This window comes from Sus scrofa, chromosome 10 (genome assembly GCF_000003025.6).
Source record: "Sus scrofa isolate TJ Tabasco breed Duroc chromosome 10, Sscrofa11.1, whole genome shotgun sequence".
Classification (NCBI taxonomy): Eukaryota; Metazoa; Chordata; class Mammalia; order Artiodactyla; family Suidae; genus Sus; species Sus scrofa.
Genome location: NC_010452.4, coordinates 14,074,559 through 14,202,425, shown reverse-complemented (window position 1 = coordinate 14,202,425; position 127,867 = coordinate 14,074,559). Strand labels below are relative to the sequence as shown.

Sequence of the window (127,867 nt, the reverse complement as noted above, 5' to 3'; positions counted from 1 at the left end):
AGAAAACCCAGCATAGAGGGCATTCTTCTTTATCTTCAGTTTATCAGATACTCAGTGGCGATAGAACACATGTCAGCATGTTCTTCTCTTCTAAGGGATATTATTTTACAGCTACTGTATTGCCTCATCCTACTACATATGTGAATACGAGGCTTATTAAATATTTACTTTTCATCCCCCGAAAGCCAGGGTGGTATCTGACGACACTGTGGACCTTTTACAGAGGCTGGGGAGTGTAGGCCAGAAGGGAGAGTCACAGGCAAGAGAAGGCAGCAGAGCAAGCTGCCGTCTTCACCCCAAAAGTTGCCCCTTTTCTTTGGTTAGAGAAACAGAAGACAGACATATTTCAAGATGAGAAAGGAGGAGTTCCTCTTGTGGCTCAGCAGGTTAAGAACCTGACCGGTATCCATGAGGATGCGGGTTTGATCCCTGGTGTCGCTCGTGGGTTAAGGATCGGTGTTGCCATGAGCTGAGGTGTAGGCTGGCAGCTGTAGCTCTGATTCCACCCCTTGCCTGGGAACTTACATATGCCACAGATGCAGCCTTAAAAAGAAAAAAAAAAGGCAGGAAAGAATAGGAGCTCCCGTCGTGGCACAGCAGAAATGAATCTGACTAGGAACCTTGAGGTTGCAGGTTCAATCCCTGGCCTTGCTCAGTCGGTTGAGTATCCAGCATTGCTGTAAGCTGTGGTGTACGTCGCAGACGCTACTCAAATCTGGCATTGCTGTGGCTGTGGTGTAGGCTGGCAGCTACAGCTGCAATTGGACCCTTAGCCTGGGAACCTCCATAGGCCACGAGTGTGGCCCTACAAAGCTAAAAAATAAAAACTAAGTTTTTTAAAAAGACAAGAAAGAAGAAAAATACGTTTTCTCTGAGTTGAGCTTCATTTAAGTGATGTAATGACAGGTGCAGTTTATGAACTGTGGCTTTGTCCCATATTAGCCATGTTTTGTCTTTTATTTTTAGTTTTATTTTATTTTTTGTCTTCTTAAGGCCACACCTGTGGCATATGGAGGTTCCCAGGCTAGGTAGGGGTCAAACTGGAGCTGTAGCCACCGGCCTACGCCACAGCCACAGCAACACCAGACCCAAGCCGTATCTGCGAGCTACACCACAGCTCATGGCAACGCCAGATCCTTAACCCACTAAGCAAGACCAGAGGATTGAACCTGCAACCTTATGGATACTAGTCAGATTCATTTCCGCTGAGCCATGACTGGATTTCCATCATATTAGCCATGTTTGTGACTTAAGTTAGGGTGTCAGCGTTCAGGTAATGGAAGCTTGGGCAAATCAACAAAAGAATCTGTCTTATTTTCAGTGTCCTTAATTTTCTTTCTTTATAATTTATAATGTTCTGTCAATTTCTGCTGTACAGCAAAGTGACCCAGTTATGCATACATATATATCCTTTTTCTCATATCCTCTTCCATCATGTTCTATGCCAAGTGATTGTATATAGTTCCCTGTGCTGTACAGCAGGATGTCCTTAAGTTTTGATGAAAATTCTTAGCACCATTGACGTGAGGCCCTCCTGATTAGCCAGGCATTTAATGACACTCTAAGGCTCCCTAGATGCTGAATATTCTGTAGTCTTCATCCTTTTTGTCAGCACAGAGGAAGACAGTTCCTCCACGGTACCTGATTAAACAGTATTTCTAGATGGAAGTGATTGCTTAATGGGCTCTCTGTAATCAAAACTGATTTCTTGCTTAAAGAGAGTAACATTTTCTGATTCCACAGTTTTCTCTAAAAGAGGAACCCAACTGTATTATTATGTTTTAGTATTCATATTTTGGTTTTCTTTACAAAAACTCAGGGTAGCAGCTCAGATGTAGCTGGGTAATTTAAAATTGTTTTAAAAAACAAACAAACACACAAAAAAACCAGCCTGGAGTTCCTGTTGTGGCGCAGTGGAAAGGAATCTGACCCGCAACCATAAGGTTGCAGGTTCAATCCTTGGACTCACTCAGTGGGTTAAGGATACGACGTTGTCATGAGCTTGCGGTGTAAATTGAAGTCATGGCTTGGATCTGGGTGGCTGTGGCTGTGGCTGTGGCTGTGGTGTAAGCTGGCAGCTGTACACCAGAGCCACAGCCTGGGAACCTCCAAATGCTGCAGGTGCAGCCCTGAAGCAAAACAAAACAAAACCATAAAATACAACGACCTTACACAGAAGCACAGAGTGCTTGGTAAGTCCAGTTGCTGCCCGCCTCCTGCCCCTGCTGGGAAACGCCATCGGAGGCACATGCCACAGTGTCCGCCCCTGCGCCACTTGGCTCATGTGTCAGTCCGCGCTGTTCGGCACGCTGTGGTGCATGCGCATGGCTCTCACTGTCCTGAGCAAAAGCCCCGCACATTGTAGCGAAGTGTTCACCCATAGGTTTTGGTTTGGCAGAAAGTTATCTCTTGCTGCTCACTTTTGGAGGAGAAGAACAGCTCAACCAGACAGCCCAGAGCGCTCCTATGGAGCCGCTATAGTGATGAGACTGGAGCTTGGCGTCCGGGTGAGGCTGAAAGCGCTGTGCTCTGAGGCGGGCCCCGGAGTGCAGCCCAGTGGCAGCCTGGCCCTGGTGTGTGCAGGGTGCTGCTGTGTGATCAGTGTCACGCTGAAAGCCTGCGAGCTGCATTGACCTTGGACCTTCTCCAGGCATGTCAAGTCTTCATTCCACGGAGATCGGACTATCAGGAATGGGACATCTTCAACCTGTTGGGCTGGTTTTATTACACTCCTCATCACCCAGCTACTTCAAGGATTTCAGGATTCCCAAAGTGGCATTACCTCCTCCCCCTTCCAGCAGTATTTCAGCTTCCAAAAGGCAGATTTGCCTTTTTAAGGAATGGTGTTCCTACCACTTCAAACAGGGCCTTTTGTATTGTGACACATTGAGGGCTGCTGGCTGGTCTGGTACAGGGGACAGGGGACAGCAGCCTATATTTCCCCCACCCCACCCTCTGTGGGTTTGTTTTTCTGTGGGTTATTTTTGTGGAGTTTTTTCTTTTTTTTTTTTCCTTAGGGCCACACCTGTGGCATATGGAAGTTCCCAGGCTAGGGGTCAAATCAGAGCATCACAGCCACAGCAATACCAGATCTGAGCCATGTCTGCAACCTTCACCACAGCTCATAGCAACACCGGATCCTTAACCCACTGAGCAAGGATGGATGGATGCTAATCATCTCATGGATGCTAATCAGATTCGTTTCCTTTGAGCCATGGCAGGAACTCCTTTGTGGGTTTTTTTGGTTGTGCCCGAGACATGTTGAAGTTCCTGAGCCAGGAATCGAACCTACGCCACAGCAGCAACCTTAGTCACTCTAATGACAACACTGGATCCTTAATCCACTGCACCACAGAATAATTCCTATTTGCCCATTTTTCTGGGCCAGTTTTCTCATTGTTTTCTAGTCTCCAAAGTAGGTAATCTAGATTATAATTGGATATATTTTTAGAGACTCGTTTTGAAAAGTAAGAAGAAAATGTGGCCTGTAAACATTTTCCTCATGTAAGAGGTTGTTGACTGGTGCAGTGCTGGTGGTGGGACACCTGGATATTAGCCCAAATCCCCCACGATGCTGTCTGCAGCCTTGCTTGGGGTCAAGGGACTCATCTCCCTGCAGAGGTGGTGCAGCAGTGGGCTCGTGCTCTTGAATTGACTGGTTTGCTGAACACGCCTTCGCCCAGAAGTGGCTGGGTGGAAGGTGGAATAGTTCCTGATGGCACCAGCTGTGAGACAGTGCCTGAGAGGGATGGGGTTCAAGCTTATAGAACCTAGTACATGCTTGGAGTTCTCATTGTGCTTCAACTTTTAAGACCCAACATACTGTCCATGAGGATATGGGTTTGATCCCTAGCCTCGCTCAGTGGGTTAAGGATCCTACATTGCTGTGGCTGTGGTGTAGGCCTGCAGCTGCAGTTCCAATTCAACCCCTAGCTTGGGAACTTCCATGTGCCACAGTTGTGGCCTTAAAAAGAAAAAACAAAAAAGGAGGGGTTTCCGTTGTGGCTCAGCATGTTACAAACCCAACTAGTATCCATGAGGATTCAGGTTCAATCCCTGGCCCATTCAGTGGGTTAAGGATCCGGCGTTGCCATGAGCTGGGGTGTAGGTTGCAGATGTGGCTCAGATCTGGCATCACTGTGTCTGTGGCGTAGGCAGCTATGGCTCCAATTTGACCCCTAGCCTGGGAACCTCCATATGCCATGGGTGTGGCCCTAAAAAGAAAAAAACAAAAACAAAAACGTAGTACATCCTTTAAATCAGAGGCCAATCTGTGGTCTGGGAACAAAGGGGTGGAGTGAATGTAGCTCCTTGCTCTCATCACCTCTGACACCCACCCACTCCCAGAAGCTCTGCTCCCCGCCAGCTCTGCTGGTTTGAAGGGCTAAGGCCCAAGGGGAAGTGCTTTCCCTCGGGGCCACAACAGTGGCTCTGCTGAATTGGAAGACCAGGCTTTTGCTTGGCTGTTTCCAGCTCTTAAAAGGCCACGGTCCTCCAAGCAGAGAGGGTTACTCCACTGGCTGGAGTGACCGGTTACCACGTGGGAAACTGGGTCATGTCTGGATCATAGAGCCCAGAGGCAGTGTCTGTAGCCCAGGGGCTCCTCTTAGCTGCCATGTCCAGCAGCAAAGGTCACTGGCAGTCCGCAGCCCCTGGCTGTGGTGGGGCTGTTGAGACTCAGACCCTCAGCAACAAGGTTTGGGCACTTCACCAGGTCCAACACAGATCAGCTGAGGTCTGGCTGAGGGCAGAGGAAACAAGAAATGGATGGTGGAAGAAGGGCCAGGTCACAACTGGTTTCATGGCCAAGTATGGAAATGACTGAAGCAACCAGTTAGGGGGCTGTAGACAACTGGCCGAACTGGCCTGAGCCTGGGATTGAAGACGGTGGGTTAGAATGGCTATAAATATAAACTGGCTGCTGTTTATGGAGTGTCTGTAAATGTCACCACGTTGCACTTGCACCCCCACCCTGGGTCCTCACCCAGTACATACTTCTGTGGATTCTGAACTCTGAGGGAGACTTCAGCTCCTTCTGGAGAAGAGTGATGGACTCCGCTTTGGGAAAGCCAGGTTCAGGGCCCAAAGGAGAGAACCCCTGTGACTCCTTTGTTCTCAGGGTCATTGGAACCCTTGCAACCAAGGTTTCTCTCTCTCTTTTTTTGTGTGTGTGGGGGGGCTCGCCCTCAGCATATGAAGGTTCCCAGGTGAGGAGTCAAATCAGAGCTGTAGCTGCTGGCCTACACCACAGCCACAGTAATGTCAGATCCGAGCCACATCTGCAATCTACACCACAGCTCACGGCAACACCAGATCCTTAACCCACTGAGCGAGGTCAGGGATCGAACCTGCATCCTCATGGATGCTAGTCAGATTCGTTTCCAGTGAGCCACGACGGGAACTCCCCAGCCAAGGTTTCTCTTAACTGCAGAAAAATAAGTCAAGCCAATCTGAATCCCTGACATCTTTTTTTTTTTTTTGGTGCCACCAAACCTCATGAATACTAGTCAGGTTCTCAGCCCTCTGAGTTACAATGGGAATTCCCTAAATCCCTGACATCTTTTGGTACTTACCTCTGAGTTGCTTTGAGAATGTGTGCTAATCCCTGTCAAGTATTTAGCGTGGCTCCTGACCTTGATAAGCCCTCAGTAAATCTCAGCCATTTTTTTAGGGCCTCACTTTTGGCATGTGGAGGTTACCAGGCTAGGAGTTGAATTGGAGCTGCATTTGCCTGTCTATACTGAAGCCACAGCAATGCCAGATCTGAGCCACTTCTGTGACCTACACTGCAGCTCACGGCAACACCAGATCCTTCATCCACCGAGCAAGGCCAGGGTGCAAACCCTCATCTTCATGGATACTAATCAGGTTTCTTACTGCTAAGCCACAATGGGACCTTCTCAGCCCTTATTTTTGAAATCCCAGAGCTTTCTTTTGCTGGGGTGTGAGTCCAAACAGGAAGCTCCAGGGCGTTCCCGTCGTGGCTCAGCGGTTAATGAACCTGACTAATATCCATGAGGACTTGGGTCTGATCCCTGGCTTTGCACAGTGGGTTGAGGATCCAACATTGCCCTGAACTGTGGCGTAGGTTGCACCACAGATCCGAGGCTTGGGTCCCGCATTGCTGTGGCCATAGCCCAGGCCGGCAGCTGCAGCTCCAATCCAACCCCTAGCCTGAGAACTTCCATATGCTGCCAGTATGGCCCTAAAAAGAAAAAAAAAAAAAAAAAAAAAAATACCCGCAAGGAAGCTCCAGGTAGAAAAGGAGAAACCAAGGACCAGGACAAAGAAATCAGGCACTGGTTGGAGCTGCTGGACAGTCAGGAAGAAGAGACCAAGGCCATACAGGTGACCTTAGGCCCACATTTTCAGTCTTCTGTGAAACTTTGCTCTGACACTGGCCTCCCTCTCAGTGTGGCTTCATCCGCCTATTCCTCCCCATCACCCACCTGAACGGTCAAGGGACCAGACTCTCCAACCATGCTCCCCCCAGGCCCAGCCCCACTTCCAGCCAGGCCTGCCGGGGCTCAGAATAGCCCAGCTGCTGTCTCAGCAGATGGCTGGGCTAATTTTAGCCGTGTGGTACTCACCCAGAGACCAGGTTGGGCTTTTTAGATTTGAATAAGCCAGTGTGCAACTTTGGTTTGGAGCCAATAACAAAAGCTTTGAGTTGTTGTGATCTACGCGTCTGCTGAGCGCTTTACAAGCATTCCAGAAATATAATTTTTAAAGGATTTTGTTCTCTGAACCAACCAGAGCCCAGACTATAGACCCAGCAGGCAGTCAAAGCTCTTGAGTTGCTGGGGACGAGCCAGGAGGCTGAGTGCTAATGGAGGGCGGTGAGAAGCAGATGGTGACACCCGCTCCTGCCCTGCTCCCCACTGGTGACAGGCAGGTGGCCGGCCTCGTATCCTGGGCACACTTACCCTTTCTGCGCGCTCTGTCTTTCTTGCTCTTGCTTTCTCTCTCTCTCTCTTTTTCTTTCTTTTTTTTTTTTTTTTTTTTTCTGGCTGTGCCTGAGGCATGTGGAAGTTCCCAGGCCAGGGACTGAACCCAAGCCACAGCAGTGACAACGCCAAATCCATAACTGCCAGGCCACCAGGGAACTCCCCTCGTTGCTCTCTTTGTGAGAATGAAAGAAAGCTTAGCTTTCCAATTCATCCCCTGAACTGCTGCTGGTTGATGGGCTGCATCAGGAAGAAATTAACCACAGATGCTAACAAGAACCTACTTTGGCATTTTCACATACAGTCTCTTATGACAAGGGAGTATGAAATAGCAGATGCGGGAACGGAGTCTCAGAGAAACTGTCCAAGTTCCCATCACAGGTTGAAATGGAGCAGGTGGAGAACCTGTGTTTTCCAGCATAATATTTCTTACTCATCAGCCTGCATACATGAAGATTGCCTTTTATGCAAAGTCCCTCAGAAAGTTAAAAGACAGTTCAGCAGGGCTTGGAGACCGGAAGTCCAGCCTGCCTTTGCCTTTCTGAGGGCTGATGGTTAGTCAGTCACTGAAGGGAGCTGAGGGCCTGAGAAGACATTGCTAGAATGAGGAGACCAGGCTTCCTAAACTGGGTCTGTTAGCACTTAGAAGATGCTTTTTCTTTGTCTTTTTTTTAAGGGGCATAAGTGTGATATACGGAAGTTCCAGGCTAGGAGTTGAATAGGAGCTATAGTCACCAGCCTAAGCCACAGCCACAGCAACTCCAGATCCAAGCCACTTCTGCAACCTATGCCACAGTTTACAGCAACTCCAGATCCTTAACCCACTGAGTGAGGCCAGGGATGGAACCTGCAACCTCATGGATACTAGCCAGGTTCGTTTCCACTGAGCCATAAGGGGAACTCCTTTTTATTTTTTTTTGTGTGTGTTTGTGTGTGTGTGTTGGCTTTTTTAAGAAAAACATTTCTGGAGTTCTCTTATGGCGCAGCGGGTCAGGGATCTGCAGCAGCTTGGGTCGCAGCTATGGCACGGGTTTGATCCCTGACCTAAGAACTCCATATGCTGCGGGCATGGCTGAAAGAAATCTTACAATGCAGGATGGCATTACATAAAGGCACACATGTATGTTCACTCTCTGGTTAAAAAATATATATATATAGATCATATTGAAAATGTGTCTCCTAAGAAGCTATAAAATGTAACCTAGTGATAGAACGTTTTGATACCTTCTACTTTCTTTGGCCACACCTGCTAAGGAAGGCACAGTCAGGAGAGGGACAAATGGCCCCAGACTCCTGATAACCTCCCTAAACTGCACACCCACCAGCCTGAGGCTGCCCTCCTCCCAGATTCAGTGTTGCGTTACCGGAGACAGTTCCTTTTCTTTATTGTTTAAAGTCACTTGAGCAAGGGCTGTATATTTGTTACAAAGTTCATCAACATATGGAAGTTCCAGGTTAGGGGTTGAATTGGAGCTGCAGCAATGCCGGATCCGGACCACGTCTGCGACCTACACCACAGCTCATGGCAACGCTGGATCCGTAACCCACTGAGTAAAGCCATCCTCATGGATACTAGTTGGGTTCGTTACCACCGAGCCACAACAGGAACTCCATAGGTAGGAATTATCTATATATAAAGGACCCAATACATAAAGGACTTTAAAAGATTTTCCTCCTTGTAGTGAAAGAGTTCAGTGAGTGTGTGAGTGTGTGTGTTTTCCCCAAAGGCACAATGACATGTGAAGAACAAATGAAACAGAACATGAAGACAAAGACAGAGAAGAGGGGACTAAAAAGCCAAGAGCCAAAAATAGACAAAACCCCATATACAACATTTTGGAGGAAATTATGCTATAGAAGAGGAATTAGAATGATACAAGAAGAAATTAAGTTAGAGAAGGTGCTGAATAACATTGAGACCTTAAACATGATGATTAATGGAGAGGTACCATGGTTTGCTGAAACCAGAGGACCAGGTGAAGGACTAGAATTAAAGACGAAGGTAGTAGGAGAAAGAACCAGTTCCAGGACCAGGCCTGGAGGCAGTGAATGCAGAGATAGTTATTAAAGGAGTTCCCATTGTAGCTCAGCAGGTTAAAAACCCGACTAGTATCCACGAGGATGCAGGTTCAATCCCTGGCCTCGCTCAGTGGGTTAAGGATCCGGCATTACTGTGAGCTGTGGTGTAGGTCACAGAGGTGGATCAGACCCTGCAATGCTGTGGCTGTGGTGTAGGCCAGCAGCTGCAGCTCCGATGTGACCCCTAGCCTGGGAAACTCCATATGCCGCAGGTGCAGCCCTGGAAAAAAAAAAAAGCAGCAAATTACAGGGTCAGGGCCATTATGTCTTCGGGGTACAGAGTAGAGAAAATCAGCAGAGTAACTGGAATGATTCCGGAAGACACCGTAGAATGTAGGAGTTGGGTCTCGAAATTTACAGAGAACTTATTTAGGCACAAAAATGTGGACAGACTTAATGACATTGTGGTGGGTGAAGTCAGAGAGGCCTGGCAGTTGCTGCGGGCTGAATAATCTCTATCATCGTGATTCAGAGACAAGCACGTCATGAATGCAGTAGAATTTGAAGAGCAATTAATTGTTTAATTGTTTTTAATTTGACAAATAAAAAGTATTTCATTCAAACAGAAAAATGTATGAAGAAGCTTGAGAGTGACTAATACAATCTTAGTGCCACTCTTTTAAATGTTAGCAGTTTTTACATTTTTTAATTAATAAATAGGCACCATGCAGAAGCTTCACTGAAAAGAGAGACTTTTTGAGGATAGGTGCTCCTGTCGCTGAGAAATTGAAGCTGTCATTGGAAATTCCCTTGGGGTCCAGGGGGTAAAGGATCCGGTGTTGTCACCGCAATGGCCCAGGCTGCTGCTGTGGCGCCGGTTCTATCCCTGGCCAGGGAACTTCCACACACCACAGGCGCAGCCAAAAAGAAAAGAAAAGAGAAAGGAAATTGAAGCTGTCACAGTCACTCTGTACTGAGGAGCACAAGTTGCCTGACTGCCCTGTGATCCTAGCCCTGCTGGCCCTGTGATCCTAGCAAGTTCCTTAAACACTTGAAATATTAGTAAGATGAGGATAATAATGGTACCTCTTGCAACAGATTGTGACAGTTAACTGAGGAAAATGCAGGTAGTATTAACCAGTGACGGGTATGCAAAATAACAACTATCACAGCCACGCGAAAGAATCTAAGGCCTAAAATTATGTACACCAGAAAAAAGAAAAAGGGAATAACCAATAATTACCAAATACTAACCAAATAACCAAAGCTCCCCATTACTGACATTTTGGTATATTTCTTTCCAGTCTTTTTTCCATATCAGATGTTTCAGTGGTAACCCTGCTGTACATACAATTTGGCATTGACTTTTCTGGAAGGAATTTTTCTTTTTTTTCTTTTTTTTTTTTTTTTTTTTTTTTTTTTTGCCTTTTAGGACCACACCTGTGGCATATGGAAGTTCCCAGGCTAGGGGTGGAATCAGAGAAAGAAAAAGAAAGAAAGAGGGAGAGGGAGATGTAGATGGAGAAAGAAAGAAAGAGAGAGAGGGAAGGAGGAAGGAAGGGGAAGGAAGGAGGGAAGTTTCGGAGGCATCCGCTCACCCTTTTAACCTTCTCCACTACAGTAGCTCTTCTTACCCCACAGGCCAAGGATCCCATGAGGGGGACTCTCCTGCCAAGTTCTACCCCCAGGGCCTGAGGACATGACCACGTGTGGGGGTGCAGACCCACCCACCAGAAGCTAGTCAAGACTCTATTTGTTACTTCCTGCCTCTGCCCTGTACACCCCAACTTTAAAAGGAGTTCCCTTGGAGTTCCCGTCGTAGCGCAGTGGTTAACGAATCCGACTAGGAACCATGAGGTTGCGGGTTCGGTCCCTGCCCTTGCTCAGTGGGTTAACGATCTGGCGTTGCCGTGAGCTGTGGTGTAGGTTGCAGACGCGGCTCGATCCCGCGTTGCTGTGGCTCTGGCATAGGCCGGTGGCTACAGCTCCGATTCAAACCCTAGCCTGGGAACCTCCATATGCCGCGGGAGCGGCCCAAAGAAATAGCAAAAAGACAAAAAAATAAAATAAAATAAAATAAAATAAATAAAAGGAGTTCCCACTGTGGCTCAGCAGGTTATGAACCTGGCTAATATCCATGAAGATGCAGGTTCAATCCCTGGCCTCACTCAGTGGGTTAAGAATCCAGCGTTGCTGTAAGCTGGTGTAGGTTACAAATGAGGCTTGGATCCGGTGTTGCCATGAGCTGTGGTGTAGGATCTAGGATCCTAGCCACGCAACTAGGATCCCGCATTGCTGTGGCTGTGGTGTAGGCCGGCAGCTGCAGCTCTGATTCGATCCCTAGCTGGGGAACTTCCCTATGCAGCAGGCGTGGCCCTAAAAAGAATAAAAAAATAAAATTTCCCTTTGACTCTTGTATGACCCCTGTTTATTTCTCTAGTTTTTCCTCTTGCCAGATCTTAAACTCTCCAGCCATCCTGAACTACTTAAAACTTCTGGAATAAAAGTCATTTATTTTCTCACCTCTGGGTGATCCTTTGGATCACTGGGCTAGCACAGAGGGCATGTGACCCTCTGCCAATAATAACAATACTTTCTTCTTCCACTTCCTTTCCCCAACTTCTTCTCATTCTCTGGGTCTCAGTTCAGAGATCATTTCCCTGAGAAAACTCTCCTGCTCCCCCTCCTCTACACTCTGTGCTCCTCTATCCTGTCCTTCACCCGATGGTAACACTCATCACACTACCTTAATTGCCTTCAAAATGCGTCTGTGTCTTCCTTTAGACCATACAATCTGTAAGGGTAGGCACTAAGTTACATTGATGGTTGCCTAATGCATGCTACACAGTTGGTGCTTAAGAAATATTTGCCGATCAACTACTGGATGATACACCCTCTTGAATTGCTTAGAATCTGGGTATTAGGAGGAAAAAGCAAAATCAATGATTATTCAACTCTTACATTTTCTTACATCCCATGGACTCACATATGTCCTGAAGGATGATCTTTCCAGGTTAGAATCCGTAAATCCTCTTCATTAAGACATTTTTCTGTTTTGAGCAGCTCCAATGACAAAGCACCCCTTCTTGGAGAGTCTGGTCCCATGTGCTTTCTAGTTAATGTCCCCCATTCATTTAGAAAATTCTGGACAATGTGTTCATCTGTGTGGTGAATGTGTCTACTTTCCCTCCTGTGGGATAATCTATTGCAACTACTTCATAGTTTGTTTCAAAGATAGCTGGTGAAAGAGGTTGCTACTATTCCTTCAATTAAGTGATGTTTTTCCTTAGGCTTAGCTCCATTTTGCAGAGTGAAAACAAAGAGACCTCCCTAAATAACCTGGGATACGCCACTATATTTTGCTGAGCATAATGTCTTTAGAAGTATTTTCTGAGAAATACAACTAACAACAGTTAGTTCCTTCTTGATAAAATTTAGGAGACCAGGATGAAGAAAAGTGTGGCAGGGAGCTGGTGTTTATGTGCTGGGCTATGGGCTAAACATTTTTCCTAAATGATCTCATTTAATTCGTAGTAGGAAATAGGTTTAATGATCCCCTTCTCTGTTGTTGTTGTTGTGTGTGTGTGTGTGTTTTAAACCCAGTGATACTTTTACCTGTGTTTCAGGAGAAACAGGTATTTGATGACCCTCCAAAAGTTCATTCTAAAGAAATGGGATCTGTCAAGAATTCAATTTGCATCTTCCTGTGGCCACTTGGGTCCAACAGGAAAAGCAGCTTCTCTTTCCAGCACAGTTTGCAGAATAGTAAGTGGAATGTTTGGCAGAAAAGACAGTGTGGAAAGGAGAGCACTTTGATATTGGTCTTTTGTTTGCAGCTATTGTTTCAAATTGCCCAGAAGACTGCGGTTGACTTTGCATCTTAATTAAGTGCCTTAGAAAAGGAATGGACCAAAAGTGACTACCAAAGATTTTCGTTTGAGACAAAACCAAAAAGTCTGAAAATAAGATTTTTCATGTAAAAGCTTTATTGAGCTGTAATTCACATAGCATACATTTCATTTGTTTAACACATAGCGTTCAGTGGGTTTTAGTATATATACAGAGTTGTGCAGCCGTCACAGCAATTAGCCAGTGTTAGAACGTTTTTCCTTTAGCAGTTACTCCCAACTCTCCCCCTCAAACCCTCCCCTGTCTCCCCAACTTAAGCCCTAGGCAACCATTAATCTACTTTCTGTCTCTATGGATTTGCCTACTCTGAACATTTCATATAAGTGGGATCATATAATGTATGGACTTTAGTGACTGGCTTCTTTTATCTTTTTTTTTTTTCTTTTTGAAGGGCTGAACCCATGGCCTATGGAAGTTTCCTGGCCAAGGGTCAAATCAGAGCTATAGTTTCGGGTCTACACCACAGCCACAGCAATGCGGGATCTGAGCCACATCTGCAAACTATGCACAGCTCACGGCAACGCTGGATCCTTAACCCACTGAGAGAGACCAGGGATGGAACCCGAATCCGCATGGATACTGGTTGGGTTTGTTATTGCTGAGCCACAACGGGAACTCCCTGTGACTGGCTTCTTTCACTTGGCATAATGCTATCAAGGTCCTAAGTTGTAGCATGTGTTAAAACTTCATTTCTTTTTATGGCTGAATAATACTCCATTATTATTATCATATATCATTTTTTCAACAACCACATTTTTATTATGAAAGTAACATAAATCTTACTATAGAAAAATGATAAATTCAGATATAAAGAAAATAAAAAACCCATAATCCTACTACTCAGAGACAGCCACCATTTTATACTTTTTTTTTCTGTGTGTGTATATATATGTGTGTGTGTGTATTTTTTGGGGGGGCACACCCATGGCATATGGAAGTTCCCAGGCAGGGGTAGAATCAGAGCTGCAGCTGCCGGCCTATACCACAGCCACAGCAATGCCAGATCTGAGCCACATCTTGGACCTACACCTCAGCTCATGGCAATGCTGGATCCTTAACTCATTGTGAAGCCAGGGATCAAACCCATGTCCTCATGGATACTAGTTGTTTCTGTTACCAATGAGCCACCGTGGGAACTCCCTCATTCTGTATATTTTAATCTATGCACGTATATTTGTAAATAAAATCGCATTGTGTATATTGTTTGTGCAATATGTATTTTTTGAATAGTGATAAAATAGACATAATATAAAATTTCCATTTTAACTTTTTTCTTTTCTTTTTTGACAAGTCCATGACATATGGAGTTCCTGGGTCAGGGATTTAATCGGAGCCAGAATTGCAACACAACTTTGGCAAAGCAGGATCCTTAACCCACTGTGCTGAGCCAGGAGTAGAACCTGAGTCCCTGTCGCTGCAGAGACACCATTGATCCCATTGTGCTACAACAGGAACTCCCATTTTAACCATTTTTAAGTGTACCATTGAGAGGTGTTACATACATTCACACTGTTGCACAAACATCCCCACCGTCTATGTCAGAACTTTACCTTTCCAAGCTAAAACTCCGAATCCATTAAACCGTAACTCCCAATTTCCCCCCTGCCCGTCCCTGGCTCCCATCATTATGCTCGCTCTCTATGAGTTTGACTCCTCTGGGTACTTCATGTAAGTGGAATCATACAGTGTTTGTCTTTTCGTGACTGGCTTATTAGCATAATGTCTTCAAAGTTCATCCATAGTGTGTATCTGTTAGAATTTCCTTCCTTTTAAGGCTGGTGAATAATATTCCACTGTATGAATAGATGACATTCTGTTTATGCATTCATCATCAATGGACACCTGCGTTGCTTCCATCTCTTAACTATTGCGAATAATACTTCTATGAATATGGGTGTACATGTATTTTCTCAATTCTTTCAATTCCTTTGGCTATACACTTAGAAGTGAAATGACTAGATCATATGGTTATGCTATTTAATTTTTCGTTTTCTTTTTCTTTTTATGCTTTTTACGGCCACACCTGTGGCATATGGAAGTTCCCAGGCTAGGGTTTAAATCAGAGTTACAGCTGCCAGTCTACACCACAGCCACAGTAACGTGGCATCCAAGCCACATCTTCGACCTACACCACAGCTCACAGCAATGCTGGATCCTTAACTCATGGAGCGAGGCCAGGGACTGAACCCATATCTTCATGGATACTAGTCAGATTTGTTTCTGCTGTGCCACAATGGGAACTCCTATTTAATTTTTTTGAGGAACTGCCATACTGTTTTCCATAGTGACTGCACCATTTTACATTCCTACTAGCTGTACACCAAGGTTCCAATTTCTCCACAACTTCGTCAACACTTGTTATTATCTTCTTGTTAACTATAGCCTTGCCAATGGGTGGTATCTCATTGTGGTTTTGGTTTGTATTTCCCTAATGACTAATGCTGTTGAGATTTTTTTCATGTGCTTATTGGCTTATTATATCCTCTTTTGACACTTAGCCCATTTTGAATTGGGTTGTCTTTTTATTCAAGTTCTAAAGTTTCTTTACATTTTGTGGATACAAGTCCCTTATTAGATACATGATTTGCAATAACTTCTCTCATTCTGAGGGTTGTGTTTGTGCTTTCTTGATCGTGTCCTTTGAAGCACACCAGTTAACAAAGAAATAACTCAACATTTGATAAATGAGCCATAGGACTGGAAATGATCAAACAATATCCCTAAAACGTGGCTTTATTTTTCTCATAATTTATTTCATGACTTAGTGTACTTGTTGAAATGTTAAGCGGTTTTTTTTTGTTTGTCTTTTTAGGGCTGCACCCTCAGCATATGGAGGTTCTCAGGCTAGGGGTCGAACTGGAACTCAGATGCCAGCCTACACCACAGCCACAGCAATGCAGGATCCAAGCCACATCTTCGAACTACACCACAACTCACCAGAACGCCAGATCCTTAACCCACTGAGCGAGGCCAGGGACTGAACCTGCGTCCTCATGGATGCTAGTCAGATTCGTTTCCACTGAGCCATGACGGGAACTCCAGGTTTTTTTTCTTTAAGCAAACAATGACACACATACAATCATGCCATTGTAAACTTGAATACACAATTGAAGGAAGTTTAGCAACCTTCCTCATATCAGAGAAAGAAACTGAGGCTCTGAGATTCCTAATTCTATCACCTGGTCAATGCTGTCCTTGTTTACAAGATACCAGATTTGAGGGAGAATCAAGTAAGCCAATGATTATAAAATCTCTTTCATAAATATCCAATAAATAAGCTCACTGAAAAGAATATAGTTAAGGAGCCCCGAGTGGCACAGTGGGTTAAGGATCTGGTGTTGTCACTGCAGTGGCTGGGGTCACCGTTGCGGCACAGGTTTGGCCCAGGAACTTCTACATGCCATGGGCATGGCCAAAAATGTATATATAGTTAAGTGCCTTGTTTGCAGTCACACAGCTAATAAATGGTAGATCTGAGGCTAGGATACAGCTTCAGGTTTCAGACTGTGAGAAGATCCATTTAGGGTTCTTGTTTAAAATGCAGATTATCAGAGAAATAGCCTAAAAATATTTGTTTTAAACAGCAGACCCATTATTGTGTATGTGTGAAAACTGTCTGAAGATAAAACCTGGTTTGCCTTGGTCTAATGGTACCTTGACTGTGGGTTACATTTACAAAATTTTTACTTCTCCCACTCCTCTAGCTTATCTCAGTTCATTTATTTCTCTTCTTTCATTCTCAGAGGGTTGACTTTTTTGAAATGATCTCCAAATTGACAGGATGTGCCCCACAGGGATCAGTGGTTTTTAATCTTCTTGGAAGGAGATCAGAATATGATTAAAAGGCACAGGAAGGGTTAAGTTCGCTATGAAGGAAGGATTACTTTGTAAAATTGAATTTTTCACACACCCCCTTCACACCATGCTTCACCTCCTACCTCAGCAAGTGGCACCATCCAGTTACCCAAGGCACAAAGCTGGCATCCAGGGGTGCTCCCTATTCCAAAGGGTTGGTGATAACGGCTAACATTTGAGCCAAAATGTGTTCTAGGAACTATTATAAGGTCTTTATGTTTATCAAGTCATTTATCTTCAAAACAGCCCTGTTAATATCTGCATTTTACACTGAGGCACAGAGGATTAAGAAACAAACCTGCCTGATAATACAACTAGCAGCCAGAATTCCAACCAGGCCTTAGGGTTCAAGTCCACCCTCTGAACGTCTGGGACAGACAGCTCCCCTTTGCCTGCCTGCTCCAACAAGCTTCCTCCTGACTAGTTTCCAGGACTCTCATCCTATCACACTCCAATCCATTTCCCATACTTTGGTTCTACAACACAGATGGAAAAATGCCAGCTCTATACTTGAAAACCCGACCTCTCCACTGCTCCAGGGCTCTTAGCAAGTCTAGCTCCTTGGCCTGGGCTGGCCTGTCTTGCTGTCATCTCAGACGACCAGCTTTTAACTTTTTAGTTTCTGGAATTTACCCCTGCTGTATTCTCATTGCTTAACTATCCCATCCCTCCCACCCCAGCCCTGGAGAGAAAGGACTGGAGCTTAATAACATTTGTTAGATGCACTGTTGAAAAGCAAGAGAGGTTGATTATTGGACACTATTATAGACAGGAATTGTGAAATCTTTCCCTGGGCTTCTTTGAAAACTGATTGAATTCTTTCAGGGTTCTCAAAACATGTCGATCAGGGTACTTCATCATCTTCAAGTGTCACTGCTGGGTTCTGTCTGTATCTTCATCAAGTCTCCTGCTTCTGGTTCTGTAATCCTCTCCCAGCTCACTGCAGCGTCTACTGTGAACGGATGAAAGAGCTCAGCAAAACAGTTTTCTGGCCGCCGAGCTCAAAGACTAACTTTATGACCTTTCAAGGTCTCCCCTCCAAGCTCCATGCACAACTCGGGTGCCGACGTTCCGGAGGGGTATCCCGGCTCGCGAGGGGCACCCGGAGCAGAGTCCCGGGCGGGCAAGCTGTGGGGCAGCCGCGGCCTGAGCCCTCCTCCCCGGCCCTCCTCCCCAGCTCTCCGGAGAAGGGAGGGATGGAGATGCCGGAGAAACGTGGGCTCGGGGAGCCGTGAAAATTTTACTTCGAGTACAGCCGCCTCCGGTAATGCGGCCAAGAACCGGGGGCTTCTCCCCGCGCCGGGCCCACAGGTGCAGCCTCCCGCCCCCCCCGCCCCCCTCAGCCGGCCGAGGCCTGCCTCCCCTCTTCCCTCCCTTTCCCCACTCGGAACAAACAGCCTGCAGTTCCCGCAGCTGCAGCTCGAGACGCGAAACGCGCGCCGGGAGCGGGGCCGGGCGGGACTCGGCAGCTCGCACCGCTCCTCCCGCTCCCCCCGCGCTCCGGCGCCGGGCCCAGGCTGGGGCGGCGCGAGACGGGCCTGGCGGTGCGGCCTCCCTCCCTTTATTGCCGGCCCGGCCGGGGGCGGGGGCGGAGGGGCGAGGCGCGGCCCTCCTCCGTGGCACCCCTTCCCCGGGCGGGCCCGGGCAGAGCCCCGCCCGCCTCAGCCCGCCGCGGCGGGAGTAGCGCGGCGCCGCGCCGCGGGCGGCGAGCTCCGCATTCGAACCTCCCTCGCAAAGACAGTCTCCGCCCCACAATGCACCGCGGCGGGCAGCCTTTGAAAAAGCGGCGCGGCTCGTTCAAGATGGCGGAGCTCGACCAGTTGCCTGACGAGAGTGAGTAGCACCTCAAAGCACCCCCCCTCCTCCCGCCGGCCGCCTGCCCCTGGGCTGCATCGGCCCGGACAGGCGGCCCTACCCTCCGCGGGGCAGGTGGGCTGACTGCCAGCCCCGCCGTGGTCCCCGAGTCCTCCCACCCCGGTGTTGCCGCCGCGTCGCCGCCTTTGTTATGGTGTCTTGAGTGTTGGTTTCTGGGGTTGTGTGAGCGCCAGGGCCGGAAACCGAAAGCCCGGGGGCCCAGCCCTTGTCGGGCGGAGGCGGTGGCTGCTCCCCTGGCCCGACGCGGGGCCCCTGGCCGCGGTGGGGGAAGAGCGGCCACCGGCCGCGGGGGCTGTTCTCGCCGCCTGCAGCGCTCGCCCGGCGCGGAGGGACGCCTGGCGGGGTTATGTAACCCGCCCGTCCGGGGGCCGGGCCGGGCTCCGGCTGGGGAGGGGGTGGTCACGGCCCTTCGTCTTGCCCTGGCCTCGGATCTTGTCCTGTCACAGTTCCTGCCGCTGCAGGCACTTGTGATCATCACCGCCTTCGCCTTCCCTCCTCCGGTGTGTCCACCCCTGGAAGTGTTTCCGTGTCAAAGGGCTGGCCCCTTCCCCTGGGACCACAGGTGGCTGTGGATCTTTCCAGAGGTAATCCAGCCTGGGTACACACGTGTTCAGGTGGCCCCCATCCCAATGACTTTCTTCTGTGCGTTTGTGTCTTAAGAATCATGGGGGTACCTTGATGCATGGATGTGACCATCCCAGCAGGCATATACAGCCCTCTCCCTGACACCCCTTGTGCATTGCCTCACTTAACCATGTTTATTCATCCTGCCATCTCAGACATGGATGTTCCCGTGTGTTTAGGAAGTAAAAGCACTAATCCGGTAGTGTAAGTGCAATAGAACTTAATTTGTAATTTACAATATCGTATAAACTATATCAAAAGGCAAATCGTTTAATTAATGACAAAAGGGTTCCTGAGCCACACTTGCTATTCAGTTTATGTATACACATCTTTTGTGAGAGTTTTAGTATAATAAAAACAAAAAGGTCGATCCCTGTTAAATCTCTCTGTGCAAGACACTTTAAAAATGAGAACTGCGTACAGCCAATTCTGTTTATTCCTTGCTGAGGTCATTATATTCTTAATGTGTTATAAAGTTGCAAGTTCAAGTTGCCAAACTGGTGAAAAGTTGTATTAAGAGAGTTCGTGTTTTAAATTTGCTCTAGGCCAGTGCTGAATTCCAATAGAACTTTCTCAGTGATGGAAATGTTCTATTTTGCCACATCCGGTAGAATAGCCACTAGCCACATGCGGCTGTGGAACTCTTCACTCGTGGCTAGAGTGACTAAGGAACTGCATTTTATTTATTTATTTATTTATTTTTGCTATTTCTTGGGCTGCTCCCGCGGCATATGGAGATTCCCAGGCTAGGGGTCCAATCGGAGCTGTAGCCACCGGCCTACACCAGAGCCACAGCAACGCGGGATCCGAGCCGCGTCTGCAACCTACACCACAGCTCACGGCAACGCCGGATCGTTAACCCACTGAGCAAGGGCAGGGACTGAACCCGCACCCTCATGGTTCCTAGTCGGATTCGTTAACTACTGCGCCACGACGGGAACTCCAGGAACTGCATTTTAAATTTCATTTGATTTTTGTTCATTTAAGTTTAAATAGTCAGGTGTGGCTCGTGGCTACTGTATTGGACGAGACACAACTACAGACTGTCAATGAATTTTACTGTTTCTTGAAGAATGCAATTGATTGTGATTCAGGATGCTCCTAAATAAAGGTGGGCCTACTAAAGACAGTGTGGTTGTTAGCTGGAAATCCTTGCTCTCTTTGTCATAGAGATATTTTATCACCTCTTGGAAGTCCCAGTCCCCCTGGGACTTCCAAGAGGTGATAAAATATCTTTTATCATTTAGAATATTTGCTCATTATCAGTAAACTGATTTAGAATATTTGCTGTCATTTAGAATATTTGCTCATTATCAGTAAACATTGATCGAGGACTTGCTATGGTTCTTTGTAGTCACTTGGGACTCATATTAGGGTTCAAATTCCAGCTACATTCTGAAACTGTATGTCATAATCGTTTATATTTGTGACATCTCTGGTGCACTGGGGCGTGTGTGGGCGTGCACCTTAGCTTGGATATTTGTCTTGTTTAGCTTGGCCACGCCTTTTGAAAGCAGGGATTGCTTTACCTGGTTTGTCAGAGTGCCACAGGTCAGGTATATATAAATAATTTATATGGAATTGAATGTAGAGTTAGAAGCATAGTTAAGGAAACTGGAGCAGTCTTGAAAAGGGAAAGTGATTTCAGTTTGATGCTACCAGTAGCAGTATATTTCTTTGCCAATTTTAGTCAAGAGGGGTAGCTTATAAATTATCCAGTAACCATTATAACATTATCAATAATAAAGGCTAGCATTTATTTATCACTGTGAACCAGATGCTGTGTAAAGCATGTCTAATGCATTTATTTATTTAATCCTCATTCCAGTTGAGGTAAGTACTCTTACTAATGAGGTAACCAACACGGTCTTCAGCCCCTATCTTTCCTCTGGGCTTCTGGGCTTAATACCTCTTGCCTATTTCACATCTCCTCGTAGGTGCCTCAGAAGCCCTTCAGACTTTATGGGTTCAAGATCTAGCTCATAATCCTACCCCAGTACCGAGGTATTCCCAGTAGTTCCTGTTGAAATGAATGGCTCCACTATTCATTCATCTGAAACCTAAATAGAGATTATCTTTCACACTTCCCATATTTAAGCCTTTACTAAATCTTGTAACTTTTACCTTCTAAAAGTCTGTTTTACCTACTTCTCGCCTTCATCCTAGCCCAAGCTGTCACCATCTCTTCTGCACTAATCACTTTAGCCTCCGGTTAATGCACCCCCACCCCTCATGCAGCCTTTCAAAATGTATATATGTCATCCTATTGCTGAAAACATTTTACTAACTACAAGACCCTTTGTGATCTGGCCATTCCCCACCTCTCCATCTTCATTTTGTACCACTATTCCTCTCATTCTACCATTTGAGCTAATCTGGACCTTTTTCATCCCCTGTGCTCCCCAGCTTTCTTCTTTGCAGGGCCTTTGCACATGCTGTTCTCTCTACGTGGAATGCTCTTTCTTCCCCTCACTTCCAGTTAACTTCTGTTTATCCTTTGGATCTCATTTTAAGCTTCTGTCCTCCCTGACAAATATTACATCTTCTTATTAAACCTTTTCATACCACTGTACAATTTCTTGGTGGCAGCTGTCACAGTTGCAGCTTTACGTTTGTTACTGTGACTGTTTGCCTACTTTGGTTAGAAGCCCCACCAGAGCAGGTACCATTTCTATTTTATTTCATGCTTGTGTTCTAGTTCCATGCATAACAGCTGGCTTACTTTTCTGACCTTTTTTCATATCACCCTTCCCTTGTCAGCATCTCCTCCAGTACAATGCCCCCTACCCTTCCTTGAATATTCTAAATGCTCTACCTCAGGGCTCTTTTTACCAGCTGTTTTTTCTTCCCTGACTCGTTGCTTTGACTTCTCTTCTTTCCTGGCTGGCTCTTTTCAGATGTTACCTCCTCAGAGAAGCCTTCCCTAACTACCCTATGTTTAAGATACTCCCTGCACTGAGATCTCTTGTTTGTTTCCTGCTGCCAAACCTTGTTTGTTTACACTGCTGTCTGTGTAGTTGTCTTTTGATGTACTTATTTATTGTGTATCTGGTCCCACTACATTGTAAGCTCCTGAGAACAGAGGCTTTGTCTATCTCTTCCCTCAGTTAGCCCCAGTCCCCAGAATAGTGCTCTGGCAGGTATTCAGTGAATATATGTTAAATGAATGAACATATCCAGTTAAAGCAGGATTCTAACTTAATTGCATTCACCTGCCTGAAAATAATGTTCTTAGCCTAAGTTTTTATTGATTGATCAAAGTAATACTAACAACAAGCATGATATGAAAGTCATGTATTATATGCATTTTTTGTGCATATGCTAACTTTTAGATATGCGAACTCATTTAATCCCCATTTTACAAAAGAAGAATAAGTAGCATAGAGAGGTTAAGTAACTTGCTTAAGATAACACAGTAAGAATATGGCAGAACCAAGATTCAAACACAGCTAGTCTCCATCTGTGTTCTTAACCAGATGGTTAACTATACTACCTCTCAAGAAAGGAAGAAGGTTAAAGGTGCTGGGTCAGAAACTGCAAGATTTAGTCCCCCTTCATGGTGCAGGAATGAATATCCTTAATAACTCATATCTCTTCCTTCAGGTCTGTGTTCAGATAGCACCGTTCAGAGAAGCCAATCGTGAGCATCTTAGAGAAAAATACTCTTCCTTCCACCAGCCCCCATCCCACACTCCCTATCCTTATTATCCTGCCTTTTTTTTTTTTTTTTCCAGTAGTACTTATCATCCTTTGATAGGTGTTTGTGTCCCCTCACTAGCAGGTGAATTCCAGGGGAGCATCAGGAGCATCACTTTTGTTTTTGTGCTGTCAGTATCCCCGGTGCCTAGAGCAGGCGCAAGGATGCAGTCAACACTTTACATCTGCCCACTGAATGCAGGAATGGTTACTGCTTTAATTCAAATGAACCACAGTTTGCTTGGTAGCTATGTTGGTGTGTGCCCTGTCTACTGTTGCTGCTTCCCAGGTGTATTGCATTGTTTGAGGTTTTTTAGCAAGACTGTATGGCCTCTATCCCCCACTCTTCTCCCTACAACTTAACTGCCTATGGTCATTAAACTTCAGTTTGCCATATAGAAGCTGTTAAACATTCTTGACCTGTAGGCAAGAGAGTCGGGGGAAAGCAAGAGTGACTTTGATGTTGGTGGCTTATCTCTTCTACAGACTTTGGATCTGCCTTGCAGAGATGTCATTTGAGGTTTAGCAATCTGAGATGCGTAAAAATACTCCATAGCCAGAACTGCGATACTTTATCTGTTATTTCTCATTTAAAGTCTGTTGTCCATTTATATGAATTATAAATCATCACTGCTTTTATTAAACACCAAGGAGGATTAACCTGTCTTTTTGATTTTTGTATTTATTAGTTCATGTTCCTCTATCATACTTTATTCCCTGAGATCATTCTTTATTTATTTTTGTGTTTTGCAAAATGTCGTAATGAACTGGACCCTTATAGATGTTTATAGACATTTTTAACAAGCCATTTACAGATTTGTCTTTTCTCCATATAATTAATTGGCCAGTCTTTCACATAACATCACTACTGCTTGATCTTAGATTATATTTTTTTAAATATAAACAGATGGGTGTTCTCTTGTGGCACAGCAGGTTAAAGATCTGGCATTTTCACTGTAGCAATTCAGGTCACCGCCATGGTGCAGGTTCAGTCCCTGGCCCAGGAACTTCAACATGCAATGGGTGTAGCAAAATAAATAAATAAATAGGCGTTCCTGTCAGCGGACATGAATCTGACTGGTATCCATGAGGACGCAGGTTCGATCCCTGGCCTCACTCAGTGGGTTAAGGATCCGGCATTGCTGTGAGCTGTGGTGTAGGTCACAGACAAGGCTTGGATCTGACAATGCTATGGCTCTGGTGTAGGCCAGCAGCTACAGCTCCGATTAGAACCCTAGCCTGGGAACCTCCATATGTCATAGGTGCTGCCCTAAAAAGACTAAATAAATAAATACATTAATGTCACAGTATCTGAGATGAGAAATAACTGGTTCTAAAATTAAAACACATTTTGAAATGAGGAATGATAAATAATAATTTGACTATAGTAAAAGAAAAAATGTGGTGTTCTAAACGGTTTTTTAAATTTAAAAAGGGAGATTTTGGAGTTCCCGTAGTGGCTCAGTGGTTAACCAATCCGACTAGGAACCATGAGGTTGTGGGTTTGATCTCTGGCCTTGCTCAGTAGGTTAAGGATCCAGTGTTGCCATGAGCTGTGGTGTAGGTTGCAGACGCGGCTCGGATCCCGAGTTGCTGTGGCTCTGGCGTAGGCCGGTGGCTACAGCTCTGATTGGACCCCTAGCCTGGGAACCTCCATATGCTGCGGGAGCAGCCCAAGAAGTGGCAAAAAGACCAAAAAAAGGGGGGGGGGAGATTTTGCTTGTTGATAATTCTATGAATAATTTTTATTTTGGAGCATAAAAAGGATTTTTTCCTGTTACTTTATTTTCTTTTATTGAGATATAATTAACATGTAACTTTGTATTCATTTTTTTACTTTTTTTTTTTTTAGGGCTGCATCTGGGGCATTTGGGAATTCCTGGGCCAGGGATCAAATTGGAACTGCAGCTGGGGCCTACGCCACAGCCAAAGCAACACCAGACCCAAGCTGCATCTGCAACCTACACTGCAGCTTTGCAGCAATGCAGGATCCTTAACCCAGGTTAAGGATGGGATCCATATCCTCCTGAAGACAACATAGGTCCTTAACCTGATGAGCCACAATAGGAACTTCAACATTGTTTTAGTTTCAGGTGTACAACGTAATGATTTGATATTTGTATATATTGCAAAACAGTTGCCACAGTAAGTTTAATGAACACCTATCACCACATGGTTACATTTTTTTTTCTTGTGATGAGCATTTTTAAGATCTACTCTGTTGGCAACTTTCAAATATACAGTGCAGTATTGTTAATTCTAGTTTCCATGCCACATGTTACATCCCCAGGAATTTGTACCTTCTGACTTCCTTCACCTCCTTTGCCCATTCCCCACCCTGCCTCTGGCATCAACCAATTTGCTCTCTACCTAGGAATTTGGTGCAGTTTTTTGGTTTCTTTAGATGTCCCGTGTAAGTGAGAGAGATCATCCTTTATTATTTTTCAAATGGTTTGAACTTCTTTGCAGTGTACATATCCAACTCTGAGATTTTCAGTTTAGTGCTCTCCCTTTCTCATAAAAGTTTCTTTCCCTGTCAGTTCTCCTGCTTCCTTTCACCCATCGATTCAAACCTTTACACCAGATCAGTGTTTCTCAAAGTGGGCCTGAGTGTTCCCTGCAGCAGAATCCCCTGTGAACCTTTATTAATCATACAGATTGTGCATGTCTAAGGAGCTTCCTGGTTATTCTGCCGTACACTAATGTTTTAGTCAGTGAACCCCTCCAACTTTATGCTAGCTCCTCTTGGCTGCTCTGAACTCCCCAGTCCAATCCAGTTTGGATCTTTAAGTGTTGCACATATCTCCATTCCAGACTTCCAAGGGCCTTGTTGTCTGCTATGACAGTCCCTGTATCATTTCCATTTTCTTTATTCTCCACTCTATTACCAATTCTTTTTTTTTTTCTTTTTGGTCTTTTTGCTATTTCTTCGGCCGCTCCCGCAGCATATGGAGGTTCCCAGGCTAGGGGTTGAATCGGAGCTGTAGCCACTGGCCTACGCCAGAGCCACAGCAACGTGGGATCCAAGCCGCGTCTGCAACCTACACCACAGCTCACGGCAACGCCGGATCGTTTAACCCACTGAGCAAGGGCAGAGACCGAACCAGCAACCTCATGGTTCCTAGTCGGATTCGTTAACCACTGCGCCACGACGGGAACTCCTCTATTACCAATTCTGATCTTTGCCTCAATAAATGTCAGTTCACTTTCTCTCTTCTTTCTCCAGCACACTTCTGGATCAGGATCCCAAGTTGCTTCTGTCCCTACTCTTCTCTTTCCTTTCTTTCTACATTTTTCTCTTTTGGAAAGCTCTCCAGTTCTCATAACTTCAGACAAGACTCCCAAATGCCTCTGTTTCTTCCTTATGTTACCTGAGTTCTGGTCAATAGCATGAATTGTCTATTAGCTATTTCTTCCTTTTTTTTTTTTTTTTTGCCTTTTTTTTAGGGCTGCACCCACGGCATATGGAGGTTCCCAGGCTAGGAGCTAAATCAGAGCTCGAGCTGCCGGCCTACACCACAGCCACAGCAACATGGGATCCGAGCCGCATCTGTGACCTACACCACAGCTCATGGCAATGCTGCATCCTTAACCCACTGAGCAAGGCCAGGGATCGAACCCTCATCCTCATGGTTACTAGTTGGGTTCGTAAACTGAGCCACGATGAGAACTACCCCCCACTAGCTATTTCTAATTGCACATTCCACTGTCACTTCAAACTCAACATTGCTAAACTAAATGGATCACTTTTACCCCTCAACCAAGTTCTTTTTCTCTCATTTTGATTATGAAGTAACACTGGTTTGTTTTAATTACAGGCTCTTCAGCAAAAGCTCTTGTCAGTTTAAAAGGTAAGAATCACAGCATGATTCTTTAGGTATAGCATAAATTAGAACTTTAATTCATTAAATTAATTTGGATATAGTATTTTTCTTTTCTGTGTTATGATTGATTATAGCTTTTAAATATTGGGTTTCACTGATGATAACTTTAAATTCATATGGAGAATTGGCCCTTGGTTTTTTTCCCCCTAGAATTATTGATTAAAGAACTTTCTAACTAAACATTCCAGACATTTTTTACTAGATTTAAATCACTTATTAACAATTGGGCTAAGCTGGATTTTTAGATAATTGTTTATTTTTTAAGAATTCTTATCTTCTAAGTAATAATGTAAGTCTCTTAAAAGAATGAAGTCTCTTAAAATGAAAGTACTTTTTCTGAGAAAAATTGACATGTTCCTTAGTCTTGCTATTTCTTTCTGTAAGTATATTAGATCAACACTCTTAATGTAATTTATTATGAAATTTTACTTCTGGAGCAAGATTCTACTAGGTAAGTAAATTTAGAACCAATCCAGATATTCTTAGAGTTTCATTAGTACTTTTATTTATTTATTTATTTTCATTTTTATTTTTATTTTTGGCCATGCCCATGGCATGTGGCACTTCCCAGGCCAGGGCTGGAACCCGAGCCACACCGGTGACCCAAGCTACTGCAGTGATATCACCGGATCCCTAACCCACTGTGCCTCAAGAGAACTCCTCATTAGTCATTCTAGTTTTTAAAGCTACTGTATTGTACTTGGGGTGGGTACATCCAAATTAAGTCCTTCTGGCTTGAGAACACTGAACTTTCAGGATTACCCTAGTTTATTTTATTTGCCTAACAGGATCAACCCCATCACATCTCTTTTCTTTTCTCCTTCTTTAAATATATGTCTGAAAAAGTATTCCAGGCTATATCTAGTCACTTAGGATGGAGGATAATGTGAGAAAAATAATGTATATGTATGTGTGACTGGGTCACTTGGCTGTACGGTAGGAAATTGACAGAACACTGCAAACCAGTTATAATGGAAAAAATAAATTTTTTTTTTTTTTTTTCTTTTTAGGGCCACACCTGTGGCATATGGAAGTTCCCAGGCTAAGGGTCTAATTGGAGCTGTAGCCGCCGGCCTACACCACAGCAATGCCAGATCCAAGACGCATCTGTGACCTACACTACTGGCTCACGGCACCGCTGGATCCTTAACCCATTGAACGAGGCCAGGGATCAAACCCGAAATCTCATGGTTCCTAGCTGGATTCATTTCTGCTGCGCCATGATGGGAACTCCTAAACATCATTTAAAAAAAAAAGAATTCCATTAATTTTTTCACAATATTAAAGTCATGTCTCTTTTTAAAAAATATATATAGTGATATAAATTTTTTATAGGAAAAAATTAGAAAAATGCTGTTGAGTAATTGGAAAGAAATGAAAATAACTTATGTATATTCATTCCAGTTTCTATATGTAAACATATCTCTGTGTAAACGTATCCTTTTTATAAAAAATAAACTCACCTTGGAGTTCCCTGGTAGCCTAATAGTTAAGGATTCAGCATCATCACTGCCGTGGTTGAGGACACTGCTGTGGTATGGGTTTGATCCCAGCCCAAGAACTTCCACATGCTGTGGGTCAGGCCAAAAAAATAAATAAATAAACCTCACTTTTATTTTGATAATATGTTTAATTAATTGATTGGATTTTTTTAGGGTTGCAGACAACTCTGAAAATGTTCCTTTGATTAAGGAAAACAGAAACACCACACATTTCATTGTTAGATATCAAGGCCTTCACACTTTGAAGCAAAAAAACATTTCAAGGTTAAAGGAGGTTTTTCCATTTTTCCTTGCCTGTTTACAATCAGATTATACTGAGATACTTCTTGATAAATTAGAATAGAGAAATTATTAAAAACCAAAGTGAAACAAGCCACACATGTTTTAATATGAAAATTTAGTACTTTTGAATAGCATTGCCTTGTCAAATTATTTAGAGAGTTTGATGAAAAAATACAGAAGAGATTTTTCTTTGTAATAAACTAAAAATATTATGGTCAGTATATTTTTTCTATATTGGTAAATATTTCAGATATATTGCTGTTATTAAAAAGGCAGTGTTTATGGTATGAAATCCTTTGAACTAAACTTAAATCTCATTAATAATAATAATTTATTACAGAGGGAAGCTTATCTAACACATGGAATGAAAAGTACAATTCTTTACAAAAAACACCTGTTTGGAAAGGCAGGAATACAGCCTCTGCTGTGGAAATGGTAAGGAATTACATTTTTTTTTTGTTATACTTTAGGATATGGTAGCTAAATTGTCTGTATTATTGTTAGGTGCACATTCGGACAGCACTGTAAAATTTTTCCAAGGTTTTTTCCCTAACTTGAAGCATTTGTGTCTTTTTGTCATTGAGTAGTATTTGATCATATTTAGATAATCTGTAGCCTATGATACACTGGTCATTATTAAGCATTTGTAAAGTAACTGTAGTTTCTTTAAATAGGCAACATCAAAAAACTCCAACAACCTAAAATCTTTTGGAATTCCCGTCATGGCTCAGTGGAAATGAATCTGAGTAGTATCCTTGAGGTTGCAGGTTCGATCCCTGGCCTTGCTCAGTGGATTAAGGATCCAGCATTGCTATGAGCCTGTGGTGTAGGTCACAGATGTGTATTGGATCTGGCATTGCTGTGGCATAGGCCAGCGGCTACAGCTCTGATTAGACCCCTAGCCTGGGAACTCCATATGCCTCAGGTGCGGCCCTAAAAAGACAAAAAATTAAAATAAAAAAATTAAAAATAAAATCTTAACTTTTTAATAGATTTTTAATAATTTAGTAGATTTTTTTTCCTTTTTTTGTCTTTTCTAGGGTCACACCCGCGGCATGTGGAGGTTCCTAGGCTAGGGGTCTAATCAGAGCTGTTGCTGCCAGCCTACACCAGAGCCACGGCAACGCAGGAGCTGAGCTGCGTCTGCAACCTACACCACAGCTCACAGCAACGCTGGAACCTTAACCCACAGAGCGAGGCCAGGGATTGAACCTGAAACTTCATGGTCTCTAGTCAGATTCGTTAACTACTGAGCCACGACCAGAACGCCCATAGATTATTTAAAAATAAATCGTATGTGGCTCTGGTCCCTGCAAAAACATATATAAATAAGTGGAAAGATAATTGAAATCTTGTGTTGGCCAAGGCTAAGTGCATTTAGAGGTAAGATGTAAAGATGAGCATATAATTGGCATAACTTAACAGTTTTCGGGGCCTCTCTTCCTCCCCTGTCTAGCCAGGTAGCTAGGAAATTTTAGAGGTCAATTATGAAACAAGCCTGGAGCTGGGTTACATAGTAGCTGTCCCAGTAGCCTGGGCAGCCGGCCACAGTGAATGTGCAGGACTCTCCACACCCTTATCGAGTCTATCACTGTCATTCTTGTCCTCCTCTCTGCCCACAATCAGGGGAGGGGAACTTCCTCTCAGAACTATGCATTGTTGAGGCTCTCAGTGGGTTCATTTCAAGAGTCCATACCTTTAGCCTTGATCGATCCATTTAGATGCTTCCCACATGTTGTCAAGCCCTCGGCACCTGCTTCTGATTAGGCATGGAACTGTCTTAAACGTGGGAGAAGGATTTGAAAAAGGATATGGTGCTATTGGGATATTATTTCTGTCCTTCTCTATTAATAAATTCTCTGGGAGTTCCCGTCGTGGCGCAGTGGTTAACGAATCCGACTGGGAACCATGAGGTTGCGGATTCGGTCCCTGCCCTTGCTCAGTGGGTTAATGATCCGGCGTTGCCGTGAGCTGTGGTGTAGGTTACAGACGCGGCTCGGATCCTGCGTTGCTGTGGCTCTGGCGTAGGCCGGAGGCTACAGCTCCGATTAGACCCCTAGCCTGGGAACCTCCATATGCCGCGGGAGTGGCCCAAGAAATGACAAAAAAAAAAAAAAAAAAAATTCTCTGAACCTGAGGTGGACTGTGAAGATGCTTCATATTATACATCCTTGATTGTATGATATACTTTCAAGCACTTATCAAGGATCTGTTTTAGGTGTCTTACATTTTTACTTACAGGTGGAAATTCATCAATTTTTGACAGCAGATCTACTATAATATTATATACATTTAGATTTACTCTTTAAAGTGATCTAGTAACTTTGTCCTGGCCCAGCCCTATGCAACAGACATATCATGTAAAATACCCAACTGGTATTAATCCAAGCACCAACATAATGAGAACTGGAATTTCCAGAACTTAATTTTCCTATCTTCAGCATTCAAGATTACCAGTGTAATGTACAAAGAAGACTAGGTTCTAGTCTTAATTATCAGATAGGTTTCATTTGCAAAAAAATTGCATAATAAATACGTGTCTTTATACTTTCTAAAATCTAAAATTATTTATAGTGACTTCCTGTGCTTTGTATTATCCATTCTTCATCCTTCCATACTGCTGACAATTTACAGTTAGCTGTATTTTCCAAGTTAGGAGTTATGTTTTAGAACAAAAGTGGGAAGTGTTTGGTCTTTGCATTAAATAAAAAAATTTCTCTCATAGCCTTTCAGAAATTCAAAACGAAGTCGGCTCTTTTCTGATGAAGATGACAGACAAATAAATACAAGATCACCTAAAAGGAACCAGAGGGTTCCACAGGTATGTGTGTGCTAAAATTTTGTTACATTGGGGAGTTCCTGTTGTGGCTCAGTGGTAACGAACCTGACTAGCATCCATGAGGACTCAGGTTCAGTCCCTTGCCTTGCTCAGTGGGTTAAGGATCTGGCATTGTCATGAGCTGTGGTGTAGGTCGCAGACACAGCTTGGATCCTGTGTTGCTGTGGCTGTGGTGTAGGCCGACAGCTGTAGCTCTGTTTGACCTAGCCTGGGAACCTCCATGTGCTACGACTACAGCCCTAAAAAAACAAATAAATAAATATATCTTAAAATTTTTGGTTCATTGAAAGGAAGTGAGCAGTTGCTCAGCATAGTAAAGTTTATATTTATCTTTCTATCCCATTTTGAGTAACAGGTTCTTTTCTTGAAATCACTGCTTCAGCTCAGCTCCTATTTTAGTTACCGAAAAAAAGCCATTATTTTACTGATGGACTTTAAACCAGAGTAGAGAGCCAGTATTAACACTTTTCTTTTAAGCATGGAGATAGTGAATGTTAAGCAAGTGGCTTTGTCATATTGGAATCAGTTTGCAGTTGTGCATGGAAATCAGAGGGGAAGAAATTATTTTACTTCATCACTGAGGGAAGAATTTGAAGATACCCATTTATCCCAAAATATATGCATGAAATCATATTTCCTTTTTCATTTTTGACATTTTTTTAAAGAAAAGTCATAGGGGACATGTAAGAATCAAAGAAATGATTGAAAATTAGATAAGGAAATTTCATCTTTAAGGTAATTTTCTCCTGTGAAATTTATAATTTTTGATATAGTTGTTCCCTACTTCCCTTTCATGTTTTTTTTCAAAAGTGTTATAAGATTTTCCAGTAGGATGATCATAGTAAGATAGGTTTTTTTCTCTACCTAGGATTTGGCATCAAATAAAGCAAGGGTATAGGTGGGAATTATGTATTCCCATATATCCCCAATATGCCCTACCAAAAAAAAATCCAAATAACTTTTTTATACCGTTATGATCATTTCAAATAGTAAAATATATTCATTCTCTGTAAAATGAACAAAAATATATAAACTTTTTTAAATGTCAAGGACAAGTATACATAGTAGCATCTAAAATTCAACTTAAAAATTTGACCCACTTGCAACTAATACACAGCATGCATTACTTGGCTCAGTAGATGTTGGATATAAGGGTGAATGACAACTATTTCTTGTATTGACTTTATTTTAAAATTTTTTTTAGGTTTTTATTTTTTCTATTATGGTTGATATGCATTGTTCTGTCGATTTCTGCTTTATGTATTGACTTTAGAAGAGCTGTGTTATTAGGATAATTTGGATGACTTAACTCTGTTTAGGTTTTTTAAATTTCCAAAGTTTTTTAAAGTTTTTTTTCCCCTCCAACTGTTTGTAGGAAAATTTTCACACATACGGAAAACTCTGGTCTTTGTGACCATATATATGTATATATGTGTGTGTGAGTATATATATGTGTGTGAGTATATATATATGTGTGTGTATATATATATATGTATATATATATGTGTGTATATATATATATGTATATATATATGTGTGTGTATATATATATAAACTTTTTAATTGTTTAAAAAAAGAAACCTACTTTAAGTAGGGTTTTTTGTTTTTGTTTTCGTTTTGTCTTTTTTGCCATTTCTTGGGCCACTCCCGTGGCATATGGAGGTTCCCAGGCTAGGGGTCAAATCAGAGCTGTAGCTGCCGGCCTACACCAGAGCCACAGCAACGCGTAATCTGAACCATGTCTGCAACCTATACCACAGCTCACGGCAACGCCGGATCCTTAACCCACTGAGCAAGGCCAGGGATCGGACCTGCAACCTTGTGGTTCCTAGTCGGATTTGTTAACCACTGAGCCAGGACGGAAACTCCCAAGTAGGGTTTTTTTTTTAACAATTAAAAAGTTATTTTTTGGGAGTTCCCTTTGTGATTCAGCCGTTAATGGACCCGACTAGGATCCATGAGAATGCGGGTTCAATTGCTGTGAGCTCTGGTGTTGGCTGGCAGCGGTAGCTGCGATTTGACCCCTAGCCTAGGAACTTCCATATGCTGAGGGTGTGGCCCTAAAAAGCAAAAAAAAAAGTTAATTTTATATGTACAATGTGGTATCCTGATTTGGATTCTGGGACAGAAAAGGAACATTATTCGAAAAACTGGAGAAATCTAAATAAAGTCTTATAATTTAGTTAATCTGATTGTACCAATGTTAATTTCTTAGTTTTGACAAACCATGGTCATGTAAGATGTTAACATTAGGGAAAGCTGAGTGAAGGGGATGTGGGAGCTCTCTACTATCTTTGCAAGTTTTCTATAAATCTGTAATTTTCCACAGTTAAGTTTTATAGTAAAAAATAAAAAGTTCGAATTCTCTTGTGGTTCAGTGGATTAAGGATCCAGTGTTGCCGCTGGCCGCTGCTATGGCACAGGTTTGATCCCTGGCCCAGAAACTTCTGCAACGGTCAAAGAAGAAAATAAATGAATGAATGAATAAATAAATAAATAAATAGGCATTCCCACTGTGGCGCAGCAGGATCAGCGACATCTCTGGAGCACTGGGATGCAGGTTCAATCCCACAGCCCAGTGCAGTGGGTTAAGGATCTGGTATTGCCAGCGAGGGTCACAGCTGTGGCTTGGATCTGATCCCTGGCCCAGTAAGTAACTCATGTGCTGTGGGGCAGCCAATAAATAAATAAATACATAAACAGTTAATTTTTTTGGTCTTTTAGGGCTGGACCTATGGCATATGGAAATTCCCAGGCTAGGGGTCGAATTGGAGCTACAAATGTCAGCCTGCACCACAGCAACGCCAGATCTGGACCGTGTCTGCAAACTATACCACAGCTCATGGCAACGCCGGATCCTTAACCCACTGAGCAAAGCAGGGATCAGACCTGTGTCATCATGGATGCTAGTCAGGTTCTTTGCCACTGAGCCACAACAGGAACTTCTTAAAAAGTTAATTTTGACCTCCACCCACCCTCCAGGTCTACTTCCCTTTTCCATTGGTAACTGCTATAGTTTTATTGTCCTTTTAGACCTTTTAAATATTTCTAAAACTTTGTATATGTATTCATAGAAAATACGTGGTATTGTTCATGTATGTAGTTTTAAAATTATATTTTATGGTATTATTTTCATGATCCTGTATCAGGCGTCATTTTGTAATTTATTTTTTCACTCAAAAGTCTGTTCTTGAGATCTGGCCATGCTGACTGATTTAAATAGACAGACTTCAATATTTCATTTCTTTTTGCTGTTGCTCAGTACTCAATCTTCTACCATAATTTATTTATAAATTCTCCTATTTATGGGCATTTAAATGGTTTCTAAATTTTCAGTTACAAACAATACTATAGTGAATATTCCAAGCATGTTTGTATAAATTTACAAGTGTTTTTCTAGGACAGGTGCCTAAAATGTGGAATTAATTGCTGGATCACAGAATGTGCACATTTAAAGTTTTTAAGAATGCCGAGTTATTCTCTAAAGGGGTTGTCGGAGTTCCCGTCGTGGCACAGCAGAAACTAATCCGACTAGGAACTGTGAGTTGGAGGTTCGATCTCTGACCTTGCTCAGTGGGTTAAGGATCTGGTGTTGCAGTGAGCTGTGGTGTAGGTCACAGATTTGGCTCAGATCTGGCATTGCTGTGCCTGTGGCATAGGCTGGCAGCTGTAGCTCCGATTAGACCCCTAGCCTGGGAACCTCCATATGTTGTGGGTGTGGCCCTAAAAAGACAAAAAAAAAAGGAAAAAAAAAGTTGTACTGGTTTATACTTTTCAACTGATAATATATCACAGTACCTGTTTTCCCTAATGCTTGTCAACTCAGTATATAACCAAACATTTAGATTTTTGCTAATCTGATACTACCATCTCACTTGTTTTAGCTGTCATTTCATCTGTGAGTGATGTTGAGATACTTTTCATATATGTTTAAAAACTTTACCATAAACTGTCTTTCTCCCATTTTTCATTAGAATGTTGTTAATTTTCTTATTGGTTTGAAAGAATTTTGCATATATTAAGAGTATTAGCCCTTTGGTTACTTATACTGCTTATAATTTTTTTCAGAGTTTGTAGTTTGTCTTTTGCTTTTTTTTTTATGGCTGCTCCCATGGCATAAGGAAGTTCCCAGGCCAGGGATTGAATCCAAGCCGCAGCTGCAACCTACACTGCACTTGTGGCAATGCTGGATCCTTTAACCCACTGCACAGGGCAGGGGGTCAAACCCACACCTCCACAGTGACCTGAGCTGCTGCAGTCTGATTCTTCACCAACTGTGCCACAGTGGCACAGTGTCTTTTGTTCCGTTTCTATATTTTTCACCATGGAGGATTGAAAAAATTCTGAGGTTCGGATGTAACTTGTGTTTCCTTTTAAGGACTTTTTGATTTTATTCTCATATAAAGATCTTCCCTAGCCTAAAATTTATAGTTTTAGAATTCTCTTATATTTCTTCTTATTTCATTAAAAATCTTTAAATCTTTAGTCCATCTGGAATTTATTTTGGAGTGAGGAATGCAGTAAGACTGCAACCTGATTTTTTTTCCAGAGGACTACTTAAGTTGTCCTGAGTAACATTTACTGAGTAATCCATTTTTTATATATCTGTTTAAAATGCTGCCTGCATCACAAGCTAAATTCCTGTATATATTTGGGATTATTTCTAGGCTTTCTATCTCTTTATGTCTAGTATGTCTTTGTATGTACTAGTGTCAGATTGTATTAATGTAACTTAATTGTTTTGATCTCTGATATGACATTATTACTTACTCTTTTTAAAGACTTTTCTAAGTATTCTTCCACATTTATTTTTCCGCATGAACTTTAAAATCAACTTGACTAGGAAAAAAATTCTTTTGGGATTTTCATTGATATTGCACAAATATAAATTAATTTAGGGGATATGACATGTAACATTGAAACTACCCATCCAGGACTGGTTGTAGTTGCACTTATTTGAGCCTTACTTTCCCTCAGTAGACTGTTTTTTTCTGTGTCAATCTTGTACTTTTTTTTTTTTTTTTTTTTTGGTCTTTCTAGGGCTGTACATGTGGCATATGGAGGTTCCCAGGCAAAGGGTCTAATCGGAATTGTAGCTGCTGGCTTGCAGCACAGCCACAGCAATGCCAGATCTGAGCTGTGTCTGACTTACACCACAGCTCATGGCAACGCCAGATCCTTAACCCACTGACCAAGACCAGGGATCAAAACTATGTCCTCATGGATACTAGTCAGATTCGTTTCCGTTGCACCACAATGGGAACTCCAATCTTGCACACTTCTTAAGTGTATTCGTAGGTATTTAATATTTTTGTTCTTGTCATTTTTGCTGTCATAAACAGGATATTTCTTCTGTTTTATTGTCTAATTTATTCTCATGTATATATAGAAATGATAATGATTTTTTAAAGAGATTTTTGTATATCAACTTTGTATTCTCCCACTTTATTAAATTATCTTAAAAATTTTAATGGTTATAGTTGATTTTCTTGGGGAATAGTTAAAGTTATAGTTGAGGTTTTTGTTTTTTTGTTTTTTTTGTCTTTTTGTCTTTTCTAGGGCTGCACCTGTGGCATACGGAGGATCCCAGGCTAGGGGTCTAATTAGAGCTGTTGCTTCCTGCCTATGCCACAGCCACAGCAACGCAGGATCCGAGCCGAGTCTGCGACCTACACCACAGCTCACAGCAACACCGGATCCTTAACCCACTGAGCGAGGCTGGGGATGGAACCTGCAACCTCATGGTTCCTAGTCAGATTCGTTAACCACTGAGCCACGATGGGAACTCCTTTAGTTGAGTTTTTTTAGAGAAGTCATTATCACCTAAAAATTATGGTGTTTTTATCTTCTCTTTTCAGTTTTCATTCCTTTTATTTAATTGGCTAATTCCATCAAAACAATGTTAAAAAAATAGGAATGATAATCAATATCTTTGTCATATTCCTCACTTTAATGAGAATTTTTTAGAATTTTAACATTGAAAATGATGTTAACTTTTGGATTGGAATGGGAAGAAATGTGTTTTGCAGGTTAAGAAGGTATTCATCTTTTTATTTTCTTGATCAGTCTTGCTAAAATAAAGGTTTATCAATTTTGTCAGTTTTTTCAAAGAATTTTTGGTCTTACTGATTTTTCTCAATTGGTTTTCTTTTTTTTTTTTCTTTTCTTTTTAGGGCCATACCGACGGCATATGGAAGTTCCAGTCCTGGGGTCGAATTGGAGCTGTAGCTGCCAGCTCACACCACAACCAGCCTACACCACAGCCACAGCAATGCAGGATCCAAGCCATGTGTGCAACCTACACCACAGCTCACAGAAACACCTGATCCTTAACCCACTGAGCAAGGCCAGGAGTCAAACCAGCATCCTCATGGATACTAGTTTGATTTGTTTCTGCTGAGCCACAATGGGTACTCTAAGTTTTCTATTTTTTATTTCTATTCTGCTCTAATTTTTATTATTTTCTTCCTCTGCTTGCTTTGGGTTTTCTTTGTTCTTTTTCATATTTCCTAAGGTAGAAAGTTAAGTTATTTATTTGAGATCATTCTTTTGCTCTAATATAAGCATTTACCAAATAAATTAAATTTTCTGGAGTTCCCGTCGTGGCTCAGTGGTTAACAAATCCGACTAAGAACCATGAGGTTGCGGGTTCGATCCCTGGCCTTGCTCAGTGGGTTAAGGATCCGGTGTTGCCGTGAGCTGTGGTGTAGCTTGCAGATGTGGCTCGGATCCCACATTGCTGTGGCTCTGGCGTAGGCTGGCATCTACAGCTCTGATTAGACTCTAGCCAGGAACCTCCATATGCCGCAGGAGCGGCCAAAAATGGCAAAAAACAAAAAAAAAAAAAAAAAAAAAAAAAAAAAAAAAAAGGAGTCCGTCGTGGTGCAGTGGTTACGAATCAACTAGGAACATGAGGTGCGGGTCGGTCCTGCCTTGCTCAGTGGGTTACGATCCGGCGTGCGTGAGCTGTGGTGTAGGTCGCAGACGCGGCTCGGATCCCGCGTTGCTGTGGCTCTGGCGTAGGCCGGTGGCTACAGCTCCAATTCAACCCCTAGCCTGGGAACCTCCATGTGCCGAGGGAGCGGCCCAAGAAATAGCAACAACAGCAACAACAACGACAACAGACAAAAAGACAAAGGACAAAAAAAAAAAGAAATTTTCCTCCAGGTACTACTTTTGGTATATATGTGTTTGGTTTTTTTTTTTTTTTAGCAAAAAGTTAATTTTATTTTTATCATTATCCTCATCATTATCATCAAGTAACAAATTAAACGAGTTAAATACCTGTATTCTGTATGACCTTGGGACACTCTGGCCTTTGCTTTTTAGCAGATCCTTTTTTTTTTTTTTTGGCTTTTCTATTCGTTAACCACTGCGCCGCGATGGGAACTCCAGTAGAGCTTATTTAAACTTAAAAATGTTTAGGAGTTCCCGTTTTGGCGCAGTGGAAATGAATCTGACTAGTAACCATGAGGTTGTGGGTTTGATCCCTGGCTCACTCAGTGGGTTAAGGATCAGTCGTTGCTGTGAGCTGTGGTGTAGATAGCAGACTTAGCTCAGATCCCAAGTTGCTGTGGCTGTGGTGCAGGCCGGCAGCTGTAGCTCCAATTCAACCTCTAGCCTGGGCACCTCCATTTGCTGCTCCAAGGTCCTCTTGGAGATAGGAAAGTTTAGTGATAACGCTTGGAAATTTTGAAAATTTGTCATTCTCATTAACTATAATATTGACTAGATTCCTCATGCAAATCCTCTGCCAGATAGAGCTTAAATCAGGTACTCATCTCAAATAATTTAATAAAAAAGATTTTGGGGAGTTCCTGTCGTGGTGCAGCGGAAACAAATCCGACTAGGAATCATGAGGTTGTGGGTTTGATCCCTGGCCTTGCTCAGTGGGTTAAAGATCCGACATTGCCGTGAGCTGTGGTGTAAGTCAAAGACTCAGCTCAGATCTGGCGTTGGTGTGCCTGTGGCATAGGCTGGCAGCTGTAGCTCCGATTAGATCCCTAGCCTGGGAACCTCCATATGCCGCAGGTGCGGTCCTCAAAAAGACAAAAAACTTACCTTAGAAACTTCTTGGTTCTAAGGCTAAGTATATAGAGATTCTTCACCCCCCACAACAAAAAAGCTAATGAATTCTTCATTGAAAATCTGGCAGTAAAAATTAAAAGAATTAAAACCCAGTCAATCATCTCTTTTTTTTTTCCCAAGATATTAAGAGAAAACATATCAGACATTAAATTGCAGAGGATTCAGACAGGCTAGCACTGCAGCTCCTTTCCAGATGGTTTAAACAATATGGCCAATACAACAAGCCAATTAGGAAGACAGTCCTGGCCTTGGGATTCAGAGGGTATATCATCTGAAACAAGGCTGTGCTGTTTTTACAATATGATATATGCTTTCATAACAAGTTACATATTTCAGCTCTATTCTGAATAAAAAGCTGTTGTTATAATGTTAAAATCTGAGAAGATAAAAGCCATGGCAGGCTGAAGATAGGAAAGGACATAGAAGACAATCAAATTATTCAGGAAATAAAGAAAGGTGGTAATGGACCACCTCCATGAAATTAGAGAATTTCTTCCAGGAACTACATCTCAAGATTCTATTTTGATGATCTTTTTTTATAACTCAGAAAGACACAAGCTCACAGAAAACCAACTTCACCAATTCTGAGCACACATTCACAGTAGTTGGAAGATAATCATGTTTGTTTTTCTTCATTGGCTGAATATTTTACGAGTAGGATTCAACTTGAGCTTAAAGCAGTGAACATGGCCCCAGCAGGAATGTATACGTTGTTGACGAGGAGCATAACTCTGGATGACCACAACACTTGCTTTCCATTTCACTGTTTTTAAACTGCTTGTCCCTTCGAAGAGCTTCTAATGGAAAAGTGTACATCAGAGAGCTGAGGCGCAGTAGCTTCTAGGGTCCATAGGCAGGGAAGCTGGTGCCCACTGCGCTGGCGTACTCAGTGTTACACTTCTGGAGGGAGGCTGGCATGTTGGTTTTTTTTTTTTTTCAGTCATTTTTGTCTCTTTTTATTCCATTAAGAGTATTTTTTAAAGATGGATATTGAATTTTATCAAATGTCTTTAGCATCAGTGGAAGTGATTTTTATTATTTTGATTTCTTAATAATGGCGGATTATATTAATAGGTGTTTTTTTAAACTGGCCCATTCTTTTTTTTTTTTTTTTTTTTTTGGCTGCACCCACAGCATGTGTAAGTTCCTGGGCCAGGGATCGAAACTGAGCCACAGCAGTGGCACCACGGAATCCTTGACCACTAGACCACCAGAGAATTCCCATTCTGTATGCTTGGCATGAGTTCTGCTTGGCTATGTTGTGTTCTTTTGATGTTCTGATGGTGTTTTTTAAGCTTTTTTAAAAAGATATAATTGACATATTAGTTTCAGGTATTGTAACCTAATGATTTCACTATTTGTATATATTGTGAAACTATCATCACAGTAAGCCTCATCAACATCCGTCACCTTAGTTACATAATTTTTTTCTAGTGATGAGAACTTTAAAAATTTATTCTCTTAGCAACTTTCAGATATATGGTACAGTATAATCACTGTGCTGTACATGACATCCTCACACCTTATTTATTTTATAACTGGAGGTTTGTACATTTTGACCTTTTTTATTCATTTCACCCCCCCCCTCGGTCTCTGGCAACCACCAATCTATTCTCTGTGTCCACTGGGTTTTTATTTGGGGGGTGGGGTGGGTTTTTTTCTCCCCAGATTATACACATAAGTAAGATTATATGGTGTTTATCTTTTTCTGATGTATTACACTCAGCATAATGTCCTTAAGGCTTATCCATGTTGTCACAAATGGCAAAATTTCCTTTAAAAAATTTTTTTTTATTACTCAATGGATTTATTATATTTATAGTTGTATAATGATATAGCATTTCCATCCCAGGCCCCCAGCATCCCCCCACCCCCCAACCTCTCTCCTTTGGAAACCATAGTTTTTCAAAGTCTGTGAGTTAGTATCTGTTCTGCAAAGAAGTTCATTGTGTCCTTTTTTCAGATTCCACATGTAAGTGATAGCATTTGATGTTGGTGTCTCATTGTCTGACTGACCTCACTTAGCGTGGTAATTTCTAGGTCCAACCATGTTGCTAAAAATGCTGATATTTCATTCCTTTTAATGGTTGGGTAATACTCCATTGTGTATATGTACCACCTCTTCTTGATCCACTCCTCTGTCGATGGACATTTAGGTTGTTTCCATGTCTTGGCTATTGCAAATAGTGCTGCAATGAACATTGGAGCACATGTGTCTTTCTTTGCAAGTCATGGTTTTCTCTGGATAGATGCTCAGGATTGGGATTGCTGGATCAAAAGGTAGGTTCTATTTTCAGTTTTCTGAGTAATCTCCATACTGTTTTCCACAGTGGTTGCACCAATTTACAATCCCACCAACAGTGTAGCAGGATTTCTTTTTCTTCACATCCTCTCCAGCCCTTATTGTTTGTAGACTTTTGGATGATGACCATTCTGGCTGGTGTAAGGTGGTACCTCATCGTGGTTTTGATTTGCATTTCTCTAATAATGAGTGATGTTGAACATCTTTTCATGTGTTTTTTGGCCGTCTGTATGTCTTCTTTGGAGAATCATCTGTTTAGATCTTCTGCGCATTTTTTGGTGGAGTTGTTTGTTTTTTTGGTATGGAGCTGTAGGAGGTGTTTATAAATTTTGGAGATTAATCCCTTGTCAGTCGATTCATTTGCAAAGAATTTCTCCTGTTCTGTGGGTTGTCTTTTTGTTTTGTTTAGGGTTTCCTTTGCTGTGCAGAAACTTTTAAGTTTAATTAAGTCCCATTTGTTTATGTTTGTTTTTACCGTCATTACTCTTAAGAGATGGGTCTGAGAAAATGTTGCTGTCGTTTATGTCAGAGAGTGTTTGGCCTATGTTTTCCTCTAAGAGTTTTATAGTATCTGGTCTTATATCTAGGTCTTTAATCCATTTTGAGTTTATTTTTGTGTATGGTGTTAGGAAATGTTCTAATTTCATTCTTTTCCATGTGGCTGTCCAGTTTTCCCAGCACCACTTATTGAACAGGCTATCTTTTCTCCTTGTATATTCTTGCCTCCTTTGTCACAGATTAGTTGACTGTAGGTGTATGGGTTTAATTCTGGGCTTTCTCTCCTGTTCCACTGATCTATATTTCTGTCTTTGTGCCAGTACCATATAGTTTTGATGACTCTTGCTTTGTAGTATAGTCTAAAGTCAGGGAGCCTGATTCCTCCAACTCCATTTTTCTTTTTCAGGATGTCTTTGGTTATTCTGGGTCTTTTGTGCTTCCAAACAAACTTTAAAATATTGTTCAAGTTCTGTGAAAAATGTCCTTGGTAATTTTGATAGGGATTGCATTGAATCTGTAGATTGCCTTGGGTAATAAAAATTTCCTTTTTTAATGGCTGAATAATATTACATATGTATACACTATAGTTTCTTCATCCATTCATTCATTAGTGGACACTTAAGTTGTTTCTGTGCCTTGGCTATTGTAAATAATACTGCAATAAACATGAAGTGCATGTATCTTTTGGAGATAGTGAGTTCATTTCCTTTTGATAAATACCCAGCAATAGAATTACTGGACCATGTGGTACCTTATTTTTAATATTTTGAGAACTTTCATGCCATTTGTTGTTGTTTTTTAAATTAAATTTTTTTTTTTTTTTTTTTTTTTTTTTTGCTGTGCCTGTGGCATGTTGAAATTCCAGGGCCCGGGATTGAATTCATGATATAGCAGTAACTGGAGCCCTGGCAGTGACAACGCTGAATCCTTAACCCACTGAGCCACCATGGAGTTTCCTTCCATACTATTTTGCATATTGGCTGGACCAATTTACATTTCTACCAACAGGTCACAGGAATTCTCTGTTTTCCCACATGTTATTTCTTGCCTTTTTTTTTTTTTTTTTTTTTGTCTTTTTGTCTTTTGTTGTTGTTGTTGTTGTTGTTGCTATTTCTTGGGCCGCTCCTGCGGCACATGGAGGTTCCCAGGCTAGGGGTTGAATCGGAGCTGTAGCCACCGGCCTACGCCAGAGCCACAGCAACGCAGGATCTGAGCTGCGTCTGCAACCTACACCACAGCTCATGGCAACGCCGGATCGTTAACCCACTGAGCAAGGGCAGGGACCGAACCCGCAACCTCATGGTTCCTAGTCGGATTCGTTAACCACTGCGCCACGACGGGAACTCTTTTTTTTTTTTTTTTTTTTTTTTGTCTTTTTGTCTTTGTGTCTTTTGTTGTTGTTGTTGTTGCTATATTTCTTGCCTTTTTGATCGTAGTCATTCTGACAGATGTGGAGTAATATCTCACTGTGGCATTTCTCTCATGATTAGTGATGTTGAGCACCTTTCATGCATTGGCCATTTGTGTGTCTTCTGTGGAAAAATGTCTATTCAGCCTCTGTGGTTTTTTGTTTGTTTGTTTGTCTTTTTAGGGATGTGCCTGCAGTATATGGAGGTTCCCAGGCTAGGAGTTGAATCAGAATCAGATCTGTAGCGGCTGGCCTACACCACAGCCACAGCAACCCCAGATCCAAGCCATGTCTGTGACCTACACCATAGCTGTGGCAAGGCTGGATCCTTAACCCACTGAGCGAGGCCAGGGATCGAACCTTCGTCCTCATGGTTACTAGTCAGATTAGTTTTCGCTAAGCCACAATAGGAACTCCCTCTGCCCATTTTTAATTTTTATTTTATTTTATTTATTTTATTTTATTTTATTTTAATTTAATTTAATTTTATTTGATTTGATTTTATTTTTGTCTTTTTAGGGCTGGACCTGCAGCATATGGAGATTCCCAGGCTAGGGGTCTAATTGGAGCTACAGCTCTGACCACAGCCACAGCAACAGTAATGCAGGATCCAAGCTGCACCTGCAACCTACACCACAGCTCATGGCAACACCAGATCCTTAACCACTGAGCAAGGCCAGGGATTGAACCCACATCCTCATGGATACTAGTTGGATTTGTTTCCGCTGTGGCACGATAGGAACTCCTGGATATTAACTCCTTATCAGATATGTGATTTTTGTAGATATTTTCCCCTATTCTGTAGGCTGCCTTTTCATTTTGTTGATTGTTTCTCTGGCCGTGTAGAACCTTTTTAGTTTGATATAGTCCCACTTGCTGATTGTTGCTTCTGTTGTTTTTGCTTTCGGTGTCATCTCCAAAAAATTATTGCCAAGACTAATGTCAAGAAGATTTTTCCCTGTGTTTTTTTCTAGGAATTTAATGGTTTCAGGTCCTATTACATTTAAGACTTTAATCCCCTTGAGTTAATTTTTGTGAATGGTATAAGACAGGAAGTTTTAGAAGTTTTATTCTTTTGCACATGAAAACCATTTCCAACATCATTTATCAAAGAGACTGTCTTTTCCCCATTGAGTATTTTTGTTAAATATGAGTTGACCATATATGCATGGGTTTATTTCTGGGCTCAAGCTGTTCCATTGGTCTGTGTGTCGTTTTTGTGCTAGTCTCATACTGTTTGGATTCCTGTAGCTGATGCCTCCAACTTTGTTCTTTTTCCTCAAGATTCCTTTGTAATTTAGGTTGTTTTGTAGTTTCATAAAAATGTTAGTGTTTATTGTTCTATTTCTGCAAAAAAACACGCCGTTGAGATTTTAATAGGGATTACATTGAATCTGTAGATTGCTTTGAGTTGTATGGACATTTTAATAGTATTCTTCCAATCCCTGAGTACAAAATATCTTTCCAAGCATTTTATTTATTTATTTATTTTTTTGTCTTTTTAGGGCCGCACCCATGGCATATGGAGGTTCCCAGGCTAGGGGTCTAATGGGAGCTACAGCTGCCTCCTGGCCTATGCCACAGCCACAGCAACGCTGGATCCAAGTTGCATCTGCGACCTACACCACAGCTCACGGCAACACAGGATCCTTAACCCACTGAGTGAGGCCAGGGATCGAACCTGCAACCTCATAGTTCCTGGTCAGATTCATTTCCACTGAGCCACAACAGGAACTCCTTTCCAAGCATTTTAAAAATTCATACAAATGAGTGATATTTTCTGCATGTTCTTTCTCTCTCCGTCTCTCTCACAATAGTGTCAGAGTTCTTATTTGTCGTTTCTGGCCCAAGAACTCTAGGAATATATTTATAATCCTCTTTCTGCATACCTAAATTGAAATTGTACTGCAGTGCAAATATGGTGGTGGCAAAGATTTCACCTTCCTTGTTAAAGTATGTTAGGAAGCTGGAGGCTTTACTTTTGTAAAAAATAAGCAGAACATTTATTTGTTAAGTAGTAACAAAATATTCCATTTTGAGTATTGTTGAATCTTTTTGAGTAGTTAACCATATCTGCCTTTTTACAAATTCATTCAGTGTTACAGATGTTCATTTTTACTTAGTGGAACTATAATTAATCTCTAATTTTTTATTGTATAGAAATTTACGGCAGCAGTGTCAACGCCGGATAAGAAGGCCTCACAGAAGATTGGTTTTCGATTACGTAACTTGCTCAAGCTTCCCAAAGCACATAAATGGTGCATATATGAGTGGTTCTACTCAAATATAGATAAGTATGTATCATGGCTCACGTCATAAATATCACTTGAACCAGAAGTTTAAGGTTTTCAAATATTAAAAGCCTCAACCTTTTCTAGAAGTGTATTTCAATTCTTTTTTTTTCCCTGAATTTCTTTTTCTGTTTCTCATTCTAGTTTGATTAGTTTCCATTTTTAATAGTTTTCTTTTCTCCTCCCCCTTTTGGGAAAGAAGTTGTTATACATTTTTTGTGAAAAATCAAATAAAAGTATAATTTCTATGTTATAATTTACAAAGACCATGGAGTGGAGAGACTCCAAAACAAAGCACCATTATTTGCAGTGAATGTGACTTGTTTTATAAATCTCAGGAATTTTATTTTAATTTATTTTATTTTATTTTTTATTTTTATTTTTTGGTCTTTATAGGGCTGCACTGGTGGCATATGGAGGTTCCCAGGCTAGGAGCTGAATTGGAGCTGTAGCCGCCAGCCTACACCACAGCCACAGCAATGCAGGATCCGAGCCGTGTCTGGGACCTACACCACAGCTCACAGCAACGTCAGATCCTTAACCCACTGAGATCCTTAACCAGCTGAGCTGGGCCAGGAATTGAAACTGTATCCTCACGGATACTAGTTGGGTTCGTTAACCACTGAGCCGTGATGGGAACTCCTTGAGAATTTTAAATGCTAGTATAATAGTAGAGAAACAGTTACTAATGGTAAAAATGATTCAGTAAAATTTTTAGGATAGTCTTTCTGTTTGGGGGATGATATTTATGCATTTTAGTTAAACATAAAAGTTTATGTACAACATAGTAAGAAATTTGAGTGAAATCCAGTAATTCAGCAATAGAATTTATTGAGGAAAATTCTGGGTTTTTTCTTTTTTTTTTGTCTTTTTGCCATTTCTTGGGCCGCTCCCATGGCATATGGAGGTTCCCAGGCTAGGGGTCTAATCAGAGCTGTAGCTGCCAGCCTACGCCAGAGCCACAGCAACGCAGGATCTGAGCTGCGTCTGCAAGCTACACCACAGCTCACGGCAACACCGGATCCTAACCCACTGAGCAAGGCCAGGGATCGAACCTGCAACCTCATGGTTCCTAGTCAGATTTGTTAACCACTGAGCCACGACGGGAACTCCGAAAATTCGGATTTTTCATCCACTCTGCAGTCTAATCTAATCTAATCCATGCCAATCAGTGGTGCTTGCTTTGCTGGCTACTTTTTTTTTTTTTTTTTTTTTCTTTTTTGGTTGCATGCACAGAATATGGGAGTTCCTGGGCCAGGGATTGACTCCAAGCCACAGCTGCGACTTACACCACAGTTGTGGCAAGGCTGGATCCTTAACCCACTAAGCGAGGCCAGGGATCCAACCTGTGTCCTCATGGATACTAGTCAGATTCGTTACTGCCGAGCCACGTGGGAGGATCAAACCCACACCGCCACAGAGACAATGCCAGATCCTTAAACTGCACCACACTGCAAACTCTGCTGGCTACTTATCTTTATTTCCTTTCTCTGCTCTTACCATTTGCCTGCTCTGAAGCTTGTGATCTCATGGACATTCATATTTAAGTTCAAGACATTTATGTGTCATTGCTAAGACTGATTTCTGGTTTCACAGGCTCACGAATAAAATTGTTTTTATTTTTGTCCACAAAGATTTCCATATGCTTAAGAGAGCTTGCAGGGTGTCCTAGTATGATCTGAGTTCTAGATTTCCTAAGAACAGATCTAACCCTCTAGAATCACCCCATTTTCTAAAACTGATTAAATCTCAAAGAGAATTCCTTGGTGGTGGTATTGCCTTTGGGACAAAGATACTTTGTAGCTAACACAGTTTATCCTCACCAGATATAATGATAGTATTAGGATAGCTTCCCAGAGGTAGACTCCTAGAACAGATTTAACAAAAATAGGTGCATCCTGAAATCTCAAGCACACATACTATTTTTTGAATAACTGACACATTTTTTGTTTCATAAATGCAAAGGATTTAGTTTAATTCTAGCACTTGGAATTTGTGCCTGTTTTGTATATATAGAAGTGAAAGTTTGGCTTCTTGTGATTAATATGTTGTAAATTGAAATGGATGTTTTGAATTTTGTCTCTTAAGTAACACATTGTATATTAACTGTTAAAATACTATTTTTGTTTTACAGACCACTTTTTGAAGGCGACAATGATTTCTGTGTATGTCTAAAGGAATCTTTTCCTAATTTGAAAACTAGAAAGTTAACAAGAGTAGAGTGGGGAAAAATCAGGCGACTTATGGGGAAACCCCGGAGGTAAAAATGTTTTTATTTAAAATAAAATTAGTAAATTAGTTGGTAGTAGCATTATCATATTGATTTTTTTATCTTCAAAAGGCCTAGTACCAAAACATAGCTTTTCAGAATAATTAGTTATATGTTAAATATTTCCTATTGACCAATGTTAGTGTTGGTGCTTTTTATGCTTATGTATCTTATAATTGCACAATTTCATTTTTGTTCGGATCACAGGCTTGAACAAAATTTTGTTATATATGCTCCACCATGTTTCAAAAAATATTTAACAAGGTACTAAAAAAAGCATTTAATGAAGCTGTAAGGTGATATATACTGTGTTATTATCTTTTGTAAAACTTTTTATCACCTCGAGACCTTCCACAAATGCATATTGTACCTTTTTTTTTTTTTTTTTTTTGGGTCTTTTCCGGGCTGCACCCATAGCTCATGAAGTTCCCAGGCCAGGGGTCAAATCAGAGCTGCAGCTGCCAGCCTTCACCACAACCACAGCAATGCAGGATCGGAGCTGTGTCTTCGACCTACACTACAGCTCATGGTGATGCTGGATCCTTAACCCACTGAGCGAGACCGGAGGTTGAACCTGTGTCCTGGTGGATACTAGTCAGATTCATTTCTACTGAGCCACAATAGGAACTACATCCACAAATGCATATTGTACTTTATATAAAAATAGAAATCACGTAAATATATCCAATACATTACTTTCTGAGAATTACTTTTCATGTGAAACTACTTTTCCTTTTCTAGTATTATCTTACACATCAGAAAACCTTATATTATTCTGAATGAAATTTTGCAGAATGGTAGGTCATTAGTTCTCATATTCTGTCTAATAAAAGCATATGGAAGACTTTCCTTTTAATTTGTGGGGAAATTCAGGGACGGCTTGGAAATATAAAGTGACTTGGACAAGTAGAAATGGAATTTAGTTTTAATGATTTCTGTTGGTAAAAAAGGTGACACCTTGGATTGAAAGGTGACATTGCTACTGATGTTTTAAATATTTCCCTAGTTCATGAGAACAAATTAAAACGTGGTGCGATAGTATGTTTCATACAGGCAATCTATGGTCTTTGGTAATTACTTCAGGCCATTTGAGGACTTTCTGCTGTGCCTTTACATGTTTGAGTACATTGAGCTACAGTGTTTCTAATTATGGTCAGAATGAGATATTAGTCACTATACATTTTATCTGTTATAATTCTGCAATTCAAGTGTCATTATAATATTTCTTTTGTTAACTTATCCTCTATTATCTTGCCATAAAGTTGTTGAATTTTTTTTTTTTTTTTTTTTTTTTTTGTCTTTTTGCCTTTTCTTGGGCTGCTCCTTTGGCATATGGAGGTTCCCAGGCTAGGGGTCAAATCGGAGCTGTAGCCACTGGCCTACGCCAGAGCCACAGCAACACGGGATCCAAGCTGCATCTGCGACCTACACCACAGTGCCGGATCCTTAGCCCTCTGAGCAAGGGCAGGGATCGAACCGCAACCTCATGGTTCCCAGTTGGATTCGTTAACCACAGAGCCACGACGGGACCTCCATAACATTGTTGAATTTTATGGCCCTTACTTCATCAAGGTAAATTAACAGTTGAAATGAAGTCTTTATTTTCAACACAAGTTTGTAGTTTTTCTTTCCTCTCAGGAAGTTGAGTTACACTACAAAATTATTGACACAGTATACTTCCTGGAATATCCTTGAAAAAAGTAAAATAAAATACCAGGAAGGAGCTTAATGGGAAATTTGCAGGGTAGAAATGAGAATATTGGGTAGGAATACTCAGCATCCTAAAATCAGTCCCAATAAAAAGATATCAGTAGCCCCTCCACTTTTTTTTTTAACCAGATGAACTAATTCTAAAATTCACATATTAGAGTAGAGAAATCAAGCAGGAAGATCCAGGAAAATTCTGAAGAAGCAAGTAATGAAGGGAGGCTACATTTATCAGATATTAAAGTAGATTGTAATGTGATCATAATCAAAATGATGTTGTAGGGGTACATGAATAGCAACATGAATATAAAAGGAGAGAAAGTCCAGATAGAATCCAAGATGTCTACAGGAATTTAATGCATGATAGTAGCGTTTGCATCTCAGACACATAGGGGAGAAGCAAGTTAATTTCCTTAATGGATACTGAGATTACTCAGAAGCAATCTAAGAAAACACAAGTTGGTTTTTTTTTTTTTTTTTTTTTGTCTTTTTGATATTTCTTTGGGCCGCTCCCACGGCATATGGAGGTTCCCAGGCCAGGGGTTGAATCGGAGCTGTAGCCACCGGCCTACGCCAGAGCCACAGCAACGCGGGATCCGAGCCGCATCTGCAACCTACACCACAGCTCATGGCAACACCAGATCGTTAACCCACTGAGCAAGGGCAGGGACCGAACCCGCAACTTCATGGTTCCTAGTCGGATTCGTTAACCACTGCGCCACGACGGGAACTCCCACAAGTTGGTTTTATACCTCATACTTACACCAGAAAAGATTTGAAAAGGATCAGAGATTCAAATGTTTTAAAACAAAGCAGTAAAACTACTAGGGAAATCTGTAGGAGAGTTTTGATTGATCTTAAATTGGAGCAAGTCTTTCTAACAAGCCCCAAAGTGAGAAACCATAAAAGAAAATGTTGATAAATTTGACTTCATAAAAATTAGAACATGTTGCATTGCTCTTTCACCCAAAAATTCCATAAACAAAGTCAAAAGACAATGACAGAAATATTTATAGCTTTTATTACCAGATTAATTTTCTAATATGTGAAGAACTATGAATCAATTTAAATAAGCATATAACCCATAATAAAAATATCTGTTTATATAGACAGTACATAAGAAAAGAAAAAGAATTGAGTCTTCTAAACAGATGAAGAGTTTGGTCTTGGAGTTCCAATTGTGGCTCAGTGGGTTAAGAACTTGACATAGTGTCCATGAAGATGTTGGTTCCATCCTTGGCCTTGTTCAGTAGGTTAAGGATCCCGTGTGCTGCAAGCTGTACATAAGTTGCAGATGCGGCTCGGATCTGGATCCAGCATTGCTGTGGCTGTTGCTGTGGCATAGGCTGGCTCCTGCAGCTCCGATTCCACCCCTAGCCCAGGACCTTCCATATGGCGCAGGTGCAGCCCTAAAAAGAAAAATAAATAATAATAAAAAGACTTCAGTCTTACTCATAATGAGAAATATAAAATCAGAGTATGCTGAGATACTATTATTAATTACAGATCTACAGAGTTCATAAAGTTTTAGTATCTTAGGTTGGCAGTGGTGTGGTAAAAAAGTCACTCTTGCTGGTGAGAGACTAAATTTATATAACCTCTGTGGATGGCAATTTGATAATATCTGTCAAATTTCAAATTTCCATACCTTTGACCTAGTACTTCTAATTTATATCACAGAAATACTTGTATGTGGGTAAAATGATGTGAATAAAATTAGTTTTGCAGTATTATAGTAGCAAAAGATTGGCAAAAACTTAAGTGTCCATAAATAGGGGAATGATTATTTAATGTACCTCACTAGAGTAGAAAACTCAAATCATTTAACTTAAAATCAAGGGAAGTTTCTTATGTACTGATATAGAAGTGACTGCTAAGATTCTTTAAGAAAGCAAATTAGGGAGTTCCTGTCATGGCTCAGTGGTTAATGAACCCGACTAGTGTCCACGAGAGTGTGGGTTCAATCCCTGGCCTTGCTCAGTGGGTTAAGGATCTGGCATTGCTGTGGGCTGTGACATAGGTCGAAGATGGGGCTCAGATCCTGCGTTGCTGTGGCTATGGTGAAGGCTGGCAGCTGCAGCTCTGATTCAATCCCTAGCCTGGGAACCTCCATATGCCAAGGGTGCAGCCCTAAAAAAGACAAAAAAAAAAAGAAAAGAAAAAGAAAGAAATTAAAATAGGGGTTCCATTGTGGCTCGGTGAAAATAAACCCGACTAGTATTCATGCAGATGTGTGTTCGATCCCTGGCCTTGCTCAGTGGGTTAAGGATACGGCAGTTGCCATGAGCTGTGGTGTAGGTCGTAGACACCGCTCGGATGCCGCATTGCTGGGCTGTGGTGTAGGCCAGCAGCTGCAGCTCTGATTCGACCCCTATCCCGGGAACTTCCATATGCCTCCGGTATAGACCTAAAAAAAAAAAAAAAAAAAAGAAAGAAAGAAAGAAAGAAAGCAAAGTACACAACAGGATACTGTAGTCGTTTGAGAAAAATAGGAAAAGAACATAAACATTTTTTCCTTGTGTATGCCCAAAATATCATGAAGGACATGTATTAAACTTACAATCAGAATCCTCTGGAAGACAAAAACAGGAAACTGAGGAACAGAGATAGCAGTTTTCAGTGTCTTTTGAAACTTTAAATTAGAAGTCTATGAATGTATTAACTATGCACAAATACTATTTAAATAAAATTTGATATCTAAAAGTGTATATTATATCCAGAATGTACGAAGAACTCTGAAAATTCAGTAATGAGAATCATACAGCCCATTTAACATATTGACAAAAGATTTGAGTAGATGGTTCACTAATGATATAAGGATATCAAATAAACACTTGAGAGGATATTCAACATAATTGGTCATTAGAAAAATGCAAATTAAAACCACAGTGCTGAAACTTTACAAGACTAAGCATACCAGCTGCTGGTGAGGCTATAGGAAAACTTGAACTATTATATCCACCACTAATGGGAATATAAAATGGTATAACCATTCTTTTTTTTTTTTTTTTTCCCTCCCCCCACCCCGGTATAACCACTCTTAAAAAACTGTTTCTGGAGTTCCTGTCATGGCGCAGTGGTTAACGAATCCGACTAGGAACCATGAGGTTGCGGGTTCGGTCCCTGCCCTTGCTCAGTGGGTTAAGGATCCGGCGTTGCCCTGAGCTGTAGTGTAGGTTGCAGACGCGGCTCGGATCCCGAGTTGCTGTGGCTCTGGCGTAGGCCGGTGGCTACAGCTCTGATTAGACCCCTAGCCTGGGAACCTCCATATGCCGTGGGAGCGACCCAAGAAATAGCAAAAAGACAAAAAAAAAAAAACAAAACTGTTTCTTTTTTTTTAAAGACTAAATTTTTTTTTTTTTTTTTTTTTTGTCTTTTCTGGGCCTGCTCCCTTGGCATATGGAGGTTCCCAGGCCAGGGATCTAATCAGAGCTGTAGCTGCCGGCCTACGCCAGAGCCACAGCAACGCAGGATCAGGATCCGAGCCGCGTTTGCAACCTACACCACAGCTCACGGCAACGCCGGGTCCTTAACCCACTGAGCAAGGGCAGGGATCGAACCCGCAACCTCATGGTTCCTAGTGGATTCATTAACCACTGCGCCACGACGGGAACTCCAAGACTAATTTTTTAGAGCAATTTTAGGTTTACAACAAAATTGAGAGGAAGATACAGAGATTTCCCATATACATCCAGCCCCAGGACATACATAGGCTCTCCCCATTTTTAATATCCTTTATCAGAGGGGTACATTTGTTACAGTTGATGAACCTGCATCAGTATGTCATAATCATGCAAAATCCATGGTTTACATTAGAGTTCACTCTTGGTGTTGTACATTCTTTGAGGTTTTGACAAATGTTTAATGGCATATGTCCACCATTATAATATTTAACAGAGTATTTTCACTGCCCCCAGATCCTTTTATTGTCTCCATAGCTTTTGCGTTTTCCAGAATGTTATCGTATATTTGGATCACACAGCATGTAGCCTTTTCACATTGGCCTCTTTCATATTCTTTGGTAGAATGCATTTCAGGTTCCTTCATGACTTTGCACAGTTTGATAACTCACTCTTTTTAGTGCTGGATATACCAGTTTATTCATTTACCTACTAAAGGACATCTCAGTTGATTCTAAGTTTTAGCAATTATGGGAGTTCCCGTCGTGGCGCAGTGGTTAACGAATCCGACTAGGAACCATGAAGTTGCGGGTTCGGTCCCTGCCCTTGCTCAGTGGGTTAATGATCTGGTGTTGCCTTGAGCTGTGGTGTAGGTTGCAGACGCGGCTCAGATCCCGTGTTGCTGTGACTCTGGCGTAGGCCGGTGGCTACAGCTCCGATTCAACCCCTAGCCTGGGAACCTCCATATGCCGTGGGAGCGGCCCAAGAAATAGCAACAACAACAAAAGACAAAAAAAAAAAAAAAAAAACTAAGTTTTAGCAATTATGAATAAAGGTGCTATAAACATCTTTTATAGCAGCAGATTCTTTTTTTTTTTTTTCTTTTTTTAGAGCCACACCCATGGCATATGAAAGTTCCCAGGCTAGGGGTTGAGTTGGAGCTGCAGCTGCCAACCTACACCATAGCTCATGGCAACGCCGGATCCTTAACCCACTGAGCGAGGTGAGGGATCAAACCCATATCCTCAAGGACATTAGATTTGTTTCCACTGAGCTACAACAGGAACTCCTATGTGCAGATTTTTGTGTGGACCTAAGTTTTCAGCTCATTTGGTTAAATACCAAGGAGTGTGATTGTTGGATTTTATGGTAAGAGTGTATTTAGTTTTGTAAGAACCTGCCAAACTGTCTTCCACTTTGCATTCCCACTAGAAATGAATGAGGTCCTGTTCCATATCCCCACCAGCATTCGAAGTTGTCTTCTGTTTCAGATTTTGGTTGTAAGTGTGTGGAGGTTTCTCATCGTTGTATAATTTGTGATGACATATGGTATTGAGCATCTTTTCATACACTTCTTTGCCATCTGTATATCTTCTTTGGTAGGTTTTGGATTCTTTTTTTCTTAAAACATTAAACATATACGACCATGTGACCCAGCTATTCCACTACGTTAATGAAGAGAAATTAAAACGTAGATTTGCACAAAAACCCACACACAAATGTTCATATCAACTCTGTTGTAATAGCCCAAACCTGGAAATAACCCATAATTCCACCGATAGGTGAATGGGTAAACAAAGAGATGCATCTATAGACTAGGATATGTCACAAGAAAAATGAGCCATTGATACATGCAATAGCATGGATGAATCTTAGAATAATTAAGCTGATTGAAAGAAGCCTGACAAAAGATGACTATACTAGATGACTCCATTTATATAAAATTTTAGAAGAAAGAAACTAAAATGACAGAAAGCAACTTTGTGATTGCTTGAGACTGGGTATAAAAGTGGGAGGAAGCAAGGGAAGGATAATAGGGTAGGCACAAGGGAACGTTGGAGGGCTAATAGATGTCTTCATTATCTTGAATGTAGTGAAGGTTTTCTGGATTTTTTTTTTTTTTTTTTGTCTTTTTTGTCTTTTTTGCTATTTCTTTGGGCCGTTCCCACGGCGTATGGAGGTTCCCAGGCTAGGGGTCTAATCAGAGCTATAGCCACCGGCCTACGCCAGAGCCACAGCAACTCGGGATCCGAGCCGCGTCTGCAACCTACACCACAGCTCACGGCAAAGCTGGATCGCCACCTCACCGAGCAAGGGCAGGGACCGAACCCGCAACCTCATGGTTCCTAGTCGGATTCGTTAACCACTGCGCCACAACGGGAACTCCTGGATATGTATCTCATGGCATGAAAACTATGTTTAAATACCTTTGGTTCATCCTAGAATTTGAAAATAGAAGTAAGACAGACCCTAAAGAGTAGATTCAGTATTCACACTTCAAGGTAGGAAATATGATTAAAAGTTTATGTGGTGACGGAGCCCTATTGGGGCTCAGCAGGTTAAGAACCCAACATAGTGTCCCTGAGGATGTAGGTTTGATCCCTGGCCTCACTCAGTGGGTTAAAGATCCGGTGTTACCACAGGCTGTGGTGTAGGTCACAGATGCACTTCCCATTTGCCCCCTGGCCTGGGAACTTCCTATGCTGCAGGTGAGGCCTTAAAAAGAAAACAAAAGTTTATGTGGAGCCAAGTCTCATCTTTAATTCCTATATTGGTATTCTCACTGAGTTACAGGGAAAATATCATGTTCTTCTGAATAGAATATTGAAATCATGCTTTGTTCATAAGAAGAAACCTGGCATCCAGATGCAGTTTTGCCTAAGGATGCTGAACAAATCCTCCTGCTTTGTTGAAGGGAGAATCTAGTTTTGTTGATGTATTTTTTTAGTCTCATAAAGCCTGTTTTTAAAAAGATACAAAGGTAATTTACTTTGAAGAGAAAAACATTATTTCTAACAACTCATTTTTAAATACAGTACTCAAAAGAATGAGAGGAATAAAGGGAGTGTGGAGAGGGATGGTCTGACTTGAATTTTTTACGTAGGATAGTTATCAGTTTATATGATTTTTATAATTTATTCTAGATGTTCTTCTGCATTTTTTGAGGAAGAGAGATCAGCATTAAAACAGAAACGGCAGAAAATAAGGCTCTTACAACAAAGGAAAGTTGCGGATGTTTCACAATTCAAAGATCTCCCAGACGAAATTCCTTTGCCCCTGGTTATTGGAACCAAAGTTACAGGTAAGTGAAGATAAATTTATTACTATTTTGACTTGTAGGTTTTCCTAAAGATAACCTTTATTAGACAAGTGACCTTTAAATTTAAAAAGCTGAAACTCCAGTTCTGTAGCAGTACACTGTAGAGGTTACTGTTTCTTCAGAAAGCTTCAACTCTAGTTCAGCTGCAGTATATTGTAGAGCTTGCTGTAGCTTCATCAGTGAAGTCTGTTTTTTAAAGTAGTTGGATAGGAATTCACATCTTGGCTCAGTGGAAACAAATCCGTCTGGAACCATGAGGTTGTGGGTTTGATCCCTGGCCTCGTTCAATGGGTTAAGGATCCGGTGTTGCTGTGAGCTGTGGTGTAGGTAGCAGACGCGGCTTGGATCTGGCATTGCTGTGGCTCTGGCGTGGGCCAGTAGCAACAGCTCGAATTAGACCTCTAGCGTGGGAAACTCCATATGCCATGGGTGTGGCCCTAAAAAGGACAAAAGATAAAAAATAAATAAATAAAAAATAAAATAGTTGGATAAAAGTGTATCTGTTCAAAACAGTGTCTACTACAGTATAAACTAAAGCAAACTGCCACAAAGATGAAATTTAAAATTTGGAGTTCCCGTCGTGGCTCAGTGGTTAACGAATCCGACTAGGAACCATGAGGTTGCGGGTTCGGTCCCTGCCCTTGCTCAGTGGGTTAAGGATCCAGCGTTGCCGTGAGCTGTGGTGTAGGTTGCAGACGCGGCTCGGATCCTGCATTGCTGTGGCTCTGGCGTGGGCCGGTGGCTACAGCTCCTATTGGACCCCTAGCCTGGGACCCTCCATATGCTACAGAAGCAGCCCAAAGAAATAGCAAAAAGACAAAAAAAAAAAAAAAAAAGTGGAGTCTATTTCCCACAGCCCTCTGACTCTCCTGAATGTAAGCCCTGCTGGCCTTCAAAGTCAGACCTTCCCAGTGTAGGACTTCCGGTTTGGAGAGCCCCACGTGGAATTCAGCTCCCTGGCTCCTTGAGGAGGACCAACCTCTCCAGCTGTGATAATCCTCCCTTTGTGGGTCACCCGTGGGGGAGTGAAGTTCTTGACTACACTGTGTCTCTGTTCCTCCTACCTGTCTGGTGGTGGTTCTTTCTTTATATCTAGTTGTAAAACATCTCTTCTCCATGTCTTCAGGTTTTCCTCGTTAATAGTTACTCTGTAGGAGTTTCCCTGGTGGTGAAGCATTGTCACTGATGTGGCTCAGGTCACTTCTGTGGACAGAGTTCAGTCCCATGCTTCAGGTGTGGCCAACAAAGAAAAAATAGTTGCTCTGTAAATAGTTGTAATTTTGGTGTGCTTGTGGGAAGAGGTGAGCTCGAGGTCTTCCTACTCTGCCATCTTGGCCACCTTCTTCACATTTGCTCTAAAAAAAAAAAAAAAAGTGCAGATCCACAGTAGTCTTTTTTTTTTTTTTTTTTTTTTTTTTGTCTTTTTTCAGGGCTGCCCCACGGCATATGGAAATTCCCAGGCTAGGGGTTGAATCAGAGCTATAACTGCTGGCCTACGCCACAGCCATAGCAGCATCAGATCCAAGTCGACCTACCCCACAGCTCACAGCAATGCTGGATCCTTAACCCACTGAGCAAGGCTAAGGATCGAACCTGCATCCTCATGGATCCTAGTCAGATTCGTTAACCGCTGAGCCATGATGGGAAATCCCCAGGTCCACAATACTCTTAACCCGCTGAGTGAGGCCAGGCATCAAACCTGCATCCTCACAGAGACTAGTTGGATTCTTAACCTGCTGAGCCACAATGGGAACTCCATGAAGCCTGGTGTATCTTTTCTGCCTAGCACCCTTGTCTTACTTTCTTTTTTCTTTTTTTCATTTGAACTACTCCTGTTGTTTCATTCATGAGTATAATGAACTAAGTTCTTTTGTTAACTTTTTTTTTTTTGCAGTTTGGGATTTAAAGCGATGATTTTAAAATATTTTCCCCTGAGTTTGGTAGATATATGATTTCATTCATATATCAAATTAAGGATCACCATTTATAGTTTTGCTTTTTGTTTCAGCTTTTTTTGTCATTGTTCCACTAAATCTAAAATAAAGTGCATCCTTTTTTGAAATTATAATAAATACTAACAATACTGTACTTTCTCCATTTAAAGTCACATACTTGGAGCAGTTTTGTATTTGACACTTCTTTGTATCTCCTAAACATCCTAAACCTTTTTGTGTCTTTTCTCAGCACGATTACGTGGTGTTCATGATGGTCTGTTCACTGGACAAATAGATGCTGTGGATACTCTTAATGCTACTTATAGAGTAACTTTTGATAGGGCGGGCCTTGGAACTCATACTGTCCCTGATTATGAAGTTCTTGTAAGTATTATTTCGTAATACTTGTGTTTTATGCCTGTTAAATATGTTTTGTTAAGTTTTCTTAAGGGTTGTATTTGTGATGGCATCAAGATCTCACAGAAGAAGAGGTCTTCAGGGGTTCCCAGCCCTGCCTACTAGATCCCTGGAGCAGAACTGTACTTAAGTCTTCCACATTTTCCAGAAGCTAGTGTCTGTCTTTTGTACCGCTCTTGTACCAATACCAAACTGTAGTGTGACAGAACTGATCACTCTTCACTAAATAATCTTGGGGAATAAGCTATACAACATTTTCATTTTAATTCTTGGTATAGTCCTCTTGCAAAATGACTTTAAACGTATGAGCTGTTGGAGTTCCCATTGTGGCACAGTGGAAACTAATCCAGCTAGTATCCATGAGGACTTTGGTTTGATCCCTGGCCTCACTCAGTGGGTTAAGGATCCCAGGTTGCTGTGGCTGTGGTGTAGGCTGGCAGCTGTAGCTCCAATTGGACTCCTAGCCTGGAAACTTCCATATGTCATGGGTGTGGCCTTAAAAAAAAAAAGTATGAAGTATCACCATGCACTTCAAAATATGTTTTTATACATTCCAGTTTTATCCTCAGAATATGTAGGGTGGGTATGAATTACCTCCACTTACTGTGTGATGAAACTGAGACAGAAGTACATTAGGATAATTTATTCAAGGCTTTTGAGCTGGATCTTGCCAGATTGAGACTTGAATCCAGATCTTTTGTACTTCTGATGTAGCCCATTAAACTATTGGACCATTATTTCAAGATCATGTTTGATTTAGCAATATCATGGAAATCATATACCTTTTTTTTTTTTCTTTTTGGGCTGCACCTGAGGCATATGGAAGTTCCCAGGCTAAGGGACGAATCAGAGCTATAGCTGCCGGCCTACACCACAGCCACAGCAACGTGGGATCTGAGCCTCATCTTCGACCTATTCCACAACTCACAACAGTGCAGGATCCTTAACCCACTGAGTGAGGCCAGGAATCGAATCTGCATCTTTATGGATACTAGACAGGTTTCTTTTCCACTGAGCCATGATGGGAACTCAAATGTACTTTTAGAAAGGAGTAAGAGAGAAAGAAAATTTGGACTAAATACAGAGCAAAGTACACCAATCTTAAATTTTTTCATTAAAGGATAAAGACTTTAAACCTCCCCTTTCAAAAAAGGAAAATAACTTTTCTGTTTCATTAATGTAATTTCTTTTATGAGATCACCCAAACATTTCTCCCTGGCCAGATAAGAACTGACTTTAATTACAGGAGGTAATATTCAGATAATCTTTAACACAGAGACAACCAAGGTCATAGGTCACTTTCTTTTCTTTTATAAATCACTTTCTTCTGTTTTGTGGGTTCAGCCTGTTAGTTGCAAAGTAGTTATTCATACTCTGACTTAACTTCTATCCCTGGAGTTCCTGTTGTGGCTCAGTGGTTAACAAATCCAACTAGGAACCATGAGGTTTCGGGTTCGATCCCTGGCCTCAATCAGTGGGTTAAGGATCCAGTGTTGCTGTGAGCTGTGGTGTAGGTCACAGACGTGGCTTGGATCCCATATTGTTGTGGCTCTGGCGTAGGCTGGCTGCTATACCTCCGATTCCCCTGGCCTGGGAACCTCCGTATGCTGTGGGTACGGGCCTAGAAAAGATTAAAAAAGACAAAAAAAAGAAGTTCTAGCCCTTTGATCTTTGTGGGTTAATATATTTTATAATAAATCCTAACATGTAAACTAGTGTACATTTAAAGCTGAAGTAAAGTCTTTACAAAGCTAAAATGATTGCTAAAGTTCTTCAAGTTGTCAGGACTGTTCTCTTTTCCCAAAGAGTAATGATTCTCATGAGACCATGCCAATTGCTGCCTTTGGACAAAAACAGCGGCCTTCTCGATTTTTTATGACTCCACCACGGTTACATTATACTCCTCCTCTCCAGTCACCAATTACAGTAAGTAATATTTTTTAAATAGCACCAATAATTTAAATGATTATTATGCATGTAAACTTGTTCTTATGAAATATACATCTGTTGCAGTAACTTCAGGAGGTGCCCACATTATTTTGAGTTGTCAGATATTAAATAAAATAGTTAATAAAACAGTTGCTCCAACTCTGGAAATATTTTTCTTTTTGTAGGGTTTTTAACAGAAAATTATAGTAGAGTTTGATTTTTATCTAAAAATAAGATACTTCTTTTGAACAGTTAATGGTTAAATCATTCCCTTTTATTCCCGTAGGATAATGATCCTTTATTAGGACAGTCACCTTGGAGAAGTAAAATTTCTGGCTCTGACACTGAAACATTAGGTGGTTTTCCAGTAGAATTCCTTATCCAAGTGGTAAGAATTGCTCTGAATATTTTAGTTATTTGTTTTTTAAAAAAAGTCTTTTGTGTTATTAAAGTTGAAAATTTTTCTAGGACCAAATATTTTTGCACTTTTAAAAATTATTGTGTTGGTTTTAAGAACTCTGTTATTTCCAACAAAGCTTGAAAATAAGGGGTAACAGCCAAAAAAGACTTAGTGGTCTTTTTTGTTAGACTTCTCTTGGGTTTGGTTCTTATTATTTTGCGATGTTAAGGACTCTAACATTCTGGCATATGCCCTGTGAAACTGAATGTTTAGTTGTTAATAAATTGTAGACTATAAAATTTTGGAGTTCCCGTTGTGGCTCAGCAGTTAACTAATCTGACTAGCATCCACGAGGGCACAGGTTCAATCCCTGGCCTTGCTCAGTGGGTTAAGGGGGGGTCCAATGTTGCCATGAGCTGTGGTGTAGGTCACAAACGCAGCTTAGTCCTGCATTGCTGTGGCTGTGGTGTAGGCCAACAACTACAGCTCCAGATCAACCCCTAGCCTAGAAACCTCCATGTGCCATGGGTGTGTCCCTAGAAAAAAAATAAGAAAAATAAATAAATAAGTTTTTATTTAGTAACCTCAGTGCATCCTGGCATTATCAGCACCTCAACAATTATGATATGTTGGCCAGCTCTCTGGTTAGGAGGAACTTTCTTTTCTGACTAGAAATAGCTATTCATTTGTTAAGTACTTAGTAATTAGACACAAAGACATCTAATGGTAAATCGAAACAAGTGTAGAATTGTTTTTTTTTTTAATTTTATTGGAGTATAGTTGACTTACAGTGTTGTTAGAATTATTATATAGAACAGTTTTCCTGAATAGCCTGACTCAACTCAGAAGAATAGAATGAGCTCTTTGTTTTGAAGATTATAGTAAATAAATTACTTACTTTGAATCACAGTCTAATCATGTTTGTTTTGTGTCTTTTCCTTTCCTTGTGTTTTTTTTTTCTGTGTGTGTGGTTTTTTTTTTTTTTTTTTTTTTTTTTTTTGGTCTTTTTGCTTTTTCCAGGGTCGCACCTATGGCATATGGAGGTTCCCAGGCTAGGGGTCTAATTGGAGCTCTAGCTGCCGGCCTATGCTAGAGCCTCAGCAACATGGGATCCTTAACACACTGATCGAGGCCAGGGATCGAACCCGAAACCTCATGGTCCCTAGTCGAATTCATTAACCACTGAGCCATGACAGGAACTCCCTCCTTTCCTTTTTTTGAAAAGAAAAACTATGTGGCTTGGATAGAGTCTTTATAAATAAAAATGTGTCTAACAATCCATTAAAATATTCACAGTGTTACCTTTTACAGTTAATGTTATTTTGAGGAAAAGTCTGGTCATTTGTGTGTATGCATATAGTATTTGTTTTCGCTCTTTTTTTTTTTTTTTTTTTCAGTCTTTTTAGGGCTCTCCTTTGGCATATGGAGATTCCCAGGCTAGGGGTAGAATCAGAGCTGCAGCAACAAGGGATCTGAGCCACATCTGCAGCCTACACCACAGCTCAGGGCAATGCCGGTTCCTTAAGTCATTGAGCAAGGCCAGGGATTGAACCCGCCTCCTCATGGATACTAGTCAGATTCATCCGCCGAGCCATGACGAGAACTCCAATGTATAGCATTTTTTATTCTTTAGTTATATGTTGTTCATTATCTTTGGAATACAGAATTATGCCTTTTGGCTTCCAAAGATGGATAAGATATTTTTAAATGAAAAGTTTAAAATATGGAAAGAGTGAAGGCTTATTATTTTCATAAATAGGACACTTATTTTTTAAAGACTTTCTTTCTTTTAATAGTGGAAGTAAAACAGAGCTAATATGTCATATTCGGACAAGTAGGGTGGTGAGGGGAGAAGAGAGAGAGAAGGGAGGGAGGGAGAGACACAGAGACTTACCAGTAGAGGGAGTAAGAAGCTAAATACTAGTGCACTACTTCTAAAGTATTGATATTTTTATTGGTGCTTAAATGTTTGATTGCAGTGCTTAGTTTTAACTTCAAAATCTATGTGTAAAGGCTAGTTAAAACACTACTTTCATTATTTTAAGCCAAGAGGTAAAAATAAAAGTCCTTTTATGTACTTGTCTTTTGTATTATGTAAAGTTTTATGTGACTCAAAATTGCTCTTGTTAATATTAAATTGCGAGATAAATGGGTATGTTTTTATCTTTTTCTGTTCCTTTTTTTATGACAAAATAAGCATTTTTTTCAAGTTTCATAATTCATAATTTATAGTGAATTTTCTAAGGGAATTTTTTTCTTTCCTGGGGCTAGGGATTTTAAGGAATTTAATAAGGTTAACACTTCTTAGAGAGGGCTTTTGAAAATAATTAGAAGGCGGAGTTCTCGTCGTGGCGCAGTGGTTAATGAATCCGATTAGGAACCATGAGGTTGCGGCTTCGATCCCTGCCCTTGCTCAGTGGATTAGTGATCTGGCGTTGCCGTGAGCTGTGGTGTAGGTCGCAGACGCGGCTCGGATCCCGCGTTGCTGTGGCTCTGGCGTAGGCCGGTGGCTGCAGCTCCGATTTGACCCCTAGCCTGGGAACCTCCATATGCCGTGGGAGTGGCTCAAGAAATAGCAAAAAAGACCAAAAAAAAAAAAAAAAAAAAAGAATTAGAAGGAAATCCATGATTTTTCTATCAACAATAAGCAAGAGGAGTTCCCATCGTGGCTCAGCATAAGGAACCCAACAGTATCCATGAGGATGCATGTTCAATCCCTGGCCCTGCTTAGTGGGTTAAGGATCCAATGTTTCTCTGAGTTGCAGTGTAGGCGAGCAGCTGTAGCTCTGGTTCAACCCCTAGCCTGGTAACTTCCATATGTCTCAGTGTAGCCCTAAAAAGCAAAAAAAGAATAAAAAGTTAACCAAAAATTTCTTAATTTCATCAAATATCCAGTCAGCATTTTAGTTTTCCAATTGTCCCTTAAATGTTGACTGCTCGTTTTCCTTATTAACTTATTTGTTGGAGAAACTGGATTATTTGTCTATAGAGTCTCCCAAGTCTGGATTTTGCTGACTAAATCCTTGTGATATCATCCAGGTTGTTCTGTCATTTGTATTTCATGTAAATTGCTCATTGAATATAAAGTGTTGATTTGATTTGGTTTTTTTTATTTGGTTGGTTTACTTGTTTTTATCTGACTGCTTTTATGGGTGATTTTGTGTTCTGATGGCATACCCATATTATTTTAACTTTTTTTTTAAATGTAATGTTAGCTGCTACTAATTATCAATGCCTAGATCCATTTGTTCATTAGGATTGAAAAATGATGTTATTCTAGTTCTGTCCTTCTTTCTTTGTTTATTAGCTGAAATAGTTCACTAAAGAAAATCTTCCCCTAATCTATTATTTGGTTACTTAATGGCATACTTTGTATAGGAAAGGCAGGATAAACGCTTGACTCTTTGTTTTCTGCTTACCACTTTGGTCACCATTATCCCCCAACAATAGTTAATTTTTTTTTTTTTTTTTGTCTTTTGTCTTTTGTCTTGTTGTTGTTGTTGTTGTTGTTGCTATTTCTTGGGCCGCTCCCTCGGCATATGGAGGTTCCCAGGCTAGGGGTCGAATTGGAGCTGTAGCCACCGGCCTACGCCAGAGCCACAGCAACGCGGGATCCGAGCCGCGTCTGCAACCTACACCACAGCTCACGGCAACGCCGGATCGTTAACCCACTGAGCAAGGGCAGGGACCGAACCCGCAACCTCATGGTTCCTAGTCGGATTCGTTAACCACTGCGCCACGACGGGAACTCCGTTAATTTTTTTTAATTATCAGTCTGAACTCATGGATTTTAACATGTTCATATTTCATTTCATTGTAATTATTATTCTGATTGGTCCACAAATTATTCCATTTTGGACCAATGAAAGCCTAGTAGTCCTTTTGATATGTCCTGGTTACAATGGATTTCCTCTCAGCTCATCAGCCATATACATATAAAATATCTGTGCTCTATTTATATTGAAACATTAAAATCTCCTAAAATATCTTATTGAAAACTTAGAAATTTGATGTCTGTGTGATATACTTAAGTGCCTCTGTTACTCCATCTCTTCTTCTTTGTCTGTAGACCAGATTATCAAAAATTCTCATGATTAAAAAGGAACATATCAAGAAATTAAGGGAAATGAACACAGAAGCAGAAAAACTGGTAAGGATATTTTTGTTTTTCTCTGTTTTTTTGTATCATTTTAAAATAATGAGAGAGTTCTGCTGTGGTACAGTGGGTTAATGGTCTGGCTTGTCTATGTGGAGGCGCTGGTTAAGGATCCAACATTGCTGCAGCTATGGCTCAGGTTTGATCCAAAGCCCAGTGTGGCCAAAAAAGAAAAAATAATAATAATGAAATAAATAAAATAAAATGGTGGGGACTTCTACATCTGAGGATTTTAAAGTATTTTATTAAAGAAAACTTTGAGGTAATTGTTATTTTTAAATCCTAATTTGCACTCCCTATCTGTGTAGAAATATTCAAAATTTCTATGTAGAAATGAATGTAGAAAATATTCACTAAAAAAGTTTTAGAATTGTATTGGAAGTCATAACTCTCTTATGGATTTATAGGATGGTGAATAGGTTTTATCTCAAATACCATCTTCGATTTATTGAAAATGGTTGCAGGGAAGTATGAAAGTAAGGGAGAACTCAGTGACTGGCCTGGCGCAGAGGCGGGCAGCTAATTACCAATTTCTGTTGTGGGAGTTCCTGTTGTGGCTCAGTGGTTAACGAATCTGACCAGGAACCATGAGGTTGTGGGTTCGATCCCTGACCTTGCTCAGTGGGTTAAGGATCCGGCATTGCTGTGAGCTGTGGTGTGGGCTGCAGATGCAGCTTGGATCCCGCATTGCTGTGGCTCTGGTATAGGATGGTGGCTACAGTTCCAATTAGACCCCTAGCCTGGGAACCTCCACATGCCACGGGAGCAGCCTAAGAAATGGCAAAAAGACAAAAAGGAAAAAAAAAAGTAAATTCTTTGGGAGTTCCCGTCGTGGCGCAGTGGTTAACGAATCCGACTAGGAACCATGAGGTTGCGGGTTCGATCCCTGCCCTTGCTCAGTGGGTTAACGATCCGGCGTTGCCGTGAGCTGTGGTGTAGGTTGCAGACGCGGCTCGGATCCCGCGTTGCTGTGGCTCTGGCGTAGGCCGGTGGCTACAGCTCCGATTCGACCCCTAGCCTGGGAACCTCCATATGCCGCGGAGCGGCCCAAGAAATAGCAACAACAAAAAAGACAAAAGACAATTTCTGTTGTGAATGTGGGAATAGGGAGTTATGGCATTAGTCACCTCTTATCTGGAGTGGTGCAAAGAGTAGCTGTGGGTAAACAACTGGTCAGGTAAATACCTAACTAAACGAACAGTCCTCTTCTAGTATTATGGATTTTTTTTTAATCTGAGCATGACTTTGAATTATCAAATTTGAACCTGTCATTATTGTGAGATTGAAAACTGAAGATCAGAAATGTCAAGGCATTTTTGTTTAAGATTATGCTTTTCATTGTAAATCAACTATAACTAAAAAAAAAGGTTATGCTGCTATTTAGTAGTACAAACACCAGAGCAGGTTTCTTGATCCCAATTTAACTCATTTAGGCGTGATAAAAAATTAATATTGTCAGATACACAGGCTATGAAAAATTGAAAAAAATTAGCCGTAACATATTGCCATTACATATCCTAAACGTAAAAATGCTTAGTATTTGCTTCTTTCCTACTGGACTCTAATTTTTATCTTGGATTCCATCAGTTCTACTTCTATCCTTTATTCTACACCTTTCAGTGCTCCCCTACGTCATTTTCCCTGATCATTTTATCATCTCTTCCATCTTGATGTATAATCAAATTATTTTACTTTCATGTCGCTAGCTAGGACTTTTCCCTGTTCCACATCTTAAAGTATTAGACCTGACTTAGCCTATTTAGTGTTGCCTACTTTTTTTTTTCTCAGGGGAGAGTGACACCTCCAGGGGGTTACGTGCTTTTAAATAAAGGCCTGATTTGTTGTTGGCTTGGCTTCTTGGAATGTGAAAACTCTGTAGAACTCTAATTGGCTTGATGGGCTTGATAATTTATATTATTTATGATTACAGAATAATTCTCATAAAAATTCAAATATTGTGAAACTAATGAGAAAACAAATAGATAAATATTATTTAGTTTAGTATGTGCTATAAATATGTATTTATGCTTAGCATATGGATTTCTTCTATGAGTATTTTTGTTTAGTTGGGTTTTTTTTAAATACAGTTGATTTACAATATTGTGGTTTCAAAAGTACAGCATAGTGATTCAGTATTTTTTGCAGATTATATTCCATTATAGGTTATTATAAGATACTGGGTATAATTCCCTGTGCTACACAATTTATTCTTTTTTTTTTTTTTTTTCCGTCTTTTTGCCTTTTCTAGGGCTGTTCCTGTGGCATATGGAGGTTCCCAGGCTAGGGGGTCTAATAAGAGCTATAGCCACCAGCCTGTGCCAGGGCCACATCAACACAGGATCCGAGCCACATCTGTGACCTACTCCACAGCTCACAGCAATGCCGGATCCTTAACCCACTGAGCAAGGCCAGGGATTGAACCTGCAACCTCATGGTTCCTAGTCAGATTCGTTAACCACTGTGCCATGAGGGGAACTCCCTTACGCAATATATTCCTGTTGCTTCTCTATTTTATATATAATAGTTTGTGTCTGTTAATCCCACACCCCTAAATTATCCCTCCCCTCATTCCTTTCCCTTTTGGTACCCCAAGTTTGTTTTCTATATCTGTGAGTCTATTTCTGTTTGCATGTACATTCATTTGTATTGTTTCATAGATTCCACATATAACTGTTATCATATAATATTTGTCTTTCTCTCTCTAACTTATTTCACTAAGCATATTCTCTGAGTCCATCCATGTTATTGCGAATGGCTTTATTTCATTCTTTTTTATGACTAATACTCCATTGTGTATATGTATCACACATCGTCTTAAACCAATCATCTTAAACCAATCTTCCTAAACCAGTGTTGCTGGGCATTTGGGTTGTTTCCATGTCTTTATTGTAAATAATGCTGCTGTGAACATTGGGGTGCATGTATCTTTTTGGACCAGTGTGGGTTTTTTTGTTTGTTTGTTTGTTTTCTGGAAATGTACCCAGGAGTTGAATTGCTAGATCATATGGTAATCACTTTAAAATTTTTGAGGAACCTCCATACTGTTCTGCACCAATTTACATTCCCACCAACAATGAATGGGGGTTCCCTTTTCTCTACATCCTCTCCAACTTTTTTTTTTTTTTTTTTTTTTTTGTCTTTCTGCCTTTTCTAGGGCCGCTCCCGTGGCATATGGAGGTTCCCAGGCCAGGGGTCCAATCAGAGCTGTAGCCACTGGCCTACACCACAGCCAGAGCAACGCCAGATCTGAGCCGTGTCTGCGATCTACACCACAGCTTAAGGCAACACCAGATCCTTAACCCACTGAGCAAGGCCAGGTATCGAACCCTCAACCTCATGGTTCCTAGCTGGGTTCATTAACCACTGCACCACAACAGGAACTCCAACATTTGTTGTTTGTATACTTTCCGAAGATAGCCATTCTGACCAGTGTTTTGTGATGCCTCATTGTGGTTTTGATTTGCATTTCTCTAATTAGTAATGCTGAGTATCTTTTCATTTGTCTGTTAGCCATCTGCATATCTTCTTTGGAAAAAGATCTGTTCAAGTCTTCTACCCATTTTTCGATTGAATTGTTTATTTTTTTGATATTGAGTTGTATGATCTATTTGTGTATTTTGGATATTAAGCCATTGTTAATCACATCATTTGCTCATATTTTCTCCTGTTCGATAGGTTGTCTTTGTCTGTGATTTCCTTTGCTATGCAAAAACTTTAATTTAATTAGGTCCCATTTGTTTATTTTTGCTCCTATTTCTTTTGCCTTAGGAGACTGAACCAAGAAAATATTGCTATAACTTCTGTCAGAGAATGTTCTGCCTCTCTTCTTTTCTCAGAGTTTTATGGTTTCAGGCTTACATTTAGGTTTTTAAACCATTTGATAGTTTCATTTTGGTTTGTTTTGATTTATTTTGGTTTCTTGTGTGTGGTGTGAAAGAGAATATTCTATCCTTACTATTTTACATGTGGCTGTTCAGTTTTCCTAGCCCCACTTGTTGAAGACACTGTCTTTTCTCCACTATATATACTTACTTCCTTTATTTTAGATTAATTTACTGGAGATGCATACATTTATTTATTTATGGGCTCTATTCTGTTCCATTGATCTATGTGTCTCTTTTTGTGCCAATACTATGTTTGTTATGTGTAGTCTGAAGTCTAGGAGAATCATACCTCCAGCTCTTGGGGTTTTTTTCCCCCCTCAGGATTGCTTTGGCACTTTGGAGTCTTTCGTGATTTCATATAAATTTTAAGGTTATTTTCTCTAGGTCTGTGAAATATGTCCTAAGTATTTTAATAGGGATTACATTAAATCTGTAGATTGCTTTGGCTAGTATGGCCGTTTTAATGATAAGATTCTTCCAATCCAATAGCACGAGATATCTTTCTATTTCTTTTTGCTCATTTTAGGTTTCTTTCATCAATGTTTTATAATTTTCAGAGTATATAGATCTTCCCTCTTCTTGGTTAGTTTATTTCTTAGGTTTCCTGCCCCCCCTCCCCTTTTTTGGACACAATTTTAAGCAGGATTTTTTTTTTTTTTTTTTTTTTTGTCTTTTTTGCCATTTCTTGGGCCGCTCCTACGGCATATGGAGGTTCCCAGGCTAGGAGTCCAATCGGAGCTGTAGCTGCCAGCCTATGCCAGAGCCACAGCAACACAGGATCCGAGCTGCGTCTGTGACCTACACCACAGCTCACGGCAACACCGGATCGTTAACCCACTTAGCAAGGGCAGGGATCGAACCCCGCAACCTCATGGTTCCTAGTCAGATTCGTTAACCACTGTGCCACAACAGGAACTCCAAAGCAGGATTTTTTTTAACTTTCTGGATAATTCATTATTTTAGTCTATAGAAATGCAACACGTTTCTGTATATAGATCTCTCCTCTTCTTGGTTAGTCTATTTCTTAGGTTTCCTGCTCCCTCCCCCCCCCTTTTTTTGGATGCAATTTTAAGCAGGATTTTTATATATTAATTTCGTATCCTGTACCCTTGTTGAATTCATTTATTAGTTCTAGTAGTTTTGGAGTGGATACTTTAGGGTTCTCTACAGAATATCTTGTCATCTGCATATGGTGATGGTTTTACCTCTTACTTTCCTACTTGGATACCTTTTATTTCTTTTTCTTATCTGATTTCTGTGTTTAGGACTTTCGCTACTATTTCCTGAATTTAGTGGGAAGACTTTGAGCATTTCACTGTTGAGTATTATATTGGCTGTTGGTTTGTCACAAATAGCCTTTATTTATTATGTTGAGATATGTTCTCTCTATACCCATTTAGGTGAGAGTTTTTATCGTGAACAGATGTTGAATTTGTCAAATGCTTTTGCTACATCTATTGAGATGGTCATGTGATTTTTGTCTTTTTTTCATTGTTATTAATGTAGTTTAATCATATTGACTGATTTGCATATGTTGAACCATCCTTTTGACCCTGGGGTAAATCCAGCTTCGTCATAGTATAAGATCCTTTTTGTGTATTGTTGGGGACTTGCTATATTTTGTTCAGGATTTTTGCATCTATATTCATCAGAGATATTGGCCTATAATTTTCCTTTTTTGCAGTGTTTTTGTCTGGTTTTGATACCATGGTTTTGTTTTTCTTTTCTAGAAGTTTTTTTTTTAATGATTTTTATTTTTTCTATTATAGCTGGTTTACAGTGTTCTGTCAATTTTCTACTGTACCGCAAGGTGACCCAGTCACACATACGTATATACATTCTTTTTTCTCACATTATCGTGATCCATCATAAGTGACTAGATGTAGTTCCCAGTGCTGTACAGCAGGATCTCATTGCTTATCCATTCCAAAGGCAATAGTTTGCATTTATTAACCCCAAATTCCCAGTCCATCCCACTTCCTCTTCCTCCCCCTGGCAACCACAAGTCTGTTTTCCATGCTTTTTCTGGGAGTTTTTAAATTACAGTTTCAGTTTCACTTCTAGTGATCAGGCTGTTCGAATTGTCTGTTTTCTTGCCTCGGTCTTGGCAAGCTGTGTGTTTCTAGAAATTTGTCCATTTCTTCTCAGTTGTCTAGTTTATTGGTGTATGGCTATTCATAGTGTTCTCCTGGATGGAGTCTGCTTCCAAGTTTCTTTGAAAATTATTTTCTAGGAAGTTTCCTCTGTGGCTCAGCGGTAATGAGCCTGACTAGTATCCATGAGGATGTGGGTTCCATCCTGGCCTCACTCATTGGGTTAAAGGATCCAGCATTGCCATGAGCCGTGGTGGAGGTCACAGACACAGCTCGAATCTAGCATTGCTATGGCTGTGGTGTGGGCCAGCAACTGTAACTCTGATTCGACCCCTAGCCAGGAAACTACCATGTGCCACAGGTGTGGCCCTAAAAAGCAAAAAAAAAAGAAAGAAAATTATTTTCTAATAAAAATGGAATTATGTCACTATATATTGACTTATCTTACTCTCAAAATTTCTTTGTTGTATCATTATTTATATAATCTATTAATGGATATTTGAGGTATTTCCATTATTATACTGAATTAATGTAAATGTCCTTGTCCATATAGTTTTGTGTATTTGGCTGAGCTGCTTATTGGAACCCTGAAGAGACTCTAGACATAGAGTTGCAAACATAATGGAGGAGCAAAGAAGTGAGATACAGTATTTTATAAGGAATTGATTCGATTTCTGTTTCTTTATTCCCCTTCTTCATCCCAGTGGCAGAATGTGAATGTGGCATTTACCCAAGTTAAAAGGAGAGAAAGAAACAGATATTTCTGTAAATAATTTGAACACACAGTTTGGGAAAAGTTAATGCAGCTTTTTCTTTCGGTAATGGTAGACTAGTTAATTTGGATTAGTTTTCCTAATCTAAGTAGTTTAGAACAGATGTTTCTTTTGGATTAAAATATAAAAATAAGCTGTTTGGAGGCAGTGGAGCATTAATAAGGTATTAAAGAATTATAGGGATAGTATCTGGGGAAAGAAGTAAACTGCAAAGGGGGAACTTGAGTTGCTTTTTCCTTAGGGGCTTCCAGAAAAGATGGCTGAGAAACTGAGTGGTATTGAAAGGCTTTCAAGAGTGGGGATGACAGAAGTTAGGGTCCAGAGACCCAGTAAGGGCTGAGGGAAGCTGGTAAACCTTCCGTGTTCTGGGTTGAGACCCAAAAATACTACATCAGCCCAGCTTCGATCATCTCATCTCTGAAATTGAATTAAGATGGTTAAGGAGCTCTAGGGCCCCAAGCAACTCACTAGAAATAAATGTAAGTCCTCTTAGAGGAATATAATATCATAATAAACTTAAAATTATTTCTACAGTTTTTAACATATAGTGTTTTGTACTCAATTTTAAATCCTAGGCATAATAGGAGACAAGATAACCCTAATAAAAACCAAAAGGAAATATGAACAATGGCAGATTACAGAGAATGGTATTTTAGACATAGATTTTTTTTTCTCTCTTTTTTTTTTTTTTCCTTTTTATGGCCACACTTGCAGCATATGGAAGTTTCCAGGCTAGTGGTTGAATTGGAGCTGAAGCTACCAGCCTGTGCCAACAGCCATAGCAACACCGGATCCGAGACCCATCTGTGACCTATGCTGCAGTTTATGGCAACGCTGGGTCCTTAACCCATTGAGTGAGGCCTGGGACCAGACCCGCGTCCTCAGGGATACTATGTCAGGTTCTTAACCTGCTGAGCCACAATGGGAACTCCTAGACATAGATTTTTTTTTTTTTTTTTTTTAACTGACAGGGCAGAAGTCACTGCCCCCGTTTTTATTTTTTTATTTTTTTTTTCATTTTTTTTATTACTCAAATGAATTTATCACATCTGTAGTTGTATAATGATCATAACAATCTGATTTCACAGGATTTCCATCCCACAGCCCAAGCACATCCCCCCACCCCCCAAACTGTCTCCTCCAGAGACCATAAGTTTTTCAATGTCTGTGAGTCAGCATCTGTTCTGCAAAGAAGTTCTCTCTGTCCTTTTTTCAGATTCCCCATGTCAGTGAAAGCGTTTGATGTTGGTATCTCCTTGTATGGCTGACTTCACTTAGCATGATAGTTTCTAGGTCCATCCATGTTGCTAAAAATGCTGGTATTTCGTTCTTTTTGATGGCTGAGTAATATTCCACTGCGTATATGTACCACCTCTTCTTGATCCACTCCTCTGTCTATGGACATTTAGGTTGTTTCCATGTTTTGGCTATTGTAAATAGTGCTGCAATGAACATTGGAGTACATGTGTCTTTGCGAGTCGTGGTTTTCTCTGGATAGATGCCCAGGATGGGATTGCTGGATCAAATGGTAGTTCTATGTTTAGTTTTCTGAGGCATCTCCATACTGTTTTCCACAGTGGTTGCACCAATTTACAATCCCACCAACAGTGTACTAGGGTTCCTTTTTCTCCACACCCTCTCCAGCCCTTCTTGTTTGTAGACTTTTGGATGATGGCCATTCTGGCTGGTGTAAGGTGGTACCTCATCGTGGTTTTGACTTGCATTTCTCTAATAATGAGTGACGCTGAACATCTTTTCATGTGTTTCTCGGCCATCTGTATGTCTTCTTTGGAGAATTGTCTGTTTAGATCTTCTGCCCATTTTTAGATGGGTAGACATAGATTTTAAATGTTTAATTTATTTAGAGATGAGACAAAGTTGAGAATTTTAGGAGAGAACTGAAAACAGCAACAAATGGACCAAGTTAAAATTCTAGAAATAAACTACAGTGATCAATATTAAGAACTCAATTGGTATATACTGCAAGGAGAGGCCCTCTAAAGATAAGGAAAAAGAAGACTCAGATGATCACAATTAATAGGGATCTGTTAGTGGCATTTGTTTATTTTGACCAAAGCCATCGTGGCTACCTTCTTGAAAAAGATTTGGAGGAAATACTTTATATTCTTGGACTACATCTTTCTCAGACTCAGGTAAAGAAACTTCTTAATAAAGTAGTACTCCATGAGTCTCGCTTTTACCGGAAATTAACAGGTACCTCAAAAGATGAGGAAAACCATGAAGAATCTGAAGCATTGCAGGAAGATATGCTAGGAAACAGGTTGTTACTTCCAACACCTGTAAACAGGAATCAAAGGATGTGGAAGAAAATGTTGGCCTTATTGTGTATAATGGTGCTATGGTAGATATAGGAAGCCTCTTGCAAAAATTGGAAAAGAGTGAAAAGGTATGAGCTGAAGTAGGACAGAAGCTACAGTTACTTGAAGAAAAGATGGATGAAGATGAAAAAACCACATTAGATTTGGAGAATTCCAACAAAAACCTCTCTGGTGAACTCAGAGAAGTAAAAAAGGACCTTAGTTACAGGAGAACTTAAAGACTTCAGAAAACATGAATTTGCAATTTGAAAACCAACTGAATAAGGCAATCAGAAACTTATCCACAGTAATGGATGAAATCTACACTGTTCTTAAGAAGGATAATGTTAAGAATGAAGATGAAGATCAGAAATCCAAGGAGAACGGTGCAAGTGTATGACAAAATTTGTGTAGTGGTGAAGAATGGTGATAAATAATGTAATATATGAAATCATGATACAAGAATGTTTGAAAGTGATGCCTGTTTGATTTTAGCAGTATAAATATCTGTCAGTTCAAATGATGTATAAAGTTTTATGAAAGTGAGAATCTTTGCTTTTGAAAATTGCTTGTAATTCCTGGCATCCAAATTATTAAACACTCCTTGAGTGAAATAATTTTGCATTGCAGAATGTTTTAGGATGAACTTTGTTATAGTCTTAATGCCAATAATGTTCATCAATTAAAAAAAAAAAAAGAACTCAATTGGTAGATATAACCACAGCAGAATAGGAATAGCTGAAGAGAGCTAGTAACTGAAAACATCAGAAGAACGTATTAATGAAGCTTGGAGAGAAGAATGGATAGGAAATACAGAGGAGAGGAGAAGATAAATAAGGACTATAGTGAGGAGTCTAAAATGTCTAATAGAACAACAGAAGGAGAAGAGAGAGAATGGGACAAAAAAGAGTATTTTAATGACTAAGAACATTCCAAAACTAGCAAAAAACAACAGGCTACAAATTCAGGAATCCCTTTGGAGTTCCTGTCCTGACTAAGCGGTTAATGAACCTGACTAGTATCCATGACAACGTGGGTTCGATCAGTGGGTTAAGGATCCGGTGTTGTCCTGAACTGTGGTGTAGGTCACAGATGCATCTCGGCTCCTTTGTTGCTGTGGCTGTGGTGTAGGCCAGTGGCTACAGCTCTGATTGGACCCCTAGCTTGGGAACCTCCATGTGCTTCGGGTGTGAACCTAAAAAGACCAAAAAAAAAAAAAAAAAAAAAAAAAAGAATCCCTTTGAATCCTAATGGAATAAATACAAAGATATTGACTCCTGGACATATCATAGTAATACTACTGAAAACTAAACGCAAAGTGGAAAATATTTAAGGTACTTGGCATGGTATGGGGAGTACTTTCAAAAGGCTGACAATTTGTTTGACAGCTGACTTTGAACTAATTGAATATTTACATTAATCTCAAGTGATTTTAGCACTAACCAAAAGTAATTTTATCTACCCTATCCCCACCCAGTCTCTGTCCTAACAAATATTTAATTTTAAATAATTAATTTAACTCAGTTTTGAAACTGAGCTACTTTATACTCTGTTTTTATCAAAATGACCTGAGAAATTAACTTCTTCACCTTAAAGGACTGGACATACTACTTTGTCCAAGGTATGTTTTGTGATGGAATTTGTAAAGAAAATGGAACATTGGTCTAATAGTCTCCTTTAGTTTTGGACAGCTTAACTGTTTTTCTCATACTCTACCCAGCAAAAGCAAACTAAAGCCAAAGTTGTCAAAATATGAAATTAGACATTCAGATTTTCATTTTGTAAAGCAAAGGGCAGGGGTGGAAATTATTTAAAATACTTTGTCAATTTTATGATACAACAATGACAGATTTCTCAGTCATACATCTAAGTTTTTATCAAGTTCATTCAGAGTTAAAGCTTTGAGCTTCCTTTTCTTGGTCAGACTATAATCTGTTTAAATCAGTGAAAGTTTGTCTAAGCTAATTAACTTCAATATGCCTTTTCTGTTTTGGATTATTAAAATATTTTTTAAATGCATGTATAGAGCATCCACATAATAGTGCATGTGGAATTTATTAAAATAGATTTGAATTGCCTCAACACTATATAAAAGTAAATATTGAATTAGCAGCCTCAATCACTCTCCGATAATTGCTTTTCCATTTTGGAAATTTATCGTACATGGATATTAATAATAATTCAAAAGTAGGAAAGGGCATTTATCCCTGAACATTCTATCTTAAACATTTTTAAAACCATATATTAAAGGCTTTGGGAAACTCTTGGTACTGTGTTCTTTGTGGTCCTTCCCTCTCAGTCAACCTCTATGAACGTTTGTCTCTTCTTGACCTGAATATGTTGTCAGAATTGTCTGATCATATTTGTCAGCCTTCTTTTATTTTTGAGATTATGAATCTTTGCAGAAACCTGCTTACCAGTTCACCAATCTTCAAAAATAATCCATTAAAAAAAAAAGTAGAATGCATTTTGTGTGCTACACTCAACCCACATATGACAACCTAAAGCACATTAGTTGATTTAGTTGATTATAGGAGGGATTGATAGGAAACCGTGCTTAATTATAGTAGCCTATTTTAAAAGGCAGGGTTTTTTTTAATAACAGCCTTATTGAGATATTATTCACATACTATACAATTCACCCATTTACAGTAAGTGCACAGTTTTGTGGTTTTTAGTTTACAGTTTAATTTGCAGGTTGTGCAGCCATCCTAACCATCAATTTTAGAGCATTTTCTTCATCCTAAAAAGAAACTTTGTATTTTTTTAGCAGTGGCTCCTCATTTCCCCTCAAACCATGCTCTACCCCAAACCTAGGTAACCACTAATCTAATTTCTATCCACCTATTCTGAACATTTAAAGAAAAGGAATCATGAAATATGTGGTCCTTTGTGACTGGATTCTTTCACATAGCATGATGTTTTGAAGGCTCATCCATGTTGTAACATGTCTCAGTACTTCTTTTTATTGCCAAATAATATTCCGTTTTATAGATATACCACATTTTATTTATCCATTCATCAGTTGATGGACATTTGGGTTGCTTTCACTCTAGCTGTAATGAGTAAGGCTACAAACATTCATGTACAGGTTTTTGCATAGACATGTATTTTTATTTCCCTTGAGTATATATCTAAAAGTGGAATTGCTGAGTCATATGTTAACTCTATGTTTAACCTTTTGAGTAACTGCCACGCTATTTTCCAAAGAGACTGATATAGTTTTCCTTTTATTTGTTTTATAAAGTTGCCAAGCTTGTAAGAGTATGTATTATTAACCCTTAAACAAACTATAAAACTGTCTTAGATATTTGGTTAAAAGACTAGCAGGTAAGACTCTTGAAGATAATCACTTATTTTTTTTTTTTAAAGTTTAAGTGTAATTTAAGTAAAGAAAATAGACGAGATCATCTCAATAGATGCAGAAAATCTATCTTACAAAATTAAACATCTTGTCATAATGGAAAAGCAAATACTCTTATCAAACTAGGAATAGAATGAAAATTCCTTAACCTGATATAGAATATTTATCACGAAAACTTATATCAAATATCGTACTTACTAGTGAAGTGTTAAAAACATTCTCTTTGAGATTGAAAATGATGGAGTTCCCCTTGTGGCTCAGTGGTTAGCGAATCTGACTAGGAACCATGGTGTTGCGGGTTCGATCCCTGGCCTTGCTCAGTGGGTTAAGGATCCAGCGTTGCCGTGAGCTGTGGTGTAGTTTGCAGACGCGGCTCAGATCCCGCATTGCTGTGGCTCTGGTGTAGGCCAGTGGCTACAGCTCTGATAAGATCCCTAGCCTGGGAACCTCCATATGCTGTGGGAGCGGCCCTAGAAATGGCAAAAAAAGACAAAAAAAAAAAGATTGAAAATGAGATAAGGGAGGCTACTAGCAAAATTTTTATTCAACCGTACACTGGAGGCCTAGCCAGTGTAATAAAGCAAGAAAATGAGGTAAGAGCTATAAACATTAGAAAAAAAGAAACAAAACTGTTTTGTCACAGATGATGTAGTTGTATAGCTAGAAAATCTAAAAGAAACTGCAGCTAAATCATTAGAATTAATAAGTGAGTTTAGCAAAGTTGACAAATTCAAGATCAGGTTTTTGTTTGTGGGTTTTTTTTTTTGTTTTTGTTTTTTTTAGGGCCAAACTTGCGGCATATGGAAGTTCCCAGGCTAGGGGTCTAATCACAGCTGCAGCTGCCGGACTACACCACAACTGTAGCAACTTGAGATCTGAGCCGTGTCTGCAACCTACACCACAGCTCACTACAACACCATGTCGGATTCTTTTCTGCTATGCCACAATGGGAACTCTAAGATCAGGTTTTTTAAAAAGCAATTGTGGGAGTTCCTGTCATGGCTCAGTGGTTAACAAATCCGATTGGGAACCATGAGGTTGTGGGTTCGATCCCTGGCCTTGCTCAGTGGGTTAAGGATCTGGCATTGCTGTGAGCTGTGGTGTAAGATCGTAGATGTAGCTCAGATCCCACGTTGCTATGGCTATGGTGTAGGCCAGTGGCTATAGCTCTGATTAGACCCCTAGCCTGGGAACCTCCATATGCAGAGGGAGCAAACCTAGAAAAGGCAAAAAGACAAAAAACAAACAAACAATTGTGTTTCTGTGTATTATCGATAAGCAGTTAGAAAATTAAATTTCAAAAGATACCATTTAGGAGTTCCTGTTGTGGAGCAGCAGAAATGAATCTGACTGGTATCCATGAGGACACGGGTTCAATCCCTGGCCTTGCTCAATGGGTTAAGGATCTGACGTTGCTATGAGCTGTGGTGTAGGTTGCAGACATGGGGCAGATCCCAAGTTGCTGTGACTGTGGTGTAGGCCAGTGGCTACAGCTCTGATAAGATCCCTAGCCTGGGAACCTCCATATGCTGTGGGAGCGGCCCTAAAAAGACAAAAATAAATAAATAAATACATACATACATACCTTGATATAAATATAACATTGGATGTATTAAACTTCTATATAGAAAGCTAGTTTTTTTTTTTTTTTTTTTTTGCTTTTTTTTTTTTAGGGTCTCACTTGCATATGGAAGTTCCTAGGCTAGGGGTCAAATCAGAGCTACAGCTGCTAGCCTATGGTACAGCCACAGCAATGTGGGATCCAAGCCATGTCTTCAACCTACACCACAGCTCACAGCAACGCTGGATCCCCAACCCACTGAGTGAGGCTAGGGATTGGACCCACATCCTCATGAGTCCTAGTCAGTTTTGTTGACCACTGAGCTGCTAAGAAAACTCCAAAAACTTAATATTTTCAATGGAAAGCTAAGTAGAAAAAGTTGAAGAACTTTCTCAGAATGTATGATTGACAAGTGGAGATGGAAAATATGAGAGACACAGGACCAATCCAAAAAGATCCAAAAGGTCTGATAGGATACTTACTCAGAAAGACAGCACTGAGAAAATGGAGGCGGGGGAGTTGTCAAAACAATGACACAAAACAATCAACCCCTAGCCTGGGAACCTCCACATGCCACGGTGTGGCCCTAAAAAAGACAAAAATAAATAAATAAATTAAATTAAATATTTGAAGACAACTTACACCTCTTCTATCTTCTATTCAGTTTCAAACTAGTCCCTTCTGTCAGATTTATAAATATTTCAAATAAAGCATTAGAGAATGTGTGGAGAAATGGGCACACTCATACATTATAGGTGGGAATGTAAGTTATTGAAGTCTTCCTGGAAGGCAACTTGGCCAAATTGATGAACCTGCTACTCTGCTTCTAGAGCATCGTTCTGGAGAATTAATCATGCTTATGGGCAAAAGTGCGCATACAAGAATGTTTATTGCAAGCTGGAGTTCCCATTGTGGCTCAGTAGAAATGAATCTGACTAGCATCCATGATGACACAGGTTCGATCCTTGGCCTTGCTCAGTGGGTTAAGGATCCGGCATTGCCATGAGCTGTGATGTAAATCTCAGACACAGCTCAGGTCCTGTTTTGCCTTGGCTGTGGTGTAAGCCAACAGCTACAGCTCTGATTTGACCCCTAGCCTGGGAACCTCCATATGCTGTGGGTGTGGCCCTAAAAAGATTAAAGAAAAAAAGAAGATAGAAGGTTTACTGAAAGCTATTTAAGACAAACCCACAGCCAATAAAATACTCAATGGAGAAAAGCTGAAAGTCTTCTCACTAAAATCTGGAACAAGACAAGGATGCCCATTGTCACCACTAATGTTCAATAGTGTTCAATAGTATTCAACTTGCAATATAGTACTGCAAGTCCTAGCCACAGCAATCAGACAAAAAAAGAAATGAAAGTTATCTAAATTGGAAGGGAAGAGGTAAAATTTTCACTATATGCAAATGACATGATACTATATATAGAAAACCCTAAAAATTCCATATAAAAACTATTAGATATGACAAACGAATTCAGCAGAGTAGCAGGATAAAAGATCAAAATTCAGAAATCAGTTGCATTTCCGTGTACTAACAATGAAATATCAGAAAGGGAATGTACAAAAACAGTAACTCTTAAAATAGCACCAAAAAAAAAAAAAAAAAAAAAAAACCGTAGGAATAAATCTGACCAAGGAGGTGAAAGACTTAGCACACTGAGAACTGTAAAACATTAATAAAGGAAATTAAAGAAAATTCAAAGAAGTGGAAAGATATCCCATGCTCTTGGAATGGAAGAATTAATGTTAAAGTGACCATACTACCCAAAGCAAGCTACAGATTTAATGTGATCCCTCTCAAATTACCCACTACATTTTTCACAGAACTAGAACAAATAATCCAAAAATGTATATGGAACTATAAAAGACCTAGAATTGCCAAAATAGTCCTGAGGAAAAAGAACAAAACAGGAGGCAAAACTCTCCCAGACTGAGGAGAATACTTCAAAGCTGCAGTAATCACAACAGTGTGGTATTGGAATTCTCTAGTCGCACAGCAGGTTAAGGATCCAGCTTAACCTGCTTGATCCAGTTTGTTGTGGCTTGGATCACTGCTCAAGTTTTGATCCCTGGTCCTGGAACTTCCATATGCTGTGAGCATGGCCAAAAAAATAAAAAGTAAAACAAAAAACCCGTGTGTTATTGGTACAGAAACAGACATGGAGGAGTTCCCATGGTGGCACAGCAGAAACGAATCTGACTAGGAACCATGAGGTTGCAGGTTCCATCCCTGGCCTTACTCAGTCAGCCAAGGATCCGGCGTTGCTGTGAGCTGTGGTGGAGGTTGTAGACGCGGCTTGGATCTGGCATTGCTGTGGCTCTGGCGTAGGCCAGTGGCTACAGCTCTGATTAGACCCCTAGCCTGGGAACTTCCATATGCCTTGGGTTAGGCCCTAAAAAGGACAAAAGACAAAAAAAAAAAAGAAAAAGAAACAGACATGGGTCAGTGGAACAGAGTAGAGAGCTCAGAAATAACACCCACACACCTATGGTCAATTAATCTTCAAAAAAGGCAAGAAGGTAAAATGGGAAAAAGCCTCTTCAGCAAGTGGTGCTGGGAAAGTTGGACAGCTGCATGTAAATCAGTGAAATTAGAACACACCCTCACACCAAGCACAAAAATAACTCAAATAATGCCTTTTGCAGCAACATGAATGCTAAAGAATATCCTACCAAGTGAGGTAAGTTCAAAAGAGAAAACTAAATACCATATGTACCACTCATATAGAAAACTAAATACCATATGTATCACGTACATGTAGAATCTAAAATATGACACAGGAGTTCTCTAGTGGTCCAGCAGGTTAAGGATCCAGCATTGTCGTTGCTGTGGCATGTGTTCGATCCCTGGCCCAGGAGCTTTTGCATGTAAATATAGAATCATTATGTTATACACCAACAGGATGTTATATGTCAGTTATAATTCAATTTTAAAATATTACAATTTTTAAATTTACAAAATAAAAAATATTTTTAAAATGACTTAACCCCTTTCTTAATCCCCCTATGACATTCTTTCCCTTCCTCCTCTTTCAGTGCATCAGACCCAGTGGTGGAGGAATACTGACTAGTTTCAGATCCTGCATGCATACCACTTATTGGCTGTGGTACATGGACCTCAGATTCCTCCAAATGTAAAATGGAGATAATTTAGTACCCTTCTCATGAGGTGGTAGCAAGGATTCAGTGAGATCCTGTTAAACACTTAGAACAATGCCTGGCACTTTATTAATAATGGGTGCTGTTAAGTGAAACATTAACATTAATAATGGGTGCTGTTAAACGAAACATTAACATTAATCAGCCTTGTTCAGTCTTAACATTTTTCATATGATCTCATCTGAAAAATGGTAAGACTGAACAAGGTTGATTGTTTGGGGTGGGTTTTTTTGCTTTTTAGGGCTGCACCAGCAGCATATGGAAGTTCCCAGGCTAGGGGTTGAATTGGAGCTGCAGCTGCTGGCCTACACCACAGCCACAGCAACAAGGGATCCAAGCTGCATCTTCAACCTACACCACAGCTCATGGCAATGACGGATCCTTAACCCACCAAGCAAGGCCAGGGATCAAACATGTATCCTTATGGATCCTAGTCAGGTTTGTTAACCGCTGAGCCACGAAGGGAATCCCAAAGGTTTCTGTTAAACAATTATAATGCTGTGATTTGACGCTAGTGTGAGTAGTAGTTTCGGCAATGATGGCAATGATGATAACAGTTGATATTCATTGGAGATTTTCTATGTGGGAGGCAGTATGCTAGGATTTGTATAGTATGCTACAGTTAAACTTTGCCATAATCTCATTAGGTAGATGTTTTTATTATCCCCATCTTGGCTCAGTGGTTAACAAATACAACTAGGAACCATGAGGTTTTGGGTTCGTTCCCTGCCCTTGCTCAACGGGTTAGGGATCTGGCCTTGCCATGAGCTGTGGTGTAGGTCTCAGACGCGGCTCGGATCCCGAGTTGCTGTGGCTCTGGCGTAGGCTGGTGGCTATAGCTCCGATTCGACCCCTAGCCTGGGAACCTCCGTATGCTGTGGGAGCGGCCCAAGAAATGGCAAAAAGACCAAAAAAAAAAAAAAAAAAAAAAAAAAAAAGCAATCATACTTGTTTCCCCAGTACATGATGATTTGCTTTCTTGGAAATCCTCTTAAAAATAAAAAAGAAATGTGGTTAAATTAGGCTTAACTGGAAGTTCCTGTTACGGCTCAGCTATAACAGTCCAACTAGTATCCATGAGGATTCAGGTTCCATCCCTGGCCTCACTCAGTGACCCTAGCCTGGGAACCTCCTTATGCCATGGATACAACCCTTAAAAAAAAAAAAAAAAAAAAAAAAAATTAGGCTTAACTGAAGAAGTCTCGTTGCAGCATTTGCAGCTGGAGTGGAATGGATGGTGTAATTTTTTGGAGGTTTTATGAGTAGAGGAAAGGAAATGGAATCATGGAATCAAAGTCCATTTTACTTACTGATAGAAAGCAAATATGGAATGGTGCCAATGATGATAACAGTTAATATTCATTGGAGATTTTCTATGTGGGAGGCAGTATACTAGGATTTGTATAGTATGCTACAATTAAGCTTTGCCATAGTCTCATTAGGTAGATTTGTTCCTGTTATCCCCATCTTGCAGATGAGGCAATAGAGGCACAGAGAAATTAAGGAACTTGCTTAAGGTCACACAGCTAGTAAGTAATAGAGTTGGGATTTGAACATATAATCTGATTCTGGCACCCATGCTCTCATCCATTATGCTATAACGAATTGATTGCAGATGGAGAATCAATTGAGTTTAAGTAACTAGAACATTTCAAATGAATACATATAATTTTTAACAACTTTTTATTTTAAAAAATGACAAAGTGGGAGTTCCCTCGTGGCCTAGCAGTTAAGGATCTAGCATTGTCACCGCTGTCGCCCAGATTCAGTCTCTGGCCTGGGAACTCCTGCATGCTGCAGGTATAGCCAAAAAAAAAAAAAAAAGACAAAGTTATGAAAAAGTTGGAAGATTATAAGAAACATATATATGTATTGAACAATTTTATTTCATGTAATCCCTCTCTGTGTATATAGATACAGATAGATATACACAGTTATATATAAAAGAGCTCTATTTTTAAAAAAGTAAATGACAGACATAATGACGCTCCTAAGAAAAAGACACTCTTCAAAATAACAGTAAAACATTATCACATAGAAATATAACATTGAGTACAGACAGTTTTAATTACCTTCAGTTTAATAAGTCAAATATCCTATTAGATAATTAAAATTGCATTGTTTTAAAAATTTATCAAAATCTGACTTTTTTTCTTCTCAGAAATCATATTCCATGCCCATTGGCATTGAATTTCAGCGGCGATATGCAACAATTGTTCTCGAGCTTGAGCAACTGAACAAGGACCTAAACAAAGTTTTACATAAGGTTCAACAGTACTGCTATGAGGTAGGTAATTTGTATGAATTTCCCTTGAGGGGCTGTGCTGTCCGCTCTTTATTTGAAGCTTAATGCTGTTATCACATTTCAGAAAATCCAAACTAAGCCAGTGTCCTTATAAAATCCTTTAGCAGATCCATACAGCATCAACATTTAAGAATGCTTTACACACAGTGAACTATCTGTTGAGTTTTTATTTCTTTGAATACAAATGAATATAGCTCTCCAAAAATGTAGAAAAATCCAGAGAAATAACTTTTCTTAATTCCACTACCCCAAAGACTATATTTTGTTTCATTTCCTCCTAATCTTTTTTTTAACATATATGCTTTTTCTCACAAAGTTATGGTCATGCTATGTATTAAATCTTGTTTCCTTCTTGAACTTCAACCACATAGACTATAGGGTTATTTGTGAATTATCATCATCATGGACATACAATTGTAGATATGAAGGTGGTTCAAATTTCCACCTAAAATTTTAGTTTCTTGCTACAAGGTAAGAATTAAATGATTGTGATGAATTTAGAATGCTCGTGCATTTGCATTCTTAGAGGTTATATGTTTCCAGTAAAGCCACCTCTTTTTTGGGGGAGGAAGTATAGTTGATTTAGTGTTTCAGGTATACAGCAAAGTGATTCATGTATATTCTTTCAGATTCTTTTCCACTGTAGGTTATTACAAGATACTGAATCTAGGAGTTCCCTTCGTGGCTCAGTGGTTAACAAATCTGACTAGGAACCATGACGTTGCGGATTCGATCCCTGGCCTTGCTCAGTGGGTTAAGGATCTAGTGTTGTTGTGAGCTGTGGTGTAGGTCGCATACGTGACTCAGATATGACGTTGCTGTGGCTCTGGTGTAGGCCGGTGGCTACAGCTCCGATTCGACCCCTAGCCTGGGAACCTCCATATGTCCCGGGTGCAGACCCAGAAAATACAAAAAGACAAAAAAAAAAAAAAAAAAAAGATATTGAATCTAGTTCCTTGTGCTGTATACATAACACCATATCTTCTTTATCCATTTCTCTGTTGTTGGACATTCAGGTGGCTTCCATGTCCTAACTATTGTAAATAGTGCCACAATAAACATTGGGGTGCACGTATCTTTTTGAATTAGAGTTTCATCTTTTCCGGATGTATTCTCAGGAGTAGGATTGCTGGATCATATGGTAACTCTATTTTTGGTTTTTTAAGGAAGCTCCCTGCTTTTCTCCATAATGGTTGCACCAATTCACATTCCCCCCAACAGTGTATGATGGTTCCCTTTTCTTCACACCCTCTCCAGCAATTATTATTTTTAGTTTTTTTGATGGTGACCATTCTGACCAGTATGAGATGATACCTCATTGTAGTTTTGTTGTTGTTGTTGTTTGTCTTTTTGACTTTTCTAGGGCCGCTTCCATGGCATATGGAGATTCCCAGGCCAGGAGTCTAATCAGAGCTGTAGCCACCGGCCTACGCCAGAGCCACAGCAACATGGGATCCATGCCGAGTCTGCAACCTACACCACAGCTCACAGCAAATCCGGATCCTTAACCCACTGACCGAGGCCAGGGATTGAATCCGAAACCTCATGCTTCCTAGTTGGAGTCGTTAACCACTGAGCCATGATGGGAACTCCACCTCATTGTAGTTTTTTTTGTTTTGTTTTGTTTTGTTTTGTTTTGTTTTGTCTTGTCGTTGTTGTTGCTATTTCTTGGGCCGCTCCCGCGGCATATGGAGGTTCCCAGGCTAGGGGTCGAATCGGAGCTGTAGCCACCGGCCTACGCCAGAGCCACAGCAACTCGGGATCCGAGCCGCGTCTGCAACCTACACCACAGCTCACGGCAACGCCGGATCATTAACCCACGGAGCAAGGGCAGGGACCGAACCCGCAACCTCATGGTTCCTAGTTGGATTCGTTAACCACTGCGCCACGACGGGAACTCCTGTAGTTTTGATTTGTATTTCTCTAATAATTAGAACATCTTTTCTACTGGCCATCTATATATCTTCTTTGGAGAAATGTCTGTTTAGGTCTTCTGCTCATTTTTCTTTTTCTTTTTTTTTTTTTTTTTTTTTTTTTTTTTTTTGGCTTTTTGTCTTTTTAGGGCTGCACCCGGGGCATGTGGAAGATCCCAGGCTACGGGTCCAACTGGAGCTATAGCTGCCAGCCTACACTACAGCCACAGCAATGCAGGATCCAAGCCACATCTATGACCTACAGCACAGTTCACGGCAATGCCAAATCCTCAACCCACTGAGTGAGGCCAGGGATCGAACCCTCGTCCTCATGGATGCTAGTCAAGTTCGTTAACCTCTAAGGCATGACGGGAACTCCTGCCCATTTTTCAGTTGGGTTTTTTTTTTTTTTTTTTTAACTTGGCTATATAAGCTGTTTGTATATTTTAGAAATTAATCCCTAGTTGGTCGCATCATTTGCAAATATTTTCTCCCGTTCTATAGGTTGTCTTTTTGTCTTGTTTATGGTTTCCTTTGCTGTGCAAAAGCTTGTTAGTTTGATCTGGTCCTATTTGTTTATTTTTGCCTTTGTGTCCGTAACACAGAGTTTTCTGCCTATGTTTTCCTATAGGAGTTTTACAGTATCCAGTCTTGCATTTAGGTCTTTAATCCATTTTAGGTTTATTTTTGTGTATGGTGTTAGATATGTTCTAATTTCATTCTTTTTTGTATAGATGTGCAATTTTCCCAGCACCATATATTAAAGAGACTATCTTTTCTCCATTGTACATTCTTGCCTCTCTGTCATCATAGATTAATTGACCATAAATTCATGGGTTTATTTAAAGCCACCTCTGTTTGTGATATGAGATTCTTAAACAGTTAGCTTTTTTTTTTTTCTTTTTAGGGCCGCACCCTTTTAATTTTTTAATATTGATTTTAAAATATGAACATATCAGAGAGAATACTATGACTAGGCAATTTACCAAACACATATTTAACAGAAGACACACTAGAACATACATAGCATCTCTGTTCATTATAGATATATATATAGAGAGATATGGCTAGATAAAGTTTAGCCAAAAATTAGAAATTACCCAAATACCCATAAATACTGAAATGAATCAGTAAACTGTCACATAATATACAGTGGAATTCTCAGGAGTAAGAATGAATGAACTCATCTACTTAGAGCACCATGGATAAACTCACAAACATGTGAATATATTTAGTCATACGAGAACATGCAAATATTGAACAGCTAAAGTCATACACAAAAGAATGTATAATGCATGTTTCCATTTATGTAAAGCTTAAAAGCCAGCAAAGGCTAATATATGATGCTAGACGTCAGGATGGGGTTTACCCTTGGAGTGCTGGAAGATGGCAGTTGGCCTCTGAGGGGCTGGTAATATTCTGGTTTATTTTTTGTTTTTTTCTGGCCATGCCTACGGCATGTGTAGGTTCCCAGACCAGGGATCGAACCCTCACCCAGGCAGCGACTTGAGCCACTGCAGTGACAATGCCAGATCCTTAACCTGCTGTGCCACAAAGGAACTCCGTAATATTGTTTCTTAATCTAGATGCTGATTTCTCAGGCATGTTTGATTTGTGAATATTTATTAACCCTTATGCATTATGATTTGTGTTCTTTTATGTATTTATGTATACTTCAATTAAAAAATGTGTGCTAGAGGACAAAGTTATTCACTGCAGTGTTACGGTAATTGCAAAATATTAGGGGAAAAAACTAAACGCCCATACGTAGGGAATTGGCTGAATAACTTACAGCACATCCCACAGTGGAGCACTGTGCTGCTATAAGAAAAATTGAGGAAGCTCTCTGTTGATTAGGAGGCACATAGCTACCTTAACCAAGTGATCAAAGATAACATCCACAGTCGTGGGACAGATAAACATCATGTGCCTCCAGAGCACCATGCACAGAGAAGAACTCGGCATCACTTTTGTGTGTTCCTGCCAAAGATGTAAAACCTCAGTCTAATCAAGAGGAAACAGACAAACCCACATAGAGGGATATTATGCGAAATAATTGGCTGGTACTCTTCAAAAATATCAAGGTCATGAAGGACCAGACAAAAAGGGTCTAGAGAAACAAGACAACCAAATGTATTCAGGGGGGAAATAGCTGTGTAAGGCCTTATTGGAACAGTTGATGAAATCCGAATGTGGACTGTTAGAAAAATGCTATTATATCAGTGCTAAATTTCCTGATTGTGATCATTTCACTGTGGTTATGTAAGAGAATATCTATGGACTTAGTAAATACAAGCTTGAGTATTTAGGGGTAGTGTTGTCGAATTCTCAAATTAATGGTTAAGGGAAAATGTATATATACAGAGAGAGAAAGGTGAAATGTTAAATGAAACACAATAAACCATGAGCAGTTAGTGATCTAGGTAAAAGGTTATCAAGATTTTTTTTGTGCCGTTCTTTTTTAGAAGATTGAAAGTATATCAAAATTAAAAGTTACCAAAAATATAAAACAAATTTAAAAAAAAAAAGGAGTTCCCGTCGTGGCACAGTGGTTAACGAATCCAACTAGGAACGATGAGGTTGCAGGTTCGGTCCCTGCCCTTGCTCAGTGGGTTAACAATCCGGCGTTGCCGTGAGCTGTGGTGTAGGTTGCAGACGCGGCTCGGATCCCGAGTTGCTGTGGCTCTGGCGTAGGCCGGTGGCTACAGCTCTTATTAGACCCCTAGCCTGGGAACCTCCATATGCCGCAGGAGCGGCCCAAGAAATAGCAAAAAGACAAAAAATAAAATAAAATAAAATAAAATAAATAAATAAAATAAAATAAAATAAATAAAATAAATAAAATAAAATAAAATAAAATAAAATAAAATAAAATATAAATACTGTTAGAGGAGGAAAAACTCCTAAGGTGAAGTGTGAGTGTCATGGAGTCCCGTTGTGGCTCAGTGGAAACAAATCTGGCTAGCATCCAAGAGGATGTAGTTTCAATCCCTGGCCTCACTCAGTGGGTTAGGATCCATCATTGGCGTGAGCTGTGGTGTAGCTTGCAGACATGGTTCAGATCTGGCGTTGCTGTGGCTGTAGCATAGGCTGGTGACTATAGCTTCAATTTGATCCCTAGCCTGGGAACTTACATATGCCGCAGCTGCAGCCCTAAAAAGACAAAAAAAAAAAAAAGAGTGAGCATCATTTTTGTTATAAATGCTAGTTTTATAAATATCCAAATCTGAAAACAGGGCATAGACACACAGAAATTATCATGGCCTTATTAATGTACAGCTTATGTTTATTCATCTGTATTCAGCTTGCTCCAGATCAAGGGTTGCAGCCAGCAGATCAGCCGACAGATATGAGACGAAGGTGTGAGGAAGAAGCACAGGAAATTGTTCGGCACGCAAATTCCTCAACAGGACAGCCCTGTGTAGAAAATGACAATCTGACAGACTTAATCTCCAGGCTTACAGCTATTTTATTACAAATTAAGGTAAATTTTGGAGAACTTTTCCGAGAAAGTATTAAGAATATTTTCTTAATTTTGACACCTAAATAAACTATGCTAATTCGTTGCTAAAAAACTAAACCATATATTAGAGTATTTGGGGGTCTCAGTTTGAACTGTAATTCAATTAAATTTTGAATTTTTTTTTCTTTTAGTGTCTAGCAGAAGGAGGAGACCTGAATTCCTTTGAATTCAAATCACTTACAGATTCATTAAATGATATCAAGAGTACAATAGATGCTTCTAATATCAGGTAATTCATAAGATGTACTCTAATCATTTTCGTATTAAGTTCATAGTGATCTCCAGTACACGCTTTAAAAATTATGCATATTTATTTCCTAGTCATATAGCTTTTATCCTGTAAGTAATTGTAAATGAGCTTTTCAGTTACATCCAGTCTGTTGAGAATAGAAATTTGAGACGGATTTTAATACAAAGAAGTCAGAAGACATAGAGTATTTATGTTTGGGTTTAGCGTGGGCGTTCACCCTAGAAGTGAGGCTTCCACAAAGAGATGAGGCCTCTTTCCAGTGCTGCCGTGGCTCCTCAGCTTCTTCCCAGCACACTTTTTCACTTAGTACTGAAGTAGACTTATAGCTAATGTAAAGGGAAGATTTATTACCTGGATCATTATCTTAGCTATTTCCTAATTAAAATTCAGCTCTTCCTTTTTTAGAAATTGTTTTTCTTAACTTTGTGAGACAAGGTAGTTAACCACGTTTCTTCTTTTTTACAGTTGCTTTCAGAATAATGTAGAGATTCACGTTGCACATATTCAGAGTGGCCTGAGCCAGATGGGAAACTTACATGCCTTTGCAGCAAATAACACCAACAGAGACTGAGTAAAAGATGTAATTATTCCAACTGCATAGGACATATTTTTTGAGAAGTTATCTTCCTTTATGTAGGCTTCCAACACCAAATACCCTAACTGCTGGAAAAACAAGGGAAATTTAAATCTCCAAATAAGGCATTTCAATATACTGTACTGCTTCTTAAACCAGCATTGCTGACGAGCATTATATTTATTTTTCTTTTATTACTCTGCTGCAATAGCACTTGCTTATGTTACATATGTTTATTAGCAAGTATTTTTAAACTGAAAATGTCTGAACATAATACAATTTCATGGAAGAATATTGACCATTTTTTTTTTTATGCATGAATTCAACCCACCCCATGCAGACAATTACTGCAGTGGAGAACATGAAGAAACATGGCCTTTTTGTGCATTATGCATGGCATTGTGGAAATTCCACCTAGAAAATTACAACTCCAATTCATTTAGTTGATCACCATCTCAGTCTTCAAAAAATAATATCATGAGATGTGGGAAGTCCTCATTTTAAGGAAGCCACTGGAATAAAGGTGGGAAATATGGACTTTACAAGTATATATGATGTATACTTGCAATGTGACATGGTTCTATAGATCATTTTATAATAATAAATATTTTAATTTATCATAATTTATAAAAGAAACCTTTGTTGTTTGTCTGTTGAAAGAAAATGAAGGAGCAGGAAAGAAACATTACTGCAAGATGCTTAATTTCAGCAAATGGATTTGGCATGTCTTTTCCCGTCTATTCAGGGCAAAAAGTACTATTGTTACAAGATTTATTTAAAAAAAAAAAAAAAGACTGATAACACACTATTTTCATATTTTTGTTTATTTGCACAACTTTTGAACCAGATTACTGGTTGAAATCCAACAATACACAATTTATAAAGTAAAAAGATTTTATAAGGAAAACAAATAAAATAGCTAGTGCTAGGAAATGGAGCAAAAGGTTTGTATTTGGTTATGGGTTTTTTGGGTTTTGGTTTTTGGCTTTTTAAGGAAAACCCTGCCTAAGATGTCAATCTTGTAAAAAGTGTGTATTTGGAATTTTCTCTGTTTTAATATAGAATATTATTATAAAGTCAAAATATAATAAATTGTTTTCGGATTTGGAGTTTAAGATATAGCAGTAGAAGTGGCTTTGATTCTTTTAGATGTCTCATAAAATGAGACTTTTTATATGTTAATGTATAATAAAACTGAAACAAGATTATTTTCCATTTGAAATTTTTGTATAGTTTAAAAATGCTTCCATATTCTTTGTTGATATTGTGCCACTGCAGAATTTTAGTGCAGAGTTTATATTTAGCTAAACTGTTATGTTAATTAAGAAATGCATAAATCTTTTATTCTTAATATTTGTAATTCTAAATAAATTGATCTATGAAAAGTAATATCATCTACATTTTCATTTAATAATATAAGTTGATAAGTATTCCTAATGTTTAAAGTTTTTAAAAATGATTTCCACTAGAAGTTCCTGTCGGGGATCAGCGGTTAACAAATCTGACTAGCATCCATGAGGACACAGGTTTGATCCCTGGCCTCGCTCAGTGGGTTAAAGATCCAGCGTTGCCACGAGCTGTGGTGTAGGCCGAAGATGTGGCTCGGATCCTGCATTGCTTTGGCTGTGGTGTAGGCCATCAGCTACAGCTCCAATTCGACCCCTAACCTGGGAACCTCCATATGCTGCAGGTACAGCCCTAAAAAGCAAAAAAAAAAAAAAAAAGATTTCCAGTAAATTACATATTTTGGAAGAAACAGTGCACATTAATTACCAAGTCATTTTGAATTTTAATACCTTCCAATATTATTTTAGGGTTTTCCCATCTGAGTCATCACTGTAGAAAACACTAAACAAGTAAGTTACTTGCTTGACTGCAGACCTAGAGAAAGGTTGATTTTTTTTTAATATTCTGCCTAAAATTAAGTAAACATTTTTTACTTTTTTTCTTTTACATTTCTTAAGGCTAACTTGTCACACTGTAGTTATACCTAGTTTTGAACATATTTCATTATGCACTGTCCTTATCTTCCAGTGTCATGTGTTGGTGACAAGAACTATACCTAAAAATATTTATGAATTTTATTTTTGCTTAAGGAAGAAAAAAACCGTATGGTTGAAAGTAGTCGTTTGGGGTCAGCTGTCTGATTGAGTCACCAAGCAAGCAAGCACATGCGTTGTGTATATCCAGTTCTGAATTACCTTTAATTCCAAAAACCACATTTACTTGGTACCATTGAAAATCTCCAAAAAAAAAAAAAACTTGCCTGTTAAATTTTTTCCCTTGAGTTCATGCACCTTTCCGCATCTTCCTTATCACCAGTACTTGCAGCCCAGCCACCCTCTTCACTAGCCTAGAACACAGCGGTCATATCCTAAGCCACCTCCCAGTATCCATGCAGCTCTGCTCAAATGCAGCCAGAGCCACACTCTTAAAATGCAGAATCGTTCATGTTATCCCCATCGAAAGTCTTATGGCTCTCAGGACAAATTCAGAACAAGACCTACACAGTCATACACGATCTGTCCTCCCCTGCAGTTTCTCCATCCTGCTTCTTATTGCACAGAGCCTTTGCATCTTCTATGTGGTATGTCCCCTCTCCTTTTACCTGGTAACTGCGCTGATGGTCCTACACATATTACCTTCAGCATTACTTTCTCAAGGAAGATTTCTTTGAGCACAACAATCACCTCAGGTCCTCATGTACCTCTCCTTCCAGCACTTTGTCATATTTGCAACTTTATATTTTTTCTTCTGTCTCCACACTGGCCTAATTTCTGGTCTTGCTGACCATTTTACTTCCAGGCCCTGAGAAAGTGCCTTTCATAGGGACCAAATATTTGTGGAACAAATGAACAAATAGAGTTTCAAAAGCGCTCTAAGCAATATTAATGTCACTGGAGGGAAAGTATGGTCCTCCATGATGACGGCTTTGAAAGATGAGGCAGTACTCAGTTGGATGCAGAAATTCTGACTCAGGAGTAGCCTTTAAACCTATCAATTATCATTGTGACTTTTATTGACTAAATAATATCACTGTGACTGTTAATTGACTAAATAATATCATTTGGTTTATTGTTGATAAAAAGGCCAAGCCAATATGGCCAGCATTATATGGCTGTGAGTAAATGGTGGACTGACTTAGTCTTTGGTTTGAGTCCTGGGTGTCATTTATTAGCCATGTGATTGTCAGCTACTGCTTAAATTTCTTTTTTTTCTTTTTCTTTCTTTTTTTTTTTGTTTTTTTGTTTTGTTTTGTTTTTTGTTTTTGTCTTTTCAGGGCCACACCCATGGCATATGGAGGTTCCCAGGCTAGGGGTCTAATCAGAGCTACAGCTGCCAGCCTACACCAGAGCCACAGCAATGCCAGATCTGAGCCGCATCTGCAACCTACACCACAGCTCACGGCAGCGCTGAATCCTTAATCCACAGAGCGAGGCCAGGGATCAAACCTGCAACCTCATGGTTCCTAGTCGGATTTGTTTCTGCTGCACCACAACGGGAACTCCAAATTTCTTCATCTTTAAAGAAATGGTCCGCACCTTATACAGCAGTTCTGAGGATTAACCACGTAATGCCTGTAATACATTTAGCAGTTAGTTTGAGAGCAGTGTGGACTGCTCTTCTTAAAGGATCCCACATTAAAAACTGTGAGAGTTCCCTGCAGTGGTGCAACAGGATCAGAGAGGCCTCCATGGAGCACTGGGATGCAGGTTCAATCCCCAGCCTGGCACAGTGGGTTAAGGATCCCATGTTGCTGTAGCAGCAACTACAGCTTGGATCTGCTCCCTGGCCCAGGAACTCCATATGCCATGGGGTGGCCAAAAAAGAAAAAACAAAATTGTGACAAGATTTAAATATTTGTAAATTGTTAAACTGTTCACTGGGGAAAACAGCATAACACAATGTAAATGCAATAATAAAATTAATAAACTGGAATTCTCTTTGTGGCTCAGCGGTTAACAAACCCAACTAGGATCCGTGAGGACGCAGGTTCAATCCTATATGCTATGTTTATCATCTCATTTTTGGTTCCAGACAGTTTTTAAAGGTTCAGAAGTCAAGTTTGCTTTTAAAGCCTCAACTTTGTCCTGGTTGCTTTTAATAGTGTATTTGCTACTCTAAAAACTGCAAGTCATTTAACACCTCTATGAAAATTAGGGTAACTGGGAGTTCCCATTGTGGCTCAGTGGGTAATAAACCCTACTGGTATCCATGAGCATGCAGGTTTGATCCCTGGCCTCACTTAGTGGGTTAAGGATCCACCGTTGCCATGAGCTGTGGCATAGGGAGGCAGCTGCAGCTCCAACTTGACCCCTAGCCTAGGAACCTCTATTTGCCCCAGGTATGGCCCTAAAAAGCAAAAAAAAAAAAAAAAGAAAAATAGGCGTAACTGGATGTATAATCTCTAAGACATTAAACATAGCTCAGACTCTTCTAGTAACCATCAAGACATGAGTCCTGGCCCCAGCCATGGCTTCTCATGAGCCTCCTCCTCCACAGCTTACAAAGAAACCTCACCTATGATTACCTCATATACAGTTTCCCTTTATCCTCAGGAGTCTGAAAACCCTCAAAATATCAAAACAATAATTTATCTCAGGCTAACTTAGAAACAGTAATTTACATACATTCTTATCATATAAATTGGGAAAGAGAAATCCCTGAAACCAAAAGACTCATGTTACTAAACTTTGAACAAGCCAGATAGACTTTTTTTTTGGCCAGGTCTATGGCATGTGGAAGTTTGAGGGCCAGGGATTGAACCCAAACACAGCAGTGACAACACCGGATCCTTCACTGCTAGACTAACAGGAAGTTCCCATGTGGCACAGCGGGTTAAGGATCCGGAGTTGCCACAGCTCTAGAGCAGGTTGCGACTGCAATGCAGGTTCTATCCCTGGCCTGGGAACTTCCACATACTGCTGGTGTGGGGGGAAAAAAAAAAACAACTACATTTGCAGAAACTTTTCTTTGAGAAGTGTTTTTCATGACCATAAAATACGTACTGAGCAATTACGGAGTGACACGCTGTACTAAGTGCTGTCCCAAGGACAGAACTCATTTAAATAGAATTACAATGAAACATTTGTGGAAAACATTTAATAATAAAGTTGCACAGAAGTACAATAACAAGTGCTAAGGGTAATGCTGGAGTGATTGATACAAGTACAAAATCAGGATTAGAGAAAGTTACACCTTCAGAAAGAGGAAGGTCTAGAGTGTTCTGAAAGAAGAGAGGTGATCATTTAGTTCCAAAACTGAGAGGATTGGCTTTGAGACATAGGCATATACTGGGATGGTGACCTTTAGAAGATGTGCATAATTGGAGTTCCTGTTGTGGCTCAGAGGAAATGAATTTGACTAGAATCCGTGAGGATGGGGGTTCGATCCCTGCCCTCACTCAGTGGGTTAAGGATCTGGTGTTGCTGTGGCTATGGTGTAGGCCGGTAGCTGTAGCTCCGATTTCACCCCTAGTCTGAGGACTTCCATGTGCCGAAGGCACGGCCGTAAAAAGCAAAAAAAAAAAAAAAAAAAAGATGTGCATAACTGTTCTGTAGGCTATCTGGAAAGGTAACCCAATAGTTTCAGAATTTGGTAGCAGACGGAGGCTACTCTTGAATAATCTGATGCAGAAATCACTGGCACTACAAATGAGTGTAAAGATGACAGGCCAAACTTACAAGGTAGTAAATCTTGGTGAGAGGATGAGGATGGAAGGATCTGGGTCAGCATGAGGTTAGGATTCTAAGCCTTGGAGGAACCATAGGAGGACAACAGCAGTGAAGCATAAGGGGAAACTGAGTTAAACTGAAGAGTTCTTGCGAAGGAAATAAGTTCTGAAAAGCCACTCTGAAAAATAACAAAAGGACTGGTAAGAGGGAGCAGGCGTGCAGACCAAAATGAATGTGCAGATTTGGAGATGCACTGGTAAAAATAAATGCCAGAACTCCTAGGAGGTGTGTACTCTGAAGAAAGAACAGGCCATGGGCAAAGGTTCATGGGCAAAAGGGGGGGAAGCTTCACAGGTGAGCGATGACTCAAAACCATTACCAAGGTTAACATGGATATGTCCTTAATACAGAAGCCAGAAAGGACAGTATTCTGGTGTGTGTCTCCCTGGCTGTCAGTCATGGTTCATCTGAGCTCATCCTGAATTCTCCAGACTCCTCAAGAATTACCAAAGGCAGAAAAGATGTGTTCCTCCCATGAGTCCAACTTTGAACCAATGTCTTCAGAGAGAGGAGAAAAGGTTTCGAAATTCTGACCTTGGGAGCTAGGGTCTGAGATGCTCCCTCCAACCTTGCTGGGATCGGGCAGGCAGTTCACATCTACCTCCAGAGGCAGCTGGGGCTTCAAATATCTCCCTTCCGTTTCACAAGCAGAGTGGTGGACAAAAAGCTCAGGCCTGGCTAAAGGTTGAAAGAATTTGCCGCTCTGACGGCGCGACTTGGCACGCCTGTTCTGGAACCACACCTGGAAGAGAGGAGAAACCACTTTTGGTTGGAGTCCTTATGCTACTCTTACCTTCATAGTTGATAAGTTCCAGTTTAACATGTCCTGGCTCCCTGCTCCAGAGCCTTATGGTTTTTGCAAAGCACAAAGTCTGAGCATGTGGCTTTGTCAGCCCCACCATTCCCAGGTGCAAAACTGGAATAACACCTAGTTCTTCGTGAGGCAGGATAATGTGAGAAAAAGAATGTGTATACATGTGTGACGGGGTCACTCTACTGTAGGGTAGAAATTGACAGAAACTAAACCAACTATAATGCAAAAAATAAAAATCATTAAAAAATTTAAAAAAGGAAAGAAAGAAGTGTAAATATTGGAAAGGAGAAGGCAAAATTATTCGTAAGTACAGACCATACAAATATACATCTTGGGAGGGGGAAGGAGTGGGAGGGATCGGGAACTTGGGCTTATCAGACACAACTTAGAATAGATTTACAAGATCTTGCTGAATAGCATTGAGAACTTTGTCTAGATACTCATGTTGCAACAGAAGAAAGGGTGGGGGGAAAATATAATTGTAATGTATACATGTAAGGATAACGTGACCCCCTTGCTGTACAGTGGGAAAATAAAAAAAAACAAAAACAAATATACATCTGGAAGGGGACGTGAATCAACATAAAACAGCTATAAACTATTAAGAATCAGAGAATTTGGTGGGGAAATTATGCGGATATCAGAATCCTTCATATATATTATTAACTTTCGGAAGAAATCACTGGTTATAATAGTGAAATTATAACATACAAGTATTAAAAATACTGCAAAGCTCAAAAAAAAAAATACCTAGTTCTTGCTATACTTTTATAGGGACATTTGCAATGAAAATTCAGGCCACAGAAATAAAGAATTTTAGGGAAAAAATGCTGCTATGCTTAAAGATGATAAGCATTAAAATAATTTGGAAAATCAGTTCCCTTGTGGCTTCTCTTGCGGCACAGCAGGTTAAGGATCCAGAGTTGTCACTGCAGCGGCTTGGGCACCTGCTGCAGTGGCATGAGTTCGATCCCTGGTCTGGGTATTTCTATATGCTGCAGACTTGGCCAAAAAAAAAAATTTTTTTTTTTTTGGAAAATCAGTTTTTGAAAGTGTACTCCCTTGGCAAATTAATTATAAGATATTCTGCTCAGTGGACTTCATTCACTTATGTGAATAAATTTCTCTTTTTACTATTTCCCCACAATTACCCACGGACCTGTCCTGCCTAGGAAGCTTCCGTGCCAGCTGTTGAAAATTTAAAGCTTCACTTTAAGTAGAAACGGACCACAGTGCTACAGACTAACAGGCAAAAAAGGCAGGCTTCTCATTACCACCAAGCTTTAGGATTTTGATCAAAATTACTTTAGCAATAAACGCACCTTGCACTATATTTTTCAAGACAAGCTCCATATGCTTGTCTTTACCCTAAGAGGCTACATCCTTTCCAACCCAAATTCCGGACCCAGTACCCGCCAAAAATCTGGCGGAGGGGCCCAGAGAGCAACTTAGTGAACCAGCCCTGCACTGTCTCAGTTACCATTCTCATACCAGAGGAAACCAACTGTCCCTGTCTCTCCTTCCTGGATAAGGAAAAAGTGTGAAAATATCTCCTACCGCCTTCCTGCTGAGGATACACTTTTTGATCAAGAGACCAGCTAGCCTCGGAGGAGGAGCCCTGGTCCTAGCAATGAAAGATACAAGTCTTTGAGAGTGCGCCTAAATTATTTCATTTAAACCTCACAATCACCCTAGGCAATAGGTACTGATTTTACACTGAGGCTCCAGGGAAGGAATTTGCCCAGCATCACGTTAAGTGGCACCGGGGTGCCGCCCGGGGAATCCTGGCCGGAGCCGCTCACCTGGATCCTAGACTCGGGAAGCAGGGTGAGCGCGGCCAGGCGCTCACGCAGGTGGATATCGGGGTACATGGTCCTGCGGAAGACGAGCTCCAGCAGCTGCAGCTGCTCCGGGCTGAACGACGTGCGCTTGCGGCGCTGCGACGCCGACTGGACGGCCGCGCCTTTGAGGGGCGCAGGCGGGCCCAGGCCGGCGGGGGTCTGCGCAGCGGGCCTGGGACCTCTCCCGAGAAAGCCAGCGAAGGCCGCTTGGGTGCCGCGTTCCGGGCCGGGATCAGAGGGGCGCGCGGGGAGCAGAGCAGCGGCGGGGCTCGGGGGCGGCAGTAACGCCCCGCCGGCGTGGGCGGGCCGGTAGGCGGGCGGCGTGGTGCTGTCCCCGAACTGGAGCTGCCTGGACTCCGCTGTGGCCATCGCTGCCCGACCCCAGTGCGCCGCCAGGAGAGGCACGGCCTCCAGTTATACAGCCCAGGGCCGAGGGAGGGGGCCCTGGGCGGCGGCGCGATCAAAGGAGTGGACGTGGGGAGGCCCGTGTGTCTTCGGGGTGTCTTCGGGGTGCGAGCCCGCCCCCAGCCCCGCCAGACGCCTGTGGGGAATAATCGCTTCCGCTGCTCGTGGGATGTAGGAAGGGAGGCGTGAACTTGGGCCCCGGTCCCCTCCGCCCCTCCGCCCCTCCGCCCCCTCCCCCCGTCCATCCGCCCGCCAGCCCAGCCACCGCCACCGCAATCAACATCCCCCTGGGCAGGTCTGCTCCCGGAGGGGCCACCCCCAGGCCAGGGATCCCGAGTGCGTGGGCTGAACCGCCCTCCTCCTGGGTTAGGTCACCCACTCAGGGTGGAAGGGCCTGGAGCCCCCTGTGTCTCTCATGACCAGGTCAGTGAGCCTTGTCCGCTGTCCCATCTGAGGTCATCCACGGTATTTATTTACTCCTCCTGCTATGTGCTAGACCCTGTACCAGGTTGGTCAAACAGCCCTGCCGCTGACCTTTGCAAGCCTCCTGAATAAATCCTGAACCAGAAGCAGGGGGTGCAGATAAAGGACCTCAAAGAGAGGCAGGAAACTCACCTTGGAGGGGAGGGGACCCACCTGTCTGGAATGTCCTGGTGGGCCTTGGAATAAGGGTGCCACTGTCACAGCAGGGTGAAGAGTGTGCCTTTCTAGAGGCATTTATTTGGCTCATGGTCTGGCCTTTCTGGAGATACCCAACACTGCCTGTGAATCATCTGGCTGGAAGGGAGGAGATGAAAGAAGTACCACGAATTTTCAACTCCTTCTTGCCTCTGCCCTTTGGGCTCATTTAAGGCCCCCGCTTTATCCTGATTTGTCCTGTGGTTATGGTTTATGTATCTGTGTCCTCTCCTAAATTATGAAGTTATAAAGTCCTCCGAGAGCAGGAACCACTCAGTTTAAGAGTGTCTGCTTTGTACATCTGCCATGTACAAGGCATCCTGCTTGACCCTCCATGAACATCTGTTGAAATGGATGCCACTGAATTTGCTTATAGAAAGGGAATTGCATGGTCCAGTATGGGAAGTGCTTCACCACATGCATGTCTCAGGAGAGAAGCCCAGAGGCCCAGGTCTTCTTCCTCCCAGAACCTGAGCCCTGATTTCCCCAGGACCATTTACTGGCTCTGTATTGGGAGATTCTTTCAGGCCACAGTCCCCACCTGTCTCTATCCATTCCAGAATGTGCAAGACAACCTCAGAGGAGCTTAGAAATTTTTGTTCTGGGTGGACCTTCTTGGGGCTTCTGCAAAGAGAAGTTCTGTGCTTGATTCCCTCCCCACCCCCGCAAGTGTGCCCCAGACCGTGTATAGCACTTGAGGGTCTTAGAGGCAGTCTGACCCTTCTCACAGCCTGGTCCTCCACCTACCCCACCCCTGCCCCATCTTTCTCTTTCTCCCTCCTCCTCCCTTCCTCTCGGACTCCTTAGCCAGGTCACTGAGGTTTTCAAGCAGAGGTTGTATAGGATGGGAGGTCAGACCCTCTCATTTTTCCTTCATTCCTTCATTCAAAAGCCACTTATGATTGGGTTAGACTGTGCTTTACGCATGTACCTATGAAGTAGGTGTTCCTATCCCAGTATTACAGATCAAGAAATACTCCGTAGGAAGTTCCCATTGTGGCTCAGCAATAATGAGCCCAAACTAGTATCCATGAGGATTCGTGTTCAATCCCTGACCTTGTTAAGAATCCAGTGTTGAAGTGAGCTGTGGGGTAGGTCGCAGACATGGCTCAGATCCCATGTTGCTGTGGCTTTGGGGTAGGCCAGCAGCTGTAGCTCTGATCAGATCCCTAGCCTGGGAACTTCCATATGCTGTGGGTGTGGCCCTAAAAAGCAAAAGAAAAACAAAAAGAATAAGAAGTACTCCACTATCTAGATGAGGCTCAAATGATGCCAAAGCGACTATGCCAAGGTGCCCTCCAGACATGACCCATGGGCCCCGGCTGAGCCCCCCTGCCAGCCTCAGCGGCAGGTGAAGCCCCCTGCCCCTCTCTCCAGCCTTGGGTTTGTTTTTTTTTTCAGACACACTGGGCCCAGGCGGTGGTGATTGAGCCAGATTCATGCAGATTCCGAGTTCCACCGCTGCAACTCTGGGACCAGGAAACTCTGGGACCAGGAAACCAAAGGTTTGCTGGCTGCTGGCTGCCAGCTAAGGCTTATCAGCCAGATGGCCTAGCAACCCAGAAACTCCGCCCGGAGGTCAAGAGGCATCGGAATTCTCTGGTCTGTGTGGAAATCCCCCCTCCCCACTCCCAGTTCCTTTGTCCAGGTCTCAGTCCCTGGCTGCTGTCTGCTCACTGGTGAGGGGCCCCTGAGCCCGCCAGTTTGCAATAAGGCCAGGAAAATGGACCTGCAGAGATAAATGGAGTGCCCGGTGACGAAGTGATGAAGGACTTTAAACATATAGGACAGTCTTTGAAACCACTGGTAAGAAATCTGTCTTTTAAACCGCTGGTAAGAAATTGCAGTGTTCAATCTGCAGCTTGAGATTCCTCCAAACTGACCAAACCAGCATTATCTTCTTAGGACTTCTCCTGAGAGTTGGTGCAGAATTACAGTCTTCTATGTTGAAATAAGATTTCAGCCTTTCCCTGTCTCCTTTTGCTTAAAATGAAGTTTTATTGGTGTGTGCTTATATAAACCTAAAAAATACCCTCAGGAGTTCCCGTCGTGGCGCGGTGGTTAACGAATCCGACTAGGAACCATGAGGCTGCGGGTTCGGTCCCTGCCCTTGCTCAGTGAGTTAACGATCCAGCGTTGCCGTGTGCTGTGGTGTAGGTTGCAGACGCGGCTCGGATCCCGCGTTGCTGTGGCTCTGGCGTAGGCTATAGCTCCGATTCGACCCTAGCCTGGGAACCTCCATGTGCCGTGGGAGCTGCCCAAAGAAATAGCAAAAAGACAAAAAAAAGAATACCCTCAGTAAGAAGGAGACAGTGAAAACCCAGGGCTGGACCTTGGAGTGAGGCCTTGGAGAGGGAAATTTTATTTTATATCCTTTGGTGCTACTTTATTATTTTTTAAATCATGGGCTTATATTACTATCCTAAGTACATTTTTACCTTTTTTTTTTTTTTTTTGGTGGCGCCTGGGGCATGCAAAAGCTCCCCAGGCCAGGGATCTGAGGCACAGCAGTGACAATGCCGATCCCTAAAACCCATGGAGCCACCAAGGGACTGCTCTAAGGACTTTCTTTCTTTCTTTTTTTTTTTTTTTTTTTTGCTTTTTAGGACCATACCCGAGGCATATAGAAGTTCCCAGTCTAGGGGTCAGATCAGAGCTACAGCCACAACTCGGGATTTGAGCCACGTCTGCGACCTACACCGCAGCGCGCAGCAATGCCAGATCCTTAACCCACTGAGAGAGGCCAGGAATTGAACCCGAAATCTCATGGTTCCTAGGTGGATTCATTTCCGCTGCACCATGATGGAAACTCCTATAATGATTTTTATTTTTTCCATTATAGCTGATTTACAGTGTTCTGTCAATTTTCTACTGCACAGCAAGGTCACCCAGTCACACATACATGTATACATTCTTTTTTCTCACATTATCATGCTCTATCACAAGTGACTGGACATCCTTCCCAGTGCTATACAGCAGGATCCCATTGCTTATCCATTCCAAAAGTAATAGTTTGCATCTATTAACCCCAAATTCCCAGTCCATCCCACTCCCTTCCCCTCCCTCGTGGCAACCACAAGTCCATGTCCATGATTTTTTTTTTTCCTGTGGAAAGGTTCCTTTGTGCCATATATTAGATTCCAGATATAAGTGAAATCATATGGTATTTGTCTTTCTCTTTCTGACTTACTTCACTTAGTATGAAAGTCTCTAGTTCCATTCATGTTGCTGCAAATAGCATTATTTTGTTCTTTTTTATGGCTGAGTAGTATTCCATTGTGTATATAGACCACATCTTCTTAATCAAATCATCTGTCAATGGACATTTAGGTTGTTTCCATGTCTTGGCTATTGTAAATAGTGCTGCAATGAACATGTGGGTGCATGTGTCTTTTTCAAGGAGTTTTGTCCAGATAGATATATGCCTAAGAGTGGATTGCTGGATCACATGGTAGTTCTATGTATAGTTTTCTAAGGTACCTCCATACTGTTTTACATAGTGGTTGTACCAGTTTACATTCCTGCCAACAGTGTAGGAGTGTTCCCTTTTCTCCACACCCTCCCCAGAATTTATTTGTGGACTTATTAATGATGACCATTCTGACTGGTGTGAGGTGGTACCTTGTAGTAGTTTTGATTTGCATCTCTCTAATAATCAGTGACGTTGAGCATTTTTTCATGTGCTCGTTGGCCATCTGTATATATTCTTTGGAGAAATGTCTATTCAGGTCTTTTACCCATTTTTCAATTGGGTTGTTGGCTTTTTTGCTGTTGAGTTAAGAACACTTTTTTTTTTTTTTTTTTTTGGTCTTTTTGCCATTTCTTGGGCCGCTCCCACGGCATATGGAGGTTCCTAGGCTAGGGGTCCAATTAGAGCCATAGCTGCCAGCCTACGCCAGAGCCACAGCAACGGGGATCCGAGCCACGTCTGCAACCTACACCACAGCTCACGGCAACGCTGGATCGTTAACCCACTGAGCAAGGGCAGGGATCGAACTCGCAACCTCATGGTTCCTAGTTGGATTCGTTAACCACTGCGCCATGACAGGAACTCTAAGAACACTTTTAAAGCCTTTTTTTTTTCGTGTGCGTGGTTTTTTTTTTTTTTGATAATTAAGTACAATGTTGTATTCTGAATGGGTCCTTGGAAAAGAAAAAAAGAACATTAGTGGAAAAACTGGTGAAATCCGAATTTTTAAAAAAAAGGTAGTTCTTCAAAATTGAAGCAAAGCGTGCAATGTCATGTACCTGGAGAGAGATATTAATTCACTGTGGGAATGGATTTCCCAGTTCTCCTGGGATTTTTGTTGACTAAGGTCAGCAAGAAGTAAGCCCTATAGGGTCTCTACAAAAGCTCTGAAGTGTACCTTCCCTCTACAGTTACTTTCTGCAGCTCGTATGTTCGACAGACACCTTGAAAATCATAAGCGGATTTTGCTAAGTCCAAGTTCTAGATTCCTTACTCAATTACTTTGCTGCAAACACACAATGAATAACTTGCTCATTCTTCTATTTCTCCAAATACAAAATAGAAAGAGCTCGATCCTTGACAATTTAATTATTGCAAGTTATTTTCCCAAAATAGTTAATCTATGAAATTTCAGTACATGTTAAACAGACTCTGTAAAGTACTGCCTTCTACCAAGGCGAGTCAGTTTACCAGTTTCAAAGCGAAGTTCAGGGTTAGCTGAAGATGAGGCCCACTGAGGTCAGGGGTCAGATTCCCCCTCTGCAACACCAGGGCTCCGCTCCTCACCACTTGATTTGCTGAGAGCTTTTGGTCATTATTTCAATTTGTTCTGTCCTTAAGGCCTATTGCAGTAGACACAGGAAAGGACAAGTTGCAATGGAAGACAGTTTTCAGGGCCGCTCCCTGTAGAAGGGGGGAAGACTAGTGAGTATAATTAAAACTGCAGGAGAAAAGCGGTAGGTAAAGAAAAGATTATTCTGTGGAGCCAAGACTGGTGGCCCAGGCCGAGGAGGATGGAGGCTTTCAGGGTTGCTGTCCTGCTCTGCTTCCTCCACATTTCCCACCACGGTTCCTGCCACTGACTCCCCTGAACATCACAGAGGCCTGCCTTTCCAAGTGCTAAGTACCCTCTTCCCCTCGGCGCTGCCCTGAGGCCCGGCTCTGGAGCCCCGGGGGTTTGTTAAAGAGAGAGTCAGGAAAAGGCAGCCCAGGGGAGTCGATGGCTCTACTTCCACCTTGAGATCCAAGAGCTGTTTGCCCCTTTGATCCTGGCCTCGCTTTGATTTCTTCTCCTCTGCTGCCGGGGCCTCTTCGGTTTCTGAAGTTTATTTCAGAACCAGAGGTTACAAGAGATCGAGAGACATCACGCCCCCCCAAAGGTATTAATGTGCCAGCAAAGTGATAAAATGTTAAGAAGCTTTTATAAAACGGTAAGAAGGCTTTTTTTGGTGTTTTGGCAACATCATATAAATTCAAATGACAAACACAAAACAGATTTTGAACCCAGCATGTTGCATTTTTTAAAAGGATGATTCCTTTTCTTCTTTCGATTTATTTTTACCCGAAAGCCTCTGAGCAGGAAAGATGCTTCTGCATGTTTTTCATGGCCCCGATTCCCAGAGCTGAGTAATAAAGTTACAGAACATTTCAACCTCAGAGAAGGGAAACCGTAAATTTTCCATGTTTATATCTGCATGCTTGAAAAGAAAAACGGAGACAACGAACAGAGAATTTGATCCTCAGACTTGTCTGACATATATTTCTGCAACATGCCTATTGAGCACTTTAAATGGGGCTGGTGCCACCAAGGAACTGAATGTTTAATTTTATTTCAGTTTAAGTAGTTGAAATTTAAGTAGCCACATATGGCTAATGGCTACTGTATTTGACAGTAAATCACTCTAATATCATCATGATACCATCATCCAGTAAATAATTCTTCTTTGACAATTTTTTTATTGAATTATCGTTGATTTACATTGTGTTATTTTCAGGTGTACAGCACAGTGATTCAGATATATATATATATTCCTTATAGGTTATTGCAGAATATTGAGTAGAGTCCCTGTGCTATAAAGTAGGTCCTCCTTGGCTATCTCTTTTATATGCATTAGTATGTAATGTTAATCCCAAATTCCTAATTTATCCCTCCTCACCTTCCCCTTTGTTAACCATAAGTTTGTTTTCTATGTCTGAAGGTCTATTTCTGTTTTGTAAATAAGTTCATTTGTATCATTTTTTTTTTAGGTTCCACATGTAAGTGATGTTGTCTTTGTCTGGTTGACTTAGTCCCATAATCGCTAGGTCCATGATAGTTTTTATATGTAGCTACAAAGAGGTACTTAGGTGATGCAAAATCATACAGTAGATCTGAATTCTAGAATCTCATTTTTATTGTTTAAACCGAACCCCGGGTCATCAAAACGATTACCTCAATTTTCTACCAGTTTCATATAAGTTTGGCTGAGTAGTGTGGGAAATATTCCTGTAGCTTTCATGAACGGTCTTTCTCCAAAGTGACAGTGTGACTGTGTGCTGATTAAAGGTTAATGATACTTTCCACACTGTCTTTTGGCTTAAATGCTATTTCGTTTTGATCATTGTATTCTTTTCTTAGGAGGTAATGAAACATAGCTTCAGAATTGTGACTCTGAGGGGGTGCTGTGGGATTGAATTAGTGCATATCATGTGTTTTGCATGAAGTTAAACTGAACCAGGACAAGTAGAGAGAGAGGTGTCAGGAAATCACAGAAACTTCCAATGCCTATCTTTTCTGCCTCCAAGTAATGTAAGTGTTAGCAGATACCCCATGTAACCAAAGATCAATTCTAGACTCTGTATCACAGCCAGCATGTATAGGTATGCATTTCCAATATATTGCCTTTTACTAGATATAGTATAAGCCTATAATAGATGAGAAAAACTGGGAGTTCCTGTCATGGCTCAGCAGAAACAAATCTGACTAGTATCCATGAGGATGCAGGTTCAATCCCTAGCCTTGCTCAGTGGGTTAAGGATCCAGCATTGCCATGGGCTGTGGTGTAGTTTGCAGACACAGCCCGGATCTGGTGTGGTTGTGGCTGTGGTGTAGTTGGCACCAGCAGCTCTGATTTGACCCCCATCCTGTGAACATCCATATGCTGTGGGTGCGGCCCTAAAAAGACCAAAAAATAATAATAATTTAAAAAAATCAGAAAAACTGTGCAAGTAAAATACCACCTAAAGATAGTCCAGTTTGGCAGATATAGGATAAAGTAAGGTACGTTCAAACAGATTCTTTTTTTTTTTTTTTTTTGGTCTTTTTGCCATTTCTTGGGCCGATCCCTCGGCACATGGAGGTTCCCAGGCTAGGGGTCTAATCAGAGCTGCAGCCACCGGCCCATGCCAGAGCCACAGCAATGCAGGATCCGAGCCGCGTCTGCAACCTACACCACAGCTCACAGCAACGCCGGATCGTCAACCCACTGAGCAAGGGCAGGGACCGAACCCGCAACCTCATGGTTCCTAGTCGGATTCATTAACCACTGCGCCACAACGGGAACTCCTCAAATAGATTCTAATCCATGTTAGCATGCACTAGGAAGGGTGGTTTTATTTTTTTTTAAGCAGAAGTTCCCGGGCCAAGGATCAAACCCAGTAACAGAGCTACAGCAATGACCTCCTCAGTAGGATTTATAGCCCACTGAGCCACCAGGGAACTCCAGGAAGGGTAGTTTTAAATAAACAGATCCAGTCTCTCAGGCGGCTGGACATCGAGCTTTTCACAGTCCCAGCACACAGACTCCTTTGGATGGAAGAGGAAGTAACCTTGACCTCCTCTTTTCTCAGACAGTGCGGACTCCACTCGGGGCCCCAAGCTGCAGTACCAGCACGGGCAAGAGAATCTCCTTACTGCAGGGCCTTCTGCTTTGCAGCCTGGCTTCTTGGGCTAATGGCCATCCTGCATAAGAGAAGCCCACCCTATACAGCTGGCCCAGCACCCTGAGGCCCCAGGCATAGACCTAGACTTAGCCCACTCCCTTGCATGGCCCAAAATATGCTTTTGCCTTGGTTTTATCACATGTACATGGTGCCAAAGGGGCCCTGCTTTTAATTCGGTTGCTGATTCTAGGATTATTTACGCTCATTAGCACTGAAACTTTTGGTCTCTATATGCCATTTGCTATTAAAAGGAAAAAAATGTTCCCTCGAGGAATGGCTCATTCTAGGCCTGGGACAGCAAATGTATGGCTCTGGAATATTTAGTCATATCTGAAAATGACAAAACTGTTGAGCACTGCTGAGGGATCATGCTCAAGAAAGAATTAGAAGGGGCTCGTGCTGGTCAAACATTGGGACAGTTTGAACATCAATAAGAATACTAAGGAGTTGGCACTGTGGTACAACAGGATTGGCGGCATCTCTGGAGTCCTGGGACACAGATTCAATCCCCAGCCTGGTACAGTTTGTTAGGATCCGGTGTTGCTGCAACTGCAGTATAGGTCGAAGCTGTGACTCAGATCTGATCCCTGGCCCGGGAACTCCACATGCCTTAGGGCAGCCGCGAAGGAAAAAAAAAAGAATACCAGGAGCAATAGATTGAAACCCATCAAGTATATTAAAATCCATTATTTCATAATGATCACAAAACCCAAAATTTCATCAGCCTCGGAGGGTTCTAGGGAACAAACCCTTTATTCTGAAAACTGGAAACAAAGAGAAAAAAGCAAGTGTGTATCCTGCCTTTTTTGTATAACTGTGATTCAAGGGAAACAACCTCTTTTTTTTCTTTACCTTTTTTTTTAAATTGGAGTGTAGTTGACTTACAATGTTGTATTTGTTTCAAATACAAATTTGTATTTGTACAGCAAAGTGAATCAGTTTTACATATACATATATGCAATCTTTTTTCCCATATAAGTTATTACAGAATATTGATTTCCCTATGCTATACATTAGGTCCTTGTACAAACTCTTGATAAAGAAAAGTTTCTCCTTATACAAGCATCCTGCTGATACAAGAAGGAATGCTAGTTAGAATATCCCCAACTGCAACTTTTTTTTTTTTTTTTTTTGCTTTTTAGGGCCGCACCTATGACATATGGAAGTTCCTAGGCTAGTGGTCGAATTGCAGCTGCAGCCCCTGGCCTATACCACAGCTACAGCAACGCTAGATACTTAACCCACTGAATGGGGCCAGGGATCAAACCTGCGTCCTCGTGGATGCTAGTTGGGTTTGTTACTGCTGAGCCAAAATGGGAACTCCAGCAACTTTTAATGAAATAGTGGACCTAAGCAGCAATGGATGCTAACTCTACTTCCTTGTGGAAATGCACGTGGCCACCTATGAATCATTCTTTCCAAAATTTAGAACCAGAATCTCATCCAGCTGTTAGAGCTCCCTACCAGTTCAAAAGAAATACAGGGAACATGAGCTGGTCACATACCACCACAGGAATACGAAATAAACCCAGGCTGTGGAAAACTCTTCAGGACAAAACCAGCTGCTTCATCAAATAAATGGCAGAGAGAGAGAGAAAACCTAGAATTAAAAAAGAGGCCAAAGAGACACGGCAACACAATGAAACATTTGAGTCTTGATGCCAACAAACCATTCGTAAAAATTCATTTCTCAGAGTTTCTGTTGTGGCACAGCAGAAGCAAATCCAACTAGTAACCCTGAGGTTTCAGGTTCTATCCCTGGCCTCACTCAGTAGGTTAAGGATCCAGCATTGCTATGGCTGTGGTGTAGGCCGGCAGCTGTAGTCTGATTTGACCCCTATCCTGGGAACCTCCACATGCTGTGGGTGCGGCCCTAAAAAGCAAAAAAAAAAAAAAAATAGGTGGGACATTTAAACATTAGATACAAGATGATATGATGATATTAGGGAATTGCTAATAATATTTTTTAGTTATTGTGATTTGTATTATTTTTTTAAAAGACTGTCTTTTAGAGATACATGGAAATATTGGCAGATGAAATAATAAGATGTTTGGGCTTTGCCTCAAAATAATCTATTTTGGGGTCGGGGAAAAGAGGTGAAATATAAGAGAAACATGGGAGTTCCCATTGTGGCTCAGTGGAAATGAATCTGACTAGCATCCAGGAGGATACAGGTTCGATCCCTGGCCTCGCTCAGTGGGTTAAGGATCCGGCATTGCTGTGAACTGTGGTATAGGTCACAGAAGTGGCTCAGATCTGGTGTTGCTGTGGGTGTGTAGGCTGGCAGCTACATCTCTGATTCAACCCCTAGCCTGGGAACCTCCACATGCCACAGGTGCAGCCCTAAAAACAAAACAAACAAAAAAAAGATTGGATATGAATTGAAGTCCCCACCCTGGCAAAGTGGGTTAAGAATCCAACTGCAGCAGCTCTGGTTGCTGCAGAGGTGCAGATTCAATCCCTGGCCTGGTGTCCTGATTTAAAGGCGTGACCACAGCTGCAGGCAGATTCAATCCCTGGACGGGGAATTTCCATATGCCATGGGCGTGGCCATTAAAAAAAAGATTGAGTATAAATTGATAACAGTTGAAGCTGGGTCATAATCATTCACAATGCTCTTCTCTCTACTTTTGTGTATGCTCGAGATTGTTCCAGAGTAAGAAGTTTTAAAAAGCAATAGGCAATATCTTTGAAAGAAGTAGAAGACAGACACTGAGCATGAGGACAAAAATACGGCTTTGGAGAGGCAGGAACTGCTGGCCTGAGGTGGCACTTGCTTTATGACCCCAGAGGAGAGAGGCGCCTGCTGGCTTTGTCCTCCCACAGCACAGCCTTCTGTGGTTGTGCAGTAAATGCTGTATTGACTCGGTATTTGGAGCTGGTCTGGAGGAAGGGGCGTGGTCCTGGAAATGAGCATGATCAGGAGCTGGGTTTTTCCTCCACAGACTCTGCCACAAGCTGCACAAATCACAGCCACCAAGTCAGCATTTATTGCACAACCACAGAAGACTCTGCCGTGGGAGGATGGGGGGGTGTGGAGAGGACATCGAGAGAAGAGGGCAGGCTTGGTGGGTGCAGGGACACTTCCTGCATGATGGGTGGCGGGGCTGAGACTTGCAGGGGGGCAGGCTTTAGGTAGGCCATGAGAAGGACTTTGGGAGAAGAGGGACCTCAGATACGTGCAAGAATAAGCAGGGCCTGGAGTTCCCACTGTGGCACAGTGGGTTAAGAATCCAACTGCAACAGCTCAGGTCACTGCAGAGGTGCTAGTTCAATCCCTGGCCTGATTACTTCCATATACGGCCATAAAATAGAATAGAATAGAATAAGACATTAAACTAAACTAAACTAAACTAAACTAAAAGTAAAGTAAAGTAGCAGGGCCTGTCAGAGAGCCTGAAGCCCCAGTGCCAGGGATCAGTCTGGGGACAGGGACCCCTCCCTCCCTGCCCCACGCCAAAGCCAGGGACTAGAGGAAGAGCTAGTACACCAGAAGAGAGAAAATCAAGCTTCTGGAGTTCCCGTCGTGGCGCAGTGGTTAACGAATCCGACTAGGAACCATGAGGTTGCGGGTTCGGTCCCTGCACTTGCTCAGTGGGTTAACGTTCCGGCGTTGCCGTGAGCTGTGGTGTAGGTTGCAGAGGCGGCTCGGATCCCGCGTTGCTGTGGCTCTGGCGTAGGCCGGTGGCTACAGCTCTGATTCAACCCCTAGCCTGGGAACCTCCATATGCCGCGGGAGCGGCCCAAGAAATAGCAACAACAACAACAACAACAACAACAAAAGACAAAAGACAAAAAAAAAAAAAAAAAAAAAAAAAAAAAAAAAAGAAAATCAAGCTTCTCATTGCACTGCTTTCCTTCTGCAAACAGTTCTTCACCCAGAAGTTCCTTTCCTCTCCCCCATCATCCCGGGCAAGTTTTGGGGGGCTCTGTAGAGACCCAGGGCATCCATAGGAATTTTGTGGGATCTGTTGCTAAGTCTTCCCCAGAGGAGGAGGTGCTAGAGGTCGTGCCCGCCCTGGTGGCAAAGAGCCAGTCTGAGGGTCAGCTGGGAACTGTTCTTTTATAAGTCTGGGAAGAGACTTCCCAGTTGCAGCCATAGCCCTAAGAGTGTCCCTGAGTGGGATTTAAGAAAACAGTTCCCATTGTGGCTCAGCAGAAATTACCATTGCTAAACCTTAGGACTTTAAATTAACGGTGTCTGTATTTTTTTTTTTTTTTTTTTTTTTTTTTGTCTGTTTGCTATTTCTTTGGGCCACTCCCTCGGCATATGGAGGTTCCCAGGCCAGGGGTCGAATCTGAGCTGTAGCCACTGGCCTACGCCAGAGCCACAGCAACGCGGGATCCGAGCCGCGTCTGCAATCTACACCACAGCTCACGGCAACGCCGGATCCTTTAACCCAATGAGCAAGGGCAGGGACCGAACCTGCAACCTCATGGTTCCTAGTCGGATTCGTTAACCACTGCGCCACGACGGGAACTCCACGGTGTCTGTATTTATTGTACAGCCATTCTCAAACTCTTTTAATCTTCCGTGTGTTCTAGGTTTGGAAGGATTCAGAATATGCCCAGAATTTCCCTGGGGGAACCCTGGATGCTCCAGTTCTAGAAAGACCCTGCTTTCCTGGAGCCAGCCTTACTTAGGAAGCATCTGATGCTGACTCTGGGTGTGGAAGAAAAAAGCAGTTTGGCTCACTCCAGGAAGGGCCTGAGTGAGATCCGGTCTGAGTGGCGACTTGGGGACAGCTTTTATCTTGGACCCAAAGATGTTTCGCAAAACTTTTTTTTTTTAATTTTTTGCCTTTTTAGGGCCACACCCAAGGCATATGGAGGTTCCCAGGCTAGGGGTCGAATTGCAGCTGTAGCTTCCAGCCTGTGCCACAGCCACAGCAACTCAGGATCCGAGCCGTGTCTGTGACCTACACCAGGGCTCATAGCAACGCAGGATCCTTAACCACTGAAGGAAGCCAGAGATCGAACCCGCGTCCTCGTGGATACTAGTTGGGTTAGATACCGCTCAGTCACAGCAATGGGAATTCCTGTTTTGTAAAGCTTTAGGTTAGGAGAGGATCAGAAAAACGTGAGCCCACCTCAGCCTCTGGCGCATCCAGAAAGGAGTGAGTTTTTGTGGAGAATATGGTTGAGTGTGTGTATCTCTTACTTGGGGGTACTGAGCCCCTGGGTCTGAGTGCTAAAGGGACAGAGTTTACAGGGGCCTGGATGAGGAGGGCCTGGCTGAGCTACTTAGGGAGCTCCCATCTCAGACTCTGAAAGGCTTCTCCCTATGAGTTCCCTGGTGGCTCAGTGGGTTAAGGATCTGGCATTGTCACTGCTGTGGCTCAGGTTCAGTCCCAGCCCCACACCATTGGCACCACCAAAAAATAAAAAAATAAAATGAAAGGGCTCTTCTGGAGTTCCAGTTGTGGCGCAGCAGAAAAGAATCCGACTAGGAACCATGAGGTTGTGGGTTCAATCCCTGGCCTCGCTCAGTGGGTTAAGGATCTGGCACTGCCGTGAGCTGTGGTGTAGGTCAAAGACACAGCTTGGATCCTGTGTTGCTGTGGCTGTGGTGTAGGCCAGCAGCTGTAGCTCTCATTGGCTCCCTAGCCTGGGAACCTTCATATGCCTGAGGGTACAGCCCTAAAAAGCTGGGGGTGGGGGGTGGGAGCTCTTCCTATTGTAGCCCCAGCGTTTCCTCAAAGCAGGAGTCTGTTCAGGTAAATTACTGAACTGTGTCTGAGTGTATTTCATGTCCTGGAGCCAGACAGGAACAACCCCCACCCCACTCCCATCCGGGTGACACCCCCTTTTCTCCCACATAGTCACTGAAGTTCCCGACCTGAGCTAGATAGGGTTCTGTCCCATGTAGAAGTGTGCTATGAACACCCCAAAGGAGCCCTGAGTCCAAGAGCAGATCAGGTCTCCTGCAGGCCACCCCCTCCCAGCCCACCTTCTAGGCGCTGAATGGGATCCCTGTGTACTTGCCAGGAGACTGGCAGAAGCTGGATCTGACTTGTTCTCCGCTCCCCCAACACCAGCCTGGTATCTGGCCCATAAGAGTGGCTCAGTGAACATTTCGTTATAAACGGGAGACTGGCTGGGGTCAGGGTGCCTCTGTGGCTGGCACACTGCACAAGCTCAGGCAGGTCCCTCCCCACTCTGGGTCAAATCTCCAGCCCTAGGAAGGGTGCAGATTCTTGAATGTGTCTTCATTTGAGTCCGTAATTAGTGGCTTAACCTCCAGCAAGAGCTTTATAACCTCTCTGGGCTTTGATTTTTCAACTCAGCAGTATGTACCTGCAAAGAGCAGAGGTGCTTATGCCCAGAGGGCTTTTTACCCTCTGCCAGGGGCAGGCCTCAGCTGAGTCGTGGTCATGAACACTCTACAAAACCCTCCCCATGGGGCGTCTCGCTGATCTTTACTGTATTATTGCTTCAGTTTGAGTGAGGCAGGCAGAGGGACCTGCGCACCCACTTAGCTCCGCCCACACGCCCTCCCGCACCCCCGCCCCGATCCCCACCCTGAGGTCTATCACGTCTCAAGAAATGCTTTGCAAAGGCAGTGTTTTTTCAGGTGTGCTCCTCCAGGCTCCCATCTGGCCTGCGAGCTCCCAGGGGGCAGGGCGGCCAGTGTGTGCCCAGCTCTGCGGCCAGCTCAGTGTGGCTGCCTAAGCCGTCGTGGTGGCGAGAGGCTGGGGCCTTGAGCTCTGGAGAGTACAGAGGTGAGGAGCCACCACCCAACCAGGGTGCTGAGACCCCAGAAGACAGTGGAGGCCCTGCTAGGCAAAAGCAACTGTCTGGCCCACCAGCTCTTTCTAGGAGACTCAGTGGGGTTTCTTTCGGCCCCTGCAGGTTTCTGTCAACTGATTTTATCTTTTCTTTTTTTTTTTTTTTTAGGGCTGCACCCAGGGCATATGGAGGTTCCCAGGCTAGGTGTCAAATCAGAGCTATAGCTACCAGTCTACACCTCAGCCACAGCTATGCCAGATCCCAGCGTCTGTGACCTACACCAAAGCTCACAGCATCTCTGGATCCTTAACCACTGACTGAGGCCAAAGATGGAACCCCCATTCTCAGGGATACTGCTGAACCACAAACGGAGCTTCTGATTTTATCTTAAGAGGAACTGGAGGGCTCAGGGGGCAGCAGACGGCTTCTCCCAGAGCCTCAGTTTTGCCAGCAGTGAAATGGGGAAAGTGGTACCTGCTTCCCACCTTCTTCCTGGGGGTTCTTTGATAGTTAAAATTTTTCACTTTGAAAAGGCTCAGATGAAAGGCCCTGATGGGATGAAAGGATCTCAGGGCCATATTAAGTTTCTCCACGGTTTTTGAAGCGGTGGAGGAGCTGCTGGAGGAAGTGCTCAGCTGACAGGTACTTGTGAAGCCGAGGAGGGTGCTGCAGGGAGAATTAGCAAGCCAACCAGCCACACCTAGGGCGTGAGGGCAGCAGGGAGGCCGTCCTTACCGTCCTTATCGGGGACAAAATCTGTCATTTCCCTGAGGAGGGAGCGCTTGGGGTAAGGCTCCGAGCAAACTGAGCCAGAGTGCAAAGCCCAGAAAGGCAAAGCCTTGGGCAAGCTCTCCTCTCTCTGGACTTGTTTCCTGATGTGTAAAAGGAAAAAACCTGAGAAGTGGCCCCCGAACTTGGCTCCATGCTGTAATCCCCTGGGGGAATCTTTAAAATCCTGACCCCAGACTGCACTTCCGATGAATAAATCTGCCCCTCTGCGGGCCCTGGCATCAGAAGTTTTTAAAGCTCCCAGGTGATTCTAAGGTGCAGCTTTTTTTTTTTTTTTTTTTTTTTGCTTTTGTCTTTTTAGGGCCACACCAGCAGCATAGGGAAGTTCCCAGGCTAGGGAACCCTTGTCCTCATAGCTACTAGTTGCATTCCTTAACCACTGAGCCACAGTGGGAACTCCCAAGGTACTGCTTAGTGGGAGCCGTGGAATAAAGGATTTCTAGAATTCTGTGATTCACTTTGCACGGTGTGAGGGAACTCTGAGGGATTCCAGGGGAATTTGGAAACTTAACCCATAATCTGAGTCTTTTGGAGCCCCCTACATGTGCAAAACTGAGCAATTGATTTAGTTCCAATAACTTCTCAAACATAAGATTTTTTTTCTAGTACTCTTTTCAGTTGGGTTTTATTCTCCTCCAAGTTATTTTTTTATCCTGCTGTTTAGCATTGGAAACTATACCTAGTCACTTATGATGGAGCATGATAATGTGAGAAAAAAGACTGTATACGTGTAACTGGGTCACCTTGATGTATAGTAGAAAATTGACAGGACACTGTAAACCAGCTATAGTGGAAAAAATAAAAATCATTTTAAAAAATTCTTTTTTAAAAAACAGTGTTGCAAGGGGGGAGGGGCAATATATGGGTAGGAGAGTAAGAGGTACAAACTATTAGGTATAAAATAAGCTCCAATGGTCTATTGTACAACATAAGGACTATAGCCAGTATTTTATAACAACTCTAAATGGAGTTTAACCTTTAACAATTGTAAATCACTATATAGTACACCTGTAATATATAATAATATACAGCAATAAAAAACTTAAAAATTTTGTATAGCAAAGCAAAAATTAAAAGGTTTTCTTTTAAACTGAAGTGTGCTATACCTCAATTATTTGTTGTTGTTGCTATATTTCAATTTTAAAATGCTTTTTTAGGTAGTTCCCTTGTGGCCCACTGGGTTAAGGATCAGGTGTTGTCAATGGGTTAAAGATCCACTGCAGCAGCTCAGGTCACTGCTGTGGCACAGATTCTGTCCGTGGCCTGGGAATTTACACATGCCTCGAGTTTGGCCCCCCAAAAATTTTTGTTTAATAATTAATTAGTTAATTAATTAAGAAAGCTCAGAGTCGGAGTTTCTATCCTGGCTCAGCGGAAACACATCCGATATTCATGAGGACTCTGGTTCGATCATTGGCCTTGCTCAGTAGGTTAAGGATCCGGCGTTGCCATAAGCTTCAGTGTAGGTTGCAGACTTGGCTCGGATCTGGTGTTGCTGTGGCTCTGATTCAACCCCTACCCTGGAAACTTTCACGTGCTGCAGGTGTGGCCCTTAAAAAAAACCCGAAGTAGTTCCTGTCGTGACTCAGTGGAAATGAATCTGACTGGTATCCATGAGGATGAAGGTTCGATCCCTGGCCTCACTCAGTGGGTTGAGGATCCGGCCTTGCCGTGAGCTGTGGTATGGATTCCAGTTGTGGCTCAGATCCAGAATAGCTGTGGCTGTGGTGTAGGCCCAAAGCTGTAGCTCCGATTCGACCCCTAGCCTGGGAATCTCCATATGCTGTGGGTGCGGCCCTAAAAAGACAAAAACAAAAACAAAAACCAAAAAACCCCTGAATCATCCAATATGTGATATTTCATGCGTGGCTTCTTTCACTTAGTGTAATATTTAGATGTTCATCCAATGTTGTGGCACGAATCAGCACCTTTTCATGACTGGAAGATATCCTCCTGTAGGTTTATCACCATTTATTTACAGATGAAGAAACTGATCCTTTGGGCACTGAACTAAATAATATACTCAAGGCTTTTACCCAGGCTGCCTAGTGGCCCAGCCTGGACCCAGGCCCAGGTCTGCCTGACACCACAATCTAACCTCCTCACCATGGCAACCCTCCATCACTCCCTTCTCTTGACTCTGGCTTATTTATAACCTCTTAGTATAATGAAACAGTCTCCTGTCATTCTTGATCTGTGTTTGCAGATGTTTGGCTTCCTGAGGTCAGAAGCCATGACCTGCACTTCTGCCCTTCACTCAGCACATGCTGGACAGGGAGGAGACAGAGGAAATAAGGGCTGGTTGGGAACTTTACCTGATGTGATTGCAAACCAGCACAAGCAGAGCATTGGTTGGATGAATTATGGTACATTGGTAAGATAGAATGTGATGCAACCATTAAAAGTTGTGTTGTGGGGAGTTCCCGTTGTGGCTCAGTGGTTAACGAATCCGACTAGGAACAATGAGGTTGCAGGTATGATCCCCGGCCTTGCTCAGTGGGTTAAGGATCTGGCGTTACCGTGAGCTGTGGTGTAGGTTGCAGATGCGGCTCGGATCCCGAGTTGTTGTGGCTCTGGTATAGGCCAGCGGCTACAGCTCTGATTAGACCCCTAGCCTGGGAACCTCCATATGCCGCGGGAGCAGCCCAAGAAATGGCAAAAAAGACAAAAAAAAAAAAAAAAAAAAAGTTCTGGGAGTTCCTGTTGTTGCTCAGAGGGTTAAGAACCTGACATAGTGTCCATGAGGATGCGAGTTCGATCCCAGGCATCACTCAGTAGGTTAAGGATTCAGTGTTGCTGAGAATTGTGGCGTAGTCAGCAGATGCAGCTCAGATCCATTGTGGCTGTGGTGTAGGCTGGCAGCTGCAGCTCCAATTCGACCCCTAGCCTGGGAACCTCCATATGCCACTGGTGTGGCCATAAAAGAAGAAAAAAAATTTTTTTAAGTTGTGTTGTGAAAAAGCATTGTCAGGAGAAAATGATATAGCCCCCCCTCAAGGGGGGAAAGAAAGCTACACGATAAATAATACTGAAAATTTACCACTTCCTAAATATAAAAAAATACACACACACGTCTAAGGGTCACAGAAAAGCTTTTGGAGAGCCAGTTTCCAAAATATTCACACTGCTTATTTTTAGAAAATGAGGCATTGTAAAATGAAAAAAGCAAATTGCCAAATAAGATGTTACTCTAAGCACATGTGAGTTTTTTAAGAGGCTCGTACTTGCCTATACAGGTATATATTTACATATGCATGGAAAAAATTTCAGGGAAGGATACTTGAGACACTCTTACTCCTGGAAGGTGGGACTGAAGCATTTAGGAGTGGGGGAGGGGAATTTAACTTTCCACTTTATACCCTGCAGTGCTGTATGCATATTTTTCTACAACTGTGTCTTATTTTGTATTAAAGTAAATATATTAATAAGAAGTTACTAGGAATAAAGAATATTCTTTTATCAAGAATTAATTTTATTTTTATTTTTCCCCTTTTTGACTGCACTGCAGCATATGGAGTTCCCTGGCCAGGGATCAAATCCAGCCAAAGCTGTGGCAATGAGGGATCCTTAACCCACACTGCTGGGCTGGGTCTCAAACCTTCATCCCAGTGCTACAGAGATGCCACTGATCCTATTGTGCCACTGAGGGAACTCCATATTAAGAATTAATTAGTATTGGTATTTATATAATTATATTAATGTTTATAGCAATATGATATATTTATCTTTTTTTTTTTTTTTTTTTTTGTCTTTTTGCCATTTCTTGGGCCACTCCCTCGGCATATGGAGGTTCCCAGGCCAGGGGTTGAATCTGAGCTGTAGCCACCAGCCTACGCCAGAGCCACAACAACTCGGGATCCGAGCCGCATCTGCAACCTACACCACAGCTCACGGCAACGCCGGATCCTTAACCCACTGAGCAAGGCCAGGGATCGAACCCGCAACCTCATGGTTCCTAGTCAGATTCGTTAACCACTGAGCCACGACTGGAACTCCCTATTTATCTTTTATATTTTAAAAATATACCATATATTGAAGTTTATAAATTATAATTAATGTTAGTAAGGATTAATACATATAATTCATAAGGAATAAAACTGAGAAGGAGAAAATATTGCCTGCCCCCACTGTCTGTTTTTTGACCATGGAAATGTTCTCTGAGGTTCTCACCCTGTAACACACCCTGACTCAAGAGGTGCCATAACCCTGCTTCCCCGGCAGCTTTTTAAGTTTGCTTTTTAAAAAATAAATAGGAGTTCCCTTTGTGGCGCAGTGGAAACAAATCCGACTAGAAACCATGAGGATGTGGATTCAATCCCTGGCCTCACTCACTGGGTTAAGGATCCGGCATTGCTGTGAGCAGTGGTGTAGATCACAGACATGGCTCAGATCCTGTTGCTGTGGCTGTGGTGTAGGCTGGCAGCTGTAGTAGCTCCGATTCGACCCCTAGCCTAGGAACCTTCAAATACCTGGGGTGCGGCCCTAAAAAGCAAAAAAAAAAAAAAAAGACATAACCTGGCACACAGCCCTGTGCCAATGGGGAGGGTGTAGCTGGCACATTCTTGGTACATATTTTCAGGCCCTATAATAGGGGTTTCATTTGATTATCACCTTTATATCTGCCTCAGCCGGAATCTTGCTGTCTGGCACCTGGAAAGCCCACACCCTGGTCCCTGCTCTGGGGCTTGCACACTGCATTTTACCTGGGTGTCAGGACTTCCTGCTGTTTGAAGATATGCGGTGTGACTGGGCTGGTCCTGACTCTGCAGTTACTGCCTCTGGAGCCTTAAGGGTCAGCTCAGGACCTAGTGTCTCTCCGCCAGCATTTCTGCTTTTCTCACCCAGGGGCCCATGGGCAGGGTGGGGACACTCGATTTCCTGCAACTCATGGGTCAGGTGTCCCAACTCCCACAACCCAGTGGATGGTCATGGAAAGCAAAAGCCAGTCTGTAATTATCAGAGCACAGCACCTGAATATTACAACGAAGCACAGAGAATTTGCGCAGCTTTAATAATACACACTAAAAATTCCAGGAAAGTATCTATGTATAAACTCATTTTTTTCTCAAGAGTGGTTTACAGTTTCAAAAAGGGTATTAGAGGAAGTGTATCACCGGAAGTTTCCATGTGGCCTAGGGGGTTAAGGATCCAGCATAGGGGCAGGGGAGGTATGGATTCGATTCCTGCCCTGGGAACTTCCACATGCAGGGGTGTGGGGCCAAAGCTCATCACCAATAGCAACATCGTTATCCATCTGCATGTACAACGAATGTTTTCAAGGTGGTTCTGCATGAAGATGCAAGCATCTAACCGCTTCATTACTGTCCTAGAAGCCACGCCCAAGCAGCCAGACTCTGGTTATTCATCTCTTTCACTGCATTTCTCCTTTAGGTTGTTATTTAGGACATTAAAAAGGACTGTATAGGAGTTCCCGTCATGGCGCAGTGGTTAACGAATCAGACTAGGAACCATGAGGTTGTGGGTTCGATCCCTGGCCTTGCTCAGTGGGTTAAGGATCCGGCGTTGCCGTGAGCTGTAGTGAAGGTTGCAGACTCGGCTCGGACCCTGCGTTGCTGTGGCTCTGGAGTAGGCTGGCGGCTACAGCTCCGATTAGACCCTAGCCTGGGAATCTCCATATGCTGTGGAAGCGGCCCTAGAAAAGGCAAAAAAAAAAAAAAAACCCAAAAAACAAAACAAAACAAAAAAATAAATAAAAAGGTCTGTATAGGAGTTCCCTTTGTGGAGTAGTGGAAACGAATCCGACTAAGAACCATAAGGTTGAGGGTTCAATCCTGGCCTCAATCATTGGGTTAAGGGTCTGGCGTTGCCGTGAGCTGTGGTGTAGGTCCCAGATACATCTTGGATCCTGCGTTACTGTGGCTATAGTGTAGGCCAACAGCTACAGATCCGATTTGACCCCTACCCTGGGAATCTCCATATGCCGGGGGTGCAGCTCTAAAAAGAAAAAAAAAAAAAAAAAGACTGTGTAGTTTTGCTGTTTTATCTATGGATTTCTTTTAGATAGTAAGAGGGATACTAAAAGGATCTGTTTTTATTTGCTCGTTTGTTTGCTTTTTTAGGGCCGCACCTGGGCATGTGGAAGTTCCCAGGCTGGAGGTCAAATTGGAGCTATAACTGCCAGCCTACACCACAGTCACAGCAACTAGGGATCTGAGCCGAGTCTTCGACCTGCACCACAGCTCACAGCAGTTCTGGATCATAACCCACCGGGAGGGGCCAGGGATGGAACCTGTGTCATCATGGATACTAGGTGGGTTCATTACTGCTGAACCACAGCAAGAACTCCTAATAGTGATCTGTTTTATGAAGATGCTTGGAATCTGACAGGGTTAAGATCCAGGCCCCTTGGACCTCCAGGTCCCTTAAAACGGGGATCACAACCGCTTGGCCCTTGAACCTGGAGTATGTGGTAGGGTGATCGATAAATACTTGTTGAGTGAATAGCTACTTAACTATGAACATAATTGGGGGAAGTTAACACCAGCCCCTTGCTCTGTATTGAACATATAGTAAGTGACAATATTTCCTAAATGAGTTTGTGAAAATGGTGGAACTTTTGGGTAGAAGAGGAAGGCTGCATGGGTTACATTTAAGACAACGTCATCACTTAACCTGCTTTTCAGAGACTGTTCGAGGCCTTGAGGAGCTGAGCTCTGGAATGCAGTGAACTTATTTCAGGAAATGTTCTCTGAAGGGAAACAAAGATCAGAAGGAAATGCTTCCTATCTATTCACCAAATGTATTCATCTATTGGACAGGCATTTATTTAACATCAACTGCGTGCCAGGCGCAAGAAGTGGTAGCAGTCACAGTAGCAACAACGGCTGCCACCTCAAAAATTCCTAAAATAGGTTTTGTAAAAAGATTTTTTTTTTTCTTTTTAGGGCTGCACCTGCAGCATATGGAAGTTCCCAGGCTAGGGGTCAAATCAGAGCTACAGCTGCCAGCCTACACCACAGCCACAGCAACACCAGATCCTTGACCCACTGAGCGAGGCCATGGATCAAACCACATCCTCATGGATACGTCATATTCTTTTCTGCTGAGCCACAATGGGAACTCCAAAGGTTAATTTGTAAAATGTAGGAAGATTATTTGCAATACAAGAGTAGAGTTTTCATGTATTTTTTTAATACAAGAATACTCAATGGAAAAGTTTTAAAAATTAGCCGTAATCATCTTCCCAGATAATCCTGAGATTTTAAAATAATGACCAGTAGTTCCCATCATGGCTCAGTGGTAATGAACCCAACTAGTATCCACTATGTTGTGGGTTTGATCCCTGGCCCCATTCAGGGGGTTAAGGATCTGTCATTGCTGTGAGCTGTGGAATAGGTTGCACATGCGGCTTGGAACCCATGTTGCCGTGGCTGTGATGTAGACCAGCAGTTACAGCTCTAATTCTACCTCTAGCCTGGGAACTTCCATATGCCACAGGTGTGGCCCTTAAAAAAAAAAATCTATATAAGAAGTTCTGGTGGCTCAGTGGGTTAAGAGTCTGGTATTGTCACTGCTGTTGCTAAGGTTGCTGCTGTGGCCTGAATTCGATCCCTGGCCCATGAACTTCCATGTGCATAGACATGGCCAAAAAAATAATAAAAAAGTCATTATAAAATATTGGCTATATTCCCTATGTTGTACAATATATCTTTGTAGCTTATTTATTTTATACATAATAGTTCGTACCTCTTAATCCATTACCCATATCTTGCCCCTCACCCTTTCCACTGGTAACCACTAGTTTGTTCTCTATATCTCTGAGTCTCTTGTCTCTTTCTGTTTTGTTATATTCATTTGTTTGTTTTATTTTTTAGATTCTAGATATGAATAATATGGTGTCTTTCTCTGTCTGACTTAGTCCACTAAGCATAATACCCTCCATATCCATCCATGTTGTTGCAAATAACATTTCATCCTTCTTATGGTTGAATAGTATTCCATCATGTTTATATACCTATGTATGTTTATAAATATATGCACACACATATATTCTTTATCTATTCATCTATTTATGGATATTTAGGATGCTTCCATATCTGGCTATTGTAAATAATGCTGCTATGAATATTGGAGTGCGTGAACCTTTTCAAACTAGTGTTTTCATTTTCTTCAGATATATATCCAGGAATGGAATTGCTGCATCATATAGTAGCTCTATTTTTCGTTTTTTTGAGGAAACTCCATATTGTTTTCCATATTGGCTACACCAATTTACATTCCCACCAGCAGTGCACAGGGCTTCTCTTTTCTCCATATCCTGACCAACATTTGCTATTTCTTGTCTTTTTGATTATAGCCACTCTTACAGGTGTGAGGTGGTATCACATTGTGGTTTTAATTTGCAAAACCTTGATAATTAGCGATGTTGCGCACCTTTTCCTCTACCTGTTGGCAGATCTTACCAAGCAGGTCAGGGTAAAGGCTACATATCCGCATATGAAATGCAAGGGCATGGTCAGCAAGACTCGAAAGGTCCTGACAGACAGGGCCAGAGGACTGTCAGACCTTCTTGGTGGGGTCTGGGATGGCTTTGTGGTCAGACAAACCTGTCTGTAAGTCAAGGCTTCTCCACTGCCTATGAGCAAGGGTTTATATGACGCTTATGACCCTGAGGATGTGGCTTAACCTCTGACTGAGTTTCCTCTTTTTTTTTTTTTTTTAGCCCCAAGCATGCAGAAATTCCTGGGCCACAGATCGAACCTGTGCCACAGCAGTGACCTGAACCACAGCAGTGACAAAACTGGATCCTTCACCTGCTGAGCCACAATGGGAACTCCTCCCCCCTCATTTATTTTTTTATTTGTCTTTTTAGGACCGCACCCACAGCATATGGAGGTTCCCAGGCTAGGGGTCAAATTGGAGCTGTAACCGCTGGCCCACAACACAGCCCCAACTACTTGGGTTCCACGCTGTATCTGTGACCTACACCACAGCCCACAGCAATGATGGATCCTTAACCCACCGAGCGAGGCCAGGGACCGAAACTGCGTCCTCATGGATACTAGTCAGATTCGTTTCTGCTGATCCACGATGGGAACTCCCTCCTTCTTCATTTTTAAATGGGGATGATGATGCTTATTTCAAACAGCTTCTGTGAGGCATAAAGGAGAAACGTACACAAAGAGTTTAGCCTAGTCCCTGGCACATACATCATGTTCAGTAGCTATGATCGGTGTTCTTCAATCGTCAGTTCTAATTTTTAGAAAGTTCTTCCTCTTATTGAGCTAAAATTTGTCTCTTGTACTGCTATGAAATCTTCATGCTCTTTCAGTCATCCAGCAAATGTGGATTGGTTGTTTCCGGTGTACGGGGACTGGGCTTGGCCTGAGAGGAGCACAACTGAGAGTAAGGACCAGTCCCTGTATGTGGGAGAAGTACCTCTCCACCACACGAGTCATTGGGATGTGTGTGTAAAGACAGCCGGCACGACTTCCTCGACATGCCTCTTTCCCAGGCTCAGCCTCCTCTTCCACATTCCATTTAACTGCTTCTTCTTCTTCTTTTTTGATCTTTTTAGGGCTGCACTCACAACATATGGAAGTTACCAGGTTGGGAGTCAAATTGGAGCTATAGCTGCTGGCCTACACCACAGCCACAGCAACTCAGGATCCGAGCCTTGTCTGTAAACTATGCCACAGCTGAGGGCAACGCTGGATCCTTAACCCACTGAGCGAGGCCAGGGATTGAACCCACATTCTCATGGCTACTAGTGGGGTTTGTTACCATGAGCTACAAGAGGAACTCCTATCTGCACTTCTTGCTCTTCTTGCTCACTGATTTTGATTAAGGCTCAAAATGACCCCTTCTCCAGGAAGTCTTCCCAAACCACACTAAGCAACTGTATTCCCCACCCCATCCAGGTTATTCTGCCAACTCTTGGGGACCCAGTTTCCATTGTTCCTGTTTGTTTGCACTTGCCAATTTTGGGGTGTGTTCCCACTTTTCTGGAGAGGCAACCGAAGAGCCCCAGGCACTGTGCAAGGAAATGGAAGGCAGCATTCCTGAGCCACAGCCACTGTCCTTCAGGAAAATCCCATTGGTCTTCAGTGCGGCCACCAGGGAGCTGAAGCACATGTGCAGGTATAGGAAAGCAGTTCTCTACGAGTGTGTGCTAGAGCTTTGGAAAGAAGCACAGGCCAGATCCAACATACACAACCATCAGTGACCCAGCCATCCCAGAAGCCGAGTCTCCCCACTCTGCTCTGGAAAGCAGCACTTCAGTATACCCAAGCAAGGGCTCATCCCAGGCTGAGGCTGATTCAATTTGAGGGCAAGAGGAGCTCTTAAAGAACAAGGATAAAAAATTAGGTACAAAAACGAACGCTTAATTAGAATACAAACATGAAAACATGATTAATCACAGATGTTAAAAATGCTAACATGGCAAAACTCAACTGGCACCGTCATAACAACAGCTATTATTACTATTTGATTTCCGGATATATCTCTATACTTATTTTCCTTCTTACATTTTTTTTTTCCTTAGGGCCGCACCCGCGGCAAATGGAAGTTCCCAGGCTAGGGGTCCAATCAGAGCTACAGCCGCTGGCCTACATCACAGCCACAGCAATGCCAGATCCTTAACCCACTGAGTGAGGCCAGGGATCGAACTCACATCATCATGGATACTAGTTGGGTTTGTTAACCACTGAGCCACAACAGGAACTCCCCTCCTACACTTTTTTTTTTTTTTTGGCTGAAAACTCCATGTTCTCCATATGATAACAATTTTATAATTTAATTTTCTATTGAGAGGATGGAAAGATAATTCGACTTTCCTCTAGCATAGTTGATCAAATTTTTGTTTTTGTATTCATCATTTCAAAGAGTTTCATCCCCATCTGGGCAGATCCGCCCAGAGCCCCAGGCTTTGTCATGGCTCTGCAGCTCCCAGGCAGCTGCACCCCTCTCTGCCCACATCTCTCTCCCCAGTCCAGAAGGTGGCTACAGGGCCAGGGATACCGAGGCGACTCTGGCAGTCCCAGGGGACCAGACGTGGAGAGTAAGCACTGCTGGGGCAGTGCTACCACCTTTGGCCAGCAGGTGGGGCTGAGGGCCCCCGAAGCCCAAGCGTTAGTTTCAGCACCTTTTGAATAGATCCTTGGTTTGGGAGCATCTTTCCAAAACTTTTCACCTCTTCTTATTGTAAGTAGAGGATATTACTCTAATAACAATAATAATAATAATATTTTTTATCATATGAATATTAGTATTTGTAAGACAAATGAAAGAATGTCCTCTACATTGCTAATATTGTTTAGATCTCAGTAATGGGATTGTGGAAGAGTTGTTCTTTGATTTTTTTTTTGTTGTTGTTGTTCTTTTAGGGTCCCATCCATGGCATATGGAAGTTCCCAGAGCAGGGGTCAAATCCGAGCTGCAGCCTTGAGCCTGCACCATAGCACAGCAACTCTGGATCCAAGCCGCTTCTGTGACCTACACCACAACTCACAGCAACACCGGATTTTTAACCCACTGAGCCAGGCCACGGATCAAACCTGTATCCTCATGGTTACTAGTTGGATTCTTTACTGCCAAGCCATGATGGGAACTCCCCAGAGACTTTTTTTTTTTTTTTAGACACAAATGTCTATGGTTTTGAATTATTTTGTTAGACTCACTTTTACTCTTGAACCTGAAGAAATATACATCAATTCATAATGGCAAATGGCCCTTAAGAGTTTTTCGTTT

General features: G+C 41.7%; 2 protein-coding genes across 2 annotated transcripts; one reads left to right on the top strand and one right to left on the bottom strand.

Moving 5' to 3' along the window:
* LIN9 (lin-9 DREAM MuvB core complex component) lies at positions 18,399-92,658 on the top strand. The gene is made up of 15 exons (XM_021064413.1): positions 18,399-18,563; positions 26,744-26,776; positions 28,934-29,028; positions 31,319-31,414; positions 45,889-46,022; positions 48,154-48,279; positions 56,540-56,697; positions 58,900-59,033; positions 60,873-60,992; positions 61,282-61,383; positions 65,465-65,545; positions 84,869-84,994; positions 90,230-90,409; positions 90,580-90,677; positions 91,164-92,658. Exons 1-15 carry the CDS (start codon positions 18,485-18,487, stop codon positions 91,267-91,269), a joined length of 1,668 nt encoding a protein of 555 aa, XP_020920072.1. The 5' UTR covers positions 18,399-18,484; the 3' UTR covers positions 91,270-92,658.
* MIXL1 (Mix paired-like homeobox) lies at positions 96,882-100,153 on the bottom strand. The gene is made up of 2 exons (XM_003482780.4): positions 99,624-100,153; positions 96,882-97,749 (listed from the first exon to the last, which is right to left on the bottom strand). The coding sequence occupies exons 1-2, from the start codon at positions 100,029-100,031 to the stop codon at positions 97,444-97,446; spliced, it is 714 nt and encodes a 237-aa protein (XP_003482828.2). The 5' UTR covers positions 100,032-100,153; the 3' UTR covers positions 96,882-97,443.

Coding starts and splice junctions, on each gene's coding strand:
- MIXL1 (XM_003482780.4), bottom strand. CDS start 100,031: ATGGCCACAGCGGAGTCCAGGCAGCTCCAGTTCGGGGACAGCACCACG. Junction 97,750..99,623: donor TTCCCGAGTCTAGGATCCAG/GTGAGCGGCTCC, acceptor CCTCTCTTCCAG/GTGTGGTTCCAGAACAGGCG.
- LIN9 (XM_021064413.1), top strand. CDS start 18,485: ATGCACCGCGGCGGGCAGCCTTTGAAAAAGCGGCGCGGCTCGTTCAAG. Junction 31,415..45,888: donor GGAACCAGAGGGTTCCACAG/GTATGTGTGTGC, acceptor TTTATTGTATAG/AAATTTACGGCAGCAGTGTC. Junction 90,410..90,579: donor CTATTTTATTACAAATTAAG/GTAAATTTTGGA, acceptor TTTTTCTTTTAG/TGTCTAGCAGAAGGAGGAGA.